The sequence below is a fragment of the Neoarius graeffei genome, chromosome 18 (genome assembly GCF_027579695.1).
Source record: "Neoarius graeffei isolate fNeoGra1 chromosome 18, fNeoGra1.pri, whole genome shotgun sequence".
In the NCBI taxonomy this organism is placed as follows: domain Eukaryota; kingdom Metazoa; phylum Chordata; class Actinopteri; order Siluriformes; family Ariidae; genus Neoarius; species Neoarius graeffei.
In genome coordinates, this window is record NC_083586.1 from 15,842,081 (window position 1) to 15,986,259 (window position 144,179).

Consider the following 144,179-nt stretch of genomic DNA (forward strand, 5'->3'; position numbering starts at 1 on the left):
AATTAAACAAAGTTGCAGGATGCTTGACCTGTTCCAATCCACATTTAAGAATGTTAAAAATGTCTGTTAAATTATGACTCCAGAAGAATCTTGTACACTTTGTGTTGATAAAATGCAACCCTTATTTATTTGTCTGATCCTCCTCCTCTGCAAGATCTATCTTTAGTTCATCTCTGTCTAGAGGTGTCAATTTCGTTCACTCCGAGACTTCCCAAGGGTCCTACACATCTTACACCTGACCCATGTTCCCTAGCAGTGATGGTAAAGATGCCTAACAGAGGCTCAGGTTACTCCTTGCGCTGAGAACTGATTCAGGATCAGCTTCATCAGATGGCTGATGAGGTTTTGCACTCTTAGAGATGATCTCAGATCGTGGTTTAAAAAAAGCTGTAGCGAGAGTGCTGTATTGTACATAGTGGAGGAGGTAGCAACCTTATTTGGATTTGGCAGTGAGCCTTGAAGGAGTTTTTACTCCTAAGCCCCACCTTATGTAATCACTCCTGGGTGTTTGTGTAGTTTTTTTCAGGCATGTGATTGTGCTTTTTTCCCCCCCATTATGAAAATGTTTAATATTTTGGTTTACGTCTTTGAAAATGATTGTAATTTAATTGTAATAAATGTAATTAAATGAAAATAAATAAATTACCATCAAAATAACATTGTTCGTTAATAACTTAAATACTTAAAGAAACCTGGATTTATACGATATGTATCGTTGTTGTATAAATATTAATCTTATGTAATTTCAAAACGATACCAAAGAAAAGCTTCTGTTGCTTTTCATCATACACTATATCTTCTTGAAGCATGAATATGAATAAAAACATCATGACCATCTTTCCTTAGCTTACTCCTGAACAGATGCAAATGAAAAGTAGTGTTGCGTAGGAAAACAAAGGCTGAAGTGACTCAAATCCGATCTTTTCGCCCATATGTGACCTGTATCCGATCTTTTATTGACAATATGAACGACACAGATCCGATTTTTTCAAATCCGACCCAGGCCGTTTGGATATGTGGTCCTAATTCCGATTCCTATCCGCTCTTTTCATATGCGACTTCAGTCTGAACCGCCAGGTCGCATTCATCCGACTTACACGTCATCAACAAGCCACAAACGTCACTATTCTGCGCTGAAGTAGGCGGCGGGTCTCTCAAAAAAAGTTACAACAACATGGCGCACATGACATCAATGCGAGGGACGCTTCGGGCTGTGAAGGTTCTGAATCTTCTCAGTGGAAGGACGCAGAGGTTAGGGAGCTGATTTCCATTTGGGGGGATGCAGCTATTCAAGCTAGATTGGATGGGTCATACCGCAACCGGGCGGTTTTACTTCCGTAAACACTGGCCATGCTCACTGCGTGTGACGTCGCCGTGTCCTGCAATGCGCATGCGGAACACTTTTAGGTCGCTTTTCGTTCATACTGAGGATCACATACAAGTCGCATATATTTGTTAATGTGAACGACCTCACAAAAAAATCGGATTTCACAAAAAATCGGAATTGAGCATTAAGCCTTGCAGTGTGAACGTAGCGAAAATCTCTAAAATGAGCAGTTACTATGAAGACTTCCAGAGTAAACCTGCATAAGCACCAGAAATCATGGCAAATTTACTTTAAAGCACTAATTAAGCAAGCAGTTTCAAGTGTGTGACACTAGAGTATAAGCATTTAACAGCTCATTGTTATATGACAAGAAAATGCTGAGACAACATCCAAATACAAAAACAAACAAACAAAAAAACACAATTCCCATTTCTTGTGTCATTATTGATAACAATTCACCAAAACAACTCTAATACAAAGATTTCCAGATACAGTTCACAAATTAAGCTTACCACTTCCTGTTTTTAGTTTATGACGCTAAACTGGAAGCATGAACATGGACAGTGAATAGGACACAACTGCACACCAGGCATGCACACTTTCCCTAGAGCATTGGGAGCAACGAGAAAACAGTTGTGTGTGTGTGTGTGTGTGTCTCCATCCTGGAGGACGCTAAAACTCCAGGGTGAGGTTTTGCACTTCAAGCGTTGATTAGTGTGCGACGTTGTGTAGCAGTGAACCTGTGATGTGAACAGAGCAGACCAAAGTTCAGTGTCTTCATTTTCCTCATATGCAGTTCAAAACTATTTCAATAAACAGTTTCACTGAATTACAGCGAAACACTTTTTCCAGATTTTTGGACAGACTGCATCAAAAACATCTTATCTTATACTGTAGGAATGTCAATTCAATAGCAATTTGTTTATTTAAGTGTTTTTGTCCATTACCCCCACCCACTTGGCACAATCAAGCGATACCAATTAGCCCTTAAAAGCCTGTTTCCTGCTCTACAAGTCAATTTATACACAAAATAAAAAAATAAACAAGTTTTAAATGGCCTGCATTCATGAAATATTTACCCTCTCACTATTTTGAAACATATTACAAAGGAATCTCGTAAAATGTTGATGATTGTTGGGTTCATATGAGATGTTTTTCACTCACCTTTACACCTCGAACGCTGGGAACTTGGCTGTTGTCGGCTGCAGGAGGTCGGTTAGGAAGTAAATAGTTCCAGCCATTCCTACAAATGAGGGGGGAAAAAAAAGAATTTATTAATAGGTCTGAGGCTACAAATTTGGCAAAATGTTAAAAAAAACGCATACAGTTTTGCATAAAACATAAAACTTAATGATATCTGACTAGGTATCAATAGCAAATTGAAACTTTTTCAATAATACTGAATTACTGTAAAATGTCAGACGTTCTAAAGAAATAAAAATATGAATACCTATCAATCACCTCAGTTCTACATTAGGATAACAAGTAATGACTCCCGTTAAATTACAATTCATCATCATCATCCTCCTTGCTATAATAAGCAGTACCTTCAAACAGCGAGAAAGGTGTGTCTGGAGTGCGGCAGCCATGTTTCCCATAGCTCATGCACCAATCTGCAAACTAATGACAGAAACGTACACATATCATAATCAGATATTCTACACTCACCGGCCACTTTATTAGGTACACCCATACATGCATCTGTTTTATTCAGTTCTCTAATCAGCCGATCCCTTGACAGCAGCACGATGCATAAAATCATGCAGATACAAATCAAGAGCTTCAGTTAATGCTCACTTCAAGCATCAGAATGGGAACATTTGTGATCTCAAAGTGTGACTTTCACTGTGGTATGGGTGTTGGTTTGAGCCAGATGGACTGGTTTGAGTATTTCAGAAACTGCTGATCTCCTGGGGTTTTCACACACAACAGTCTCTAGAGTTTACACAGAATGGTGTGAAAAACAAAAACACTGAGTGAGCGACAGTTCTGTGGGTGGAAACAAACGCCTTGTTGATAAGAGAGGTCAGAGGGAAATGGCCAGATTGTTTCGAGCTGCCAGGAAGGATATAGTAACTCATATAATCACTCTTTACAACTGTGGTGGGCAGAAAAGCATCTCAGCATGCAACAGCAGAAGACTAGTGTATCAGTGGCTGGTGAGTGCATTTCCCATCATGCTTTGACATTTTAAATAATAATCCAGCTTTTGCTAATTGAGAAAGGAACCACCAACAGTTTACATGCTTTATGCAAAATATTGTAAAATCTCATCTCATTATCTGTAGCCGCTTTATCCTGTTCTACAGGGTCGCAGGCAAGCTGGAGCCTATCCCAGCTGACTACGGGCGAAAGGCGGGGTACACCCTGGACAAGTCGCCAGGTCATCAAAGGGCTGACACATAGACACAGACAACCATTCACACTCACATTCACACCTACGGTCAATTTAGAGTCACCAGTTAACCTAACCTGCATGTCTTTGGACTGTGGGGGAAACCGGAGCACCCGGAGGAAACCCACGCGGACACGGGGAGAACATGCAAACTCCACACAGAAAGGCCCTCGCCGGCCACGGGGCTCGAACCCGGACCTTCTTGCTGTGAGGCGACAGCGCTAACCACTACACCACCGTGCCGCCCCATATTGTAAAATATCACTGTAATTTTTGAAAATAGAGTGGCGGCTACAATTATTGAAAGTCCATAATCATCAACACCTTTTCAGATTTACCAACAAAAAACAATTTTACAAAGGTGAGTTTTAGTTACAACAGTTATTATTGGTTAATTAATCAACAGTAAGACCCCAGTTACCCTTTGATCTTGTCGTCTGATGACGCAGCTCGTGACCCGAGATGGAATTTTTTCAGCAGGATCAGCAATTTGAGGAAAACCCGGACGTTATCATCGCAGGTAAGCATGATGGAAAGATCATGGACATGTTTATACTGATCAAATTCACTGATATTTCATGACCTTGTCGAAACCTACTTTGTTTCTTACTCTTTCATTTGACAATTGCCATTTTGTATCTAAACGTGCATTTGAGAAGTCAAGTGATGTTTCAATAATAGTGATCACTTTCACCGGTGTCCACCATTATCAACACGTTGTGGAATTACAGTTGTGCTCATAAGTTTACATACCCTGGCAGAATCTATGATTCTTTGACCATTTTTCAGAGAATATGAACGATAACACAAAAACATCTTTTCCACTCATGCTTAATGGTTGGGTGAAACCATTTATTGTCAAACGACTGTGTTTTCTCTTTTTAAATCATAATGACAACAGAAACTACCCAAATGACCCTGATCAAAAGTTCACATACCCTGGTGATTTTGGCCTGATAACATGCACAGAAGTTGACACTAATGGGTTTGAATGGCTACTAAAGGTAACATCCTCACCTGTGATCTGTTTGCTTGTAATCAGTGTGTGTGCATAAAAGCTGAGTGAGTTTCTGGGATCCAGACAGACTCTTGCATCTTTCATCCAGCCACTGACGTTTCTGGATTCTGAGTCATGGGGAAAGCAAAAGAATTGTAAACGGATCTACGGGAAAAGGTAGTTGAACTGTATAAAACAGGAAAGGGATACAAAAAGATATCCAAGGAATTGATGATGCCAGTCAGCAGTGTTCAAACTGTGATTAACAAATGGAAAATCAGGGGCTCTGTTAAAACCAAGCAAATGCCACAAAGTATCTCGCCTACAATACGCCAAACAGCACAGAGACAAACCTCAAAACTTCTGGAACAAGGTAATTTGGAGCGATGAGACCAAAATTGAACTTTTTGGCCACAACCATAAATGTTACATTTGGAGAGGTGTCAACAAGGCCTATGATGAAAGGAACACCATTCCTACTGTAAAGCACGGAGGTGGATCGCTGATGTTTTGGGGATGTGTGAGCTACAAAGGCACAGGAAACTTGGTCACAGTTGAAGGAAAGATGAATGCAGCACGTTATCAGCAAATACTGGAGGCAAATTTACACTCGCCAGCCCGGAAGCTGTGCATGGGATGTACTTGGACGTTCCAACATGACAACGATCCAAAACACAAGGCCAAGTCGACCTGTCATTGGCTACAGCAGAACAAAGTGAAGGTTCTGGAGTGGCCATCTCAGTCTCCTGACCTCAATATCATTGAGCCACTCTGGGGAGATCTCAAGCGCACAGTTCATGCAAGACAGCCCAGGAATTTACAGGAACTGGAGGCTTTTTGCCAAGAAGAATGGGCAGCTTTACCATCTGAGAAAATAAAGAGCCTCATCCACAACGACCACAAAAGAGTTCAGGCTGTTATTGATGTTAGAGGCGGCAATACACGGTATTAAGAACTGGGGTATGTAAACTTTTGATCAGGGTCATTTGGATGTTTTTTGTTGTCATTATGATTTAAAAATAGAAAACACAGTTGTTCATCAATAAATGGCTTCACCCAACCACTAACCATGAGTGGGGAAAAAAGTTTTTGTGTTATCATTCATATTCTCTGAAAAAAGGCCAAGAAAGCAAAAATTCTGCCAGGGTATGTAAACTTATGAGCACAACTGTAAGTGACATTTACAACTGTTATGGATCAATTTTTGTGTAACATTATTGAAGTAGATGAAGCACTTTAAAAAAAAAATACAAGTGTTGTGATTTATAATAATTTTTTTTTCTGATTCATAACAGAATGGAATGCTTACAGAATATTTGGAATCCGATTGCAATAAATAGAATTAGACCAGAATTAAATTCCTAGCATATTAAAAAAAAAATTAAAATTACATGCTTGAAATATTCAGATTTTTCTACTCCATTCAGAATATATTTTTTGCAGTTTGTTGTAAATATCTACCGTATTTTACAATATCAGTAGACATTTTATATTTTAGTTCGAGGAATAACATGCGACCTTTGACCTGGATTTTCTTTTTTTTTTTAAAGATTTTTTTTGGGCTTTTTTCACCTTTTTATTATTGGATAGGACAGTGTAGAGACAAGAAATGAGCGGGAGAGAGAGCCGGGGAGGGATCGGGAAATGACCTTGGGCCGGAATCGAACCCAGGTCCCCGGATTTATGGTATGGCGCCTTATCCACCTGAGCCACGACGCCCCTTGACCTGGATTTTCATGTTGTTACAATGTCAATTGCCTGTGGATATTTATTGGTAAACTACAAAACTAGAAATTAATACAAACAACGAATGATTAACAAAATGTGATCTACGAAAATACTTTGAAAGTGGGTAGAAAGTGGAAGAAAACATTTTTTTCTGACACAGGTTAAACATTATCAGTGCATTTGTTTACAAACATTAGAATTACTTCCTCATTTACGTACGCACTAACAATGATATTTATATAAGATATTTTGTACTAAATACAGGTCTATGTAAAACAAATTTTAAATAAAAACTATGTTTCGTTAACTTAATACCACATACTATTTATTTATTTAAAATAAATAACCATCCGGGTGTCGATAATTGTGGAACAACAGTGTTCCCAAAATATCGTCGGACACCGGTCATGACAGACGAAAAATTCAGTTGTCCTACGTAATTAACATAAACGTCAGTCAACCTGACCGATAGCTATTGTAATTACTAATATAAACATCCAAATCTAAAACGTGCCTGAATTTAACGTGAGAAAAAAAAACACTCACAAATATCGTATTTATTGCAACTTAATAAACAAAGTTCTAATACTCCATGCATCGATGTCTCTACGCGGTTTCGCATACCTTAAATACACGTCAATGGTGCACAGAGTTTTCTCGCAGCGACCTACTTAGTTCATTGAGAAGATACGTTATTGATCGATATGCTGTCCGAATGCATTCGCGCCATATTTGTTTACCTTGGATGAGTGTTATGAGCAGAATTCTGATCTTGATGCAGGCTATGAGAGCTTTGACGAGCAGGATGAGGAAACTAACAACCGTCTGCTTGAGAAATTCAGAAATGAGCTTTGATGTGTTCAATGATAAACTGATACAAAAAATATCATCAGTAACGGACCGTTTCAATGTGCTGGAAAGGACGCTGTCGAATAGGACATTGTGGAATAAATAATAATCCTTGATTTTCTTGCTTGTTTTCATTCATTTTACACAAAGCTAAAATTGTCTGACAAGGTCTGAAAATGTCTGGCATAGATCTGCCAGACAATATGACTGATGTTAAGGAAAGTTTTTCGGGAACACTGGAACAATGTTGATAACTGTGGATAAAGGCGTCAATACTTGTGGAATGGTGTCACGTGATCTGATACGCTAAGTAATCAGGAATCAACTCATTTTTTTTCCAGTGGAAGTTTCAGCAATTATTCGTGCACAATTTACATATTGAAAGTCTTTTCTATTTTTGCAACGGCCAAAAGATCATTAAGGTGTCGATAATTGTAGCTGCCGCTCTAGTTATACTATACTGATGCAGTTAGTACTGGTACTTCTGATGGAGAGACAGTGATATGCTGATTGCATCCAGAATGTTTGTTTATATCACAAAGTAAAATAAAATTGAAATATATTAATAAATTGATTTTTCATGAAATTTTACATAATAATGACTTACATATTTCAATTAATTAATTAAATTTTTTCAAATAGTCACCTTTTTATTTTTTTTCCACAGAAAAACAAATTAAATATTTTGTTAAAAAACATTTATTAATAATAATAATAATAATAATAATAATATGTTGATATCCAGAGAAGCATGTTACCATGCAGGCCCTGTAGAGGTGTTTGGGCTCCTGGGTGAGTCTGTAAAGAGCCAGGAAGGCGTAGGCGTTTCCCGCTGCGCCATGACACAATCCGTAACCTTTCTTTAAGAGACCCCTGTGCCAGATCACCTCACCACAATGCATGGCATCTTGCAGGTACTGCTGCTCACCAAACACCTTCCGGGTTAAGACAGAAAGTCATAAACATGCTGTACAGTATATAATTATATATCCATTGGTCAGGCACTGCAGTGCAGTTTGATCCAAACGATTAACACAAACCGGTCGTGAACTAGGACAGAACTCCTACAAGGCGAGCTGGTCTTATATCAGTTCTCTATGGTTTGGATTCTTTTGTTCATACCTTGTAGGCCTGCAGAAGCATGTAGATGAGTCCAGGAGAGCCGTGGCACCAGTGCACCAGGAGATCACGGTTGTCGCCGACACATGGAGGGTAATTACCTGATGGGAACTTCAGTTGGCACACGTAATCCACACTGGGTTTCACAAGGGCAGGCACGATGCTGTGGTTAGAGATGAAACCGGGCTACAGGGAGACAAAGAGAACAGCTTTTTTCCCCCATTACATAGTATATCAAAAATAAATACGACTTTTGTAAGATGATATGCCTAGCTGTAGATTTCACCTGCATGAGATAGTAGTAGATGCCTGAAAGACCATGAGCTGCACCCACATATTGCTCCTGGTACCACTCATACATGAGCGGAGTCTGATGCTCCACCCTCATCCTCTGGGCCAGATTCTGACCTGATGCCAACACAGCATCACAGATCTACACACACACACACACACACACACAAGTCAACTATCAAAACTATTTTTATTCCATCATTCAGTAACAACTTTCCACAAGCTGGAATACAACCTAAAGTTGAGGTGGTACCATTCAGCTGGCCCACTTGAAAGCAGCGAGCTTGGGTGTGGTTCAGTTAGATTTGGGCATTGTACGCATCAGTGTGATCACTAACCATACCCAGGCACTCCATGGAGTACCATACAAGGTATGGTGGACCTGGGCAGATTCATCACTAAAGGTCACTCCGTGGTGGACTGCAAGGACTCAATATACCAGGACTGAAGAATCAAGGCCTACGGTGGTGGGAAATCACCTCAAAATTACCAGTACCTACTCTTCTACAATGCAAATTTCAGGGCTTTTCCTGGGCCCCTGACCCTGGGACACCACCCTTGGAGGACCTCAAGCCTGTTGGGACCGCAGAGTGCACTCCATGGTCACTTGGCTGAGGGTAGTGAAGAATGGACAGCTGACACCAGAAGTGAGAAAGCCCAACTCATTAACTCTGCATCCTGCTTGTTTGGGTTCCTTTGTACAAGAGCATGGTCCGCATGCAGAATACCATCTGGCACTGATCATATACCAGTGCACAGAAAGTGCAAGATATACTTAGTGGATTGAAGAGAGTTCACAGAACTCTTTATCCTGGTGGATCGGGAGCCTATTGCAGGAACACTGGGCATGAAGCAGCAGTTCATCTCTGGGGACCAAATGCCATTAATCAATTAAAAAAAAATGGAATGAACTCGTGCTTACACTTGCTATTTTTATATCTTTGCTAGGTCACTTAAATGACCCGACAAAGGGTGGAACTGGGGTCAGATTTTCTGCTAATTCAAGAAAATCAATCAATCAATCCATCCATCCACCCATCCCTGGCTAAGGCACAGTATATGGCAGCATACCAGTAGGCAGTACTGTGCAAAAGTCTTAAGCTAGCCGCACACTACGCCGATTTTCAGCATACCGAGCCAACTGAAGTCGCGAGTCAGGCGTAAAGACTAGTTTTCGATGGTACCGACTCATCTCAAAGCCGATTCGAAAAACTAATCGGGAGCCAGACTGATCGGCGAGAGTCGCTAGCAATAGCCAATCATATCTTTCGCATATAACACGTGATATTTCGTGATCATGTGACTTCTATCTTTTCGAAAAATGAACGGACTGACAATAATGTCAAACTGAACCGTTGATCAAGGGAGATCCGCACCCCAACATGCGGTGGTGCGCGCGCACTCGGTGCATGCTCAGTTGCGTGAATGTGTCATGCACCGAAAATAAGAGATTTACAAGCCAGGAACGCCTCATGATGCAATACGCAAGAAAAGAAAGAAGATTTACTTCCATTTTACTTTGTATTTGAGTAAAGTGAATAAATAAATGGTCTGTGGAAAATACACTTAACCCTGGGAACTGCGTGCACAGGAGTTTATTTTGTGTTTACTCCCCCCCCGGCTGGCTACTTATTTGTCATGGCTGGCTAGTATGAGCCTTAGTGGAAAGCCCTGGGAATGCGGAAATGTCAAGTTCGATTTTAGATTTACAAACCCGAAAAAAATGTCGAAAAAACGGCATTAAAAAAATTTCACCCGCACAAACGGCACTCACCCGGCCGGTGTACCGGAAACAGAACATTTTTTAATAATGGCCCAAGATATTAACCTCTGCTTTCTTTCAGTCGTGAGTTAGTCAGGGATATGTGCGTGCCCTGTCGGGAGTCGGCTCTGAAATGGGTCGTTTCGGTACCGCGTGGATTGGCATAGTGTGCGGCTAGCTTTTAAAGGCAGACTGCCTTTCAGATTTTTCAAGTGTAGGTCATAAAAAGAATTTTCCCTGACATCCAATTATTTTTGATTATTGAACAAATTTCGAATCACAGACTTCCAATTTTATTTGTTTTTTTTTTAAATAGAACAATTAATGCAGGGGCGGCACGGTGGTGTAGTGGTTAGCGCTGTCGCCTCACAGCAAGAAGGTCCTGGGTTCGAGCCCCGGGGCCGGCGAGGGCCTTTCTGTGCGGAGTTTGCATGTTCTCCCCGTGTCCGCGTGGGTTTCCTCCAGGTGCTCCGGTTTCCCCCACAGTCCAAAGACATGCAGGTTAGGTTAACTGGTGACTCTAAATTGACCGTAGGTGTGAATGTGAGTGTGAATGGTTGTTTGTGTCTATGTGTCGGCCCTGTGATGACCTGGCGACTTGTCCATGGTGTACCCCGCCTTTCGCCCGTAGTCAGCTGGGATAGGCTCCAGCTTGCCTGCGACCCTGTAGAAGGATAATACGGCTACAGATAATGAGAGAGAGAGAGAGAACAATTAATGCATTTAGGGCCACATGTCCCTAAATTCTCTGCTATTTTTTCCTGCTTCACCATGACGCAGTTCAAGATACTACATTATGCATCACGTGGTGGGCTTTCCCCATTTGTGCAAGGCATTGTGGGATACAAATTTGAAACGGGAGAGAAAAATGGAGGACGTGAGTGTGCAAACGAAACGTGAAAGACCAACTACAGTAATGGAAAGCGAGAAGAAAAGATGTTATGTTGCGAAGGAAAGGAAACACAGGACCAAATTAATAAATATCGGCGGTCAGCAAGCACCTCGGTGTGATCAGCTGTTCGTTTAGCGACAGAATGATGTAACTGTCAGCGCACGGTCAAGGTAAACCGATGGATGGCAGTAATGCAACACTGTGGATGCCAGCTGCCGTAAAACACAAAAGTAGAAGAAGAAGGTGGTAAACTTGCGCATGCGCACACAGACTTCCTCTGTCTGCTTGACTGCGCAAAGCAAGCCATTTCACGCACATTACTTGCTAAGGAACCCCCTCAAATTAAATAACTCCCCAGCCACAGAATGGAAATAAACAGAAATAAACATGTATCACAATGACCGAATTTCAGAGGAAACTAAATTTCACTGATTTCATGAAATCGAAAAGCCGTCTAGCTTTCATTTTGTGCTGAAAAACGAACGTTTAGAACTCTAAAATGTTTTTGTCCTGACTCGATAATGTAGAAGTCATAAAACAGAAATCTAACAAAATCTGCATGAAAAAAAAAGAGGGCCCAAGACTTCTGCACAGTACTCTACGTTGTAGGTTACTGGCTCATACCCTTCCTCATAAAGCCACCAAAAGGTGGCATCAGTACAAAGCATGCATGGCGAATAATAGAATAACAGGGCAAATTTTGCATCATTATCCAATATTTAGAAATGAGGGTCAGGCGCACTGACCTGTTGAATGTACTGTGTGGGGATCTTTTCCTGCTGGAACTGCTGGTTGATGAAGATGAGGGCGAAGAGGAAACCCACACGGCCATACAGCAGCTCATTAGGGAGGCTGTCTGAACCTTTTACTACTGATTTGTGCAACTGCATCAACCTGGGAATGAGCAACACAAACAGGACAAAAATGAAGCCACATGACTCTAGAACCTTCTGGAACAAACATTATGGGTCATGATCGTATATAACCTGTTGATGCACTCCTCTGATTCCTGGGTTCTCTGTAAGCGGTAATAAATAACAGCAGCCACGGCAAGCGGCCCGGCGTCTCCGCACAGGAAAGTCACCCAACGCTGAGTTAAACTCCTCAGACTGCGGCTTACATACTCCAGTGCCCTCTGGAGGAACGCAGGGTCTCCATAGACCGAGTGAAGGTGCAGGTAGAGCAGGGCGATGCCTAAGAGCAGTTTAAAAAACCTGTTCAGCGGCATCAGGTTGTACGAATTTACAGATGGGTCTAGAGGTATTGGCACCCTTGGTAAAGATGAATTAAAAAATAAATAAATCTGATAAAAAAACATCTTGGTGGGTAATTAACTTAACATGTCATCAACATCCATTTAGTCTAATAATTTAAAAAAATGATGTTTGTTCCAATTGATTCTTTGAATAAAATAATTATAATAAAATAATTTAAATTATTTAATAATCCTTTAATAAATAAAAAAGCATTATTTATTTCTATAGCAAAGTAATTTATTCTTATAATAAAATTATACTGAATATATTTATAGACATTTCTGGTCATTCTTTTCATAATAATGGCGTATAAATTCATTAACACAATTCAATAACACTTGTGTTTTACAGTTTGCATGTTTTTTGGGAATAAAAAAAAGAAAGAAAAGAAAACACTGATGGTGACATCAATATTGTAAACTTTGATGAATTTTTTTTTAACAAATCATCTTGATTTCTTTTGAAATGCAAACTACTAATTGTCCAATCAACCAGTCTTGCTGTGATTAATCATGACACGGAGACATGTGTGTTTCTTGGACCTGCCCAGCCTGTGTATCCGGTGCAGTCGCTCGGGTCGGCCATCTTCAGCCCGTTCTCCATCACAGCCACCAGCTGTTTAACCTTACTGTTAATACAATTTGCGAAAGCGGGCGTGAGCTAGGAATAGAAAGGATTTACAGTTTAGAACTACAGTGAATGTTTGATATTTATCCTGCTATTTATGTAAGAACGTGTAACTCACTCTGCCTTGAGAGTCAAACAGGTCCTGTGTGCTCTCGGGTCCATTATAGTCCAGGTAAGGGTTCTTTAGAGCTCGCTGGTCCGACATCTTACACCTCCCTGAACAGGATTGGAGGTTAGCTTGATCAGCACTGGTATTTTGCAGAAACATGATGCAACCTTATTTGCGAAACTACTTTCGGTAATGTCCAGCTAATATAACAAAAAAGCAAAACATGAATGAATCTAATCACTTTATTAATGTCACGTTATTAAATATTGCACACAACCTTTTGAAGGAGGCTATGAAAGTCAGAAAAGAGAAAAAGTCTTTGTGAAGCTTGTGAATAGGGCTGGGCGATATCGCTGAAAAAAGGATCATAATAAAATGTTTCATTTGAGACAATATTGATAATTACTGATAATCACCAGGAGAAAAAAAGGTTTATTTTGACTTGAAACACTTTACTTTTTCGACAATTGAAATGTTCCTCGTCGTTTGTACTTGAGCGGGCCGCCCAGGGATATTAACGGCCACCCAAAGTATATCTGTCGACCCATTTTAGTAAATAAGTATGAAGAATGAGAATGTCCTGTCAGTAATAGATAAATAATAATGAACATAATGTATCGTGTTGCTAAAAGGAAACGTGTTGTGCTAGAAAGACCCGCCATATAGCTGACCATGTGAACGGAGAGCTTTGACGCTGGAGACGATCTAAGAGGGGGTGGAGAGATTATTGCTTTTCACTCTATGTTTGCGTATGTGTGATGTGTTTGGTGCTTCGGTTGAGTCTGAAGCCTGTGATGGTCACTGACAGATACCCTGCATGATTTACTGAACAGCGTGAGCCGAGTAGACTCCAATATGATCCCAAACATCACGAGGTAGAGCATTTTTGTGCCTGGAGGAAATGTCAGCTAGCTACCAACCACAAGTATGTTTCAGACCTGTGGGAAACACGGTTCATTTTCTTTCTCCACAATGTTGTTACATGTTGATGGTGCAACCAATCAATACACCTGTTAAATTCGTGGCTGTTTGCATGTCACTCAGAGCACGCTCCATATTCAAGGGATATGATCCTGATCCTGGCTGTTGGATGTTTATAAATCAGTGAGGAAGCTTGCCTAGGGTTCATTCACGCAACTGAACTTTGCATATTCAGTATGGACTTTTCATTTAATACATTTCAATGAGGGCGGCACGGTGGTGTAGTGGTTAGCGCTGTCGCCTCACAGCAAGAAGGTCCTGGGTTCGAGCCCCGGGGCCGGCGAGGGCCTTTCTGTGTGGAGTTTGCATGTTCTCCCCGTGTCCGCGTGGGTTTCCCCCACAGTCCAAAGACATGCAGGTTAGGTTAACTGGTGACTCTAAATTGACCGTAGGTGTGAATGAGAGTGTGAATGGTTGTCTGTGTCTATGTGTCAGCCCTGTGATGACCTGGCGACTTGTCCAGGGTGTACCCCGCCTTTCGCCCGTAGTCAGCTGGGATAGGCTCCAGCTTGCCTGCGACCCTGTAGAAGGATAAAGCGGCTAGAGATAATGAGATGAGATGAGACATTTCAATGAAACTATTGCACCATCAACATGTAACATTCTTTTGCTATTAAAGAAGTGTCTATCGAGAGTATACACTGCGATCGTTTTATCGCCCGACAAAGAAGCAAAGCATAGAAAATTAATTCATTTGCATTTTGGAAACTTAACATCATAGGCGTAGAATTGGGTATGAATGGTATGGGCGTGTCTCTATCAATATTTCTGATCGGGAAAAAAAAAAATTACGCTCCGTGCGCGGGACATAAACGGTTACTGTAGGTTTCCACTGGGTGAAACACCATGCAAAATTCGCTCATGAATATTCACTCTAGGGGCGTGGTCGCGAAACAGCAAGCGAGTTCAGCTACCATGTCAATTAGCAAGTGCGGTTACAGTGCTGTGACCGGCTGCTAGCTAGCAAACTGTCCTTGAGGAATGTAATATTAGATTAGCTTGTAAAATTAATCAGTTAACAACCGTTCGTATTCAGTGTGTAAAAACGACAACATACAAATGACTTTTTCTAAGTTTGTGTGGCATGTAAATAACAATCCGACTTGATTACAACAACTGGTGTTCATTAAGGTCACAAAGACATTATTAAATCATATCAAATTGTGCTAATGCTAGCTAATATTGCACCTAGTCTTGCTTGTGAAGTGCCTGCAAACTTTAGCAGCCCGCTAACCCTTAATTTGAAGTGCTTCAGTTAAGATCTGCAGAGAGCCCTGACCAAGTTTGGGTAACATGATGCATGTAAACAACAACCCGATGGTGATGTGGACATTGTTCGTGGCCCAGACACCTTTTAATCAAATAAAACAGTTTCACGTAATCAGCAAAACAGCCTCCGCCTTCTTGATCAGAAATTTTTGGTTACTCCGCCTCTCTTTTGAAAACTTCATATACTGAGTATATACATATGCTGAACTGATTGGTTTTCGAGGGGCTTAATTTGAAAGCGGTAGGCTGAAAACTTTTCTCTGTAGAACCCTGTCACTCCCTCCCCTCTCTGCTCTGGGTTCAAGGAGACAACAAAAGGGCAATAATATAACAACCAATCAGAATTCGGATGCATTCTGTTCCCAAGTAAAATGTAACCTTTCAACGTGTCGAAAAGGTTCTAGAGCCCTCGTCCTGTTTTACCGTTAGATCAATCGCACATCAGCTTAAACTAGCATTCTAAAACTAGCTAAAGATCACACAGAAGATAGCCTACTTCCCCTGCCAGCCTCATGGAACAGTGTTTAATGCTCCGTGTGTGTTTTACTTCCATTTATGAGGGAAAGGAACATACACCCTCCCGACAGTCAATGTGTTATTCGCTTGTAAAACACATTTGCAAATTGGTAGAATGAGTTAATCATCACATGCAAGATTTGCAATTAATCAAATTAATTGCATATTATTATTCATGAATTATTACAGTTCTGAACTTCAAATTTTAAAAGTCTGAACTTTAGAGAGATGATGGATGAGCCATTCCACCAAATCGGTGCCATTTCCGTCCTTAGAAAATTATATGTATAAATGCACATAAAAATGTACTTTAAAATACATTTCCTTATTACGCAGAATGTCCTGCACATTGATCTGATTTCAAATTTAAGATATATAATTGTGAGGATTAATAAAAACTACCTAAAACACTGAAAAATAGCATGTGTTACCTGTCCCCGCACTCTAACTTTATACTTAACTATGAAATAATGATTAAAATCCTTTAGAAACAGTATTTCTTTTGCACTTTTGTGTGACTCCATATCCTATCCATGGTTTAAATATATTTTTTTCATAAGAAATCCACAATATCTTAGTTAAAATACACATTTTAGTCGTGTCCCTGGGTTTTCACTCAGTCCTGTTACCCAAACATATTACCCCATCTGACAAATTTGGAACATTCCACAAATCACATGCTCAACAGGAAGTTACATCAGTTGTGTCTTCTGAAGGCCATAGGAAGACCAAAAGTTAGTTCTCTCATTTACTTTTCTGTATATTTGATGATTTTTTTTTTACTTTGACTGATAAGGTCAGTGTCAACATACTGTCCTGTTACTGAAATTATTTCTTAGATGATATTTGTTCATGGGCGGCACGGTGGTGTAGTGGTTAGCGCTGTCACCTCACAGCAAGAAGGTCCGGGTTCGAGCCCCGTGGCCGGCAAGGGCCTTTCTGTGCAGAGTTTGCATGTTCTCCCTGTGTCCGCGTGGGTTTCCTCCGGGTGCTCCGGTTTCCCCCACAGTCCAAAGACATGCAGGTTAGGTTAACTGGTGACTCTAAATTGACCGTAGGTGTGAATGTGAGTGTGAATGGTTGTCTGTGTCTATGTGTCAGCCCTGTGATGACCTGGCGACTTGTCCAGGGTGTACCCCGCCTTTCGCCCGTAGTCAGCTGGAATAGGCTCCAGCCTGCCTGCGACCCTGTAGAACAGGATAAAGCGGCTAGAGATAATGAGAGGAGATATTTGTTTATTTTAAAAATACAGATTTTTGGTAAATCACTAAAATGTGGTCATGCTATTAGCGATGACGTCATGTGGCTTAATTCCATGCATTAGCTAATCCTAGGCTAAAAACTCAGTCCTGTTACTTTGAGTTTTGGTAACAGGACTGAAAAAATGCAGCATTCTTTGACTTCCAAACCTTGTAAAAAAAATAAATAAATAACATAGCCTTTTAACATTTTGAATAGTTAAATATGTGTGTTATTATAATCAGTGTTGAAAAGATATAACAAATCAAGTTTAATTTGGGAGTGGCACAACAAGCAAATGGCACCCATTCGGTGGAATGTCCCGGATACTCTTTTGGTGAAACACAATGGAGCAAAATATCGTGACCCTCTAATGTTGACCTGAAGTTGGCATTGGGTTTATGTCCCCACCAATGTTAATACCAAACCTACGGCCTTGCTTAACACGAGCCTCCTGGGGATAGTTTCATTTTATTTGTGTGACTAAAATTGAACAATAACCACATTCTACCATAAAACCAAGAATATGTGGTGCTGGTTATAGAAAAACCATCAATGATGAATTTATTCAAGAACATGCCATGCTTTTTTTTTTTTTTTTTGTCATGTTACCCAGAAACCTCCAAGTGCAACCTGAAGACTTTCCTGTCTTGGAAATATTCCAGCTTTACCTCCGACGCTTACACGCCGACACTGGAGACTCCTTCCATAAACGTTACGACAACGTCTCACGACAGAATACATCAACTTTACGTGCAGCATCTGAGCAGATCCCTGTGAACGTGCTGTTGCTATAGAAACGTTTATTGTGGACGCATTAATCAACACCAATCAAAAATCCCACAGCACTGTGACGTAATCAGACACATTTTAGAGTTGACTCTTCTAAAAAAAAAAAATCCCTCTCCAAGACGCCATTTTAGATGCATGACGTTACACAAAATAAAATTTGCTTAATATTAGGTGTTTCCAGTTAATCTACTCCTAATTCACATATAATTAAGAATAAAATGGAACTGAATGGGGTAAAACACAAGACAATATATTAGTGCATAGAAGTGCGTACACGTTAGCATTAAAGCTAAGCTAAACAGTTATTTATTATATTTTCTTATGAAAGCAACTGTCCTATTTATCTGCAAGACACAACACAAACACGGCATAACCTCTGTACAGGCCTTATGTTACTTAATAATGCTACTGCAAAGTCAGAATATTCACCAAATATTTGCTTATGAATGTAAAATAACATTTTAAATGTAAAAGCTGAATGACTTTACTAAGCTGCGCTGCAGCGAAAACGTACCGCACAGCTTGGGCTGGATCCCAAATAACACTACGTTCATTATGGACGTGCACTATCTAGGGTACGACATAACGGATTCTACCGACATCATAGTGCACTATGAAACCCAATAATCATTCGTTTAGAAAGCGGCCCTTTGTGTTGCGTCTTATTCATGTTACTATATTTGAAGCGCTGTAGACTAGTGTTCGTGATTAGTGCCACCTGGTGGACAAGTAACGTAACAACACATTCATTGTGTAATGATGTTGGGACCGCAACGGAAAAAAGGAAGTGGAGGATTTCCTATGGAATCAATTTTGTGCCAAAATGTTCATACAATACTTTTGAAATATCAAACAAAAACGACAAATCAAAATACAAAAAGAAAAAAAAGTCAATTTTTTTAGACTGGCAAACAAATTATTCGTGTAATCGTGCAAAAATATCAGTCTATTACTCTTCAGAAACCTTTTATTTTTGTTCCGCGTCTTTCTCGGTTTTGTTTGACGTAATTTATTTGGGTTGCGATTCCAGCTTTCTCGTTTGCGCTCCCTGACTTTTTGTTTGCAGTTTTGGTACAAACTTCACGTGTGGGCGGGCTGTCCAGGAATGCATTCCCATTGGCTAACTTGTGTTTGACTGACAGCTACGCTCAGCCATTCCCTACTCGGATTCTGGCGGACTGTTTGACGAGTGACCGATCCATTGACGGTAAACAAGGATCGAGTGGACTTCAGTGGCGACTATGATATTGAATTAATTCAACAAAGTGTAAATTCAATATCAGTCACCACTGAAGTCCACTCGATCCTTGTTTACTGTCAATGGATCAGTCACTCGTCAAATGGCCCTTTTCCACTACCCTTTTTCAGCTCACTTCAGCCCGACACGGCTCGCGTTTCGACTACCAAAAAACAGCACAACTCGGCTCGCTTCAGCCCTGCTTAGCCCCTAAAACTCGCACCGTTTTGGAGTGGGGCTGAAGCGAGCCAAAGTGAGCCGAGTGAGTCTGGGGGCGTGAGCAGACACTCCCCTGTGCACTGATTGGTGAGGAGGAGTGTCCTCACATGCCCACACACGCCCCGCGAGCGCGCTGGGATCTGTAAACACCGCAAACCCGGAAGAATAATAATTACGAATTACGAGAATTTCTGAAGCCTTATGCGCCTCGCCTCATCTATACGCTCTTGCCAGTATCTGTTGGCGTTGTCGGTGACAACAAGCCACAGCACCAAGACCAGCAACACTAACGACTCCATGTCCTCCATGTTTATTGTTTACTCTCCGGGTCGTGAGACTACCGCTTAAAAGCTCACTGATGTCACTGTTTGCGCCGCTTAACGACATCACGTGACGTCCACCCACTTTCGCTAACTCCACCCAATGTGTCCACCCACTTCCAGCCAGCACGGTTCAGCGCGGTTGTAGTCGAAATGCAACTCCAACAGCCCCGCTCAGCCCGACTCAGCACGGCACGGCTCAGCCCGACTCAGCCGCGTTTGTAGTGGAAAAGCGGCAAAACAGTCCGCCAGAATCCGAGTAGGGAATGGCTGAGCGTAGCTGTCAGTCAAACACAAGTTAGCCAATGGGAATGCATTCCTGGACAGCCCACCCATACGTGAAGTTTGTACCAAAACTGCAAGCAAAAAGTCAGGGAGCGCAAACGAGAAAGCTGGAATTGCAACCCAAATAAATTACGTCAAACAAAACCGAGAAAGACACGGAACAAAAATAAAAGGTTTCTGAAGAGTAATAGACTGATATTTTTGCACGATTACATGAATAATTTGTTTGCCAGTCTAAAAAAATTGACTTTTTTTTCTTTTTGTATTTTGATTTGTCGTTTTTGTTAGATATTTCAAAAGTATTGTATGAACATTTTGGCACAAAATTGATTCCATAGATTTCAGGATTGAAATTGAAATTATTTGAATATACATTTCACCTTTTCCATTTCACAGATCTATTTTACCTGGATTTGATTTGCTCTTCTCAAACAAGAGGTCTGGGTAACCTCGGGTGTTCTGTGATGTGAAGCCAGCGGAGCCCCTGGAGATCAAAATCTCATCTCATCTCATTATCTCTAGCCGCTTTATCCTGTTCTACAGGGTCGCAGGCAAGCTGGAGCCTATCCCAGCTGACTACAGGCGAAAGGCGGGGTACAACCTGGACAAGTTGCCAGGTCATCACAGGGCTGACACATAGACACAGACAACCATTCACACTCACATTCACACCTATGGTCAATTTAGAGTCACCAGTTAACCTAACCTGCATGTCTTTGGACTGTGGGGGAAACCGGAGCACCCGGAGGAAACCCACGCGGACACGGGGAGAACATGCAAACTCCACACAGAAAAGCCCTCGCCGGCCCCGGGGCTCGAACCCAGGACCTTCTTGCTGTGAGGCGACAGCGCTAACCACTACACCACCGTGCCGCCCGAGATCAAAATCAACCAGACCAAAATCAATAAAACATTGTTTTAGTTCGAATTTATTAATAATCGAAGCCTGACAGACTGATCACTTGAACTGTTTTACATCCTCAATAATTTTAATATAACACTAACTCTACACATATGCACAGTCAGATTAGATTCATGAAATAAATCTGTTCTGTGATCATAAGAGGGTCAGTGGAAATGTTTTACATTGGAAAATGCAATAAATTTTGAGAAGGCCCCAGAACACTGAATGACAACAAGCGAAACTGACTGAAAAGCTTCAAGCTGCATTTCAATCTTTATTTGTCTCAGTCATCTCATCTCATTATCTCTAGCTGCTTTATCCTGTTCTACAGGGTCACAGGCAAGCTGGAGCCTATCCCAGCTGACTACAGGCGAAAGGCGGGGTACACCCTGGACAAGTCGTCAGGTCATCACAGGGCTGACAAGACACAGACAACCATTCACACTCATACCTATGGTCAATTTAGAGTCACCAGTTAACCTAACCTACCGGCTAGTGGCTTAGTGGTAGCGTGTCCACCTCTCGATCGGGAGATCGTGAGTTCTATTCATGGTCGGGTCATACCAAAGACCATCATAAAAATGGTACCTACTACCATCTGGCAAGGCACGCTGCAATACAGGTGCGAGTGGGGAGTTAAACTCTCGTGGTTACCAGAGGACTAGCTCCCCACTGTAACCCTAGCTATGTGATAGGCGAGAGGCCGAGGGCTGCGGAAATGGAAATCGGCGCCGCCCGATGCGCCACATGGCACGGGAAGGACTTTAACTTAAAGTTAACCTAACCTGCATGTCTTTGGACTGTGGGGGAAACCAGAGCACCCAGAGGAAACCCACATGGACAACATGCAAACCCTGCACAGAAAAGCCCTCGTCGGCCACGGGGCTCAAACCCGGACCTTCTTTCTGTGAGGCGACAGCGCTAACCACTACACCACCGTGCCACCCACTGAAAATATCGATCAAGATTTATGATGATTAGACAATTAATTAATGAATTATGGCTAATTTCCTGCTAAGGCCCATCCTTGGTGATGTTCTTTGACTGATGGCAGCCATGTTTTTGGATTGATCTTGCCTATTTATAATAGAATTGTGTGTCTAAGTTCTGTAAGGCTGCATACTAAATTTGGTAGTGATGCAGTAAAAATCCAAAAATTTGATGTCACTTTGCAGTTTTTCACATTGTTGAAAAATTAGCAAAGAAAAATCCATCATAGTGCAATTTTATGGTCCAAGAGGCTTGTTAAAGTAACAGTCCACCGTATTTCCATAATGAAATATGCTCTTATCTGAATTGAGACAAGCTGCTCCGTACCTCTCCGAGCTTTGCGCGACCTCCCAGTCAGTCAGACGCAGTCAGACGCGCTGTCACTCCTGTTAGCAATGCAGCTAGGCTCAGTATGGCCAACGGTATTTTTGGGGGCTGTAGTTAGATGCGACCAAACTCTTCCGCGTTTTTCCTGTTTACATAGGTTTATATGACCAGTGATATGAAACAAGTTCAGTTACACAAATTGAAACGTAGCGATTTTCTATGCTATGGAAAGTCCGCACTATAATGACAGGCGTACTAACACCTTCTGCGCGCTTCGGCAGCGCATTGATACGGAGCTCAGATATCAATGCGCTGCCAAAGCGCGCAGAAGGTGTTAGTACGCCTCTCATTATAGTGCGGACTTTCCATAGCATAGAAAATCGCTACGTTTCAATTTGTGTTACTGAACTTGTTTCATATCACTGGTCATATAAACCTATGTAAACAGGAAAAACGCGGAAGAGTTTGGTCGCATCTAACTACAGCCCCCAAAAATACCGTTGGCCATACTGAGCCTAGCTACATTGCTAACAGGAGTGACAGCGCGTCTGACTGACTGGGAGGTCGCGCAAAGCTCGGAGAGGTACGGAGCAGCTCGTCTCATTTCAGATAAGAGCATATTTCATTATGGAAGTACGGTGGACTGTTCCTTTAAGTCTTCGGGAGTGAGGGGTGTGGCTTTTCCAAAATTGCATTTTTTGGCCTTGATTACAGCGACACCTTCTGGTCAACTGGGGTCATATTACTTGGGAAGCACTACTCAATCCCATCAGGCCGCTAGGTGGCGACAATTTACTGCTTTAATCACTTAATGCAATAAAATCAGCGGAGAAGAAGAAAAAAAATTTTTCCACTGGCGACGGCGACGCTGTCCATTTTTTCCGGCTCGGGAAGCTGAGCGCTCTTTCTCTCACTCAGCTAATCATTAAAAAAAACTCGAACCGAATTAATCTGATCGAGTTAAAAAATAAAAAGCTCGTTATTGTGTTTGCGATACATTGAACCGAACCTCGCTGGCTGAGCTGCTCGGCTAACGGTGAGTGGCTGAATCCCAAATCGACTTCCACTTCCTGTGTACGGACACTACAGAGGCTGTGAAAACAATGGCGTCTACGCCCTTTGCAGTGCACTTTGTATCCAAGAGGAAGCTGTTTGGGATTCAGCCATAGTGAATCGTTGAAACGGTGTTTAGTTCAGCGAGGTTTATTCTTTTGTTTTAAATGATAAGGGACGATGGTGGAGTTTGTTTTTTATATATGAACAAGTATTGAAGTTATGAGTAACTGGTTCAGTGTTCCGCGAGTAGTTGATAAATAAATAGCCAGGTTTGTGTAGCATTGTTCTCTTCGCTTACATCACTATATCAATATAATAACACCCCCCATATATATATATATATATATATATATATATATATATATATATATATGCATTTATTATTCAAGAAATGCAAACTGTAAGTGTGTGACAGGGAGCCTGAGGTGTAATCTGTCCTCTGAAGTGTGCCGTTTATTTTCATCACAAAAGCTCTGGCTATGTTAGCATGTTAGCTAGCATTCTCTTCACAGCTCAGATAGATGCGTCTCTTTCTTTTGTGAAGCTTTCTTGTATGGTATGTGCGTTTTTGTTTTTAATAAAATGAAGTGGGTATTTTTTTTTTTATTATATTTTTCTACAGACGGTCGTTGGTGTCTCACAATGCCTCGGACGGAGGTTCCGGACTCTGCTCCCTCTCAGGTAAACCCAGTCGTGTCAAACACCTCACTCTTTCACAGGAGGTTTAGTTTTAATCTCCAGAGTCTCTGAATATTCATCGTTTACTCGATCCGAGGTTCTTTGCTAGCACTCTATCGTTTGACAGCTGCCACCTACTGGACAGACAGAACACAAATTCGTCTGGTCTGTATTTTGTACGAGTCGGGTAGAAATTAAAGGGATAGTTCGGGATTTTTGACATGAATCTGTATGGCATCCCCATCAATAGTGTCGTGCAAACACACTGACTTACCCCTGACAGCATCCTGTGAGTCCAGTTCTTGTCCAGTTTTGGTCCAGACGAAAGTAGTCCGGCAAGTTTGTTGGGGTCACAAAAGTAAAACGTTTTTCGTCTCAAAACAGTACGTGTTCAAAAGAGTGATATATTTGCATCACAAAACCGTTGGCAAATAAAAAGTCAGACCTCGAAATCGCTTGGCACTATTTTCCTGCGCGCTGCCGGCTTCATCCAGCTGCGGCTCCAGCTTCAAGGATAAGCTGGAGCCGCATAAGTAGGAGTCCCGGCGGGTGGTTTGTATTCGATTCGTTTATATCCCGACCTTGTCAGCTGTCAGATTTATGTTCATGGACCCGGTAAGCTGGTAAATAATATTTATTATTTTTTTTTTCTTTACCAAATTCTAACAGAAAACGAGAGCGCCCGAAAGGGAAAACTGACCCGAGCTGCTTCACGGCTGTAATGCAAATTGCTTTCCTCCTCAGTATACAAGTGCGCTTCCATGTCAGGGAAAAAGAAACTACCACTGCTGCCTATGTAGTGCCCTATTTATACAAATAGGAGTCATTCAGGATTCAGCCATGTTTTTGCTCCGTGTCATGGCTGAATCCTGAATGACTCCTATTTGTATAAATAGGGCACTACATAGGCAGCAGTGGTAGTTTCTTTTTCCCTGCCATGGAAGCGCACTTGTATACTGAGGAGGAAAGCAATTTGCATTACAACCGTGAAGCAGCTCGGCTCGGTTTTCCCTTTCGGGCGCTCTCGTTTTCTGTTAGAATTTGGTAAAGAAAAAAAATAAATAAATATTATTTACCAGCTTACCGGGTCCATGAACATAAATCTGACAGCTGACAAGGTCGGGATAGAAACAAATCGAATACAAACCACCCGCCGGGACTCCTACTTATGCGGCTCCAGCTTATCCTTGAAGCTGGAGCCGCAGCTGGATGAAGCCGGCAGCGCGCAGGAAAATAGTGCCAAGCGATTTCGAGGTCTGACTTTTTATTTGGCAACGGTTTTGTGATGCAAATATATCACTCTTTTGAACACGTACTGTTTTGAGACGAAAAACGTTTTACTTTCGTGACCCCAACAAACTTGCCGGACTACTTTCGTCTGGACCAAAACTGGACAAGAACTGGACTCACAGGATGCTGTCAGTGTGTTTGCACGACACTATTGATGGGGATGCCATACAGATTCATGTCAAAAATCCCGAACTATCCCTTTAATATCAGTGGCGGTTCTAGACCAAAATTACTAGGGGGGCCAAGGTGGGGCCAGTGTTTTTTCAGGGGGGCACATACACTACCGTTCAAAAGTTTGGGGTCACTTTTGAAATGTCCTTATTTTTGAAAGAAAAGCACTGTTCTTTTCAATGAAGATCACTTTAAACTAATCAGAAATCCACTCTGTACATTGCTAATGTGGTAAATGACTATTCTAGCTGCAAATGTCTGGTTTTTGGTGCAATATCTCCATAGGTGTATAGGGGTTTTTCACCTGACGTCACAGGGTCACGTGACGCCCCGGTGTCCGCCATTTTGAAGGTCAAGCTAGCTAATGTCAACAACATAGTAGCTGGTATGTTACTGTAGCAATGTTTACGTTCAGTCATTTGGATGACTGTTAAAACCTTTCAGTCTCAAGTTTTTCCTTTCCTGTATTTACTAGTTTACTGAGCTAGCAGGCTGGGAGCTAGCGCGCTCGCTCGCTCCTGGCCTGCCCGGGCACGCTAGCTCAGTAAACTAGTAAATACAGGAAAGGAAAAACTTGAGACTGAAAGGTTTTAACAGTCATCCAAATGACTGAACGTAAACATTGCTACAGTAACATACTAGCTACTGTTGCCGCTTTTCCACTACAAACGCGGCTGAGTCGGGCTGAGCCGTGCCGGGCTGAGCGGGGCTGTTGGAGTTGGATTTCGACTACAACCGCGCTGAACCGTGCTGGCTGGAAGTGGGTGGACACATTGGGTGGAGTTAGCGAAAGTGGGTGGACGTCACGTGATGTCGTTAAGCAGCGCAAACAGTGACATCAGTGAGCTTTTAAGTGGTAGTCTCACAACCCGGATAGTAAACAATAAACATGGAGGACATGAAGTCGTTAGTGTTGCTGGTCTTGGTGCTGTGGCTTGTTGTCACCGACAACGCGGACAGATACTGGCAAGAGCGTATAGATGAGGCGAGGCGCATAAGGCTTCAGAAATTCTCATAATTCGTAATTCTTCTCCTTCCGGGTTTACGGTGTTTACAGATCCCAGCGCGCTCGCGGGGCGTGTGTGGGCATGTGAGGACACTCCTCCTCACCAATCAGTGCACAGGGGAGTGTCTGCTCACGCCCCTAGCCTCACTCGGCTCGCTTCGGCTTGCTTCAGCCCCACTCCAAAATGGTGCAAGTTTTAGGGGCTAAGCAGGGCTGAAGCGAGCTGAGTCGTGCTGGTTTTTGGTAGTCGAAACACGAGCCGTGTCGGGCTGAAGTGAGCTGAAGTGAGCTGAAGTGAGCTGAAAAAGGGTAGTGGAAAAGGGCCATAAGTTGTTGACATTAGCTAGTGCTAACAGCTAGCTGCTAGTACACTGCTACAACTACACCGACCCTAATAATACAGTTCTTGGTCATTGCCTGGTAACAGCAAACTTATAACGGGCCATGTCTCAACAGACTAAGAAGTTATTTCAATGACATTTAATAACATTTTGTTTATCCTGAGGACCGAAAGTAAATGAAAATGTGAACAAACCTTAGCTGTAATAAGATGGCGACCACCGGCTCCAGGGACGACCCGCTGATGTAGGCATGTTACCCAGCCTGACACAAAATATTTGTAGGCATCCAAACTCTTACACGCTTTCAGATCAATACCTGTGTATGGCGATGGGTTTTTAACGACAGGTATACAGATCATGTGGGCCGAAGTCAGGTAAAGACGAGGGCTTCATGTACTTCTGTACGTCAGTGAACAATCCTGGTGGAAGCAGGTAAACGTCGTTCTCTAAGCCTGCTAACCTCAATTTTTGCAAATACCTCTCCCTCTGCTCGCCCTGTAAATGCCCTACGTCACTGGATAGTGAAGGTGTTTTCTGCATCTCGCTCCTTTTTCTTTTATGTTTTTCGTTTGTCGCCTTCCTCGCATTCAAACTGATTCGAGCCGTGACCTCCAAAATGGTAGCCTCACATGACTTGGTCACGTGGGTGAAAAACCTCTATAGAGATCTTGCAGTCACGTGACCGGAAAGTACACAACCGCCATCTTGTCGGTCAAAAACACCGCTGAATACTGCTGCACTCGTGTACAGAATGGATCAATTTCAACCGACGGACTACACGGCTCATTTTTCTAATGAACAGATAACTAGATATGTCTAAAATAAACGATCTACAGATTTGTGACCCTTATGGCTTACCGGACGGAGTTTTCATGACCGGATTTTGAACTGCCAGCGGAATACCCGGACGTGTATGATTACCTCATCGACTTTCCCTCGCTGTTCAGTGGTGAAGCACTGCCTGCTTATAAATCTCTGGACAGTTATCTTTACAGAAATTCGGGATTTGTCAGCGACTCAGATGTGGCATCTTGTAAACAAGAATCCTCATTGGACGGGTAAGTCACTTAAGTATTGAGTATAGCACTGACCAGCCGATTATAGAATAGAATAAGGTAATTCTAGCTGTAATTCCAAATCGTCCGTCTTGTTTACATGGATCTGGCGTTGGAGAGGTCGAGGCTTGGCAGTGTAGGTTTGAGTAGCTGTTTTCTGAGCTTAGTCAACAGGCCGGCTCTGCCTGTAGCCTCGCTTTTGCTTCCGCTCCCGGCGCCGCCTCCTTCGCTTTGCTTCCGATAACAATCCACGGAGACCCTGCTGGTCTCGCTATCTCGTCCGGAATTTTTTATTTTTTTTTCTCGTCCGGAATGTTGTGCATGCGATGGAAATCGCTACAAACCGTCATTTTCTGCTGGAAACCAATGTCCAGTAAGTCCATACGGTTGTAGTGGATATTGAAGTCCGGTACAGACGAACAACATGCAAAAAAACACACAAAAAACATAAAAACCGTGCACAGGTAGGGAGAGCTTGTAGCCGCAGCCGTTGTAGTAGAATTGTATATAGGTTTTTCCAGAAGAAAAGGTAGAAGTAAAAGCAGAAGTAGAAGGCGGAATATGGCGTTTGACCGACAAGATGGCGTCTGTCACAATCTGGATCGGCTGTGACGTCACATGCAAGTGCTCCATAGAGGCCCATTTCCAGCAACTCTCACTCCAGTGTTCTAATGGTACAATGTGTTTGCTCATTGCCTCAGAAGGCTAATGGATGATTAGAAAACCCTTGTACAATCATGTTAGCACAGCTGAAAACAGTTGAGCTCTTTAGAGAAGCTATAAAACTGACCTTCCTTTGAGCAGATTGAGTTTCTGGAGCATCACATTTGTGGGGTCGATTAAATGCTCAAAATGGCCAGAAAAATGTCTCGACTATATTTTCTATTCATTTTACAACTTATGGTGGTAAATAAAAGTGTGACTTTTCATGGAAAACACAAAATTGTCTGGGTGACCCCAAACTTTTGAACAGTAGTGTATAAGGACAAAACATGGCAATATTTAAGCATTCAAAATGTTTTGTTTAGTTTATTTAAAACCAAAACAAAATACATTGAGCATAAATACAATGAGAGAAACATTGTCTCAATAGCCTAAACATAATACATTGTGCTCAATAAATCTTAAAACCATGTTTCTCTTTTTTGTAAAATAAGATTTCTATTTTTGCATACAATGAACCTTTTATCTGTACATGACACTTTTTAAGTTCACGGCATGAATGAATTTTCTTTTTCACAGCATGAGACTTGAATGTACAATCACTATCTTTATCCAGATCACACCGTCATCATCTCAGTGTGATTTTTCACACTGAAATTCAGATCAATTTTCCTTACCTTCGCCTCTTTGCAGTAGCCTAGTCCTTGCAGGGCTGCAGCTGTTATCTCTCACGTCCAAAGTTTACAATTCGCGCTGCTGCTGGTCTTTCTGCTGCAGGTAACAGTGTGCGTGTAGCGCTTTAAGGAGTCCATGTAGAACACGCCGTCATGTCAGTTCCGATGTTCGAGCCAGCGCACGTCGAAATTAATAAATCTTATCTGTTCAGCACAGGGGCCACAACAGGGGCCAGGAGCAATTTTACAGGGGCACTGGCCCCCCTAGCCTAATTAATTATATTAATTTAATATAACATTATATATAAAACCGAGGTCTTGAAAGTCTATTCAAGGCCGAGGTCACGGTATTTCACCATACAGACCGACCTTAAGCTGGTAAATAATATATATATTTTTTTTCTTTACCAAATTCTAACAGAAAACGAGAGCGCCCAAAAGGGAAAACCGAGCCGAGCCACCATTTTGAATTCTCATTCACGGCTGTAATGCAAATTGCTTCCTCCTCGATATACAAGTGCACTTCTATGGCAGGAAAAAACCCTACGTTTTGCCGCCTATGTAGTCCCCTATTTATACAAAATTGAGTCATTCAGGATTCAGCCATGTTTTTGCTTGGCGTTAGCAAGTTAGAGGTTTTTAGCTTTCTCCTGAAACGTTTTTATTTTATTTCTTCTTCCTCAGGGCAGTAAAACTCGCTTTCGCTGTGAACACTGTCATTATCGCTATCCATGCTGTAAAATTAGTGCTATTCTCCTGAGAAATATTTTTTTTTCTTTACCAAATTCAAGAGCGCCCGGCTGTAATGCAAATTGCTTCCTCCTCGGTATGCAAGTGCACTTCCATGGCAGGAAAAAAGCTACATTTTGCGGCTTATGTAGTCCCCTATTTATTAAAAATTGAGTCATTCAGGATTCAGCCATGTCTTTGCTCGGCGTTAGCAACAGTTACAGGTTTTTAGCTTTCTCCTGAAACGTTTTATTTTATTTCTTCTTCCTCAGGGTAGTAAAACTCGCTTTCGCTGTGAACACTGTCGTTATCGCTATCCATGCTGTAAAATTAATGCTATTTCGAATCCTCATTCACGGCTGTAATGCAAATTGCTTCCTCCTCGGTATACAAGCGCACTTCCATGGCAGGAAAAAACCCTATGTTTTGCCGCCTATGTAGTCCCCTATTTATACAAAATTGAGTCATTCAGGATTCAGCCATGTTTTTGCTTGGCGTTAGCAAGTTACAGGTTTTTAACTTTCTCCTGAAACGTTTTTATTTTATTTCTTCTTCCTCAGGGTAGTAAAACTCACTTTCGCTGTGAACACTGTCATTATCGCTATCCATGCTGTAAAATTAATGCTATTCTCCTGAGAAATGCTGGCAAAAATTTCTAAGATTTTTGATAATCTTATAAATAAATCTTATTTAAAAAGAGAAATGTTGACAAATTCCACTGTTTGTTGTTGTGAACGAGTGAGTCACCAGAGGTCCGTAACTGGGGTCAGTACTGTAGGATACGGACCCGCTCGCCAGCCAATCAGAGCGCAGGATTTGATGGAAACCGCACTGCAAAAAAAGTGGTTTATTTTCTAATTTTTGTGTAAAATGGACTGTAGAAAACATGGCCAGTGTATCGTGTCTCTCTAAAGTGAAGACACTCCAGGTCTAGCGCCCCTTCTGGCTCCCTGCGGCAAAGTTTATTTATTTAGCTCCGCCCATCCCCATGTGTTTCAGTGACCAGCACTGTTACAGGTCACTTTTCTCGTCTAAAGGGCTGAAATAAACCTCCTCAGCTGCATTGGAATGCTGTGGTTGTGTGGTTTTAAATGGGTAAACAAACATCTACATGCCTCATGTGTTTGTATGGATTGTGTATTCATGAACTATACAGCCTGCTCAAAATGGTACATTATTGCACAGCTTATGGCTGCAATAACAATTCAACTGAGTAGTCCGCCCTTCCATTCGTTTCAGAGTGAGAAAAGGTTTCAGGAGGTAAGAAATTAAATTTACAAACAAATTCGCATTGTTTGCAGGCCTAGACATTAAGCATTTACCACTGGTGGCCCATTGGGCCAGTGGAATTGAAAAGTTGGTGGCCCGAATGTGCGCAGTACCCGAACCATGGCTGCTACAGGCAGCCACTGCAAGCACCACAGGTGCTTGTACAAAGAGGGGGGTCCGGGGGCCCTCCCCCGGAAAATTTAGATTTTTCAATTCATATTCGTGCATTCTGGTGCATTTTAAGGTGAAATTAATGAAAAGATTATTCATGTTTTGCTAACATTATTATATCTTTATTGTTTGTTCACATTGATATTTTATTGTTTGCATTTCTTGTTCTGTCAGTTTCTTAGTTACATTTAAAAATTTCCTTTGTTCTTGTTCTCTGTTCGTTGAGCACATGCTGTTGATTACCGTATTTTCTGGACTATAAGCTGCTACTTTTTTCTTAGGTTTTGAACCATGCGGCTTATACAAAGGTGCGGCTATTCTGTGGATTTTTCTTCCACCGCTAGGGGCGCTCTAACCGGAAGTAGAATCAAAAATAAGATAGACGAAAAATCAATGCAAAGAAGAATTAGCAGATCTTTAGCAGATAGAACACGCACGACAAATTACTAACTGGTAATTATTTTCAAATCCAGCGAAGATGATTAAAGTGACTTGTGGTTTCAAACACAGGAGAAATGAAGGTAAATAAATACCGGTTATTTTCTCTTGGTTCTGTTCCGTTTTAATCAGCAAAGTTGCTGCCGTGTTAAAAGGCACTGTTCGGAAAGAATCTGTTCAGGTACATACATGTACATTTACAGTACAAAATCATTCTGTACATGCAGTAAATATCTAATTTTTCAACATGGATATCTGCGGCTTATAGCCCGGTGCGGCTTGTATATCTTTTTTTTATTATTTTTTTTTAAATAGAGCAGATGCGGCTTATATACAGGTGCGCTCTATAGTCCAGAAAATACGGTACTGTTTTACATTAATTGTTTGTATAAGTTTTAGAATAAGCTAAGTTTTGCCTCACCATGCAGCTAACTCGTTTATAGAATAAGCTTTGCCTGTAACCCACCCTGTGTGATGTAGACGTATTTTCCTTTTTTGTCATGGTTTCAACTTCGGCTCATATATTCTCAACATTGTAGATATTGAATTCTCACCACTGTAGATATTCTAATAGAAATAGAGGTACAATGAACTTTTTAAATACACCTTTCTATAATAGCCACAAGACACACATAGGCCAGTCCCAAGTCTGGATGAAAGGTGAGGGTGGCATACTAACCCTCATCATGCTGGATTTAAATGGGCATTTTTATTACCCATGAAGAAGTTTTATTTCGTAATTAATAAAATATCAGGAGAATCACTGACAAACCATACATTTCCTGAAAGGGTGGACTTTGGGGAACAATCTAGTGAGATTTTTGCAAAGCCTTACCTGCTCGGGGGTGATTTATAACCCTAATTACCTGTTAATTAGCTAATTAACAGGTATGCTCAGGTGAGCCAAAAAGGGGTGAAATGTTGTATTTTTTTTAATAAGAGAAGATATAAACACCAAATTTTCAGGATATGTCCTTGGGGGAACTAGTAGTACATTTTTGCAAATTCAGCTCATTTGCATAAACCGTTGCCATGGCAACAGCACATACCCTAGCAACTGGGGGTATACTGGGTTTAGCATGGTCTGGTTGTACCAGAGAGGGTCAGAATATTTTTGTTGTAATGAATTAATGTAGACCTAGTTTGGCTATTTGGATAGATTTCATCATCTTTGGATATTTGAATAATATAATATATGGGATCAGATCTAATTTACCACATTATTTTATCTGTTCTTCTATTTCAGTCATAGCAACCAACATTTATACTTCAGTCACTAAAAGTTGATACACGTGTAGCCATATTTCTTGGCAGTGTATCCTGAAATTTTGATATTAATATACAAAGTCTGAACGATTTTACACCATCTGAAGCTAAAGCGCATGTGTTGAAATGCTGTTTTACGATTTGGCAAGTTGTAAACCGAGCGTGACGTCGCGCGCTCTGATTGGCTGCCGAGTTCAAAACGAAGCCGTTCGTTAACACCCGATAGTTAATTTCTGCACGATCGTATTTAAACCGTTTACCTGGCCTTTGGCCAGGTTGGGGAGCGTGGAGTTTGAACATATTTCTATTTGAATTTCACCGTTCTGATGGTCTCCTTGCTGCAACCGTCTTCGTCTACAAGATGCTATTTTACTGCCAAAATGACACTGCCGAACATCTCCGAAGATGCATGAAGACGACACGCTCTTGCCGCGGAGCGTGACGAAAACAAAGATGGCGGACCTCGTATCGAAAAGGTACATTTTACGAACAATTTCTTCACAATTCTGGGTAAAATATGAGTAATAAATTTTGTTAATTTGTATCGAAAACGTACTGGCCCGCCCGGGCCACTGTTTGGCCAAATTTAGTGGCCTGAACTGGCCTGAAAGACGTAAAAAACACTGCCGGGCCATCGGGCAAGTGCTAATGTCGAGCCCTGGTTTGGTAGTTGTGTGCGCTGTACCATTTTGAAACCTTTGTCTTGAGCCAGTTAACAGTCTGAGGTCCTGGGCCTGTCTTACCCCTTTTCCACCAAATCAGTTCCAGGGCTGGTTCGGGGCCAGTGCGGGTGCTGGTTCACAACTCGTTCAACTTGCGAGCCAGCTGAGAACCAGTTTGCTTTTCCATAGCTCGCGGTGCTAAGGGGAGCCACGTCATTACATCGCTGTATACGTCATTACGTCGTTGTATACGTCAGTTACGTCGCTACGTTTGCATAAACTTTGGCGCGAATATCGAAGCAAAAACAACATGGAAGAAGCGGCAGCAGCAGCAACAACAACAATAATGGCTGAGTTCGCGTTTGTACAGCTGCTGCTTCTCGTCGCTTAAAAATGTCGATCTTTCGCGGTCTTGTTGTTGGTCTTAATATATCGGATCTGCGTGATTCAGCTGTGAAAAAGGCGGCATCCGCCGTTTGCATCCCTGTTTAAACTCGTAGGTTAACCGGCTAATGAGGCTCGGTGGTCGGTCAAGATTTTTTTGTTTTCGCCATCCCTACTATGGATTGGCCTTTCAAAGGCATATATGAGCCAAAAAGATAAAACATTATCATAGACTAGGCCAGGGTAGTAGGGCTAGGCATAGCCATTTTAAACGTTAGAGACTGTCTAGTTTCTAAGTATGCAGTTATCATTCAATCCGAAAATCAACTTAACAGATGTACTAGGAGTATTGAATTAGAAGATTACACCTACCTGATATGAAGTGTTCACTACAAATTCGGCTGGTAGAACTGGGGTTCCAGTTTTCTCTTCGCACAGCAGACACCCATTTTGCGCGTCTCTCCTCGTCTGCAGGGAATCTATAAAATGACAGGCCCTCCTCTTGGCCCTGTCTATTGGTACAACCAAATGCTGAACAAGGTATAACCATTCTCGAAAGATCTACTCCCACACACTTGATAATTAGAACGGGTTCGTCTAAGTTCTATGCGCGGCCTTGCCGTCCAAGATGGCAGATAAACAAATATCACATGACCTCGTGACGTCACGTGCACGCTCTTTTTCACTCACGTGACCCTTCGTAAACGCGACCGCCATTTTGGACATGAAGAAATAACGGTTTATGGCACAGACCCTTTCGGTTCTCGCTCATCTAGCTGCTACAATGACTGCTTAGACTGCAACAATAATACCTAACACACATTTAAGTATCCGTCATAAAGACGTGAAACTCGTTGAGTGACGAGTGTGTTCATTGATAAGCTAACACAATCTAAAAGTAGACACACCATCACACTGCCCTGGCGCTGTGTACAGTTTACCTTCTATGGTTTGTGCACTCACTATTTGCCATTACTTTCTCCAACCCAGTGTACGAACTATGCCGATATTTTTGAGGGGTCCCTTTTTTCCCCTTGGGGGTGTGTGTGCTTGCGCTTGTCTCGGAGCGCGGATCTCCAAACACATGAGAAGCCTATCTTGCGCACCTATCACGCGGACTCCACACACGCATCGCGTCTGAAGTCATAACTCATCAGGGGAAATCGTGTCCGCATTGGCATGTTCAAAAAACAATCTCGCGTCAACAATGATACCACACGCAAGAAAAAAAAAAACAGTCAGGCTACTCAACACATCTGATCCACAGCAGCACCAAAGCATCACTGGAAATCATGTCAACAACCAATCTTCCATTTCAACACGCGTCAACAAACAAATGGCACCACAAACATGAACGAATTGGTCAGGCTACCGATTCCAAACCCACAGCAGACAAATAATTAAATGCATCTTACCTTAAAGCAGAATCGACCACAAAGGAAGTGTGTTGGCACTGTTGGCACACTTCCTTTCTACTAGTTTGTGTCCCCAACCTGGCAGCAGCAGTTGTTGTCATATCGGTTTATTTTATCTTTGATGTAAACACTACACTTCGGATATGCAAATGCTTCCCGTTACACACGATTGCTATGTCAATAAACATCATTTTGCCAGTATTTTAGAGACCATCCATCTTCTCCGTCGGTCAGCATCTGTCGGGATCCGATAAAATGATAAATCTTGCCTTGTGTGTTGATGGTTACTACATCCAGGTGCACAACAATATAATGGCATGATGGAAGTCTTGCTGAAAGTAAAAACTTTCTTTGATGGCTATATTCCTTTCAATGCTCCGCCGTCGTTCCTCGTTGTTGGCTGTGGTAGACTACTGGTAGTTCATGTCCAAAATGGTGGCCGCGTTTGTCGTGACGTCACGTGAAAAGGGTCTATAGAGATCTTGCAGTCACGTGACCGGAAAGTACACAGCCGCCATCTTGTCGGTAAAAAACACTGCTGAATACTGCTGCACTCGTGTACAGAATGGATCAATTTCAACCGACGGACTACACGGCTCATTTTTCTAATGAACAGATAACTAGATATATGTCTAAAATAAACGATCTACAGATTAGTGACCCTTATGGCTTACCGGACGGAGTTTTCACGACCGTGTCAGTGGATGTTGAACTGCCAGAGGTGGAATACCCAGATGTGTATGATTACCTCATCAACTTTCCCTCGCTGTTCAGTGGTGAAGCACTGCGTGCTTATAAATCTCTGGACAGTTATCTCTACAGAAATTCAGGATTTGTCAGCGACTCAGATGTGGCATCTTGTAAACAAGAAAATAATCCTCATTGGACGGGTAAGTCACTTAAGTATTGACTATAGCACTGACAAGCCGATTATAGAATAGAATAAGGTAATTCCAGCTGTAATTCCAAATCGTCCGTCTTGTTTACCATAGATCTGGCGTTGGAGAGAGAGAGGCTTAGCAGTGGAGGTTTGAGTGGCTGTTTTCTGAGCTTAGTCAACAGGCCGGTGTACCCTCCTGGATTTCGCGCATGCGCAGTAGGCTTGGTAGGACAAATCCAAGCGGTAGGATAACTTTACAGAACACCGGCTCTGCAGCCTCGCTTTTGCTTCCGCTCCCGGCGCCGCCTCCTTCGCTTTGCTTCCGATAACAATCCACGGAGACCCCGCTGGTTTCGCTATCTCATCCGGAATGTTGTGCATGCGATGGAAATCGCTACAAACCGTCATTTTCTGCTGGAAACCAATGTCCAGTAAGTCCATACGGTTGTAGTGGATATTGAAGTCCGGTACAGACGAACAACACGCAAAAATACACACTAAACAAAAAAAACGTGCACAGGTAGGGAGAGCTTGTAGCCGCAGCCGTTGTAGTAGAATTGTATATAGTAGGGTTTTCCAGAAGTAAAGGTAGAAGCAGAAGTAGAACTAGAAGTAGAAGGCGGAAATATGGCGTTTGACCGACAAGATGGCGTCTGTCACAATCTGGATCGGCTGTGACGTCACATGCAAGTGCTCCATACCGGTGAAATGGGGCATGTTCTCACCTCCCCTTGCTACAGTCACTAAGGCCCACTTTACACGGGGACGGTATAAAACAAAAACGCAAAAGTCCGTTTTTGTTCTCACTTTTTTCCGCGTCTACACGACCGTTTTCAAGGAGGAAATCTGCGTCTATACGGTGACGCATAAATGTCTCCGCTATGTCTGCACGCATGCGCAACGTCTTCTGTCTTGTCTGATCTGCACCGCTGTTCTGTCAAGTTATCCTACCAAGCCTACTACGCATGCGCAAAATCCAGGAGGGTAGGAAAATTCAACAGTAGTTTTGTCCCACTGATCAGCTGGGCTGATAGAAAATCGGTGAGAATTTCACGCATTTGCCGATTTGTGTTTTGTGCGTATTGGTCGAGTCTTTGGCTGAGTCAAATAATTTGTAATGACTTGTTTTGAATAATAAAACGGTCTGTATGAGAACTTGCTAGGATAACTTTACAGAACACCGGTCCGGCTGAGGTACTGTAGTGCTCGAGGGAGGAGCAGGAGCAAACCGAAACTCTTTTAATCTGCCTTTATTAAGTAACACTCACTCTTGTTTCGGTGAAGAAGAGAAAAGGCAGTGTCCATCTCAGCAAAATAAACCCGTTCGGCTGCTAGTTTTGTTTTCAGTCTCGGGTTTATGGTTTCACGAGCGGCTTGAATAGGCGGCGCGCGCGTGCACGCGTGCGTGTGTGTGTGTAACTTGGCGACACCAAACTGAGGAGCTCCAGCTGGGCGGGTGAGCAGGAAAACACATCTACTGCATTAAAACACAGAGCAGCTTGAAGGTCTGTTGGATCGATGTAATGAGACATGCACTTACTTTTTTTTTTGGATAGGACAGTGTAGAGAGACAGGAAATGAGTGGGAGAAAGAGACGGGGAGGGATCGGGAAATGACCTCGGGTCGGAACCGAACCTGGGTCCCCGGATTTTATGGTATGATGCCTTAGCCATCTGAGCCACGACACCCCCACTTACTTTCTTACTTCCCGGGCTGGCATGTGCAGTATATGACATATGTATGACGTAAACGCGTACCCGACGTGAGCAGATCCGAGCAGAGTTTGGCGTATTGGGTAGTTTAGACGGATACGCAATGGGGGCCGTTTTTAAACTTATCCACTTTGGAAGGCGTTTTCAATTTTATCCGTTTTTCAGCCTCGGAAACGCCGTCCCCGTGTAGACGAAAGGCACTTCTGATAAAATATTTAGTCGTTTTTACCCGACAGCGTCCTCGTGTAAACGGGCCCTAAGTTTACATGCACATCCAAATCGAGCTACTGTCAGTAATCGAGCAAAGGGTCCCAGCAGGGGTGCCAGAGAAATCCAATCCTACATGCACAGTGTTTAAATCGAGCTATTGTTATGAGGTGCATTGTGCACCCGAGCCACAGGTGGCGCTACACGCCCCATCGTGTTGGTACACTTCTGGTTGTCGTCATGAAGAGCTATTCAAGAGTATAAACAAAGTGACTACAGGCGGAAATTAGCATGTCCTGCTATAACCTGGGACAGACATCTGTCCTTACCACAAGGATAATGTTTAATTTGTACACTGTCCCTTTTAAAAATAAAATAAACTCTAAGAAGAGTGTTTGTAGTCTGCATGTACGAGCAGAAGTGTTCCTAATAAAGTGGGCGGCTAAGATGAAGTGTCATGCCGACCGAGGCTGTTTTTTTTTTTTTTTTTTCTTCCCGACCGAGGCTGTTGTGTTTCCCGCTTGTGGTCTCGTCACTTCCGGAAGGGGCAGTGCTGAAGTAAGTAGCTGGACTGCATGGCTCGATAGGGTTTACATGCACTAAGTAGCTCGATTGCGAGAAATCAAGTTCAATTCAATTTCTGCCTAGCTAAGGTGTTTACATGCCATTTAGAGCTTCGATTTCAGACGAGCTACGGCAGAAATTCGATTTTCTCTATGTGCATGTAAACGCACTGAGTGAGTGAATGACGACACTAATGTTCCATGTGCTTAACATGTGAATAGCTGATGGGTGTGTCGTTAAGAGGCTGTTGCTGGCTGAAGTACTGAAATTCATAAGATTTTTTATTCTCTTTACAAAGTGCTAAAGAAAGTTTGTTTATAAGATTTAAGGTTTCTAGTGGTGTTACTTGAATGTGTCTAGCACAAAAACTCGCGGAGCTTTAGATGTGCGTTTACTAACAGTCCTAAAGGTCCCCTGGGGTCGGCGACCTGAGAGTGTTAAGTTTGTATTTCTTTTCGGTTTGGATTACAAGAATGAAAAGAGAGAATTTCAAGCTATCTAATTCAACAAAAGTGTTTTTGGCACATTTCAGCAAAGAGGATTTTATTAATACCGAAAGCAATGTAAGGAGATTAAAACCTGACACTCTGCCGAGTCGGGAACAAAAGATTACAAGAAAAAGGTCACGTCCTGCAAAGTGAGAGGAAATCCATAGACGTCAGGCCTTACTGAAAGATGAAGAGACAAACCATCTCAGAAGGGGATTTTGAACTAACAGAATGAAAATTATCACTGGTCGCTAGTGACCTCATTTTGGATTTGTTTACCCATTTCAGATCACGTGATCTTGAGTCCGAGGAGGTCTATTTGAACAATTTGTTTCCCCTCTAGGGGTGTCCTGGGGTGCCCGTGACACACACCCCAACCCCTGTCAGACCATACTTTTTTTTTTTTTTTTTCTTCAGTAGTCGCATAAGAATATTAGAAAAGTACCCACTGCAATTTTTCTACTTTTTTTTTTTTTAAATATAAACTAGATTGTCACCTCAGCCTCATTAGGGTTTCTATAACCTTGTATGGGCTTCCTGGGTGTTAAAAACCCAGTTCTGCACAAGCGCAACACGATAGCACTCGAAAGCATGGTCAAGCTGCCAGTGTAGCTGCGGTCTTTTTAGTTGCGAGTTATGAGTATTTCCTCTTGTGTTAATAATTTGCCATGTCCGAGCAAGCGAAACTTTCCTCCTCCTTTCGACATGAAGAGAGGTCAGCGATTTATTATATATTTTTTCCATCAAAGTTACGTTTTGTGGCTTCGAAGCTAAGTTTTAGTGCTGTTTCTAGAATGCAACATCAAGAAAACGTAGAAGAAACAGCAATAATGGAAGCTGGTTTCTAAGCTGCTTAAAACTAGCAATGGTAATTATTTTTTGTTACAGAATGTACTCAGGCTGCCAGTCAGTGTGTGACGACCCCGACCCCCTGAAAAATCCTAGCTACGCCCCTGCCCTCTACTGATTTGTGCACGTTATATTCCACCACAGGAATTAGTTTTTTAATATTATTCTACTACTACAAAATTAAGTTTAACTTTCTCACACTCAAGATTACTTTATAATTACAAAACAAACAGGGGAAGTCCACCAAAAGAGGGTCAGGATGTAACTCCAGTGGCATAGCTGACCAAAAGGCGCATGAAGGTATGTCTTCCACTGCCTGCACAGCCACCACGACGCCACCGGGCAACATTGCCCGGAACGTTGTGCCATGGATCCATAAAGTGAGCACAAAAACACTGCCACACAGAGCTCTGGACAATCCCGATATTAGGAAACCGACACCCAGAACTGGGCCTGGAGCTACGCCTCAACCGGCAGACTAAGGCTACGTTCACACTGCAGGCTGAAGTGACTCAAATCCGATCTTTTCGCCCATATGTGACCTGTATCCGATCTTTTATTGACAATATGAACGACACAGATCCGATTTTTTCAAATCCGACCCAGGCCGTTTGGATATGTGGTCCTAATTCCGATTCCTATCCGCTCTTTTCATATGCGACTTCAGTCTGAACCGCCAGGTCGCATTCATCCGACTTACACGTCATCAACAAGCCACAAACGTCACTATTCTGCGCTGAAGTAGGCGGCGGGTCTCTCAAAAAAGTTACAACAACATGGCGCATAATCACGGGCGCAGATAGAGGGGGGGACTCGTCCCACCCAGATTTAAATTCACCTCGTTCGGTCCCTCCCACTTATAGGGAGGAAAAAACGTCTATGCTGTCTTTCTTTGCATAAGGCAAACCTCACGGAAAAATCAAAAGACTAATTACCATTCGGTTTATTGAGGTGCACAGCAGTGTATACATAGTTGCAACAACTCACATAAAACAAAACAAAGACTGATATTCAGTTGGTTGAGCTGCGCAGACTGCACAGGTTGCGAGCTCGAACTTGGTTGCTATGGTTACTAACAAGTTTGACAGGCATATCGGGGTTGGGGTTGGTTTGCTGGCAGCTTTGTCCCCCCCAGTTTTTTGTCCCCCCCAGTTCAAAAAACGTATCTGCGCCCCTGCGCATGACATCAATGCGAGGGACGCTTCGGGCTGTGAAGGTTCTGAATCTTCTCAATGGAAGGACGCAGAGGTTAGGGAGCTGATTTCCATTTGGGGGGATGCAGCTATTCAAGCTAGATTGGATGGGTCATACCGCAACCGGGCGGTTTTACTTCCGTAAACACTGGCCATGCTCACTGCGTGTGACGTCGTCATATCCTGCAATGCGCATGCGGAACACTTTTAGGTCGCTTTTCGTTCATACTGAGGATCACATACAAGTCGCATATATTTGTTAATGTGAACGACCTCACAAAAAAATCGGATTTCACAAAAAAATCGGAATTGAGCATTAAGCCTTGCAGTGTGAACGTAGCGTAAATGTCAAACCATACAAGCACAAGGGGGGATAAAAAGCTCCAGAGAGAAGTGGCAGCCAAAACGTACACAGCATGCTCTCAACAGGAAACCTTCATAAGAAGGCATGTTTACACTTGGGAAGAGACCGGCTGCAAAACCCACATCGTACCCTGTTTGTTCATTTCGTATACCTGCTTATTTAAAATTTTCTGAACACATGCACTAAAACTGTTAACTACGGAAGCCGAGAGAGGCCCTTCATATAATCTTTTTTTTTTTTTTTTTTTTTTTTTTTTTTATTCACCTTGTTATCCCGAGATAACGACATAATTAATTCAGGATCTCGAGAAAACAGCACAACTAATTCGAGATCTCGAGAAAACAAAACAATTATTCCGTGATCTCGAGAAAACAAAATTATTTCATGATCTTGAGTAAACAGCTGAGAAATGGTTCATTCAGGTGCGCCAAGAGACTTGTGATATGCTGACTTTGGGGCTATTTCTCATTCTGTACAGACGCAACTTTGGTCATTAGAATGTCTGGAATAATCGATCACCTAATAAGGCAATATTTTGATCAGGGGTTGACACAGGGAGAGATTGCATTAAGCCTTTTAATAAGGGATAATTTCAAAATTAGTCCGCGGCACCTCCGCAGAAGACTGGCCCGGCTTCGTCTCTACCGACGGAGATACAGTGATCCAGCTGAGATCATGAAATTTTGTTTTCTCGAGATCTCGAATTAGTTCTGTTGCTTTCTCGAGATCTTGAATTAATTATGTTGTTATCTCGGGATAACAAGGTGAATAAAAAATTATATGAAGGGCCTCTCGCGGCTTCTGTAGTTAACTATATTGGGGCTCGACGTTAAATTTTTTTTTTAATTCAGTCGGACAAGCAGCAGGATTTTTTTTTTTTTTCCCCCCTCTTGTCCTGACCATAACCACCTTATTCCTATGTATTTACTAGTTCAATGAAAGTGGTTAACCAAGTTTATCAAAAAGCAGGTTCATTATCATTATGCTGCTTTAATTTATAATTTTTCAATGAAACTCAAACTTTTAATCGGAACAATTAACAAAAACTATCCAAAGCCTCATTATGGTGCGTGTGTTAGAACCCATTACCTGATCTGCAGTTTTAAGTCCGACTCACCCAAATTCAAAGCTTCTGGAGAAAATAAAGTTAAATCTTGATTAAGCCAGTAAAACGTGAAGTATAAATTAATTTAAAGCAATGAAACCGAAAGAAAACGAGTTGGACATAAGGGTGACAATCACGTTGTGAATGAAAACCAACGATGAGTGAGTTCAGCACTGTTGTAAAATTCCCGCCAAATATTTTACGATAATGTGTTAACGTGTACCATACAGAGGAAAAATACAGTGAATGTCCGAATGAAATGAAGATTCGCCACATTTACTGAGGTATTTGATCACCGTTTCTCTGATTTTTATGAAGTCTAATAATCTATAATTAGATATTACGCTGTGGTTATTTTTACACACGCTTGCTGTACTTGGCTTCTCCAGAATTTTGTAAGCAATAACCATGGGTGGGTCACTGAGGGGATTGAACTGGTTTTGTTGGAACTTTATTGATGTAACTCTTCAAGAATAATTACGATAATTATTTTAAACAAATATTTCGTATCTCGTTGGACAGGCAGATGCGGATTCGACTTGTCCCAGACAGTTGGACTACTGTTAATGACGAGCCCTGTATATTATATTGAAAATGTTTGAAACATTGAGCGGTGTCACAGGAAAAGGCTAGTTTAATCACGCTACCTACCCAACACCATGGCAACCTTGATAGCTACATTATTTCAGAACGAACAACATCCACCTACTTGCTGAAAAGTTCGGAATAGCCGCATGTCCAAAATAATGAATTAGCAGCTCAACTCACCAGTGATGGGTGGGCAATATTAGTCATATGTGTGAGTGTATCTCCAGTTAATATAATGTTCTTTCTGGACACATCTCATCTCATTATCTCTAGCCGCTTTATCCTGTTCTACAGGGTCGCAGGCAAGCTGGAGCCTATCCCAGCTGACTACGGGCGAAAGGCGGGGTACACCCTGGACAAGTCGCCAGGTCATCACAGGGCTGACACATATACCCTGTCCACACTAGGGATTTTGTACAGATACGATACTACTTTCGTACTGCAACACCTGTCCACACTAGCAACTACAACCCCAATTCCAAAAAAGTTGGGACAAAGTACAAATTGTAAATAAAAACGGAATGCAATGATGTGGAAGTTTCAAAATTCCATATTTTATTCAAAATAGAACATAGATGACATATCAAATGTTTAAACTGAGAAAATGTATCATTTAAAGAGAAAAATTAGGTAATTTTAAATTTCATGACAACACCACATCTCAAAAAAGTTGGGACAAGGCCATGTTTACCACTGTGAGACATCCCCTTTTCTCTTTACAACAGTCTGTAAACGTCTGGGGACTGAGGAGACAAGTTGCTCAAGTTCAGGGATAGGAATGTTAACCCATTCTTGTCTAATGTAGGATTCTAGTTGCTCAACTGTCTTGGGTCTTTTTTGTTGTATATTCCATTTTATAATGCGCCAAATGTTTTCTATGGGTGAAAGATCTGGACTGCAGGCTGGCCAGTTCAGTACCCGGACCCTTCTTCTACGCAGCCATGATGCTGTAATTGATGCAGTATGTGGTTTGGCATTGTCATGCTGGAAAATGCAAGGTCTTCCCTGAAAGAGACGTCATCTGGATGGGAGCATATGTTGCTCTAGAACCTGGATATACCTTTCAGCATTGATGGTGTCTTTCCAGATGTGTAAGCTGCCCATGCCACGCGCACTAATGCAACCCCATACCATCAGAGATGCAGGCTTCTGAACTGCGCGCTGATAACAACTCGGGTCGTCCTTCTCCTCTTTAGTCCGAATGACACGGCGTCCCTGATTTCCATAAAGAACTTCAAATTTTGATTCGTCTGACCACAGAACAGTTTTCCACTTTGCCACAGTCCATTTTAAATGAGCCTTGGCCCAGAGAAGACGTCTGCGCTTCTGGATCATGTTTAGATACGGCTTCTTCTTTGAACTATAGAGTTTTAGCTGGCAACGGCGGATGGCACGGTGAATTGTGTTCACAGATAATGTTCTCTGGAAATATTCCTGAGCCCATTTTGTGATTTCCAATACAGAAGCATGCCTGTATGTGATGCAGTGCTGTCTAAGGGCCCGAAGATCACGGGCACCCAGTATGGTTTTCCGGCCTTGACCCTTACGCACAGAGATTCTTCCAGATTCTCTGAATCTTTTGATGATATTATGCACTGTAGATGATATGTTCAAACTCTCTTTGCAATTTTACACTGTTGAACTCCTTTCTGATATTGCTCCACTATTTGTCGGTGCAGAATTAGGGGGATTGGTGATCCTCTTCCCATCTTTACTTCTGAGAGCCGCTGCCACTCCAAGATGCTCTTTTTATACCCAGTCATGTTAATGACCTATTGCCAGTTGACCTAATGAGTTGCAATTTCAGGCTTTCGTCTAAACCGGGGAACAGGGGCGCTGCGCCCTCTTACCGAAATGCCGATTGAACCCCAAGCCACACTTGGGCCATGCACTTGTATGCTACTGCACAACATGCAATCTCTCAAAACGATCGTTTCTCTGTGAAAACATCCCAGCAACACCACGTGACAATGTGTCTGATCATCAAATACGTTATAATTACTCCAAAAATATTCCAATCATAGTAGATACACTGCCAGACGGTGCAAAAACAATCCGAATTGGCGTTTTCCAGACTGAGGCGCCATGTTTGTTTACTTGTCGCGGCTGCTCTCGCAAGATTTGTCATGGGTTACATATAAGGTCAGCTGACTTGTAGAGCGAGACTGAATGACCTTTCACCCACCGGCGCGGGAGCTTTTGACAGAAGTAGTTCGCGAGTTGTTTTTGTTGACACTTGGGCATTTAAAGATGTCATCCTGCGGCACGAAACGGAAGAAAGCCAAAGACTGTCCGGGGCAGAAGATTACTTCTTTCTTTTTCAATGTTGACAGACAATTTGTTACAATTTCCCTCTCAGATAGCCTCAGAATGTCCCATTGTAGCCTCAATTTTTCAAAGGCTTTGCACAGCGGAGAGGGGGGGGGACAACCGGCACCATCCCCCCCCCCCCCCGTGCTTCGCTCCCTCGCCATGGTGAGCGCCCTCATACTAAATTTTTTTAGAAAAAAACCCTGAATTTGGTCCTCCAGCTGTTCCTTTTTTGTGCCTTTAACTTTTCCAGCCTCTTATTGCCCCTGTCCCAACTTTTTTGAGATGTGTTGCTGTCATGAAATTTCAAATGAGCCAATATTTGGCACGGAATTTCAAAATGTCTCACTTTCGACATTTGATATGTTGTCTATGTTCTATTGTGAATACAATATCAGTTTTTGAGATTTGTAAATTATTGCATTCCGGTTTTATTTACAATTTGCACTTTGTCCCAACTTTTTTGGAATTGGGGTTGTATACCAGTACTGTAGTGGTGTAACTCTATCGGTATGAAACCCACAAATGTATGGGTTTCGTACCGATACTGTAGCGCTTCGCTGTAGTGTGGACAGATGAAGCGGTTCTGTAGCAATACAAATATAATGCGCATGCGCAATGAACCATTCCTACTTCTTCCGGGTTATTCATACAATACAATACGCACGTGCTTTCCACGATTCGTTTTCTTTGTTTCTTTCTCAACTGCCTCGTGTGTTTTATACGATTCGACTGAATAAATGACCACAAGAAATAGACTGTACATTGACAACAAAAAGCGCACACGTCGTTTCATCCGCCATGTTCTCGGAAGGAAGTTACTTGGTAACCACGGAAACATTTCGCGCACGTGCGTTTCAACTACCGTGAAAGAAAACTGCAAACATTTCTCGCTAGTGTGGACAGATGCACTAAACTGTACCGGTATACTTTGTATCGATACAGTTATACCACTATCGTACCGGCGTATGTGTGTGTATATATATATGTATGTGTGAACACGGCTATAGACACAGACAACCATTCACACCTATGGCCAATTTAGAGTCACCAGTTAACCTAACCTGCATGTCTTTGGACTGTGGGGGAAACCGGAGCACCCGGAGGAAACCCACGCGGACACGGGGAGAACATGCAAACTCCGCACAGAAAGGCCCTCGCCGGACACGGGGCTCGAACCCAGACCTTCTTGCTGTGAGGCGACAGCGCTAACCACTACACCACCGTGCCGCCCCTCTTTCTGGACACATCCGTATTAATAAATATCCAGCTGAAACTGAAAGCTCTCTGGATAGAATTTAGTAATGGAGAATTTGAGAATGTATCTGTATTTATCTGATCATTTCTTACCCCTGTACTTTGGGATTAGGGGACGGGTCTACCAAAGGACTGACTGACTGACTCTCATCTCTACTGTGTAGACTCGAGCAGCAGAAAGTCCCTACTTTCGTTTCTGTAGAATGGGAGGCACTGGAGCCATGCCGTCGATGAAATGGACTGGCTGGGGAGGGTGTAGGGCTGAAAATGCATGCATGAAACATCTTCAGGAATACGATGATAGAAGTACTTTTTAACAAACCTTTACCAATTGTGTATAGAAATCATAAATGCTGAAGCATGAAGAAGAGAGCTGTGATCAATATGTTACTCAATAGGGGTTTTTTTTTTTTTTTGGTCCAGCAGTCCAAATCTCCAGAGCACTTCACGCTTCTGCAGCACTTGATTCACAACCCAAAACACGCACCATGTTTGAGTTGGCTTCAATTCAGGACTGAATTGCTTTCTTGCTACAACTGAACCACACTGAAGGAGGATGTTTTGGTCCTTGCCTGATTCTGATCGCGGCGTTCTCACCTGCAGACGAAACGCACCAGTGTTCAAGTCAAATGAACTAAACACTGCATGCTCATGATATAACAAGGCAGATGGTCACTCAAGAATCCTGGTTTCCTGACGTGCACTTAAAGAAGGCTTTAATTTGACCTTTTTTTAATTTTATTTAAATTTGCTAAATCTTCTTCCGGCCCTCAGGTTGACGATGTGCAGACATTTACATGTACGAGCGGAGAGACCTCAAACTCTGAAGGACGTGTCTACCCTGTGGATGAACAGAACGAGTTTCTTGACGACGAGTTTGGATCCGATGAGTCCGGTTGGTGCACAAACACACGGCCTTTGTAAACATCTGGATGAAATTCTGTCGGGGTATGTGTGACGTGTGTGTCTCTCTCTCTCTCAGGGCACTGTTTGAAGGAAGAGTCTCTGGAGTTGAACAGCGACGATCAAGGAAATGACCTCAACAGACTGAATATCATCTGCATTAAGGAGGAAGATCCTGAAGATGACGACTACCTCTGTAAGACAGCAGGGCACATCGGCGTCCACTCAGACATGCCTTAGTGTGCTATATGAACCTTGTATACTACAAGATAAACTATTTAAGACAAGACACTACAGGAAGTATTTTAAAGCAGTGAGAAAATATTCTTGGTGTGTATTTTTGCAAACAAGGTTTTGGTTTAAATGTATGGTTCATGTGAGGAGAAAAATCTAATCTTTGGATGATGGGATTTGCAGATGTTTCTGTAACGTTGTTTGTTCATTGCTTAATAAAATGCCATGCTGTTTTTATAGAATTTTTTTTTTTAAATCATTTTTCAACTTCATGAAGGATTTCTGTCTGAAATGACCTAATACAAATCCAATGGTCATCATCTGGATAACTTCCTCTGTAATATCCTGTATTACTTTTTTTTTTTTTTTTTTTTCCTCTGGGAACCGGGGTTTTTGGTTCTGTATAGAAAAAAAGCTTGTATTGTGAGAATGTGATTATGTATTAGCACTCCAGTAGGTGTGGGTTGTCAGTTTTGTAAAGGAAAGAGACACGTATTACAATGTCATGCATTGAACTGTATAACAGGACACAAGTATTTTTAATCAATTTTTTTTAAACTACTACAGTGTGCTATGAAAGATACGGATGCCCTTTATCAAAAAATCTGAAAAGATTGAGGTGGCAAAAAGTTATTTTTCATCTCTGTAGTGTCTTGCCTTAAAGGAACAGTCCACCGTACTTCCATAATGAAATATGCTCTTATCTGAATTGAGACGAGCTGCTCCGTACCTCTCCGAGCTTTGCGCGACCTCCCAGTCAGTCAGACGCGCTGTCACTCCTATTAGCAATGTAGCTAGGCTCAGCATGGCCAATGGTATTTTTTGGGGCTGTAGTTAGATGCGACCAAACTCGTCCACGTTTTTCCTGTTTACATAGGTTTATATGACCAGTGATATGAAACAAGTTCAGTTACACAAATTGAAACGTAGCGATTTTCTATGCTATGGAAAGTCCGCACTATAATGACAGGCGTACTAACACCTTCTGCGCGCTTCGGCAGCACATTGATACGGAGCTCAGATATCAATGCGCTGCCGAAGCGCGCAGAAGGTGTTAGTACGCCTGTCGTTATAGTGCGGACTTTCCATAGCATAGAAAATCGCTACGTTTCAATTTGTGTAACTGAACTTGTTTCATATCACTGGTCATATAAACCTATGTAAACAGGAAAAACGTGGACGAGTTTGGTCGCATCTAACTACAGCCCCAAAAAATACCATTGGCCATGCTGAGCCTAGCTACATTGCTAATAGGAGTGACAGCGCGTCTGACTGACTGGGAGGTCGCGCAAAGCTCGGAGAGGTACGGAGCAGCTCGTCTCAATTCAGATAAGAGCATATTTCGTTATGGAAGTACGGTGGACTGTTCCTTTAAACATTATTACATGACATGATCAATGTCTTGAGGATGGGTAATTTGATATCTATCTAAATGTGTTATGTTACTTGAACATAGCTAAGTGACTGATGAGCTACAGCCTTGCTGATAAACCACTGGAGCATGGATCAGTGATGAACGCACGCACACAGTCTAATTAAACATGGATAATGAACTGAAGTAATACTGAAACAAAACACACAAGCTGATGCCTACATGAACACAAAAACTATTTGATCACATGCTCATGAACTGCACTAGCAAAGATAAACTACTGAAACATGGATAAATCTGAAATAACAAACGTCCTGAATAGATAAGTAAGGTAATTTAACACAAATATCATAATTGAGCTGAACACAGGCATGCAAATACAGTTGAAGTCCACAAATATGTTTATTTCTTTTTCATTTGTTGTATTTTTTCCTTCCAGACTGCGAGGTTTGTAAATGCTATTTCGTCAACAAGTGCGAGGTTCATGGTCCGGCTGTGTTCATCCCTGACACTCCTGTTCCCATGGGGGTCGCTGACCGTGCCAGACGAACACTTCCACCAGGACTAGAAATTCGGGCGTCTGATGTTCCCGATGCAGGCCTCGGAGTGTTTAATAAAGGAGAGACAGTTCCAGTTGGAGCACACTTTGGGCCCTACCAGGGAGATCCGGTAGACCGAGAGGAAGCAATGAACAGTGGTTATTCCTGGGTGGTGAGTTATATAATCACAGAATTACAAATATCATGAATTGATTTTAAATATTGAAAATACCTTAATTCAAACTAAGCAAAGGTGAATCATGAGGACATCTTCATAATGACTGGTAAAAAGATAATTGCACATACGCTAAACAGCCATAACATTAAAAGCTCTGACATTGATTATCTCGTTATGATGGCACCTGTCAAGGGGTGGGATATATTATGCCTCTTTTCCACCAAAGCAGTTCCAGGGCTGGTTCGGGGCCAGTGCTTAGTTTGGAACTGGGTTTTCTGTTTCCACTGACAAAGAACTGGCTCTGGGGCCAGAAAAACTGGTTCCAGGCTAGCACCAACTCTCTGCTGGGCCAGAGGAAAGAACCGCTTATGTCAGCGGAGGGGCGGCGGAGTTAATAAGACCAACAACAATAAGACCGCGAAAGATCGCCATTTTTAAGCGACGAGAAGGAGCAGCTGTACAAACGCGAAGTCAGCCATTATTATTGTTGTTGCTGCTGCTGCTGCTTCCGTGTTGTTTTTGCTTCGATATTTGCGCCAAGGTTTATGCAAACGTAGCGACGTAACGGACGTATACAGCGACGTAATGACGTGGCTTCCCTTAGCACCGTGAGCTATGGAAAAGCAAACTGGTTCTCAGCTGGCTCGCAAGTTGAACGAGTTGTGAACCAGCACCAGCACTGGCCCTGGAACTGATTTGGTGGAAAAGGGGTATTAGACAGCAAGAGAATGATCAGTTCTTGAAATTGATGTGTTGGAAGCAGGAAAAATGGGCAACTGTAAAGATCTGAGCAACTTTGACTGGTGAACTGGCAACAGGGTCATGGGTGCCGAAGGTTAGCCCATATGGTCCAGTCCTACAGAAGAGCTACTGTAGTACAAACTGCTGAAAAAGTCAATGCTGGTTAAAACAGAAAGGTGTCAGCATGAACTTTTTCAGCAGTTTGTACTATAGTAGCTCTTCTGTGGGATTGGACCATATGGGTTAGCCTTCGGCACCCATGACCCTATCGCCAGTTCACCAGTTGTCCTACTTTGGATCACTTTTGGCAGGTATTATCCACTGCATACCAGGAACACCCCACAAGATGTGCTATTTTGCAGATTCTCAGACCCAGTCATCTAAACATCACAATTTGGCCCTTGTCAAAGTCGCTCAGGTCCTTACAGTTGCCCATTTTTCCCGCTTCCAACACATCAACTTCAAGAACTGACTGTTCTCTTGCTGCCTAATATATCCCACCGCTTGACAGGTGCCACTGTAATGAGAATCAATGTTATTCGCGTCACCTGTTTGTAGTTTTAATGTTGTGGCTGATTGATGTAGTACTTTTCCTTTAATGTCAGCTTTCATTTTAAAACACGTGTGCATTTCTGTATAGAATGTAACACTGCAATATTTTTGCAGATTTACAAGGACAGGCAGCGTGAGGAATACATAGATGCTACGAATGAGATGCATGCTAACTGGATGAGGTGAGGAATACACATCTGATGGCTGTTGAATCATTTAGAGTTACTGATTTAAGGGTTGTTTTACAATCAGGGTACGCAAGCTAAAAATCACATTTAACGCTTATTATCTTCAATATCAAAAGGCTTGACTAGATAAACTTGGTTGTTTATTGTAGCCCTGTGATAGCTCTATTTACCATGCAAAAAAAATTTGGTGATAACGTTATTTTTGGTGAATGTATGGCAATATATGTCATATTTAGCAAAATTACTCGTGCCATTTAGAAAAAGTGCTTTTTTGACCACAGGTAGCTCCAAAAGGGATGCGCTTAAATCATTCTTTATACCATAAAACACATATTTGGTTCCATATCATTGGAAACATAGTTAAGTTTTAATGTTGAATGCCAGTAAGTTCTTGTTTTTGTTTAGCACAAATCATCATTTTTATTTTTCCTTTCTTAAGTTATGAACAAGCACAGCTTTTGTAATTCTGCATCAAGTTTACACACATGGGTCAGAACCGACCCGCATGCATTTACTACAGCGTTTGGTGGGAACTGTGAATTGTGCTTGTGTCAGACATTTCACAGCTCAGCACAGCGCCCTTTGCCCATCTAATACATGGAAGGAATGTTTTTCAATTGTTCTAACATTACCTTAGAAAAAAATTGATTATGTTTAGGTTCCCTTGAGAGTGAGTAGATTATTTGTCAGAAAGTTACAAGTAATTACTATTAGCTACCGAGCTGTTGACATATTCTACTTTAGTTAGCTAATTTTACTGTAGTTGGCTTAGCTAACCACATAGTTAATAAATAAATAACTGGCCCCATTCACTGCTAAAGTAATTACTTGAAACAAATTATTATTATAGTATTAAGACATTTAATTTTAAATCACACTTGGATGACCCATGTGTAGTAATATAAAAAGTCTTTTTGTTCATAAAGTAGGAAAGAAAAAAATAAATTAATGATTTGTGGTAATTAAAAACAAGATATTTAAAGAATACTTGGAATATTCGATCATAAAATAAATTGATTTCAAAAGATAGAGCAAAGAAAAACTCAGTCAGCATGAAATAACCTGGAAAATGAATGCGGGTCATTTTTGACCCATGTTGTGCATTAGAAGGGGTGTGCATATGTTTTGCATCAAAGGGTTAATGTTCTGTTTTGTTAACTGCAGATCAATTTGTTTCCTCACTGTTTGTTTACAGCAGTACCCTACTATTAAAATATCGAGAAGGCAGCTAATGTTCTGTTTTGTAAACTGAAGATGCACTTATTTATTTAAAAAAATGCTTTGAACTTAACCTAGAGTGTGCTTCTTTTTTTACTGTACGTATTTGTTCCGCGGTAGTGGTCTTATTTTTTATACTCAGTGGTCTTAAAATGGTCTTAAAAAGTATTATTTTTGCTGGTCAGAAACGTGTAGAGACCCTGGTAGTGGATTCTGAATTGTCAAAAAAAAAACGTCCTCTCCGAGAATCACTTCATTTGTTTCTCCCATCTTATAGCAGATTACACAAAACTACCATACACACGTGTCAAAAAATGACCTGAAATCTGTTCTTTAACTTGTCCTTCGCTTAAAAACTGGTACAAGAACCAGTTTGAATCAGTTTGAATTTTGGACCTCTGTGACACAAACTTTGTACCCTGATTGTAAAACAACCCTTAATTAATTTGGTTGAAAAAGCTTGTGCCACTAACGTTACCCGTCACGTGCTTTCTGTAACTCTGTGTCTTGCATTTCTCTCTCTTTTTCTTCTTGCGTTGTCTCCATTTCTCATTTTTCAGGTATGTGAATTGTGCTTGTACTGATGTAGATCAGAATCTCATGGCGTTTCAGTACCAAGGAGGGATTTTCTACCGTTGCTGCCGACCCATCAAACCAGGACAGGAGCTTCTAGTAGGCTATGAAGAGGAATATGCCAAAGACTTCAGTCCTGCGTTTGAATACCTCTGGAACAAAAAGTGTTCCACAAATGGTTGTGTACCAATATTTTAATTTCATTATGCTTGTTTAAACCATGATTTAAAAAAAACAAAAAGCATACTTGATACATATTACATATGCTTTATGCTCCTGCAGACAGATTAAGGTAATAAGACTTGACCAGGTACTAAGACTTGTGATGTAGGGAATAATTCAAATGCATTTTGTACGTGCAAAGCATTGATTCTCTTTTTACAGGCATGCATATTATATTAGCAATTTTCATTGATCGTGTCCATTCTGGGGCAACTCACTTGCTTAAAATTCTCCACTTACTAATATTCTGAGTTGCTCTACTGCCAACTATCCAAGTAGAACTTTGTCATTAGTTAATCCAGGGTCGTCCCTTGTTGATAGGACCACAAGCTAATTATTATTTGGTTAGAACTAGTAGTACTAGCAAACTGTATTGACAAATTAGACCCATTCAAAGCTGCTATTCTTGAGCTAGTGGCAGCTCTTCAGGACTTAAACCAACACTGCTTGCTATCCCTGGGGTGAAGGTAACTTCTCCTTCATGTTGTTAAGCTAGAGTTGATTTCCCCCTTGGCCTTTGTTACCGCTTGATCAGGGACCTTGAGAGTATTGGGGACATGGCTTTATATGTACCCCATTCACACTCTCACTGAAAACTTTATTTATCACTATGTTGTAATGGTGTTGTGTAGGAATGGGAGCAAAGTGGTAAAGTCGAAATGGTGATCTATTTCCTGACGACCTAGTAACATTAACGGTAATTTTTTGCCACAGCTCCAGTGGGAATTGGTAGCATTGGATTAATGTGTTGTGACTAGTCGTGACATCACTGGCGGTGACTATGTGTTTCCCACATCCCTGAAATATACTTGTGTTGGCAGCTGGTGGAAAGGACTGGCATTACCCGCTGGCATAGAAACGGTCTACTGCATGTGATTTCGGATCCTGTTGCACTCTTCTCCGCTTGCGCTGATCAGAATCTGCTCCACTTGTGTGGATTGGAATCTGCTCTGCTTGATTTCAGCTTTGGACTTACAAAGAAGGAAGAGAAACACAATTCACTTTTAAACGCATCTGTGATTTCTGATAAAGCAAAAAAATTCCTATACAAAAATCGAATGACCAAATGTACACGGACCGTTAATGCCCTTTTTAATAATTGGTTAAATAGGCTAGAAAAAAGCGCTATAAGGCTGCTGGGCCATAGAAGGTTCACGCTGCACGCTACATGCGTGTAAAGAAAAGTGGACAAACGTAGCATGACTTGCTCTGGGCCATAGAACGGCGTTCACGTTGCACGCTGCACACTTCACGCGTGAAGCGTGAAATGAACATGCACACTTTTTTCTAGGCGTGAAGACGGAAATTCCAGTCAATGCATGCGGTCACCGCCGCGCCAGCCAATCAGAACGGGTCTAGGGAGATAACGCTATGCTTTCAGGGGAAAACTTCAGAAAAAATATAATTGAATGGTATAATTGAAAAATAGTTCTTCATCGGGATTGTCAAGCAGATTATAGAATGTTCGGTGAAATTCACCACGGGTTTCTCTCAGAAGGAAGTGTTCTCGGCTCCAAATTCTGTTCCTTTTTCTCTTCCTCTGTCTCAGTAAAAGCAGAATGAGGCAATCGTCGTCATCCGAAGAGTCCATATTGTTGGTTACTCGGTCAAAGTAGAACAGACGCAACACGTGAAAATCCAAGCATGAAGTTTAATGGCCCAGGGTCCGGTTCTTCACGTGAACGTGCAGCGTGAACCTTCTATGGCCCAGCAGCCTTACAAAGCAGAATGTGCTCACTGGACTCCAGCCCTCCATGTTGTCCTAGTAATGTTGACAAGAACACGAAGCCTGCATAGCTTTGCGTTCATGTGGTTGACTATTTGACCAATCATTTCAGCACAAGACATTTCCTTTTAGCGATGCAGTTCACTATGCTCATTATTATCTATCTGTTGCTTGCAAACCATTCTCGTTCTGTGAAAATTCCTCTCAAAGACTCTTAAACATCTGAATAGGCTGTAGAGTTAAGTGTATTAGATACTGTAGCTCTATTCCAATTTTTCCTAAGTACAAGGGGTGGTGTTTTAATACCTGTATACCTTATTGTGAACGTGCCCATGCACACATGTCGAGACCTTTAACGCAAAGTTATGTGGTGACCATATGAGAAGTTAAAATGCGATCAATAATGGCTGGTATTCTTTTTAATTATTTTTGCCTTCGTACAGGTCATACAGCTTAAAAGTAAGTCAAACGGCTTAAAAGTACAGTCAGAGCTTTAGGTGAACCTGTCCTCTAAAGCTGGCGATAGTTCTCAGGTCCGCAGGTTAATGGATTAATCTACACTGCAGTTATTTTGCAGTTATGGTTGGGGGTGGCGTTCACTGGTGTACTGGTCCCTTGGGGTACCATGACGTGTGAGAAGGCCATGAGCTTGGTGGAGTGGGTTTTTCTTCAAAATTACAAGAGTATAACACTGAGTCAGGAGTGTTGTGGGATGAATTTGTTCACTAACTTGCATAAATGGGCTTAATGGGTAGCCTTTCATCTTCCTGCAGCAACACTGAGCGAGGTTAGCCTTGTGTCTCTCAGCAAAGCCTTCTGGGCAACATCTGGGGCTTCAAACATGAGTAGTAGTTGCTGTGTGGGTGTTTTTTTCCCCCCTTTAATCAATAGTAATCAGTAATAACCTATGTCTTCAAGAGATCACCACTGGTAAACAAAGTTTGGGATTAAGCCAACTGATGCCCCTTTTCCACCAAAGCAGTTCCAGGGCTGGTTCGGGGCCAGTGCTTAGTTTGGAACCGGGTTTTCTGTTTCCACTGACAAAGAACTGGCTCTGGGGCCAGAAAAACCGGTTCCAGGCTAGCACCAGCTCTCTGCTTGGCCAGAGGAAAGAACCACTTACGTCAGCGGGGGGGCGGAGTTGTTAAGACCAACAACAATAACAAGACCGCGAAAGATCGCCATTTTTAAGCGACGAGAAGCAGCAGCTGTACAAACACGAAGTCATCCATTATTATTATTATTGTTGTTGCTGCTGCTGCTGCTGCTGCTGCTACTTCTTCCGTGGTGTTTTTGCTTCAATATTCGCGCCAAGGTTTATACAAACGTAGTGACGTATACAGCGACGTAATGACGTGGCTTCCCTTAGCACCGCAAGCTATGGAAAAGCAAACTGGTTCTCAGCTGGCTCGCAAGTTGAACGAGTTGTGAACCAGCACCAGCACTGGCCCCGAACCAGCCCTGGAACTGATCTGGTGGAAAAGGGTACAGAGAGGTTTCCAGATTCAGGCTCTGGTTCACTCAGCGATTTGTCCTTTCATAGCAGTCTACTCTATACTAAAGTAACAAGCTTTTTTCTGAAATTTGTTGAGTGGTAATTCTTGGATAAGTGGTCTTGTTTTGCTGAATGAGTTCCAGAATTGCAGAACCCACTGTTGACTGTGTTGTACACTTTGATAATCTCAGAGAGGCACATCTGCCTCTTCAGAAGTGTCAGAAGTTTCATGCCTAGTCGTCTTTGCACGATTGGCGATAGTATCAGGAATCGCAGATAGATTCCAGCTATTATGATTGCTATCAAGTTGGGTGATTTAAATGCGTGAGGTGGAATATGTAGTGCCTGCAGTTTTAAGATCAACAAAAAAATCAAGTAAGTTGTATTCCAGAATGTTTTTTCCTTTTTGCCTATTTTGTAATCTTGTACAGATCTTCTTATTCTATCCACATTCACTGGATATGAGCAATCACGTGCTCTGATTGGCTACTCTACTACTAGGCTGGCAGCTCATATACTGTGAGTAGAGAAAAACAAAATGGTGGAGTGTTACTGAACCAACCAAGGACAAAATAAAAACTCTACTCAAAAACAAAACACCCCAAAAAAAAAAAAAAACAAGCAAAATATGGAATGATAGTATTTGATGGTAAGAAAGTTTTGGGTTTTTTTTGTTTTTCCCAATAATAATTATTATTATTATAGCATTTTTCACAAATTGCTACTGTCATTTCGTCAGTTTGTTTACATTCTAAGCAGAAATTATTTTGTCAGACGTTTTGTGTAAAGTTTTTATTTCTCGAATTTGCAAAAAATAAAAACGCTCTGTTTCCAGTGAATGTGGATATAATAAGAGTTTCACTTAATCTCATCGTACATGGCTTTTAGCCAACTTGGTGCTACACGCCTCGTTGGCTATCAGCTCATGTATGACTCGATTTCATGGGAATAACTGTTAAATAGTCCGCTGTCTGACTTTGGAGCAGAACAATGAAAACATCTTTCTTTGATGCATCGTAGCTTCCCTTGTATATTGAGGTATTTCACCTGACGTCACAGGGTCACGTGACGCCCCGGTGTCCGCCATTTTGGACGGCAAGCTAGCTAATATCAACATTATAGTACCTAGTATGTTGCTGTAGCAACGTTTACGTTCAGTCATTTGGATGACTGTTAAAACCTTTCAGTCTCAAGTTTTTCCTTTACTGTATTTACTAGTTTACTGAGCCAGCCAGCCCCGGAGCGCTAGCTAGCGCCGGCCAGCCCCGGAGCGCTAGCTAGCGCCGGCCAGCCCCGGAGCGCTAGCTAGCACCGGCCAGCCCCGGAGCGCTAGCTAGCGCCGACCAGCCCCGGAGCGCTAGCTAGCGCCGGCCAGCCCCGGAGCGCGCTCAGTAAACTAGTAAATACAGTAAAGGAAAAACTTATAACGGGCCATGTCTCAACAGACTAAGAAGTTATTTCAATGACATTTAATAACATTTTGTTTATCCTGAGGACCGGAAGTAAATGAAAATGTGAACAAATCTTAGCTGTCAGTGAACAATCCTGGTGGAAGCAGGTAAACGTCGTTCTCTAAGCCTGCTAACCTCAATTTTTGCAACTACCTCTCCCTCTGCTCGCCCTGTAAATGCCCTACGTCGCTGGATAGTGAAGGTGTTTTCTGCATCTCGCTCCTTTTTCTTTTATGTTTTTCGTTTGTCGCCTTCCTCGCATTCAAACTGATTCGAGCCGTGCCGTCCAAAATGGCAGCATCACATGACTTGGTCACGTGAGTGAAATACCTCAATACTGTCAAACAGATAAAGCTGCAAACGTGCTGCCTCTCAAAACATGAATGGAGATTTAAATTAAGAAAATATGAACATGTTGTTAATAAGGGTGACTTTGCTATACAAAAATTCAATAATTATTTCCGCTACTGTTCACCACAAAGTACATGCACGCATACTTGATATAATTTCATTCAAATTTTATAATATTAGTTCCAGCTAATTAATTGTTACCTTTATTTATTGTCCTTGCTTCAGTTTTGAAAGCATTCCTAAACTTTTTAATAGGTAATTAAGCCCCAAAAATTTGACTAAATGGTCAGGCTCATGATTACATGTACAGCCATCAGTCTGCTTATTAAGGGTCACAATAGGACGATGGCATATTCTACATGGTCTCAAAGGCCTAGTGCTTAGAATGTGCAGTGATACCAAAAGAGAGCTCAGCATCTCTTTTAAGGCAGATGGATGGCTTAGCAGCAGATATGGCGCAGCTGAAATCTGTCATGTTGGAGTCAAATCCTCACACATGGAGCGCTCACAACCGATGACAGAATTTTTTCCAACAGGGGCCTGACACTCCTCCTGTTCCAGATCTGAAAAAGATCTGTGTCTGCAGCTGAAAGGGTCTCGAGTCCAATGAGAAATCTTCTGCTGAGTAGCAGTAGTCTTCAGCGTCTCCAGCAACATCCAGGAGATAATACGAATTAGCCTTTACCAGCTTGTAGGCTAAGCATAAAGGCTCTAGACAGGCCATAATGGCCAACCTCAAAGTGGGCGATGACATGTATTGTTTGGTGGAGAACTGTGGTTCTCCAGCCATCAAAAAGGAGACGGATGCCCTGGTGTTAGAAGTGGCGCCGCTAAAATCCGTGATTTTAGAACAGAAGCCAAGTTCAGCAAGAGCCTGTGCCTCTTGGTGGAGTGCTTAATATAGCAGGAGCCAGTTCTCTCTCCCACTCCTCATCCTTTCATAATGTACACAGATTCAGTTCTTAGTGCTTACAAACCATGCTACAGGAGTCATGCTTGGGCAATCAAGGTATAGCATTTCTGGAGACTGTGGGTGGACACCCAAAATGTGTCCGTCATCTTGGCATTGACTAGGCCAAAAAAAATTAATACTTTGTTTAGGGTTTCATGCTGTTTTGAGTTTGGCTCGGTAGGTAGGGATTTTTTTTTTTGAGAGATGATAAAATAGGGTCGGGTTTTAGAATTTTTTTTTTTTTTACACCCATCGAGATTTCCTGGCAGCCAATTCATAGTATTCCCAACTCATAGTGTAGTATTCATAGTAATAGACCACCTTACCTGGCAACTTTTTTGCTGGGCAGAGAATAATTGGCACGATGGGATGTAGCTTTCATCATGATATCAAATGCATTGGTTCGTGCTATCTTGTTTTGGGGTTCAGCAGCTGCTTCAGAATCATTTTGTATACATTTCAACTTCAAAACTTTTAGATTCTTGAAAACACCGAACACATTTTTGAGTGGCTGTCTGTACATTTGGTCAGTGTTATCCAAAGTTGTCCATGGCCTTTTAGCTGATTCTGGCATCAATATCTCCAGATTTGTTGTTGACAAACATGCAAAGTCAGATTCAATATCTTCAAATGTTTTACGGGTATCCAAAACATGAAATATGTTCAGTCCTCCTCCGTGTTTGCAAGAATCTTGTAAAATATTGACAACAACATTCTCGGCATCCATCATGGCGTCCATCTTCTCGCGCTAGCAACAGCAACTTCCCGTCCTGTATGTAACGTGGACGCTGATTGGTTGGTGCACTGGAACAGCCTCAATATGGCGCTGGCGATATTCCGGTCTAACTTTGGTGAAATGTTTGATAAGCATTTCATTTTTGTCAATGTGTATATGTTTTAGAAAATCTGATAAAATAGTTAGATTTGCCAGCTAATTTCAATGGGTCGGTCGGGAAACCCGAAACAAAGGGTTTTTTTTTTTTTTGGCCCTATGGCAGAACTTTATTATTAAGATCTCATCTCATTATCTCTAGCCGCTTTATCCTGTTCTACAGGGTCACAGGCAAGCTGGAGCCTATCCCAGCTGACTACGGGTGAAAGGCGGGGTACACCCTGGACAAGTCGCCAGGTCATCACAGGGCTGACACATAGGCTACGTTTACACTAGACCGTATCTGTCTCGTTTTCTTCGCGGATGCACTGTCCGTTTACATTAACCCCCCTGAAAAAGCGGGGAAACGGGAATCCGCCAGCGTCCACGTATTCAATCCAGATCGTGTCAGCTCCGGTGCTGTGTAAACATTGAGAATACGCGAATACGCTGTGCTGAGCTCTAGCTGGCGTCTCATTGGACAACGTCACTGTGACATCCACCTTCCTGATTCGCTGGCGTTGGTCATGTGACGCGACTGCTGAAAAACGGCGCAGACTTCCGCCTTGTATCACCTTTCATTAAAGAGTATAAAAGTATGAAAATACTGCAAATACTGATGCAAATACTGCCCATTGTGTAGTTATGATTGTCTTTAGGCTTGCCATCCTTCCACTTGCAAGTAATAAGTGATATGCGCTGGGATCTCACACACAGCGGCTCAGTCCCGAATCGTGGCTTGTTCACTTCACTCGCGCGCTCTGTGAGCTGCGCAGGGCCGGAGTGCGCACCCTCCAGAGGGCACTCGCTGTTCAGGGCGGAGTGATTTGGAGCGCAGGATGCCTGCGGAGCCGAGCGTATCCGCGTATTGGTGTTGCTGTGTGCACGGCTAACGGTTTTAGTGTAAACGCGAATCGTTTTAAGAACGTTAATCTGATGATCCGCTGATTCGACGTAATGTAAACGTAGCCATAGACACAGACAACCATTCACACTCACATTCACACCTACGCTCAATTTAGTCACCAGTTAACCTAACCTGCATGTCTTTGGACTGTGGGGGAAACCGGAGCACCCGGAGGAAATCCACGCGGACACGGGGAGTAATAATAAAGATAATATAAAGAATAAAATGGTAGTAACGGCTCTCATGCTATTTTGATAACTGTGTCTGGGGAATATTTCCCAGCTGACTGTGAACCGCCAGCTAAGCTGTGATATGCAGCTTCAGCAGTATTTGGCAGCCTTTACCAACCACAGAGGTTTCTGGGAGGCTCTAAACAGTCTGCATCTCAAATGAGCCCTTAAAGTACAAATATCACGCTATCTGACGACTTGTCTGCACTATTGACTTACTATTACCCATGGATACCCCCACCCGACAGAGCCATTCATGAAAGACTACTTGGGAAAACCATTTCTGCATTTTATTTACCATAGTTCCTGTGCTTCCCATTCCTTAACTACATTTGTTGTTGAGGTATTTTAGTCAGTCTCTGCAAGAGCTCCTGAAGATGAAGGTCAGTGATGCTAATTGAACACTTAAAGGAATAGAAAATATACAGTGGGGCAAAAAAGTATTTAGTCAGTCACCAATTGTGCAAGTTCTCCCACTTAAAAAGATGAGAGAGGCCTGTAATTTTCATCATAGGTATACCTCGACTATGAGAGACAAAATGAGAAAAATCCAGAAAATCACAATTGTCTGATTTTTAAAGAATTTATTTGCAAATTATGGTGGAAAATAAGTATTTGGTCAATAACAAAAGTTAATCTCAATGCTTCGTTATATACCCTTTGTTGGCAATGACAGAGGTCAAACGTTTTCTGTAAGTCTTCACAAGGTTTTCACACACTGTTGCTGGTATTTTGGCCCATTCCTCCATGCAGATCTCCTCTAGAGCAGTGATGTTTTGGGGCTGTCGCTGGGCAACACGGACTTTCAACTCCCTCCAAAGATTTTCTATGGGGTTGAGATCTGGAGACTGGCTAGGCCACTCCAGGACCTTGAAATGCTTCTTACGAAGCCACTCCTTCGTTGCCCAGGCGGTGTGTTTGGGATCATTGTCATGCTGAAAGACCCAGCCACGTTTCATCTTCAATGCCCTTGCTGATGGAAGGAGGTTTTCACTCAAAATCTCACAATACATGGCCCCATTCATTCTTTCCTTTACACGGATCAGTCGTCCTGGTCCCTTTGCAGAAAAACAGCCCCAAAGCCTGATGTTTCCACCCCCATGCTTCACAGTAGGTATGGTGTTCTTTGGATGCAACTCAGCATTCTTTCTCCTCCAAACACGACAAGTTGAGTTTTTACCAAAAAGTTCTATTTTGGTTTCATCTGACCATATGACATTCTCCCAATCCTCTTCTGGATCATCCAAATGCTCTCTAGCAAACTTCAGACGGGCCTGGACATGTACTGGCTTAAGCAGGGGGACACGTCTGGCGCTGCAGGATTTGAGTCCCTGGCGGCGTAGTGTGTTACTGATGGTAGCCTTTGTTACTTTGGTCCCAGCTCTCTGCAGGTCATTCACTAGGTCCCCCTGTGTGGTTCTGGGATTTTTGCTCACCGTTCTTGTGATCATTTTGACCCCACGGGGTGAGATCTTGCATGGAGCCCCAGATCGAGGGAGATTATCAGTGGTCTTGTATGTCTTCCATTTTCTAATAATTGCTCCCACAGTTGATTTCTTCACACCAAGCTGCTTACCTATTGCAGATTCAGTCTTCCCAGCCTGGTGCAGGTCTACAATTTTGTTTCTGGTGTCCTTTGACAGCTCTTTGGTCTTGGCCATAGTGGAGTTTGGAGTGTGACTGTTTGAGGTTGTGGACAGGTGTCTTTTATACTGATAACGAGTTCAAACAGGTGCCATTAATACAGGTAACGAGTGGGGGACAGAGGAGCCTCTTAAAGAAGTTGTTACAGGTCTGTGAGAGCCAGAAATCTTGCTTGTTCGTAGGTGACCAAATACTTATTTTACCGAGGAATTTACCAATTAATTCATTAAAAATCCTACAATGTGATTTCCTGGATTCTTTCCCCCCATTCTGTCTCTCATAGTTGAAGTGTACCTATGATGAAAATTACAGACCTCTCATCTTTTTAAGTGGGAGAACTTGCACAATTGGTGGCTGACTAAATACTTTTTTGCCCCACTGTAAAGTAAATACATGCATGGGTTGGTAGCTTGTAATATTGAGAGCCTGTAAGAAAGGTTTCAGGCATGTTTTACCATTTATAAGAAAGTTGTGAGCGTTTTTGTATCGCTACTCTAATGCCACCAGGAGGCTGCCATGTTGCCTGTTGGAAGGGCGACGTGTGACGTCATTTGGGTGCAAGGCTGAGTGTATACTTCAGTACTGAAGGGGCAAAGCGAAAGGTCTACTAAGGTGACGATGCTTATTTATTTATTTATTTATTTATTTATTTATTTACACGAAACATCTGAATTAGTGTATTAATGAGCTGCAACCCTGACTTATGGACAAACCTGAACTCTTTACCTGTAAAACGAGGCTGAAACTGTGCGTTATACTACTCGTTAGCATGCTCTCGACTCATTCATGAAAAACTTCCTTATCAAGACGTCCCCAGGCTAGCCTGCCGTAATTACTGTAGTAGGCAGTCCAACCCCCGCGGCAATGCAGAAAGAGGGTAAACAAACACTGCTTTACTATACAGGATTTATATGAACATTACAGCAGGATGCACTTGTACGAAAAAAGTTGGAAATATTGCCAGAAACACCCAAGCTGCTGGATTTATTTGGTAAAATTCATACATGTAAAAAGATACAGTATAAATAGCACCGAGGATAACACAAAGTATAAAATACACTAATTTCCAGTGTGGTCCTCTTGATGACAGCAGGAAACAAAATGAAAGACAATAATGAGCTCATATTTTAAGTCGTTCAAATTCTGTAAAGCTGCTTTGCGACAATGTTTATTGTTAAAAGTGCTATACAAATGGACTTGACTTGACAATAATCGAGGTCGGCTATTCCACAAACAAATTCCTGTATACCTAAAAGAACTCCGAATGGTTTACGTAAAGTGTGATGTTATTTAGAATACACGGCCATATTCAACAAAATAGACCATATCGCCAGCGACATTTCTTCACTGATTTCCTTGAGTATTTCGGACAATGACATGAATAGCGATGATGATCATGATAAACAAGCATTACCATATCAACTGGTTACACACAAGTGAATGATATTTATAGAGTTGTTTTAGTTAGTCATTACCGAGGCTTTTCTGACAACACTAATTAAATCAAAGCAAGACACCCAACAAACATCAAGCTGTTTAGCTGCATCAGCAATTATTACGTTTATGCCCAAAGGAGGGCGGCACGGTGGTGTAGTGGTTAGCACTGTCGCCTCACAGCAAGAAGGTCCTGGGTTCGAGCCCCGGGGCCGGCGAGGGCCTTTCTGTGTGGAGTTTGCATGTTCTCCCCGTGTCCGCGTGGGTTTCCTCCGGGTGCTCCGGTTTCCCCCACAGTCCAAAGACATGCAGGTTAGGTTAACTGGTGACTCTAAATTGACCGTAGATGTGAGTGTGAATGGTTGTCTGTGTCTATGTGTCAGCCCTGTGATGACCTGGCGACTTGTCCAGGGTGTACCCCGCCTTTCGCCCGTAGTCAGCTGGGATAGGCTCCAGCTTGCCTGCAACCCTGTAGAAGGATAAAGCGGCTAGTGATAATGAGATGAGAATGAGATGCCCAAAGGAACTCAAAATAACATCATGCTTGATTAAAAAAAAAAAAAGTCAGGGAAGCCATAATAAGTGTTTTCTTACCCTTTGAATTTCTCTTGTGCGGACTACTGACCATGTTGTCTTGTTTGTCTTGTCTGCTTTTTGGCCGAAGATTGTGGGAACCGCATCTGGATTCAGCGCTGGCTTGTATGGTATTCCTAATGCATCAGAGTTGCTTGAGTGAAACAGTTTTCTTCAAAATGTTCTGGGCACACGAGCTGCGTAAAGCAGTGTTTGTTTACCCTCTTTCTGCATTGCTGCAGGGGTTGGACTGTCTACTATGGTAATTACGGTAGGCTAGCCTGGTGACGTCTTGACGAGGAAGTTTTCATGAATGAGTCGAGAGCATGCTAAGCGTGCTTACGAGTGCTTATGCTGCCAGGAACGTGTAAAAACTTGCGCACTTGCCTCTTCAACAGATTTAGGTAAGTTAGATTGTATGCAGATCTGTTTGTAGGTATTCTAGCAAGGTCACAGTCCGCAGAACGAGGCTGTCATGGCAGCACTACTTGTACCAGGGATATAACTATGAAAAGTTACCACTCAGTCACATACAGTGCCTTGAAAAAGTATTCATACCCCTTGAAGTTTTTCACATTTTTCCATCTTGCAACCACGAACTTCAAAGTTTTTTATTGAGGTTTTATGTGATAGACCAACACAGAGTAGCACATAATTGTGAAGTGAAACGAAAATGATAAATGGTCTTCAAAATTTTAAACAAATAAAAATCTGAAAAATGTGGTGTGCATTAGCATTCAACCCCCTGTACTCTGATACCTCTAAATACAATCCAGTGCAATCAGTTGCCTTCAGAAGTCATCTAATTAGTTAGTCATACTGTGTATAATTTACTCTCAGCATAAATACACTTGTTCTGTGAAGGCCTCAGTGGTTTGTTAGAGAACACTGAAGAACAAACAGCATCATGAAGACCAAAGAACTCACCAGACAGGTCAGGGATAAAGTTCTGGAGAAGTTTAAAGCAGGGTTAGGTTATAAAAAAAAATATCCCAAGCTCTGAACATCTCAAGAAGCACTGTTCAAGCCATCATTCAAAAATGGAAAAAGTATGGCACAACTGCAAACCTACCGAGACATGGCCGTCCACCTAAACTGACAGAGCGAGCAAGGAGAGCACTGGTCAAAGAAGGAAGCTGGTCAGAGTTGATGGGAAGATGGATGGAGCTAAATACAGGGCAATCCCGGAAGAAAACCTGTTGGAGGCTGCAAAAGACTTGAGACTGGGAAGGAGATTCACCTTCCAGCAAGACAATGACCCTAAACATACAGCCAGAGCTACAATGGAATGGTTTAGATCAAAGAATATTCATGTGTTAGAATGGCCCAGTCAAAGTCCAGACCTAAATCCCATTGAGCATCTGTGGCAAGACTTGAAAATTGCTGTTCACAGATGCTCTCCATCCAATCTGGCTGAGCTTGAGCTATTTTGCAAAGAAGAATGGGCAAAAACTTCAGTGTCTACAGGGCTCGAAATTCGCGGTGGTCTGGTCGCCCGAGGCGACTTTAATTTTTCATTTGGCGGGTAATTCCTGTCACTAGCCAGCCCGGCTGGCTAGTTGAAAATAAAAAAAATGTATATGAAGCGAAGATTCAGATACACCGTCAACTAAAGCCGCCACATATTAAGCGTGTGCCGTGTCTGTGTTAATCGTGTTTATCGGCAGGACGGAAACTACCGAAGAATTCTGAATCATATCGTGTACGAGTCAGGCTGTCGGTTTTTTCACTACTGCGCATGCATATAATGCATCTCGTTGAATATTGCAGTAATCACGTGTAGTATTGGACCAGGTGGGTGGAGCACAGAAGCACGGCAGGCCAGAACTGAGTTCTCAATAAACTATTTATTGCTAGCTTTTCAGCCTTTTATCACTTCCCAGCCACGTCCGCGCGGTTAATTCTCATCAGGTGCAATGATTCCACCACTTACCTTCCCTGACTCCGCCCTTCATTCACAGACCGCTGCTTGGCCACGCCCCCGCTGCCACATCACGTTATCAAATTCAGTAGATGTGGCCACATTTATCGCCCATTTAAACACGTGTTTTTGTTGTTGTTTACATCTACATCTGCCAAAGCTACGTTGCGATGTGGCATTTTCTGAAAAGTGTACAGAAACCGCCAGAGACGGGGACAAAGCGACCTCGGTCTGAAGAGGAGAAACGACAAAGGACTTGTAAGCAAACGTGGGAGCAGGATAGGCCTTGGCTGCAATATGATATTTATGGAATAATTATTTTTTTTCAAGTTGATTCCTAGTCAATATGAAGCTCCTAATGCTTTCTCTCTCATAAATGGTTAAATACAGAAAGCATGTTGGACATATTTTGGGTGCTATAGTCATGACAGTAAGTATATTTGCTTTCAATACTCGTACACCAAGTTGCCAAGTTTTCCAATATATTATTATTTGTTGATATTATATTATGGTGCTCTGTGTTGTTCTCATTTGTGTATTTAACAACAGTATCAAAATACTCGGGTCTTGAAATAAATGCACATTAGTCATGAACAATGGTAACTACTCTCTTTTGCGTTATTTTTGACAGAAGTAAAATTCATACATGAACAAATTTTGGCTAGTTGATTTTCTGTTTGGCTAGTTACTTTGGAAGGTAACTAGTCCGGCTGGCTGGTGGAAAAAAAAAAAGAATTTCGAGCCCTGGTCTAGATGTGCAAACCTGGTAGAGACATACCTCAAAAGATTTGCAGCTGTAATTGCAGCAAAAGGCGGCTCTGTAAAGTATTGACGCAGGGGGGCTGAATACTAATCCGCATCACATTTTTCAGATTTGTATTTGTTTAAAATATTGAAGACCATTTATCATTTTCGTTTCACTTCACGATTATGTGCTACTCTGTGTTGGTCTATCACATAAAATCTCAATAAAAAACTTTGAAGTTTGTGGTTGTAAGGTGGAAAAATGTGGAAAAAGTTCAAGGGGTATGAATAGTTTTTCAAGGCACTGTAGGAGTAGATCAGCTGTTCACCATTTCCTCGCTGTTTATCAGCGACATCAATATTGTCTTTTCCCCTCCACTTTTTTTGTTAGAGAAATGGAATGTAAATTTTTTTTTTTTCATATAAACTTTTAATGAAATGATCTCCAGCCAGGGGCACCTTCAAGTCTTACTCGCTATGCGGAACTTCCGTGTCTTGTGCCCAAATGACGTCAGAGCATTTCTGGAAACAATCAGGGGGATATTTCTGATTGTTTAAAATATTTTCAATGGCGGCCTCCATGAAATTGTCCATTCTGCATAGAAATTGACTTTTGTAGATGGATATCTTCGTTGTGTGAGCTCCTTATTTTCAGTTATTCACATGAATCGTTAGTTTATATCATAATCTATCTTCATAACTGTATTTTAAAAATGGGTTTTCTTTTAAGAATACTTGCAAAGTCCCTCCTAGTAAGCTGGAGAAAAGCTCAATCATAAACAGCTATGACGGTAAGAAAATGCCTGTTAACAGAAACAAATGCCCAAGCCAATGTTAGTCCACACAGATTACAAATAGCTTGTGCTGTTGCTAATGGGGTAACTCCGCCCTGAGTTCAAGTAGTGCAAGAATTTGAAAGACAAGGGATTCTATTCCAAATGCTTCCAGAATGGCAGTGCTCCTTGGATGAGTCTTTTAAACTCATCGATTAGACTGTCATATCAGTGGGTCTGTGCGGTATGCCCTCTGTGCTGTCATCGCTTTGGGACATGGTTCCTTTTGACAATATGAAAGATATTTTGTGGGAATGTTAGCCACTCTGTCACCCTAATGTGTGGCAGACATTATTGTGCCTTATCAACATGGGTAGGCTGCTATGGGCGGTACCAGGTCTTGCTGCCAATGCTTGCCCTGTGAACTGTACCTGCAGCAGTAGGCCCTGGAAGGGTGGTTAGAATTACAGTGATCTTGAAAGTAGGTAGAGCATGCAGCTAACCCCAAATACCACAGGCAGAAATATATCCTCATTCTCTCATCCTTTCCATGAAAGGAACACAGCCAATTTTGTTCTCTAGACTCCAGGCCATGGATGGTTGTGGTATTTGTAGGGTTCTGGCTTGTTCCACCAGTGATTTGCCTCTGGAGAATGACTTGCCCACAAGGTCAGCACAATGGGGCACCTTGCAAGGCTGGGAGCTTTTATGCCTATAGGAGTTTTTCATCAAGAAGCTAGGTGACCTTCAATTGCCATGTTCCCCAGGAGTCAGATATGGGATCTCCCCCTTGTGTTAGAATCTCTTATGCCCCAATCAGATTTGCATAGGCTCCTCATATAGATGGAGTATTGTTATAGACAGCATTTTGTGGCTGACTGTCACCTCTGCAGAAGACTGGGAAGACCGCAAGCCTTGGCAATAAGCCTGTCCGGCATGTTCTGACAACCAGAATGCTTTAGTGTGACCTTGTGACCAAACTCAGGGTTCCTATTTGAAGTTATGTGCCTCAGGTGCCTTGGATTGACTTTGCAGTGTGCAAAAAAAGTCAATCTGTAGAATATTCCCTACCCTATAGCCTATAAGCGCAGTACGATTTGTAATGGGCAACTCCACAAGGTGTGTTTCATCCTCATGGACACTGAGAAGCATACCATTCCAGGATGTTGGCACTGTAGCAACTTGGGCATCAGCATGTACGTCTCCAGATATCATAAGAGCAACACTGTACCTGAGTGGGGTGAGTGCAGCAAATGCCCTTCCGTTCAGAGGCTGAGGTGAGTCAGTTCCTCATGATATACAACTATAGGTATGAACTTCACATAACTTCAAGGGTTCCCAGACACTTGGAACCAAAGCCAAATCCAGGGAGAGGGTTCTATTGGGAATGCTGGCCATTATTGATGGCATTTCATAGTGTTGTATGATGGCTACATGGCTTTGTATTAAAGATCTCGACATGTGTGCACACATTCACTAGAAGGTATCGAAATGTTGAAACACCACTGGAGGTTATTCGGGGATCATGACTACATATGTAATCTAATTGTTTCACTAGTCTATAAAAGGTAGCAGGTGTGGTGTTGAGACTAAATACCATCACTTGAGTCTGGAGTGAAACTTGGTGTCTAGAGATAGGCAGACTCTGTTACTACATTTTTAAAAGATCTAGCTTAATCATGCAGTGAGCAGATCCAATTAATGTCAATGTAGTAATCAATCTGCTGTAACGGAGATGGGTTTTTAATACCTTCATTCGTTCTGCTCACTGAATGTCCAAAAAATCAGTTCTGCCAGACAAAGCCCTAAAGACACTCCTAAAGTTTTACACCACTTTGGCACAAGCAAAAAATGGTCTAGGCTGTTGGAATACATCAAGCTCTCAGATAAGGAGACAAGGTGTCCGATAATGTGTTCTTCCCAGGGAAGCAAAGTTGGCAAACTCCTTTCATCTTTGCCATGTACAGACATATAGATCAGTGATGTATGTAAGGAGACAAACACCTTTTCCACAAGTTGACAGTTCCTTGAGGTCTTAATGAAATCCCTGTGAAATGCTTTGGTCAAAATACCACAAGGATAATGCACCACAGCATCCTTCTTACCCTGTCTAAACAGCTCTGCTCAGTATCAACAGTATTGTGGATCCTGCGGCAAGTAACGCCAATAACTTTCTAGAAAATTACCGTATATCTACTACCTCAGCTGCTAGCTTTAGCCTAGTGCTAAATAGCCAAAGAAACAGAATAATTTTGTCATCTGCAGTTTTGCCAGACAGTTGGTATTGATTCTTCTTTTAGGAACAGTTTTGCTGCCAGTCCTGTGTCGTACTGGCCTGGGTTGGTAAAGCGGTAAGACACACAAAGTATTTAGTGCACACACAAACAGGTTTTTGCTGACTGTAACTGGGATGTTGCCATCAAAAATAAACTCAGTCCACTCAGCTCTTATGTCTTTTGAGGCTGGGGGTCAATGTAATGATGTGTGCTGCTCTGTGCAACTGACAACAAAGCTGTTCCTGTGCTTAGCTGGCTCAGACATAATGCTAGTGGGTTCTTCACTTGCAAGAAAAAAGGTACATCTTTGTAAAGGTAGTTCTCTCGAGCCATGGGTGGATATACTCAGATGGGGTGGTTACATATATGTCATAAAATATAAAGGTTGCATCGATCAATTCTACATTGTATGGTAATTATATAAATAGCATATACATCCCCATTTCCAAAACAGTTTGGACGCTGTGTAACCTGTAAATTAAAAACAGAATGTAATGATTTGCAAATCATGGAAACCTTATTTTTCAATGAGAAAAGTACAAAGACAACATATCAAATGTTGAAACTGTGAGAAATGATGTAATTTTTTGAAGCAAAAAATGCTCATTTTGAATTTGATGTCAGCAACTCATTTCAAAAAAGTTGGGACACGGCCGTGTTTACCGCTGTGTTGCATCACCTCTTCTTTTAGCAACACACTGTAAATGCCTGGGAACTGAGGAGATCAATTGCTTGAGTTTTAAAAGTGTAATGTTGTCCCATTCTTGCCTGATTTCAGCTGCTTTACAGTTCATGATCTCCCTTGCCATGTTTTGCGTTTTATAATGCACTTAATGTTTTCAGTGGGAGACAATTCTTGACTGCAGGTAGGCCAGTTTAGCACCTGGACTCTTTTACCATGGTGCTATGCAATTTTAATACATGCAGAATTTGGTTTGGCCTTGTCTTGCTGAAATAAGCAAGGTCTTCCCTGAAAAAGATGTCTGAAGGACAGCATGTTGCTTCAAACCTATATACATCATTCCCAGATGTACAAGCTACCCATGTCATGTGCACTAATGCACCCCATACCATCACAGATGCTGGCTTTTGAACCGTGTGCTAATAACAAGCTGGATGGTCCCTCTCCTCTTTAGCCTGGAGGATGCGGCATCCATGATTTCTACAAAGAATTTATAATCATTAGACCAAAGGACAGTTTTCCACTTCACCTCAGTCCATCATAAATGAGCTTGGACCCAGAGAATTGGCATTCTTTGTGGATATTGTTTATATCTGGTTTTAACTTGCAATTATGGGTTTAGTGACATTGTGTTTACAGATGATGGATTTTGAAAGTGTTCCTGAGCCCATACAGTGATTTCCACTACAGAATCATGTCTGATTTTATTGCAGTTCTGCCTGGGGGCCTGAAGATCATGAGCATCCACTATTGGTTTTTGGCCTTGTCCATTGCATACAGAGATTTCTCTGGATTCTCTGAATCTTTTAATGATATTATGCATCATGGATGATGTGATCCCCAAATTCTTAGCAATTTTATATTGAGGAATGTTATTCTTATTTTGTTACACTATTTGCCCACATAGTCTTGCACAGAGTGGTGAACTCCTCCTCTTTACTTCTGAGAGACTCAGCCTCCCTAGGATGCTCTTTTTATACCAATTATTTATTTATTTTTAGCACCACACAAGTTTTCCAGTCTTTTGTTGCCCTTGTCCCAATGTTCTTGAAGCATGTTGCTGGCATTAAATTCAAAATGAGCATATGTTTAAAAAAAAAAACAATTTCTTAGTTCCAAAATTTGACATGTTTTTGTATTACTTTCAAAGAAATATAGGATTTCCATGATTTGCAAATCATCACGTACTACAGTATTTTTATCTACAGTTTACACAGCATTCCAACTTTTTTGGAATTGGGGTTGTAGTAAAATAGGAATAGTGAGGTAGATAGGAAAAGTTATTGTCCAATGACGACATATATAAAATGAAATATATGCTACAAAATAGAACAAGAGTAAAATTATTGCTATTTATTTTATGATGTACAATAGAAAACATGCATTGTGCGTAACACTAATATCTAAAAGGGTACTTGGTAGAGTGCATACCTCTGCCAAGCCACATATTTGGATTTGTATCAAAATCCGTTACATTTGAGTTACGTTGAGAACAAACAAGCAGATGGAGATGAAAACATAACCTCCTCCAACAAAGTTGGCGGAAGACCACCTAAACTGAGACCAAGTTATGTCCAAGACCAGTGTGAGAAAGGGGGCGGGAGGGGTGATGGCCATTAACAGTAATTAAAATTTCAAATTCGCAGTTTGTTACTTGATTGGTTACATTCGAAGCAGAATGTTTTATATCCAAGTCATAGTAATGATGTTAACAAATAAATCAGACAATACCCAGGCAATTACTGATAACACTTATAATGCTATTATGTTGTAATAATAATAATAATTACTGATTACAGTTGTAGTTTTGACCAGTCTTGAATTGAAATCCTGAGTCTCGGACATGGAGACAAGACCGAGTAAAAATGGTTTATTACAACACTGAGACCTTCAAAAAATGGCCTTGAGATCAAGACGGGTCTCAAGTACTACAGCACCTAGTAATAACTGTATAGTGTAATTCTTAACCAGATATCTGTGAGAAGCAGATAGACAGATAGATAGAACACTGTTATTGTCCATTGTGCAATGATTATGTATGAAGGGGAACAGCACTGGGCATCATGCATCAGTCTAATCCCATGTTGCGGTAGAGAAGGCAGGAGTTGTAAAGTTTGTTGGCCACCAGAAGAAACAAACTTCTATCTCTTGGTGGAGCATTTGGGGGAGATCAGCCTGCCACTGGTGGTTGAAACTTGAGTTTACAGTCCCGTCATAAAGGGGGATGAGAGGTGTTGTTTAGAATGCTCACCAACTTGTTAAGCATCCTTCTCTCTGCCATTGCCCCAGTAGGTCCAGTGCTGGCTTTCCTATTAAAGGGATAGTTCGGGATTTTTGACATGAATCTGTATGGCATCCCCATTAGTAGTGTCGTGCAAACACACTGACTTACCCCTGACAGCATCCTGTGAGTCCAGTTCTTGTCCAGTTTTGGTCCAGACGAAAGTAGTCCGGCAAGTTTGTTGGGGTCACGAAAGTAAAACGTTTTTCGTCTCAAAACAGTACGTGTTCAAAAGAGTGATATATTTGCATCACAAAACCATTGCCAAATAAAAAGTCAGACCTCGAAATCGCTTGGCACTATTTTCTCTCCCTTCTTATCACTGCGCGCTGCCGGCTTCATCCAGCTGCAGCTCCAGCTTCAAGGATAAGCTGGAGCCGCATAAGTAGGAGTCCCGGCGGGTGGTTTGTATTCGATTTGTTTATATCCCGACCTTGTCAGCTGTCAGATTTATGTTCATGGACCCGGTAAGCTGGTAAATAATATTTATTAGGGCCCAAGCCCTATGGGCGAAGGCCCTATTGTTCTTGTAAGAGTTCACTATTCTTCTTCTTCTTCTTCTTCTTCCGTCTTCTTCTTCTTTATTTTTCTCCGCTGTTGGGCCATTTTCGGGGCGCTTGCCATGGGCGAAAACGCACGAAATTTGGCACCAGTTCCGAGAATTGCCACCGCTACTCAGAACCAGAAGCCCAAACTTGGCCGGGGCTCAGGGCCTCTATAGCGCCCCCTAAGTCGTTGTGATTTTGGCCTCCCGCATTACGGTGCCTGGGTGCCATGTAGTTTGTAGTAGTGGCATGCCATTTGGTACGCATATGTATCTCACTAAGCCGGACAAAAATGTAATGCCAATGCATTAGCCACGCCCAACAGGAAGTGAGGTAATTTCACTTTTGTGCGAAATGCATGGCCACGAAGACGGCGCAACTCCTCCTAGACCGTTCATAGGAATGTCACCAAAATTGATACACATCATCTACAGACATGGCTGACAAAAGTTACTAAATACGTTTCACGTAGGATAAACCGTTCAGAAGTTATACGTCAATCAATTTTCGATGCAAAATTTTACATGCTTAAAAATTCATAACAAATCTTCTGATTGCTCAAAACTGCTCATACTTCACACGCAAATCACTCATTGGGCTTCTGACATGTTACCCAATTTCTGTGATATTTCGCCACTGGGGGCGCTATTTTTGGGCAAAAAATCCAATCTTTCCTCAAATTTGGTCAAACTTCACGGCCACCCTCTTACTACCTCCCATGTCGTGTATACCACATTTTGGGAATTTTCGTCCATGGGGGGCGCTGTTTTTGGCCGACGCAATTGCTCCAAAACGGGTTTTTGGTAAATAATTCCTTAATGCTTTTCCTTCACACCACTACCTTGTGATAATACGTTGCTGTTGTAGACACTTATTTTTCCAACTCATAATCGCTCATGTACAGCATAGCGCCACCTACTGACATGGGAAAAACCAAAAAATTTATTCTTCAAAAATCTATATCTCATCTTCTATTTACTCAATTGTCATCAAACTTCATACGCAAACTCTTCATAGCTCACCTGACATATACGCCACATTTTGTGCACTTTCGCCACTGGGGGCGCTATTTTTGGGCAAAAAATCCAATCTTTCCTCAAATTTGGTCAAACATCACGGCCACCCTCTTACTACCTCCCATGTCATGTATACCACATTTGGGGAATTTTCGTCCATGGGGGGCGCTGTTTTTGGCCGACGCAATTGCTCCAAAACGGGTTTTTGGTAAATAATTCCTTAATGCTTTTCCTTCACACCACTACCTTGTGATAGTACGTTGCTGTTGTGGACACTTATTTTCCCAACTCATAATCGCTCATGTACAGCATTGCACCACCTACTGACATGGGAAAAACCAAAAAATGTATTCTTCAAAAATCTATATCTCATCCTCTATTTACTCAATTGTCATCAAACTTCATACGCAAACTCTTCATAGCTCACCTGACATATACGCTAAATTTTGTGCACTTTCGCCCCTGGGGGTGCTGGTTATGGCACAAATGATATAGCAGCTTCTGATTTGTCAAACTTGGCAAGCAAACTCTTTTCAAGACCCTTATTGGGGCGCTTGCCATGGTCGACAACGCACGAAATTTGGCTCCTTTTTCTTAGACTGCCACCGCTACTGAGAACCAGAAGCCCAGATCCAGGCGGGCCTCAGGGCCTCTATAGCGCCCCCCGAGCACCGTACAGTGCGAGACCCTATTGTTGCCATGTGTCCAATTCTGTGCTTTGTCGCCATTGTGGGAGTAATGTCTCTTGCCGAAGAAGCTGTGGAAGGTATTTCGCGGGGACGCATGCCCCCGCCCCCCTTGGCCGCTGGCGCGAGGGCCCGTCGAGGCCGCTTGCGGCTTTAATTAATTTTTTTCTTTACCAAATTCTAACAGAAAACGAGAGCGCCCGAAAGTGAAAACTGAGCCGAGCTGCCTCACGGCTGTAATGCAAATTGCTTTCCTCCTCAGTATACAAGTGCGCTTCCATGGCAGGGAAAAAGAAACTACCACTGCTGCCTATGTAGTGCCCTATTTATACAAATAGGAGTCATTCAGGATTCAGCCATGTTTTTGCTCCGTGTCATGGCTGAATCCTGAATGACTCCTATTTGTATAAATAGGGCACTACATAGGCAGCAGTGGTAGTTTCTTTTTCCCTGCCATGGAAGCGCACTTGTATACTGAGGAGGAAAGCAATTTGCATTACAGCCGTGAGGCAGCTCGGCTCAGTTTTCACTTTCGGGCGCTCTCGTTTTCTGTTAGAATTTGGTAAAGAAAAAAATAAATAAATATTATTTACCAGCTTACCGGGTCCATGAACATAAATCTGACAGCTGACAAGGTCGGGATATAAACAAATCGAATACAAACCACCCGCCGGGACTCCTACTTATGCGGCTCCAGCTTATCCTTGAAGCTGGAGCCGCAGCTGGATGAAGCCGGCAGCGCGCAGTGATAAGAAGGGAGAGAAAATGGTGCCAAGCGATTTCGAGGTCTGACTTTTTATTTGGCAACGGTTTTGTGATGCAAATATATCACTCTTTTGAACACATACTGTTTTGAGACAAAAAACGTTTTACTTTCGTGACCCCAACAAACTTGCCGGACTACTTTCGTCTGGACCAAAACTGGACAAGAACTGGACTCACAGGATGCTGTCAGGGGTAAGTCAGTGTGTTTGCACGACACTATTGATGGGGATGTCATACAGATTCATGTCAAAAATCCCGAACTATCCCTTTAAGCTTGTTCAGCCTTTTAGCATCCCCAGCTTTCAGATCACACTTACGGCCCACCACAGTTTAGATACCACTGACTGCAGATATTGAATGATTGTAGTTGCTGCAAGAAGTAGAGTCGACTCTGGGTCTTTTTGGAAAGGGCCTCTTTTTTTCTCTTAATCCACTCCAGTCTGTTGTCTAGGTGCACTTCAAGGTATTTGTAGGAGTGGACCATCTTGACATCTCATGGATGGAGACAGGAATCAGAATAGGCTTATTCCTGTGGAAATTAATGACCAGCTCCTTCGTCTTGCTAATGTTTAGCTGCAGATGCTTCAGGCTGCACCACTCAATGAAGCTGTCTACCAGTCTTCTGTATTCTGCCTTCTGTTGCCTGTTGATACACCCCATGATGGAAAAGTCATCAGAAAAACTCTGAAGCTGGCATGTCTTTGAGTTATACCTTAAAGGTCATAGACAACGTTTTTCAATTTATGCACATTTGAAACTTTATATGTTAAAAAAACCCTTTAATTTTCTTCTGGTCCCAAGAAGTTAGTGTGGATCGCAGCGAATTTCTGTTCAGCGATTTTCATGACCACTCAGCACGTGACGTCATTTAAGACAAACAAACCGCTTGAGTTGAGTCCACTTCCGTTTACTTCCATTGCCGTTCGGCTTGAGTGCAGATGTGCGTTCGGGAATTTCCAAAGAAAAACCATGCCTTATTGTTGTGCAGTGAACCGTCACAACGGGACCGGTTTAGGAAGAAGTTTTTACCTTTTTCTGAGAGAGGAGAAGAGGCAGAGAGAGTGGATTGGCTTTTTTCCAGAAGAGGAGAGGAGGCGGAGCGAGAGGATTGGCTTTTTCCAAAAAAGAAGAGGCGGAGCGAGTGGGTTGGCTTTTTCCAAAAAAGGAGAAGAGGCGGAGCGAGAGGGTTGAATTTTTCCTAAAAAAGGAGAAGAGGCGGAGAGAGTGGATTGTGCGCGTGAAGCCAGAGGGTTTTTTTTTCTGGAAGAGGAGAAGAGGTGGAGAGCGTGGATCGTGCGCGTGAAACAAAATCAAGCAGTCAAAGAAGAAACGGATCAGCAACACTCAAGCAAAAAGGAGAAGATTGGAGGTAAACATTTTTACTTTTGCTTACAATTGACAAGTCAAGAATCCTGAGGGATCCTGTACAATCATTGTGGAAATGAGACAAAGGGATATTTCCTCGCTTAGAGTCGGCTATAAATACAGTAGTATAATGCTGCGGATGGCAGGCTAATGTGGTCTACCGGCACACTGTCAAGTAATCGTTACCTATATCCACTAGGGAGGGCGGTTTAATTATTCTTCAGAAGGGCTCTTATTTAGTATTACGACGAAAGTAGGAATTTATCATAACTACCAGGATAAATCGTTTGGGTGCGAGTCTTGTTGAGGTCTGGGGTCACCGCGATCAGAGTCGGCCGAGTCGCTGTCCAATTCCGAGGCTGCACGGTCAAACCAGTGAGCCACATTCACCGATTATTTCACAACGGCCACAGGTTCATACATGTATGGTTTCACCTCTTGATATTCAATTTGGAGACTTCCTACTTCAAAATCGCTCTCGCTTTCAGACATTTTACACAACCTCTCACGACCAAAGTCCGTACACGTGTGCTCAGTTTGCAAGTAAACACAGAACTGCTCCCAGTCTGTTTGGCTTAAATTACGTCACGACAACTGTCCCCTGGCGGTGAGAGTGCGCATAAGTGAGATGTAAACAAACCTTCGGAAATTGGGCAAAACAATGTTTTAACTGTTTTATTCAATTTTAGGGTCTAAATTAGACACTAGGAAGATTGAATTCGCTTTTTGGGTCGTTCTTCTTGACAAAGGTGATATTCTACATTTCACCTCTGACCATTGCCTATGACCTTTAAGTCAGGGGTGTACAGGGTGAACAGGAAGGGAGATAGGACAGTTGTGCTGAAGAGAGGCCCTTGTGCTGCTCTACACTGTCTCTGACAAACTGCTTCCTAGTCTCATGTGCTATGGTCTGTTCATCATGTCTGTTATCCAGGTCATAAGCAGCATGTCCAACTGCGTGCATTTAAGCTCGTCTCCCAGCAGTAAAAGCTATATTGTGATTTAGACACTGGAGAAATTTAAGAAAAAAAAAAAAAGACTCTTATAATGCCCCTAGCCTCATCAAGATGAGGGTAGGGTTGGTGAAGTAGGTATATGATGGCATCCTTCTCTCTGATGCATTTCTGGAAGGCAAACTGCAGGGCGTCCAATGCTGGTCTGATCAAAGGTCTAAGGTGGGAGAGGACCAGCCTCTCCAGGGTCTTCATCACATGTGATGCTAGCAATTCTGGCTTGTAGCAAAGACTTTGGGGTGCCCTTTCTTGGGCACAGAGACCAGGCATGATGTTTTCCAAAGTGTGGGAACCCTTCCACAACTCAGGCTCAGATTGAAGATATTTTGAAAGACACCACAGAGCTGTTTGACACATCCCTTAAGCGCCTCCATGCTCATCATTGGGGCATCCAGTTTTGCCTGATTGGCATCTTTACCTCACCCGCGACGGAGTAAGCGGGGCGAGGTATTGTAATCAGTGCGGTTTGTTTGTGTGTCTGTTAACAATCTAGTGTCCTAGATGGTTGCACCAATTGACTTCAAATTTTCAGGGTAGATAGGCAATGGTGCATAGATTATCTGATTAAATTTTGGGGGTAATCGGGTGAAGGTCAAGGTCACTGGAAAGGCCGGGCGATGTGAGGTTTGTTTTGTCTGGCAACACTTGTTCCAGTTGTGGTTTCACTTGGTCAGTTGTGATTTTTGCAGGTAATGGCAGTTCCAGACACAGGGACCTGAGAGACGCTGGAGGAGAGCTGTATGGTGATTTGAGAGGTATTAATGGTCAAGGGGTTGGAGGGTCAGTGAACAAGGGTTCCAGTGTCAAACCTATTGAAAAACATGTTTAACTCACTGGCGCTGGCCATGCTGTCCTCTAATATGGCTGTTGGTCTGATTGTAGGGTTTGTTATTTGGGGACCATGGTACTGTACGGGTGGGGGTGACATTGTCCCCACAAAAGTTAACATAACCTGTAATATATTGTGTTAGCTTGTACTGTGTCTTCATGTGTGGCTTTGTCAGAACCTCCCAGTCTGTAGCCTTGAACTAGCCTCTCAGAGTCTCAGTTGTATCCTGCAACCATCTCTGGACTCTCTTGGTGTTTGCAGGTTGCTGCTGGACTACAGGCTTATACTGGGGTGAGAGGTGGACCAGGTTGTGATCCCATCTGCCAAGTGGTGTGTGTGTGGGGGGGGGGTAGGCCTGTAGAGCTATATGTGTCCTTAATGTTGGCATACAGTAAATCCAGGGATTTCTTGTCTCTGTTTGGCCAGTCATCAAACTGGGTGAAGTTTGTCATGGTGGAGAAGAGTGACACGTTTGAAGTCCCCAGATGAAAGTGTAAGGTTGCTGTGACCAAATGTATGATGTCACATGCTGTGGGTATGTCATCTGATGGTAGAACATAAATAGCAATCAAATGTAGACCCATTGCTAAAAGTTCAATGTCCAGGCTGCAGACTCTCTTCTTGACAGTAATATGTCCCGGACTACATCATCTGTTTTTAATGATGATGGCAAGCCTACCTCCTTTTTTCTTACCGCTTTTTGTTTGGGCTCTGTCTGCCTGTATCTTCTTAAAGCTGGTGACTGTAGAGTGGTCGTCCAGATATCTGGAGGCAGCCATGGCCTGAAGGTTAGAGAAGCAGTCCCTTGGGCCCAAAGGGTTGCCGGTTTGATTCCTGGGACCAGCAGGAAAAACGTGAGGGGAATTGAGTGAAGGAACAGCACTTTTCCTTCCATTTGTATCATGGCTGAAGTGCCCTTGAGTAAGGCACCCAACCTCTCAACTGCTCCCCAGGCACTGTAGCTGCCCATGGGTGTGTGTGTGCTCATTGCTCATTTGTGTGTGCATGCGTGCGTTCACTGCTTCAGACAGGTTAAATGTAGAGGAGGAATTTTGCTGTGCTTTAGTGTACATTCTACCTTCTGTGAAACACACTGGACTTCTAAAATTCCCTCTGACTTCTCACCAGTGCTATTAGTTCATTTGTCTTATTTGCCAGCAACCTCACATTCCCATAATGATGGAAGGGCATTTGAAATTGAAATTTCACCAAGTCTTATTTTCTCAATATGCAAATTATTTTTCTTTCATAGTCTAAATGACGCTTAATGCTGCCTGTTATTCAGTGCATGGGATTTGAAGTTTGGAGGTTCACCGATTGATTTGGCTTAGTGAATGTACTAAAGCCTGGACTGTTAAAATGGGATTTTTCTGTGTGCAGTTGGAGTAACTACAGGAGCTAATCCATTGATAACAGGTGTCAATGTATTGTCGCTCTAGCTGTATTATTTCTGTCTATTGGGCATTCCATAGGGTAATTAAATCTGGTCTTAATCTGTGGAGCTGCCACCAGAGGCTGCTGCCTCTGTTTGTATTCATTTACCAAGTGTCATACTGCTTCTGGTTGTGTGTGAAGATTAGTATGTTACTAAGTTGTGCCTTGGATGTGAAGGTTTTTTGTTATTGGCTTGGTTGGCTACTACTACTGATACTAGTAATAAACATTTATTGTTGTTTTTGAAGCAGTTTATAAAACATATTGTTTTCCTAAAAATTTAAAAACCGTAAAAATTGCATTGCATTTGAAGTTGTCTGTTTGTTTTTTTTTTTTTTTTTTTGTCCTGCTCCAGAAATGAATGGCATCCTGTTGCAAGCCTTCTCCTGCTCCTTGTGTGCACTTTCCTATACATCTTTATTTCACTTCCACAAACATATCAAGAGATGCCACTATGAGGAATATTTGAGACTGATGAATTCAGGAGAGATTACCTATGAAAAAATAAATCTGATGCCTACCAACAGCTCCAATAGTCATCAAATTGGAGCTGACTCCTCCAGTACTTTGTGCAATACAACCTCTAACAGTCAAATGCAAATCAAAACTCACCACTGTTCAGATTGTGGTGACAGTTTTATTCAAAAGAGTGATCTTGAACTACACCAGCAAATTCACACGGGAAAGAAGATAAAGTCATATCAGTGCTCACATTGTGGGAGGAGTTTTACTCAAGTGAGTCATCTCCGAGCACACAAGCGCATTCACACAGGAGAGAGGCCGTATCGCTGCTCAGAGTGTGGAAAGAGTTTTATTCAAAGGAGTAATCTCCGAACACACCTGCGCATTCACACGGGAGAGAAGCCATACCGCTGCTCAGAGTGTGGGAGGGGTTTTACTCACCAGAGTAATCTCAACACACACCAGCGCATTCACACAGGAGAGAGACCATTTCACTGTTTGCTGTGTGGAAAGACTTTTGCGCAACAGAGCGCTCTCCGGTTACACCAGCGTGTTCACACAGGAGAGAAGCCATATCGCTGCTCGGAGTGTGGAAAGAGGTTTGTTCAACTGGCAGGTCTGCAGAAACATCAATCTATTCACAAACGAGAGAGGCCATATCACTGCTTACAGTGTGGGATAAGTTTCACTCATCGGACTCATCTCCAAGAACACGAGCGCATTCACGTAGGAGAGAGGCCGTACCACTGCACCCAATGTGGGAAGAGTTTTTCTCACCAACGTAATTTGCATCAACACCAGCTCATTCACACAAAAGAGAAGCTATATCATTGCTCACAGTGTGGGAAGAGTTTTTCATTCCAGCATAGATTGCAACGACACCTTCGCATTCACACAGGAGAGAGGCCGTATCAGTGCTTACAGTGTGGGAAGAGTTTTTCTTCCCAGCATAAATTGCAAGTCCATCAGCGTGTTCACACAGGAGAGAAGCCATATTCCTGTTCACAATGTGGGAAGAATTTTACTAGTGCTAGTAGTCTCAAAATACACCAGCGCATTCACACAGGAGAGAAGCCCTATAATTGTTCACAGTGCGGGAAGAGTTTTACTTGCCGGACTAATCTCCGACAACACCAGCGCATTCACACAGGAGAGAAGCCGTATGACTGCTCAAAGTGTGCCAAGAGTTTTACTTGCAAGTCTAATCTCCGACAACACCAGCGCGTTCACACAAAAGAGAGGAGCCGTACATTGAAGACACAAGAGCAAGAAACCTGATTATCATGATTATTGATTTCAGGTTAACTTGTTTCATATTTGGGCAGCATGGCGACACAGCAGGTAGTGTTGGTACCTCACAGCTCCAGGGTCCATTAGTGTAGAGTTTGACGTGTTCTCCCTGTTTCTGCAAGGACTTCCTCCCAGCTTCCAGACATGCCAGTAGATGGATACTCTAAAATGCCCTCTGTGTGAATAAATGCATGAGCCTGTGATTTCCTCTGTTGTCTCGTGTCCCGTTTTGGGTATATTCTCAGTGATCCTGGGATAGGCTCGGGATACACCCTAATGAGGAAATAGCTGTTACATAAGACTGAGATCAAAACAAAAATGTTCTGCATTTTATGTAGCTAACGGTCTTGTATACTTGTTGAGAGCATGTGTTGAATGTTATATTGCATTCATGTTTTCTTTGTCTTAGACAGTAGTTTAAATAGTGTGCTAAAATATATAAAGAACATTTTCATTGTAAATCATGTTCCATGAAATGGATTTTGAACTTTTTTCTCCAGCATTCTGTATCGTATCCACTTATTTTAATACTAACATGAATAGCATTATATATAATGTTTATTTTATAATTTAATTAAAAATGATCAAGCTGTAGAGTAAAAGCATCGTTACTGAGGACAGATGTAGTACCCAGCATCAATATTTCATTTAATAGCATTTAGCAGGTCACTTCTATTCATGTGTTCTTTGATATATCTTCCATAGCTGTGTTTGCAAATTATATGCCCAAGGGGCTGTGAAGACAGAAATGTAGCAGGCCTAACCACCTGGGACACTATTGAACTATTTTAGGCACTGAATAATCCCAGTGGATTAAAACAATAGTAACAATCTGTCTAACCAAGCATGTTTTCAAGCCTGTCTATTAAAATATCATGATTAAAATGGTGTCAAATGCTGTCCTCAAGTCCAGTAGTACCAACACATATACTCACGTGTCAAGACATGCGGTTGGTAATTTGCTACATTAGCCAGCACTGATTCAGTATTAGGACACTTCCAGAAACCAGAAGCAAATTTTCAGTGTAGAAAAGGTGTGTTGAAGATTTTATTGGAGAGATCCTAAGGGATCAAGAATCTACTTCTTTAAGGAGAGGCCTAGCATCAGCTAGCTTGGAGACATGCCATTAGCTGAGTTAGTCACTGATGATTATTCCCAAAGTAGTTTTGACAGCTTTAAGTCACATATACAGATGGTTGGTCTACAGGAGGAGAGCATCAAACTATAGAGCTAATTATACTCAATGGGACAAAATTTATCAAAACTTTATGCAGATAATTGTTGGGCATTGTTCATTTTCAGGTAATTTATTGCAATGTGTCAGACTAAATAATGTATACATATGTTAAAATGAGCATCAAAAACTTTGACGGGTCATAAAACCCATAGCAATGTCATGTACACAAAAAAAGTAAGATCATATATATAAGATAAATGTCGATGAAAAGCTCAAAAGAATATTAAGCCAACAAAAGTTGAAACAATGGGAAAAACACAAATCTTAAGCTGTCTTATTAATAACAGACTATGAAGTTTTTATTTTTCTGTATAATGCCCACTGATAAGGGGCAATAATCAAAAAGAAGAAAAAATGTTTTATTTCTCATATTCTGTAATCATGGAACCTGAATGGTTTTGCTGACAATTGATAATTGGATTTAAAAAAATGTGATTGGCAGAGCCACAAGCCATATTTTTTAACCAATCGAGAGTCCAGCTGATCAGCACCCAGATAGTATTTTACCCAGAAACCTTCTTGTTCACCAAGTGACATGACCCAATGTGTGCAATAAATATGGCTGTCATACAGCCATCACTCTCCCCTCTTCTTGCCTTGTATACATTAGACTACCTGTACTCCATATGGAGGTATCCACTTAGAAGTTTGGGACCATGGATGGAGCTATAGGTATCCAGTCCTCCAAAGCTGGTGGCTCTTATCATCTCCTATCTTCTCTTCTGCCGCAGTGAGTGTCTATTTCATATATTTCTCTTTTTTTTTTCTAGCTTTGAATTGGTTTTCTTCGTTGTCATTGCTAGGCTTATTAGCATCACTCACTGCGCAGTTCAGAAGTCAGTTTTACAAACTGCTTTGTGCCATTGCTTAATAGTGGCACGCAATTCTCTTTTTCCTGCCGGGTTGGGTTCTCCCCTTGGCTTCATCTTCTCTGAGTATTTCACATCCTCTTTCATTAAGCAGTCGAGTGGCGCACCCTTGTCATCCCGCATGCATTCATCCTGAGCCTACTAGTTGGAGCATACTAGGGTGAAGGTCAGGTTCACTTCATTTTGCTTTCATCTCTCCAGTTTCTCCTTAAGTGGTATCTGCTCAGAGATTTTTCCACACTCCCCACTGTCTAATTGATTGATGAACTTGGATAATCACTGCAAACATGTCTGATGGGGTTCTGCTACCTGTACTGCATATTGTTCATGGCTGAGTCTGCCATGTTATCCCTTAAGACATAACTCAAGGGTTCTGGTTACCTCTGTTTACCCTCCATTCTCTCCATGGCCTAGTCTTTTGCAGGGCACAGTTGTATCAACCCTGTGGAATCTGCCCAGTGTGCTTTTTGGACATGCCAAAGAAGCCCTGGAAAGGAGAGCACAGCTTTCAGAATCATGAATCCACCAAATAGACTGGCCACGTGGTGGGCAGGGCCATGCCAGCACCCTCAGGCCATTTAATGCCAGGGTGACTATGTGGTGTGCCCATGAAGGGCAATTGCTTATTGTGCAGTGACTACATCAGCTCAGTGGATCCAGATGACCGTGTTGAATGGCTACAAACTCCAGTTCCGGAGCTTGTACAGTTCAGAAAAAAGGGTTCTACACAATGGTTTTTTCTTGTTTGTAAGAAGGAGGACAGTGTTTTCCACCCAACTGTAAACCAACCAAGCACAGTGGGGTTATTAGGAGGTGTAGCACAGCAATGTGCCACTGATCTTCTGTCCAGTTCTTTGATATGAATGGTGGACCCGTTTAGTGGTTGCACTAAAATCCCTAAATAACGTATTGCATTAGCATCTATTAAGTTTCTGGCTGCCCAAGTGTGAATGAGTACTGCAAGAGTTATGACTGTGTCTGACTGCTGGACTATGACAGGTTATATGAATTATGAAAAATGGTTTGGTGAAATGGGATTACATTGTACTAGCATTTGTTGGGTAACTGTTCAGATGATGATTGCATACCCTTGCTACTGGGTAAGACTGGACCTTGAGCAACCTGTTGGCTGGCCTCTCCACAGTAGAATCTTTGTCCAGCTATGACTTACGTTTTTTGACAGTTAGCTTGGACAGTCTTCTTATAGTTCTGGAGCTTGATGAATATTACTTTAGATGCTGGCAAGAATAGAATGGAGGCCCTGAGTTGTTCTTTTGTCAAGAAGCTTGACTAGCTGAATTGCCAAAGTATGTCTACTGGCAATAAACTGTTATAGGAAGCCAACTTTGCAATCATGTCCCTTCTAAAAGTCTGACAGAATGCAGTGATGAGTACAGGCTCGTACTAATTGCTTCCAGTAGTCGTGGGAAACATACTGGGGACAATGGTCATATGACTTCACAGTGTCACCCTTGTTAATCCAAACAGTAGTGGCTAATTTAAGTTCTTTCCTGGTTGAACGAGTGAGCATTGGAGTAGAAAACCTTGTCATTTGGAAGGATCTATGCCATGCTTAACAGGCTGATCAGACAACCTTGGATGTGATGTGGGTGTCTTCTTGACAATACTGGAATTTGTATAATAGTGAGGCTTCCTAGGATGGCAAAGACTAGGTAGGGAAATCTTGGTGGAATATGTTGAAGCCTGCTGTGCTCAGGGTTTTGGTGAAGTCAAAAGATGGATATAATTGCAGTTATCATAATTTAAATAGAATAGACAAAGAAATAGGCTAGGGACTTCAGGGGATCAGAGAATAGGCATAGACAAGACAATATTACGTTAGCAAATGGCAAACATGCTATTGTGAGAATACTGAAAAAAGTATTGGAAAGGTTTGAAAGTAATAGCCTGGCTGTGACAGTCCAGTTCATGGCAGTGAGAGTGAATAGTGTTGTTATTATTGTTGATGTTGAAGCAGTCCATAACAAATATTGTTTCCTAAAAAAAATTTTTGCATTGCATTTCAAGTTGTGGTTTTTTTTTTTTTTTTTGTCTTGCTCCAGAAATGAATGGCATCCTGTCGCAACCCTTCTCCTGCTCCTTGTGTGCACTTTCCTATACATCTCTATTTCAATTCCACAAACACATCAAGAGATGCCACTTTGAGGAGTATATGAGACCAGTGAATTCAGGGGCATTTGCATATGACATATTAAATCTGATGCCTACCAACAGCTCCAATAGTCATCAAATTGGCGCTGACCCATCTGGTACTTTATGCATTACAGCCTCTAACAGTCAAATGCAGATAGAAATGTACCACTGCTCCGATTGTGGAGAGAGTTTTATTCATCAGAGTGATCTGAAACTACATCAGCTCATTCACATGGGAAAGAAGATAAAGTTGTTTCATTGCTCATACTGCGGGAAGAGTTTTACTCAAGCCAGTTATCTCAGACGACATCAGCGTATGCACACAGGAGAGAGGCCGTATCATTGCACACATTGCGGGAAGAGCTTTGCTCAACAGGGTAATTTCCGAACACACCTGCGTATTCACACAGGAGAGAAGCCATATCACTGCTCACAGTGTGGTAGGGGTTTTACTCGCCAAAATGCTCTCCAGCTCCACCAGCGCATTCACACAGGAGAGAGGCCATATCAGTGCTCTGAGTGTGGGAAAACTTTTATTCAAAAGATTAATCTCCAAATACACCAGCGCATTCACACAGGAGAAAAGCCCTATCACTGCTCGGAGTGTGGAAGGGGTTTTACTCACCCAACGTCTCTCCAGGACCACCAGCGCATTCACACAGGAGAGAAGCCATACCAGTGTTCACAGTGTGGGAAAAGGTTTTCTCAACAGAGTACTCTCCAGATTCACCAGCACGTTCACACGCAAGACAAGCCGTATAAATGCTCACAATGCAAGAAGAGCTTTACTCACCAGAGTCTTCTTCAACAACATCAGAGCTTTCATACAGGGGAGAAGCTGTATCACTGCTCACAGTGTGGCAAGAGCTTTGCTTACCAGCGTACTTTCCGACGACACCAGCGAATTCACACAGGACAGAAGCCGTATTGCTGCACACAGTGTGGGAAGAGTTTTACTGAAATGGGAAATTTCCAAAAACACCAGCGGATTCACACAGGCGAGAAGCCGTATCACTGCTCAGTGTGCGGAAAGAAGTTCGCTCAACTGGGAGGTTTCCAAAGACACCAGCGCATTCATACAGGAGAGAAGCCATATCATTGCTCCGAATGTGGGATGAGTTTTGCTTATCAGAGTACCTTGCAGCGACACCAGAGCGTTCATACAGGAGAGAAGCTGTATTCCTGCTCGCAGTGTGGGAAGAGTTTTAATTATCTCGAAGGTTTCCAAATTCATCAGCGCATTCACACAGGGGAGAAGCCGTATCACTGCTCACAGTGCGGGAAGAGTTTTACTTGCAAGTCAAATCTCCGACAGCACCAGCGTATTCATACGGGAGAGAAGCCCTATCACTGCTTGCAGTGTGGGAAGAGTTTTACTTGCAGGTCTAACCTCCGACAACACCAGCGCGTTCACACAAAAGAGGGAAGCCACACATTGAATGCAACAACTTAGTGTATTACAGATAAATTGGTAAAAAAGAAAAAGAACCCTGATGATTGATTACTGCTAAGAATCAGAATAATTTTTACTTGCCATATACATTTTTATGTATGAAGAATTTTTCTCGGTGCTTGGTCACAACATGATCCATTCAATGCACACATCAGACAACACAGCACAATTACTATCCTAATATACAAATATTGCTCCCAATATACAAATATTATACCTTAAGCGGAAATGGTAGGCTCAGTTGTAATTAACCTTATTTCAGGTTACCTTGCTTCATAGTTGGGTAGCATTGTGATATAGCAGGTAGTGTTGGTGCCTCGGCTCCAGGGTCAGAGTAATGTAGAGTTTGATGTGTTCTCTCTGTCCTCCTACCGACTGAAGACATGCCAGTTGATACTCTAAATCGCCATAGGTAGGAATATGCATGAGTGTAATGATGCTCTGTGTTGGGCTGGTGTAACATTTATAGTGTATTCCCATCTCAGCTCATGTGTTCTTGGAATAGGCCCCAGTTCCAGATAAAGCTGTTAATGGGGTGGGGGTTAGTGGGATGAGTTTTGCTTATCAGAGTACCTTGCAGTAACACCAGAGTGTTCACACAGGAGAAAAGCTGTATTCTTGTATGAGATGAAATGAAAATGTTTTGCATGTTATGTAGCAAATGTTATTGTATTCTTGTTGAACGCATGAATTGAATGGTATATTGCATTCATATATTTTATTTGTTTTTAAACTAAAATAGTGGCTTAAATTATGTGCTGTGATAAAATCTATATAGAACATTTTAATAGCAAGTCATGTTTCATGAAATGGTAGTTACATTGGTAGCTTTACATTATCCTGTCTCTTGTCCCTTTATTTTAATACTAACATGAACTGCATTATATATAATGTATATTATTGAAATAAAAAAGGCACCAGACTCTAGTGAACCTTACCCTGGGACTTAACACACACCAGTATTTCTTTCTTTTCTATTTATATAGTGCTCTTGGCAACAAGTCACTGGTCATGGGGAATATTGTGAATAGAAGTTCTGGGATATGGCAGTTCTTGCTCAGTAGATTTCTATGGTCTCCAGGTAACCACTCGTACAGTGGTGCTTGAAAGTTTGTGACCCCTTTAGAATTTTCTATATTTCTGCATAAATATGACCTAAAACAACATCAGATTTTCACACAAGTCCTAAAGGTAGATAAAGAGAGCCCAGCTAAACAAATGAGACAAAAATATTATACTTGGTCATTTATTTATTGAGGAAAATGATCCAATATTACATATCTGTGAGTGGCAAAAGTATGTGAACCTCTAGGACTAGCAGTTAATTTGAAGGTGAAATTAGAGTCAGGTGTTTTCAATCAATGGGATGACAGTCAGGTGTGAGTGGGCACCCTGTTTTATTTAAAGAACAGGGATCTATCAAAGTCTGATCTTCACAACACACGTTTGTGAAGTGTATCATGGCACGAACAAAGGAGATTTCTGAGGACCTCAGAAGAAGTGTTGTTGATGCTCATCAGGCTGGAAAAGGTTACAAAACCATCTCTAAAGAGTTTGGACTCCACCAATCCACAGTCAGACAGATTGTGTACAAATGGAGGAAATTCAAGACCATTGTTACCCTCCCCAGGAGTGGTCGACCAACAAAGATCACTCCAAAAGCAATGCATGTCATAGTCGGTGAGGTCATAAAGGACACCAGGGTAACTTCTAAGCAACTGAAGGCCTCTCTTACATTGGCTAATGTTCATGAGTCCACCATCAGGAGAACACTGAACAACAATGGTGTGCATGGCAGGGTTGCAGGGAGAAAGCCACTGCTCTCCAAAAAGAACATTGCTGCTTGTCTGCAGTTTGCTAAAGATCACGTGGACAAGCCAGAAGGCTATTGGAAAAATGTTTTGTGGACGGATGAAACCAAAATAGAACTTTTTGGTTTAAATGAGAAGCGTTATGTTTGGAGAAAGGAAAACACTGCATTCCAGCATAAGAACCTTATCCCATCTGTGAAACATGATGGTGGTAGTATTATGGTTTGGGCCTGTTTTGCTGCATCTGGCCCAGGACTGCTTGCCATCATTGATGGAACAATGAATTCTGAATTATACCATCAAATTCTAAAGTAAAATGTCAGGACATCTGTCCACAAACTGAATCTCAAGAGAAGGTAGGTCATGCAGCAAGACAACGATCCTAAGCACACAAGTAGTTCTACCAAAAAGTGGTTAAAGAAGAATAAAGTTAATGTTTTGGAATGGCCAAGTCAAAGTCCTGACCTTAATCTAATCGAAATGTTGTGGAAGGACCTGAAGCGAGCAGTTCATGTGAGGAAACCCACCAACATCCCGGAGTTGAAGCTGTTCTGTACGGAGGAATGGGCTAAAATTCCTCCAAGCCGGTGTGCAAGACTGATCAACAGTTACCGGAACCGTTTAGTTGCAGTAATTGCTGTACAAGGGGGTCACACCAGATACTGAAAACAAAGGTTCACATACTTTTGCCACTCACAGATATGTAATATTGGATCATTTTCCTCACTAAATAAATGACCAAGTCTAATATTTTTGTCTCATTTGTTTGAGTTCTCTTTATCTACTTTTAGGACTGTGCGAAAATCTGATGATGTTTTAGGTATGCAGAAATATAGAAAATTCTAAAGGGTTCACAAACTTTCAAGCACCATTGTATTGATAGCTTCACAACCAAGAAACAGAATGAACAGAACTAGAGCTTCTGGATCAGTTGGAGTGTCTAGAGGGTGAGAGGAGCCACAGCAGGAAATATGTCTCAGGATGTGGCAGTGGCATTACACTGGGCAGCCAGAGTGCAAGCACAACTAAGTGTGAAGGGCGGATATGGCATGAGGTCATCTTTGTACACTGTCATCCTGCCAACCCACCATCACGCTGTACACTGTCATCCTGCCAACCCACCATCAAGCAACTCAAGTGATGATGTAATGGAAGGAAACCAACAGCATCAGCAAGATCCATCTGTATTCCGGGGCAATGGTAACATAAAAATAAGTATTGCAAAAGTCCATGGACATGAACCAGTTATATGGCTTCAAAGCTTGACCCTTATCTTTCACTCATAGCATAAAAAAGTTAAATTGCTTCTCAAGAAGGTAGTAGGTAGGTCCCCTGTAACCACTGAAAGATGAAACCGGTGTTGTTTCTTAAAGGTTCCACACCTTGTTTTTGCCATGCTTTCTTCATGATTAGAATCCTGCACCTAGGGTTTATTTGCACTTATCAGGCAGAGCAGATCAGAGGCACTGTTCAGATGCTCAGTGCAAGAATCAGTGTTTTTGCACTCAGAATCTGGTAGCACACATCTGGCTACAGCACTTTATCTGGTGAGACAAATGCTTGTCTTGCATCACTAATGGTAACAGGCATGTGTCACAGAGCCCAAACATGGGTAAACTGCAACCTGCCTGAATCTCAAATGAAAGCTGTCTTTCACTATGGGAAAACACATCCTGCTGTCACAGGGAAGCCTTGCTGCTATCACAGATAGCTTAGAGCCTGGCATTGGTGCATGTGAGCTGGCAGGGGCAGAACCAGACCCCTCAGACACTGCTGAGATTGTAGTTTAAAGGTTATCAGCCTGCAAGAACTTTCTCAACCAGCAGTAAACGTCTGTACACATCAAGTGCAGCTCATGTGCTTTACAATTATCTAGATTGACTGGAAAGAGTTGGCTGACCTGAGTTTGGTTTTCTGGTACTAGAAAAAAGATACCTGTGGAAGGTCTCTGTTGAAGCTTGAGGGAGGGCACTTATTACAAGAGCACTCGGGCTTAAATTTTATTTTACTCTAGTTGGTCCTGGAGTTTCAAATTCATTCAGCACCAGACCCAGGATTTGTGTGGTCAGTGAGCATGCACTTCAGACAGACATGGTCATGCTGAGTGCCAAGTGCCACTCCTGACTGTCTAGAGAGACAAACTTCCCAATTCCAAACAAAGTTGGGACACTGGGTAAAATGTAGATTAAAAAAAAAATTCAATGATTTGAAAATATTTTTCAACTTACAGTACCAGTCATAAGTTTGGACACACCTTCTAATTCAGTGTTTTTGCTTTATTTTTGTTAGAAACTTCATGTCTTAAAGTAATGATGGATGTCATTTCTCTTTACCTAGCTGAGTGGTTCTTGACATAATATGGATTAGTACAGTTGTGGAATAGGGCTATTTACTGGATTTTTATTATTTACTGTTTGATCTCAAAAGCATTAAGAAGGCAAGAAATTCCACTAATAAACAATTTTCATGGCATATCTGTTAACTGAAAAGTATTCCAGGTGACTACTTCATGAAGCTGGTTAAGATAATGCTAGTGCAAAGTATCATCAAAGTAAATGGTGGCTACTTTGAAGAATCTAAAATATCAAACATATTGGGGGGTTTTAAACTTTTTTTTTTTTTGGTTACCACATAATTCCATACATGTCCCATATGTTATAGTGGGTCAATCCATGTGAAATCACCAGAGGCCATGCCACTAACCATCTCGGATTTGCTTCATACTTTCTGGAAATATTGTCCGTGTGCCCAATAAATAGTGTACAACATTTTAGGCTTGTACCTTCATTAGTTTCTGAGATATAGGGGCTTAAAAAAAGGGGTGTGGCCCCGAGTTCACTGTTAAAACGCGTGCTACAGAAAACGGACCTAACTTCCATAAGTCATTACTTTTAAACTATTCATGCAAGATGCATGAAATTTTCAAGGATTGTTCTTCAATGCCAGACACCTTTAAATAATGTAATAGAAAGTTCACAGTTCAATATTTGCCAAGTTATGGCTTGCTGAAAATCATAAAAAATGTCTTCTATCGTACTTTGGAGCAACTTTGACCCCCCATATCTCCACATTAAAGCACACCCGACCTTTCAAATGTTCTTATTTATTACTCATGTTATAGATGCATAAATGTTACTTGTACATCTTGTTCCTCCTCTGATAATGCATAAATGTTGCCTATCCACCACTGTCTGTCATACAAACATACAACATATTTACCAGGAATTGTATCTGCCAGAGAGACTGCTGATTTAACAGGGGTTTTATGCATTACTTGTGGCCGATTCCCACTCATATCCACAATGAAGCTAGGACCACCTGACACCCTGCTGACCTGCAGCTGGTTGGACATGATTGGGACGAATGAGTGGTTGTCTCCTGTTCCAGGAATAGTAGCTGACCTTGAAAATCTTCTCTCCAATGCTTTTCCACTCTCCATAACTTCCCCTGTACCAACCCAGATGAAATGGATGTTCTTGATATGTTTTTCTACCCACAAAAACAGATCAGATGGGGTTAGTATGTGATCACTCGTGACTGCCTGTAAGCTAGCTCGAGCTGCTGACCGCTTTACAGTGCCTCCAATAGCATCACAGGGTGATTTACCATGAGAAGTGGCAAAGAAATGCCATTCTGCCAAAAGTCCAAAATCATCTGCATGCTTTTAGATTTGTGAAATTTTTATAGTTTTTGTATTGGGCTGCTGATCCGTCACTTAAGTAAATGACCTTTTTCAGCTGGGGATGTAAAGGGCATACATATGATAAAACCTTTTTTAAGAATGCACGCACGGCCACTGTATCATGCTTAAGGCAGTCACTTATTATGCAGATAGAGATGCATTTTGTTACTTTTGTACCATCTTCATTCTTTGCTCTAATGTACACTGCAAATGGATGAAGAGTGCATTGGCTGTTGTCCCAGTGGTATCCCTGGGCAGAATCCTGTGGTTTTTCAATTTTTATGCATCTCTGGATGCATCCAAGTAGATTATATACCTTAAAACAGCATTTCTGTCTATCGTAAAACATGCCGTACTTGATGCCTTAATATTTATAGTTTGGTTTAGGGTACCAACTTCATATTTTGTGCATTTGCTAAACAAAAGAAGCTCTTTCCAGTGGTATAATCGTTTTTATGGTAAACCTTGTCATACATTTGTAATATGCATTTGAATTATAGGTGCAATTTTTTTTTACTTTTAAAGCCTAATAAATCAGAAAGTTTGATTTCTTTTGAACACATACCTAGTTGCCTAAAGAGTACTATAACATGAGTAATAAATAAGAAAATTTGAAAGATTGGTTGTGCTTTAATGTGGAGATATGGGGGGTCAAAGTTGCTCCAAAGCATGATAGAATACATTTTTTATGATTTTCAGCAAGCCATAACTTGGCAAATATTGAACTGTGAACTTTCTGTTTTAGTATTTAAAGGCATCTGGCATTGAAGAACAATCCTTGAAAATTTCATGTATCTTGCATGAATAGTCTAAAAGTAATGATTATGGAATTTAGGTCCGTTTTCCGTAGCACGCATTTCAACAGTGAAATTGGGGCCACGCCCCTTGTTTTAAGCCCATATATCTCAGAAAGTAATGAAGGTACAAGCTTAAAATGTTGTACACTATTTATTGGGCACACTGACAATATTTCCAGAAAGTGTGAAGCAAATCTGAGATGGTCAGTGGTTAAAAGCTATATAATGTTCAAATGAATAAACTTTATTGTATTTTTAAAAAATACACTCATTCTGAGTTTCATGCTTCATAGTAAGAGTGCAGGTGCGAAACTGGCTTGCCTGCCTCCCATTGAAAATGTGTGGTGCAGTATGAAGTGCAAAGTACAACAACAGAGACCCCAGACTGTTGAGCAACTGAAGTCATATCTTGCAAGAATGCAAAAGAATTTTATGTTCAAAACCTCAACAATTAGTGTCCTCATTTCCCAGACACTTACCGAGTGTTGTTAAGAAATGATGTAACACAGTGGTAAACATGCCCCGAATGTGTTCCAGGTATCAAATTCAGAATGAATGTGGATTTACAAAAACAATAAAGTTTATTAGTTTTAACATTAAATATATTGTCTTCATATTGAATTAAGTTGAATATAGGTTTGAAAACAATTTGCAAATCCTTGCATTCTGTTTTTATTTACCTTTGACATAATTTGGTATTACTTTTTTTGGAATCAGGGTTGCATACACAGGTGTGAGATCCAAGGCCCCTCAGTCTCTGAAAAATCCTCCTTGCTCAGCCATTTTCAGTTATCACCATGGTTTGTAAAGGGATGCCTCCTAAGAGCTAGGGTTTCAGGAATTGCAATTTTCTGTCAGACTGTCACAGCCTGGCGATGATTACATGGTTTTGCAAAGTCCTTGTAGCATCCTGCTGGGGTTGCTTCAGGGCCTTGGCAGAGCACTTAGAATTTAAATTAGACCCTCTTAAGGAAGTAAAAGTAATAAAAGTTTTTATCATGACGTCTATCATGCAAAGAAACCTGCAGATCAGGTTATTAAAATTTGATCCTTTCACATTCTCAACAATAAGCTTTGCAGTCCACAACAGTATGAAAGGATGAAATGCAGGATGAATACTAATGTACTATCAGATATTCTTCATTTGAGGTCACAATCTCTCAAAAGCCCTCAGAAAGTTCATGTGTGTGTGGCCCATGACCCAATAAACATTTTATGCATTGTGTTAGCAAAATACATGAATAAAGGATAAAGGTGGTTTGTCTCCCAGAAGCTAAAATGTACAGTCTTTTAAACTGTTAAAACTACATGATAATATAGCTGTTTTAGGCAGAGGCATTGTTTTCACAATGGCTGTGAATCAAATAAATCATCTTTGTATTTTATCTTAATACAGAACAGTATGTATAAATCTATTCACTGTGCATTAATGCTAAATGATTGACTTTGTTGTAAAATGGTGTTCAATGATTGCTGCATGGTCATGAATGAGAACTGAGAAAACGTCTTGATGTCAGAGTTAATGATCACCCTTTAATTGGCACAACTGTTTTAAAAATAATGTTGGTCTTTAAAGATGTGGGTTTTTTTTGTTAAAAATAAATGAAGCATTAATGAGTAATAAGAATGACTAACATGGTGATTTATAGCTGAATTATGCGTTTATCTTAAATAATATTGTTTGTTGTGGACAAAAAATACAGTGCACATGTGGGACCAAACAAATCTGGCCAGTCAATAAGATAATGATAAGATAATAAGATACACCCACACAGAAGAACTCCACAAGAACAATGACTGATATTTTTTTCAAGCTTTTTTATTTTTTATTTTTAAGAGTTGTAGAACAGGCAGAGATCATGAAATATGATTATGTACATGTTTTGTTAGTAAAAGCTTTATTACTTGACAACAAGATATGCTGGGAAACATTGAGCTAATGTTTTACTCATAGTCATGTTCTAAAATACCAATTTTAGCATTAACATCTCTCTCTCTCTCTCTCTCTCTCTCTCTCTCTCTCTCAATGCTTTCTTTTTAAACTAAATGCTTAAAACTTGGACAACTGGAATATATCTTTCAGACCTCCATCACATCCAGCCCAACCCAAGCACACGATTTTCCTTAGAAAATGCATTTCTAGTTGTATAGATATAATCTAGCTGGTACAGTTAAGTGTGTTCAATAGGCTAAGAATGACTGCTTGTATGAAGCATATGAGTAAAGTAAGCTAGGCTACTCAACAGCTAATAAGTTCAATTACATTCAAGGGCCCCAGTGAGATGTGTAGCATTGTCTCTCCATCACTTCTTCAAGCAGCTGTGGTATTAATCTGGAGGACGCACAAGAATACACATGATGATCTGAAAATTACTGCTGTTTGTATTTTGTATTGAGTGAAGGAATGGTGTTTTGTTCTGCCAAATGAAACACCTAACAAGCCCTTAAGCAGAAAACTAATGTGAGAGAACTAGAGTGATATACAGTGGTGTTTGAAAGTTTGTGAACTCTTTTGAATTTTCTATATTTCTGCATAAATATGACCTAAAACAACATCAGATTTTCACACAAGTCCTAAAAGTAGATAAAGAGAACCCAGTTAAACAAATGAGACAAAAATAGTATACTTGGTCATTTATTTATTGAGGAAAATGATCCAATATTACATATCTGTGAGTAGCAAAAGTATGTGGACCTTTGAATTCATTATCTGGTGTGACCCCCTTGTGCAGCAATAACTGCAACTAAACGTTTCCAATAACTGTTGATCAGTCCTGCACACTGGCTTGGAGGAATTTTAGCCCATACAGAACAGCTTCAACTCTGTGATGTTGGTGGGTTTCCTCATAAACATATAGACGCCTCATTCTGCGTAGAATCATACGTCATCCTCGCCACCATATTGGATGTGGCAAACTGTACCAACAGGTTTACCGTCCAAACGAGATCACATGGGATTACCTTTCACAGGTGAGACTGGAAAAATACTTTTCATTGTATTTGGTCATTATAACGTAATTTTACGAACAGATTTTTCTGACTTTGTGGCTAATATGAAGTCTCACGCATAATAGCCGCTCGGTGAAACCTGTCTCCAAACAACGAAGTATTTCCTTCGTAACTACGCTGATTGTTGTTAGTTGCTTAGCTAACTTTTCACATACTATGTAGGTTTCCCAAAAATAAAGACATGAAAAAGCAGTGAGAGACATTAGATAATACAGTGTTAGATAATACAGAATTAGATAATACAGTGCCACACTGTGATGAACGTTTTTGAACGTATGATGAATGTTTTTAACCTTTCTGAATGTGAAGGAATCAGTGATGTATTTTGTTTTGGTATGACGTTAGAACCTGGCCGAACTCAGTTTGGCAGTCATTCAGCTCACTTTATTCAACGAGAGTAGGTCTGTGTGGTGACTCAATAAATAAAACAGTAAATTTTTATTTTCATTCACTATTTCTAGTTTTTCCACTATTTCCATCATTTATCATATTCAGTCTTGTAGGCTGGTTATTTTGGCCTCAGGTTTTGGTAGCTTGCTATGGTATGCTGACTGATTAGCTTACCTGAGCTATCTATCGCGTATATGTCGCTAGTTTGCAGTGTACAGGGTATTTCACACACTATTTATAACCATCACATTAAAAGTTATATATGTTGTTTTGATGCCTGTTTGTTTCCCAAATATATACGTGTGTGTCTTAATGGGTGAATAAAAGGCATCGAGTTAAATATTATTGTAGAAAGGGGCTTTATGAAGTTCAGTCCATTTACTTGCATTGGTTTACGGGGAAGACTTGCCACATCCAATATGGCAGACACTCTGACGTATCCCAGCAACGGGCCACCCAGCTCAATGCGGCATCTATGTTTATATGTCTATGGGTTTCCTCACATGAACTGCTTGCTTCAGGTCGTTCCACAACATTTCGATTGGATTAAGGTCAGGACTTTGACTTGGCCATTCCAAAACATTAACTTTATTCTTCTTTAACCATTCTTCGGTAGAATGAATTGTGTGCTTAGGGTCATTGTCTTGCTGCATGACCCACCTTCTCTTGAGATTCAGTTCATGGACAGACGTCCTGACATTTTTCCTTTAGAATTCACTGGTATAATTCAGAATTCATTGTTCCATCAATGATGGCAAGCCGTCCTGGCCCAGATGCAGCAAAACAGGCCCAAACCATGATACTACCACCACCATGTTTCATAGATGAGATAAGAACCTTATGCTGGAATGTAGTGTTTTCCTTTCTCCAAACATAGTGCTTCTCATTTAAACCAAAAAAGTTCTATTTTGGTCTCATCCGTCCACAAAACATTTTTCCAATAGCCTTCTGGCTTGTCCACGTGATCTTTAGCATACTGCAGACAAGCAGCAATGTTCATTTTGGAGAGCAGTGGCTTTCTCCTTGCAACCCTGCCATGCACACCATTGTTGTTCAGTGTTCTCCTGATGGTGGACTCATGAACATTAACATTAGCTAGTGTGAAAGAGGCCTTCAGTTGCTTAGAAGTTACTTTGTGGTCCTTTTGTGACTTCACCAACTATTATACGCCTTGCTCTTGGAGTGATCTTTGTTGGTCAACCACTCCTGGGGAGGGTAACAGTGGTCTTGAATTTCCTCCATTTGTACACAATCTGTCTGACTGTGGATTGGTGGAGTCCAAACTCTTTAGAGATGGTTTTGTAACCTTTTCCAGCCTGATGAACATCATCAACACTTTTTATGAGGTCCTCAGAAATCTCCTTTTTTCGTGCCATGATACACTTCACAAACATGTGTTGTGAAGCTCAGACTTTGATAGATCCCTGTTCTTTAAATAAAACCGGGTGCCCACTCACACTTGATTGTCATCCCATTGATTGAAAACACTTGACTCTAATTTCACCTTCAAATTAACTGCTAGTCCTAGAGGTTCACATACTTTTGCCACTCACAGATATGTAATATTGGATCATTTTCCTCAATAAATAAATGACCAAGTATAATATTTTTGTCTCATTTGTTTAGCTGGGTTCTCTTTATCTACCTTTAGGACTTGTGTGAAAATCTGAAGTTGTTTAGGTCATATTTATGCAGAAATATAGAAAATTCAAAAGGGTTCACAAACTTTCAAGCACCACTGTAGGGATTCCTCCTCACTAAACCAAGGTAAAGTCATTGTACTTTTTGTGTTTTGAAATATATCTCTACTAATAATAGGTTGAATTTATATATAGTGCCTCTTTCGCTTTCAAGGTCACTTCACGAAGCACAGAACTGCAGAAACTTGTGCACTATAAGTGCTATTTCATGCTCAGTCCTTTCGGTGACAGTGTTATCTCAAACAAGAGCCTGAAAGGCCAAATTCATCCCTGATTCAACACTTCTATTCTCTTTGTGTTCTCACAAAGTGTTTTCAGTCTGGGAGCAGAACTGTGGTGGACACAACACTGCAAACCTGAAAAATTAAAAAATGTCTATACGCTAATTACTCTGTAATTTTCGAAGACAGGTTTTATAAAAGGTTTATAAAAGGTTTTATAAATAATACTTTTGTACTTAATAAAACTATAGTAATTCAAAATCACTTCTTACATACAACTGCCCTCAAACTTAGGATGACATACCCCATTTTGATGCATTCTCATATAACCTTGATTACAAAAATGTTGGGATGCTGTATAAAATGCAAATAAAAACTGAATGCCATGATTTTCAAACCCTTTTCAACTTATATTCAATTGAATACAATACAAAGACAAGCTATTTAATGTTCAAACTGATAAACTTTATTGTTGTTTGTAAATATATGCTCATTCTGAATGTATTCTTCCATTGCAGACAGGCCAGTTTAGCACATACACACTTTTCCTACAAAGCCCCACTGTTGTAACATGTACAAAATGTGGCTTGGAATAAGCAGGGATGTCCCTGAAAAAGACATTGACTGGATAGCAGCATATGTTGCTCCAAAATCTATATGTACCTTCCAACATTAATAGTGCCTTCACAGATGTGCAAGTTGCCATGCCTTGGGCACTAACATACCCCCATACCATCACAGATGCTGGTTTTTGAACTTTGTGCTGCTAACAATCTGGATGGTCGTACTCCTCTTCAGCCCGGATGACACAACGTCCATGATTTCCAAAAATTATTTGAAATGTGGACTCATCAGACCATGGCACACTTTTCCCCTTTGTACCAGACCATCTCAGATGAGCTTGAGCCAGAGAATTAGGTGGTGTTTCTGGGTGTTGTTCATAGATTGCTTTTGTAGATGCATTGATGATGGTTTTCAAAAGTGTTCCCAAATACTGCTATGTAGTAATGTCCTTGATACAGTAATGTAATTTTTTTTAATGCAATGCCACCTGAGGGATTGAAGGTCACAGGGTTCAATGTTAGTTTTCAGCCTTGCCCCATATGTGCAGAGATATCTCCAGATTCTTTGAATCCTTTGATGATATTATGTCTTGTTAATGGTAAAATCCCTAAATTCCTTGCAACTGTACATTGTGGAACATTGTTCTTAAACTGTTGGACTATTTGCCCATGTGGTTTATCACAAAGTGGTGAACCTTGCTTGTGAACAACTGAGCCTTTCATACCCAATCATGACACTATCACCTGTTTACCTGTACAATGTTCCAAACAGGTGTTTTTTGAGCATTCCACAATGTTTTCAGTCTTTTGTTGCCCTGCTCCAACTTTTTTTGGAATGTATTGCAGGCATCAAATTCAGAATGAGCGTATATTTACCAAAAAACCCAATACAGTTTATCAATTTGAACATTAAATATCGTGTTGTTGTATTGTATTCAATTGAATACAGGTTGATAGGTATTTGCAAGGGCGGCACGGTGGTGTAGTGGTTAGCGCTGTCGCCTCACGGCAAGAAGGTCCGGGTTCGAACCTCACGGCTGAAGAGGGTCTTTCTGTGCGGAGTTTGCATGTTCTCCCTGTGTCCGTGTGGGTTTCCTCCGGGTGCTCCGGTTTCCCCCACAGTCCAAAGACATGCAGGTTAGGTTAACTGGTGACTCTAAATTGACCGTAGGTGTGAATGTGAGTGTGAATGGTTGTCTGTGTCTATGTGTCAGCCCTGTGATGACCTGGCGACTTGTCCAGGGTGTACCCCGCCTTTCACCCATAGTCAGCTGGGATAGGCTCCAGCTTGCCTGCGACCCTGTTGAACAGGATAAAGCGGCTAGAGATAATGAGATGAGATGAGATGAGGTATTTGCAAATCATTGCATCACCCTGATTACAAAATCATCACCCTGATTGAAAAAAAAAGTTTGGATGCTGTGTAAAACACAAATACCCAATTATGATACTATCACCTGTTTATCTGTACGATGTTCCAAACAGGTGTTTTTTTAGCATTCCACAATGTTTCCAGTCTTTTTTTGCCCCGTCCCAACTTTTTTTGGAATGTGTTGCAGGCATCAAATTCAGAATGAGCGTATATTCACAAAAAAACCCAATACAGTTTATCAGTTTGAACATTAAATATCGTGTTGTATTGTATTCAGTTGAATACAGGTTGATAGGTATTTGCAAGTCATTGCATCACCCTGATTACAAAATCATCACCCTGATTGCAAAAAAAGTTCAGACGCTGTGTAAAACACAAATAAAAACAGAATAACATGATTTGCAAACCAGAATAACATGATTTGCAATACAAAGACAAGATAGTTAATGTTCAAACTGATCAACTTTATATTTTTTTGTAAATATATGCTCATTCTGAATGTATTCATCCATTGTAGGCAGGCCAGTTTAGCACCTACACTCTTTCCCTACAAAGCCCTACTGTTGTAAAATGTGCAGAATATGGCTTGGTATTGTATTGCTGGAATAAGCAGGGATGTCGCTGAAAAAGACATTGTCATCTGGATGGCACCATATGTTGCTCCAAAACCTATGGTGCCTTCACAGATGTGCGATAACCCTAACCCATGACTACGTCATCGCTTGTTTACCACAATGCATTATGGGCGATACCCGGGGTCAGCACCGCTATATTGTTTACTTTCACCTTTGTTAAACACTGAATTGTTCTGTCTAACCAGTTTTAACCATGCCTAAAGGGGATTGCTGTGTGCATGTGTCTCCACAACAAAGAGAACACCTAATTTGAGCTTTTATCAGCTGCCAGTTGAAAAGAAGAAAGAAATGGATAAGTTTATTCCGCAGCAAAAACCTTCAAACTGAATCGAAGTGGACAAGTGTTTGTAGCTTACATTTCTCTGGTGGGAAAAAGACGTACTTAAAAACTGTGACCTAGCTATATTTCCATGGTCTGAGGAATGGCCTTCGGTTATAGATGATTGTTATAATCAACACTGTTCATCATCTGAAACTAGTGATATTCCAAAGCCTGTAAAACAAAGAAGCATTCTTCGGCCTTTGCCTCTCAACGTACTGAAGCACTCAGCAACCGAACGAGCCTGTTGGACCGATAAAACTCCCAAATCACGAAGAGTTCTCTTTCGGGTATGTATAATGTTCAGTGTACCTCACTAGTGGCATTTATTGAAGTAAATGCATTTATACTGAACATCACACTGCAGATCAGTGAGTTTCCAAAGATTGATTTTTTTTGTAATGTTTTCTGACATCAAGTTTTATTTAACTAATCACTCATTTATAAATGTTTTGATAAGACATTGAAATTTGATGTTGTTGTACAGTGTGGTAGACTCGGTCAATCTCTAGGTTGTACCTTTAATGTGACCTATAACCTGTACAATTAAATCAAAAAAACAAACAAATTTGTTAAGGGGAAAAAACATAAATAAAAAGCGTACAATAAGCTGGTTGCACAAGTGTGTACACCCTTAAACTAATACTTTGTTGAAGCACCTTTTGAAGAAACCTTTATTTGTCACATGCACACTTCAAGCACAGTGAAATTCATCCTCTGCATTTAACCCATCTGAAGCAGTGAGCACACACACACACAGAGGAAACCCACACAGACACAGGGAGAACATGCAAACTCTACACAGAAAGGCCCTCGCTGACCGCTGGGTTCAAACCCAGAACCTTCTTGCTGTGAGGCGACCGTGCTAACAACTACACCACCATGCTGCCACAATTTGATTTAATTACAGCATTCAGTCTTTTTGGGTAGGTGTCTATCAGCCTGCCATATCTCGACTTGTCACTATTTGCCCACTCTTCCTTGCAAAAGTGCTCCAAATCTGTCAGATTGCGAGGGCATCTCTTGTGCACAGCTCTTTTCAGGTCACCCCACAGATTTTCAATTGGATTTAGGTCTGGGCTCTGGCTGGGCCATTCCAAAACTTTTTTGGGGTCATTGTCATGCTAAAGGATGAAATTCTTCTTCATCTTCAGCTTTCTAGCAGACACCTGAAGGTGTGGGACCAAAATTGACTGGTATTTAGAACTGCTCATAATTCCCTCCACCTTGACTAAAGCCCCTGTTCCAGCTGAAGAAAAGCAACTCCAAAACATGATGCTGTTACCACCATGCTTCACCGTGGGTATGGTGTTTTGTTTTGTTTTTTGGTGATGTGCATTGTTGTTTTTACACCAAACATATCTTTTGTAATTGTGGCCAAAACGTTCAACCTTGGTTACATCAGACCATAACACATTTTCCTCACATGCTTTTGGGAGAGTTGATGTATTTTTTATTTTATTTTTGCAAAATTTAGCCGGGCCTGGATGTTTTTCTTTGACCCTCCCTCATAGTCCAGACATATGGAGAATACAGGAGATTGTTGTCACATGTAGTACACAACCAGTACTTGCCAGAAATTCCTGCAGCTCCTTCAGTGTTGCTGTAGGCCTCTCGGCAGCCTCCCTGACCAGTTTTCGTCTTGTCTTTTCATCAATTTTGGAGGGACATCCAGTTCTCGGTAATGTCACTGTTGTCCCATATCTTCTCAACTTCTTCATGACTGTCTTCACTGTGCTCCATGGTATATGTAATGCCATGGAAATTTTTTTGTACCCTTCTCCTGACTGATGCCTTTCAACAATGAGTTCCCTTTGATGTTTTGTAAGCTCTCTGTGAACCATAGCTTTTGCTGGAGGATGCAACTGAGTAAATGTCTGAACTTTATTTGGGGTTAATCAGAGTCATTTTAATTGATGGCAGGTGTGTACCCAAAAAGACTGAATGCTGTAATTAAATCAAAAGTTGTTTCAACAAAGTATTAGTTTAAAGGTGTGAACACTTATGCAACCAACTTATTGTACCTTTTTTTATTTTTTATATTTTTCCCCCTAACAGATTTGTTTGTTTCTCAATTGAATTGTACAGATTATAAGTCACATTAAAGGTGGGAAAAGTTTTTTAATTATTTATCGTGGTCTCATTTTTTTTACAACAGAAAAACCTATCATTTTAACGGGGTGTGTACACTTTTTATATCCACTGTAAAATTAATCTAACATTCGCTATATTGCCCAACTACTATCTCCCATAATGCACTGAGATAAACAAGTGATGACGTACAGTAGTTATGCTTGGGGGCTATTTACCCATGCCTTGGGCACAAACACACCCTATACCATCATAGAGTCTGGCTTTTGAACTTTGTGCTGGTAACAACCTGGATGGTTCTTTTCCTCTTTAGCCTGGATGACACAATGTCCATGATTTCCAAAAATAATTTGAAATGTGGACTCATCAGACCACATGACACTTTTCCACTTTGTGTCAGTTCATCTCAGATGAGCCCGGGCCCAAAGAATTCGGTGGTGTTTCTGGATGTTGTTCATATATACCTTTTGTAGACGCTTTGACAACTGTTTTCCAAAGTGTTCCTAATTACTCCCATGTAGTAATGTCCTTTATACAAGGATGCCATTTTTTAATGCAGTGCCACCTGAAGGTTATGGGGATCAATGCTAGTTTTCAGCTTTGCCCCTTATATGCAGAGATTTCTCCAGATTCTATGAATCCTTTAATGATATTGTGGATGGTAAAATCCCTAAATTCCTTGCAATTGTATATTGAGAAACATTGTTCTTAACCTGTTCGACTATTTGACCATGCAGTTTTTCACAAAGTGGTGAACCTCACCCTATATTTGCTTGTGAACGACTGAACCTTTCATACCCAATCATGATACTATCACCAGTTTACCTGTGGAATGTTCCAAACAGGTGTTTTTTGAGCATTCCACAACATTCCCAGTCTTTTGTTGCCCCATTCCAACTTTTTCTGGAATGTGTTACAGTCAGTGTGATGTTTAGGCATGCAGTTTGTGATTTTCCAACATGGTAAGACTCATTCTTTACTAAATAAAAGACTGTAAAAAATTGGTATATGGCTGCAGTATAAGAGGAATAAAACACTTCAGGATGTGCTGGTGTACAAAAACTATCAATTTCAGTGTGTATTTTGACTTCACTGGTTGATATTTTTAAATAAGAGCAACATAAGTAATTTTGATTGTTTCCTCTCCTAGCAAAACTCAGGATAGTTGCTAACAGAAATTCCCTGAGTTGACTTAATAGACAAGCTCCTTATTAAAAACAAAGGCTCAGTGTAATGAATTGGGGGCTGTGAACCTCTCACGGGAGGGTTCCTAATCACACCAGAGTCATTGTTCCATACAATAACACCTGAATTTGAACCTGCTGAGAAAAGGCAGTAGGAAATAGGTGATAGCATAAAGCAAAGGAAGGACCTGCTTGCTTGCATTGTCTTATTTATGAAAATTCATATGAATTGGGCCTTGTGCACCTTTCCTTCCCATCATTGCCTGATATCAGTGCTGGGGTTAAGATCTTCTTGTTATTTCCCATGATGATGATGGATTCTCGCGTCGAAGGCAACGCATGAGTATCTGGTGACACTAGCGATGACTCTTTTCGTGAGCAAAGAAACCAAACCTAGAGCCACAAGCCCTGTCACATATGCTGCACTGGTACAAAGGGCTGGTAGTGGTGTTAGTGGCCTTCCTCTTAGCACACTTCTCATTAAGTAGACCAGTTCACCTCTCCTCAAAGACCTGGATGCACTCACTGCAAGTGCTGTGCCATGTCGCACGGACTTTGGCAGTGCTTTCCTAGGCATCAGGGTTGATTCCACATCTCTTGAGGTTGTGTTTGAGTGTGTCCTTGTATCTCAACCTTGGCCTGCCCACTCAGGGACGCAGGAACTCATCTGAAGTGCAGGGTGCTGTAGGCTATGTCATCGGATGATGCACCAAATATAGCCCAAAGGCTATATTCTCAGTATTATTTCTTACAGTAGGCTACTAAAAGCCAGACCAGAGCTATAATCTTACATTTACTGAGACACTCACATGTATTCAATAATAAGTGCATTTATTTTTTTAGACAAAAGATGAAAAATACAAAGTGTGTTCTCAGCCAGAGCGCGCCGCGTAGCTGTCCATGGTATCAAACATCCAAACTATGATAGGTCGTACTCGTAGGCGTACATTTTTAGGTGACAAAAACAAGATAACCATAACCTTAATAAGATTAACCATACTAAAAGAAGAGCGGGCCTATTAAATTATTTACGGCCGCATTTTGACATCGTTCATAGTCCACACTCACGTTCGTGTTCTCCCGCTCTCACACACGCAGTGGAGGCAGCCCCCTCCATCTTTAAAGAAATCAGAAATCCTTTTCTGGCTCATTGCTGCTACATTGACACACACCACTAGCTAAACGAACTCTCCCGCCACCAGTGCACTGTTCTACGCCACTGTTCTTTCCGGTCTGGTTGAGGTCTAAACGTTTATCACTCACCTCAAACCAAATTTTTAAATTACATTTAAAACTACTTATAAGCATGTAAAAATTAGAAAAAAAATTTTTTTTCATTTTGTTTTTATTTTAGAATAAAAGAAAAACGTATGCCTGAATTTACAACGCCAATGTTGTAGTTGCGTCTGTTGTCCAGGAGGGGGGTGCTGCAGCACCCTCAGCACCACTAGTTCCTGCGTCCCTGTGCCCACTGATCTCTTTCCGCAGCTCAGTTGACTAAAGAGAAATACTTTAGGTATTCTCGTGTCTGCCATTCTGGAGACGTGTCCTACCCAGCGAAGCTGTGCCTTGATGATCTGGCTTTCCACACTGGGGACACCACAATGCTCTAGGACCTCGACATTAGAAACCTTGTCCTGTCACTTAATGCTACAGATGGACCTCAGGCAGCATTGTTGAAAGTGTTCCAGCAGTTTGATGTGGTGATGGTAGGTTGTCCACGTCTTGCAGCCATACAAGAGCGAAATGAGAACCACTGCTTTATACATGTTGATTTTTGTATGCAGCCTTACACTATGCTCATCCCACAGTCTACATCTTAGCATTCCAAACGAGCTGCTAGTTTTAGTGATGCGCTGTGTGATCTCATCATCTATGGTTATGGAGTTTGACAGAATACTGCCCAGATAACAAAACTTGTCTACAGATTTGAGAGGTGCATTGTTGATGGTGATGACCGGACTGGTGTAACTTTTGTCTGGAGCTGTTTGGTACATGACCTCAGTTTTCTTAATACTGATTGTCAAGCCAAATTTCTCTGACGCACGGGCAAACATGGATGTTATCAGCTGGATATCCTCCAAGGTATGGGTGACTAAGGCACAATCGTCTGCATAGAGCACGTCAATCAGCATTAACTTTGTCTTCGTATGGGACTGGAGGCATCTTAGGTTGAACAGGCCGCTGTCTGACCGAAACTGTATGTAAACACCCTTGTCTAAGCCCTGAAAAGCATCCAGCAGCATAAGAGAGAACACTATGGAGAAGAGGGTTGGAGCAAGAACACAACATTGCTTTGTGCCATTGGTAACAGGGAATGGGTCAAATGACTCTCCAGACTCCTGTATTCTTGCCAGCATACCCTCGTGAAAGGACCGGATGATTGCTACGAACCTGTCTGGACAACCAAGTTTTTGTAGGATTGTCCAAAGGCCATCACGGTTGACAGTGTCGAATGCTTTAGTCAGGTCAGTGAACATCATGTAGAGGTCCATGTTTTCCTCTCTGCACTTCTCTTGAATCTGTCTTATGGTAAATATCATGTCTGCTGTTCCTCGTCCTGGCCTGAAACTGCATTGTGATTCTGGATATACTGACTCAATGAGCTCCTCTAACATCCTGTTTAGGAGAACTCGTGCCAATATCTTTCCTGCAATTGAAAGAAAAGATATGCCTCTGTGGTTGTCACAAATGGTCCGGTTACCTTTACGCTTGTAAAGGTGTACAATGGAGGTGTCTTTGAAATCTTGGGATACAGCTCCCTTGTCCCAGATCAGAACAAACAGTTGGGTAAGTTTCTTTGTCATGTAGGTGCCCCATACTTGTATATCTCAGCGGGGATGCCATCTGCATCAGGAGACTTCCCTGTAGAGGTCTGTTGGATGGCTCTGGTAGCCTCGTCTAGTGATGGTGGCAGATTTAGCTTCTCCAATAATTGCCTTTGGAGAATTGCTTTGAGAGCTTCCTCCAACATTGCTGAAGGGCAGTTGAGTAAGGTGTTGAAGTGCTCTGCCCAATGACTCAGGCTACATCCACACGACAATGGCAACGAGATGTTATTTAAAAATATATCGCGTCCAAATGGGCAATGATCAGTAAAATATCAGGTCCATATGGCAACGCAATGCTTGCTGAAAACAATGCAATACACATGCCACACCTCTAGGGGCGCTGTAAGACGGTCCCTTCGGAGACACCAGAACAATAGAAGAAGTAAGGATGCATGCGCATAAACTATTATGCGCAAGACTTCATATTAGCCACAAAGTCAGGTTCGTAAAATTACATTATAATGACCAAATACAATGAAAAGTATTTTTCCAGTCTCACCTGTGAAAGGTAATCCCATGTGATCTCGTTTGGACGGTAAACCTGTTGGTAGAGTTAAACGCAGCACATGAATGAGGCATCTTTGTTCTCCGCTTTGACCTATCCAATATGGTGGCGAGGATGACGTATGATTCTACGCGGAAGGCGGCGCCTTTAATGGTCCGGAATAAATTGAATGCTACACATTGATGGATTAATTTGTTGTTCTATGCCCTTTTTGAGGAATGTATTGTAGGACTTAAACCAACATCTGAAGAGGTGAGATCACTCCTTTTTTTCCCTATTTTTGCTGGCGGGATTGACTCTGCCCTAAGGGCTATTTTCACTCTCTCTCTCTCTCTCTCTCACTTTGCACCATTACACAATAAATATTCACAGTGAAAATATTTTGTAAGCACGTTTCATGAACCAAGTTATAGGATTTGTTGACAACTCACATCGAGTTCGTTACACTTCTACCCGGCGTGAAGCACTCACAGTCATGTGGTTGTGACGTCATCGTAAACAAATCCGTTCTACTCATCCAGACGACTTCACAACGGCAACGTTGCCAGATCTTTCCACTCTGGAACCCGTTCTCAAAAAGATTGCGTTTTGGGCACCCAAAATGCCGGTGCCATGTGGACGCCAGGCCTAAACGATAAGCAATTGTATCGGAGTCACCTGAATCCGTTGCCGTGTGGACAGGGCCTCAGTATCGCTGCCTTGTCAGTGAGAAGTGTCTCACTGTTTGATGAACGAATGGGTGCACTGCCACTTGCCTTTGGACCATACACAGCCCTAAGACCTTCATAAAACAGTTTGGCCTCCCTGTCCCACCATAAGTCCTTCATCTGGTGAAGCTTTTTCTGGACAGTGCGTTTTGCATGGAGGTATGACACCTTTTTTGCAGAAGATGTTTTATTTGCATTATAGCTTTTATGCATCTTTTTTTAAAGTTTTTTTTTATTGGATAGGACAGTGTAGAGACAGGAAATGAGCAGGAGAGAGACAGGGAGGGATCAGGAAATGACCTCAGGTCTGAATCGAACCTAAGTCCCCAGATTTATGGCATGGCACCTTAGCCAGCTGAGCTATGACACCCCCACTATGCATCTTTTCTAATAGCTCTGAGATCACATTGTCATTTTCGTCAACCCAATCTTGATGTTTATGTTTGACAAAGCCCAGGATATTTGCACTAGCACAGTAGGTGGCATCTCTGTGCTGCTTCCATGCTGCTTTAACACCAATGCTCTCAAATTCCTGATCTGCTTCCTCGATCTTTTTCTGTAGTTCCACTTGAGTGGACATTTCCTTGATACCTGAAGTGTTGAGCTTATGTGGTGGTTTCACTCTAGTGTTCTGCCTCTTAGGAGTCACACGGAGAGACATTTTGCTCCTGACTATCCTGTGATCAGTCCAGCACTTGGCCTCCCGCCTTGCCCTTGTCAGCTTGACATCACGGACATCCCTCTGTCTAACAATGACATAGTCAAGTAAATGCCATTGCTTGGACCGGGGGTGCATCCAGGTAGTTTTAAACTTGTTGGCCTGTTGGAAGATGGTATTCGTAATTACCCGGTTATGCGCACTGCATTTCTGTAAGAGGAGAAGACCATTAGCATTAGTTTTACCTATGCCATGTTTGCCGACTATGTTTTTCCAAACATTCGGCTCACAGCCAACACGGACGTTAAAATTGGCAAAAATGATGTTTGTCATTCCAAGGTGTTTCTTTGATAGCCTCGTAGAAGGCTTCTTTCACGTCATCAGTGTGAGTCATAGTAGGAGCATAGGCGCTTAGTTGCATGTCGGCCCCCTGAGAGATTGATATAGATACTAATCAGTCTCTCACTGACGACCTTTGGAAGCTTATCTAGACTCCAAGCGATTGATGTACAGATAGCAAACCCAACACCTCCAGTCCTGGACTGACCCACAGGCTTACTGATCCAATAAAAGGTGTACCCTGCACTGACTTCCTCCAGAGTGGACTCTCCAGAGAGTCTGGTTTCTCTGAGAGCTGCTATATCGATGTTATATTTGTCGAGCATTTTTGCCACTAGGGCTGTTTGTCGTTCTGGCCTAAAATTGCTATCCAAAAGGGTCCGGACATTCCATGATGCAAAGTTCATGATGTGCTTCTGTGTACTTTTTCGACTGCAGATGTAGATGCCCAGGCAGGTGCAGTGAACTGGCAGGGTTCATATGGAGTAGGCATTGTTTAGGGTCCCTTTTCAGTACCTTTCCCTATGTGGGGAGAGCATCGCTGTCCTTAAAAAGGGGTGCTCTCTTGCCCATGCAGGATACGAGTGCCGCATCTACCCTGGTTTACGGCAAATGACCATCACATGTGGGCCGCCTGAGTGCAGGATTGTGGCTAGGGACTCCCAGCAGCATCCTCCGCCTGTCCCCATCACCACTCCCCCATCGCCACAGGACTTTGTTTGATTAGCTAAATAAAATGTCAGATGGATGGAAAGTCATATAGTGTTGCAGGATGACCTGCACCTGAGTCGATTACAGTGAGAAAGGTGTGTGCACTCCCAGTCGCACTCTTTCGTCTAATACGTGCCATCTGCTATCTGGTGCAAAGGCTGCCACCAGACAAGCAACGCACTAGGATGCAGGTTACACATATTTCAGAGTGTCCTTCCCCTAGGTAGGCTGCCTTCCAAGGCTTGAGAGCCCCACCTGCCCAAGTATTGCATGTTGGCTGTTGGCTCACAAGGAGCTCATCCGCCCTTTGACAAGTCTTGTTTTTAATCCTGCTGGGTGACATGCCACCCTCCTCACAAGTGTACACTGGTGGGGGAGCCAGTTTAGACGCCGACTACTTATCCATGTGGCAGGTTGTACTGGGTTAGTTATCAGTAGCAGAGTCAATGACCCTGACCTGACAGTTATTTCCCATGACGGCATAGAAATTTAATGTCACGTATTCAGGGCAGGTTTGAAAGAATGACGGAGGCAAACACTGGGTAGTATACTCTTGTCAAACTTACATTATTTGGGCCATTACCATTATGAGCAATACAAAGTTCAGATTAGCAATTTAAATCTTTGGCACATTATATCCCTGTTTACACCATACTTGCTATTTTCATTGCTTAAATGCTTAATATCTCAGTCATAATGCAATAAAAGTTATTATACACTCACTGGCCACTTTATTAGGAACACTCATCCACCTGCTGTTTTATGCAATTCCCTATTCAGCCATTTGCTTGACAGCAGCACAATGCATCAAATCATGCAGATACAAATCAAGAGCTTCAGTTAATGTTCGTGTCAAACATTAGAATGGGAAATATTGTGATCGCTGTGACTTTCACTGTGGCATGGGTGTTGGTGCCAGAGGGACTGGTTTGAGTATTTCAGAAACTGCTGATCTCCTGGGGTTTTCACACACAACAGTCTCTAGAGTTTACACACAATGGTGTGAAAAACAAAAATTACTGAATGAGTGACAGTTCTGTCGGGGGAAAGGCTTTGTTGATAAGAGAGGTCAGAGGAAAATGGCCAGATTGGTTTGAGCTGCCAGGAAGGATATAGCAACTCATAGCAATTCATTACAACTGTGGTGAGCAGAAAAGTATCTCAGCATGCAACAGCAGAAGACTATATACATATAGCTAGTTTATTTGTATAGTGCATTAGACATTGTTGCAAAGCAGTTTAACTGAAAAATATAGATTTTAAACATACAAATTAATAAATTTATCCCTAAGGAGCAAACATGAAGTAACAGTGACTAGGAAAAACTCCCTGAGATGACATGAGGAAGAAACCTCGAGAGTTACCATGGACTACAGCCCCTTTGGCCTGAGAGAGCTCCCCAACCAGAACCCTACAGAAGAGTCCCCGAGATCCTGCCGCAGCCCTTGTGGCCTGTCTGCAACCTGCCACCCAATGGAAAGACAGCCCAGTCCCCACCTTCACCATGTCCACGACTCAAAGCACCTCTCCCCCATGGGAGATTGCACTGCATCTCTCTCTCTCTCTCTCTCTCTCTCTCTCACTCCTGATGCTCATGTGCCCATTGCAGGTGTTTTTGGCAGTGGACATGGGTCAGCATGGGCACTCTAACTAGTCTGTGGCTACATGGCCCCATATTCAGCAAGCTGCGATGCAGTGCTTTCTGACACCTTTCTATCATAACCAGCATTAACTTATTCAGCAATTTGTGCTCCAGTAGCTCTTCTGTGGGATCACACTGGATGGACTAGCCTTCACTCCCCACATGCATCAATGAGCCTTGGATGCCTGGGACCCTGTCACCAGTTCACTGGTTGTCATTCTGTTGAACAGTTTTGGTAGGTACTAACAACACATCAGCTGACTGTTCACTTGCTGCCTAATATACCCCAACTCTTGACAGGTGCCACTGTAACAAAATAATCAATGTTATTTACTTCATCTGTCAGTGGTTTTAAGGTTATGACTGATTGGTGTATACAGACTAGCCCCAACTCTGACTCTAAATATCAACATAATATCATATTTAGAAATTTATAAAAAAAAATTGCAAAAGCCAATTCCTAATATAAGTTCAGAATGGTCTAGACTACTTTGAGTGAACAACTTAGTGCTCATAGCCTTTTCTTTTCTTTTGATGACTTCAGGTTGTAAATATTATAATTCATTACCTTGTTTCCCTCTCAGGTTTCCTAAGGGTGTGGGTTTCTTCTGGGTGCTCCAGTTTCCTCCCACAGTTCAAAGACATGCAGATTAGATAAAAATACCCAGCCACTGTGGTTGCACAAGCCAGTGCATTCTTAGTGCCAGTCCCAAGCCTGGATAGATCAGAGAGAGTTGCATCAGGAAGGGTATCCAGTGTAAAACCTATGTCAAATCAAATATGCAGATCGTGATGATCTGCTGTGGTGACCCCTAACGTGAGCAGCCAAAAGAAGAAGAAAGTAGATTACCTTGTTTCCCTCTTAGGATTCTTTTAACATGAGAATCTTTTGTCTTCTTGACAAATATACCTCAGATTCAATTTACTGCTATTTTGCAACTCCATATTTCTGGTACATTTACCATAAATCCAGCTCTGCTCAAATTCCTCAAATCTATATCAGTGAGAGATGCTTATCTTCTTTATTTTGGCTGCAGGTATTTTGCACTGTGTTAAGTTCCCATTTGTGAGCACTGTATGATTTCAAGCACAGCTAAAGACTAATGACTCCAGATTAGACTTAGACAACCACTGCTTTATTATACAATCTGATGGCATGGTTCAAATTAGCTCTCGCTGTTCTCAGTGCCTTCTCATCACCAGACTTGAAGGCTAAGTTCCATGCCTTTAGCATTTTGCGTACTTCATAAGTCATCCAGGGCTTTTGGTTGGCCCGGGTGGTGATGCTCTTTATGTTGCTAACGTCCTCCATGCATTTATTTATGTAGGCTGACACAGACATGGCATACTCATCTATGTCGATTTGATCATGATAAGTGGCAGCTTCCTTGAACATGTCCCAGTCCGTGCACTCAAAACAGTCCTGTAGTGCCTCCATAGCCCCCTCAGACCACACCCTCACCTGCCTCACTGAAGGTTTCCCTCTGATCAGCAGGGGCTTATATGCAAGGATTAGCATAATGGATAAATGATCAGAAGAGCCAAGGTGGGGGCGGGGGGCTGCTCTGAATGCATCCTTCATGTTGGTGTAGGCCATGTCTCATGTGTTCACTCCCCTGGTTGCACAATCCACATGCTGGTGAAAATGAGGGAGAACTGTCTTCATGTTGGCCTGGTTAAAATCCCGAGCCACAATGAAAAAGCCCTCCGTGTGTGCGGATTGCAGCTCGGTGATGGTCCGGTAGAGAACACTCATAGCCTCCTTTGTGTTAGCACTGGGGGGCATGTACACAACAGTGATGGAAACTAAAGTAAACTCCCTGGGCAGATAGAATGGTCTACAATTTACAGTCAGAAGCTCAATGGCCGGTGAGCAATGGCTCAAGACAAACTTAGCATTTTTACACCAACTGTTATTGATATAAATACACAAACCACCCCCTCGGGATTTACCACTTAGTGTGCAGCTCCTGTCGGCACGAAACGTAGCTAGCCCCTCGATGCTAACAACATTGTCCGGGACTGAAGAGTTAAGCCATGTCTGTCAGAATTATAGCGCAGCAGTTCCTCAACTTTCGTTTTGATGTTAATTCCAGCTGCAGATGATCCATTTTGTTCTCCAGGGAGTGAACGTTAGTGAGGAAGATGGACAGAAGTGGTGTTTTATAAGGGTTAGCTTTTAGCTTAGCTGTTAGCCCCCCCGACAACCATGCTTCCGCCTTCGGTCACACCGCCTCTGCTTACTCCTCCATCGGCTTCTGCTGCTAGGGGAGTCTGCTGCACCGTAGGCCCCTGGGTCTTGTTGGCACAGCACTCTGAGGCTACGCAAACACTCCCGAGTAGTTGTGTCTACGAAGCCAAAATCACTGGATAATCGTAATTCCAGCAAGTGCTGGCGACTATATATAAACTTACTGAGAGGAATTACTGACTGTGGCAGTGGGGGCGTGGCCAAGCAGCAGTCTGTGAATGGAGGGCGGGGTCGGGGAAGGTAAGTGGCTAAGTCAGTCCACCTGCTGTCAATGTGTGTGTGTGTGTTTGTTACAGGCACAGAGCATAAAAGGAGGGGGAGAGCAGAGAAAAGAGTCTCCCTCCTGACCACAATGCATGTGTGCGTGTAGAGTGAGTGAGTGAAAGAATGCTGAAAAGCTAAAATAAGGGAAATAAAGAGTTTGTGTGTGACCAACTCTCGCCTGCCGTGCTTCTGTGTTCCACCCACATCAGGAACTGTTACACTGACTTACTAGGCAGCATATTTTGATTGAGAAAACCATAAATGTCGCGAGCCCATGCAGCAGCAGCTGAACAGAGCGTCGCCATCTTGGTTCACTGCCATTATAGTTTATTAGCCTGATTACTCAGATTAACCAGTGACAAATTAAATAAAATCCCATCCCATGTGAAGCCTAATGGTTAGAGAAGCAGTGTTGGGATCAAAAGGTTGCTGGTTTGATTCCCAGAACCAGCAGGAATGGCTGAAGTGCCCTTGAGCAAGGTACTGCTCCCCAGGCTGCTCTGGGTATGTTGTACATCACTCTGGATAAGAGCGTCCACTAAATGTCATAAATGTAATACCTCACTCAGAGGACACTATTGGTCTGTAAATCTCTAGCTGTATCCTCATTATCTTGTAATGTTGGGTTACATCTTCATGATGATGATGTTTGTAACTGTGTATTGTGTAAATGTGATGTCAAATATCATACCATGCTGATTAGTCTGTTCTTCCTGACTGAAAGCAGGGATGTTAGTCAAAACAGTAATTTAAATACATTTTTAGATAAAGGTTGTCAATGTGTATGGAAATACAGTACATAAAACAATGAACATATAAATATCCAATATTCAAATTGTACTGAAATGCTCTGAAGGTTCCCACCAGGGGGCAGTGTGAGATCACAAATTAATGACTTTTCCACACTCTAGGCTGCCTTAAAATTAAAACCGATCTCTCTTTAAGTGCTTAATGTCTTCCATTTATGCAAGCACTGCTAAGCTGCTTAATCTTAATCAAAGTCAGTTGCATGTTTTATTAGGTGTTGTACTATTTGAATCTATGAGCTATGCGATTAAAGAATGGAGTGTGCATTGTAACTGGGATCCCAAAGGATCCACCAAACAAAACAACAACAAAGTTGCCGGAGCAGGAGGTCTGATATGAAACCTGTGGGCCATGTTTGTTAATGTTGGAGCATATTAGATGTAGCAGGTTGCTTGCAAGTATTTGTCAAGTTCATTCATTCATCTTTAATGAGTGATTTCTTGATCAGGGTCTCTTTAGTTTAAATTACTAACTCAAATTTATACTGTATTTGGGAAGCAGAACCAACACACAAAACATTGTTGGTGGGCCCATGCAAAAATATCTCAAGGAGCAGGCAGGATTCATCGGAATTCCTTCAAGAGCAAATCAGAGTGAGATTTAAAAAAAAAAAAGTCCCTGTAGGATTCAAATTTCCTTCCTTGTTAGGCGTTTCACCAGTTTTCTCCACGGTAGGCATTAGTTTCTAATTAAACAGATTACCTACACTGACATAAGGACCTGCTGTAAAAAATGACAGTGTGGCCTTTTCTTGACTAAATATGGCCAATCCAGATGATGACAGTCCTACGGAAAAACAGTTAAGCTATGGATCAGGAAACTCTACTCTAGCTTATTTTTTAACACAATAAACAATTTTGATATTTCTAAGGACCCATATTCATCATTTTCACCCTGAAAGTTAGTTTCTTTACACATGCACACACAGAATAGTGACTATAGCCTTTTACAGACAACACTTGAAACAGCTATTTGAAACATTTATGAAAATGCTGACTCAAAATAGTGCTTTGATGAGCACATCAAAGTTGCTAAATTATATTGTGTGTTTATAATATATATAAAATATAAAATTGTGTATATATAACTTCAGCACACAAAGGTCTTGAAATGTTGGGTTTGAGTACTTGGTTGCTAAAAGGCAAAGTGAATCCCAAAGTAAACTTGTCAAAGGTACTGGAACTACCAATCTACCGTCAGCTCTAATAACGCAGATTTCGTCTAACGGACTGATTTAGATGCATCAGCAGGTTTTCCACATATCACCTGATGTCTAATTGAGTAAAAAAGCTCACACAATGTTGGTTTTCACATAAGAAATTATTACATATGACATAGTATGTAATATGTATTTGTACTTGCATACTATTGTATTTGTTTACACAAATTAAGTTCATTTTATACAGTAGTTACTGTATGTAATGTTTTCAACTGTCAAACATTTATACACAAAATACAATAACAAAAAACGATTCAAATATAACTGAAAAAGGGTTACATACATGAAATGGCTTACATACTCTATACATAGTCCGGTGTTTATTTTATTCATGCAGTAATTCTGTCTCTTTTGCCTCTGAAATGTGGTGGTGTTAGTCATATTCTTGGTCTCTGTGCCTGGGAAACCCCCTAAGCAAGGCATGCATATGCATTTGTCCTTCCTACACTCCATGTGATTCAGGGAACTATTGAGGCAAATCAAACATGTTAGTTCAGTAAGTGTATAAAAATGCACCATGCATTGAAACTAATTTGGATTCTGTTCTTGTATCGCCACCATAAACATACACTTACCCTGTCCTCCACAGTACGGATCAAAGACAGAATGCACACCATTAGTAGGAGGAGAGAAGACCAAACATGCTGCAGTGTTGATCCTCCTAAAGCCACAGGAGCTTTCCAGCTCTACAGCTACACAAGGGCAAACGTACACAGACACACACACACACTCGCGTTGCTCATTCACTACAAATCCAGCCTGCAGCCTGTGGCCAGCTTTCCTTTCTCCTTGAAGGTCAGAAAGTCTTTTGTAGAAGCAACACCCACTTTCTGTAACCTCAAGCAGGATAATAAGTGAACATGGAGATCACACATACAGTGAAGTATTATATGTTTTCTACCCTCTCCTACACTGAAATGGATATTTCTTGTGGAATTACTCTGTTGAAACTAATTCTCCTCCCACACATACCTGTATTTTTCTCCATTATCGACTTTTTAGCATCGTTTAAGCAGAGGTGGACAGTAATGAAGTACATTTACTTGAGTACTGTACTTAAATACAATTTTTGAGTATCTGTACTTAAGTATTTTTTTTTTTGGAAACTTATGACTTTAACTTCACTACATTTGAAAGGCAAATATACATTTTACTCCACTACATTTCTATCAAGGTCCTCATTACTCATTACTATGAAGCAGCTTTGAAAGTGGATGTTTTTTCTTTTCTTTTCTAAAACGCAATTGATTTTTTTCACAGGTGACACTGAGACAGCCCATCAGTAATCACTTGGGTTATTTCACGTCCATGACTGTATAAAATTAAGTTCAGTGATTTCTCAGCAGCATTATTTGAACTCGATCAGTTGGTGGCAGAATGGAAGGAGGTGGTTCTTCTGGGGAATGCACACACCTGTGGTCATGCCTAGAACCCATGTTTCAGTTTTCTGAAAGGATTTAAGATTTGTTTTGTTTTAAATGTTTGCTTTGTTTACCTAAAATGAATCACATCACGGCCTACAAAAACTCGCCACCCAACCTGTGGAAGCATACTGAGGTATGTAAACGTTTTATTCCAAGAGAAAGCTTGCAGTGAAGTTGTCTGTGCTTTTAAAGCTAGCCATAATGTTGCAATAGCTATGCAGTCTGGTTAGTCAAATTACTTTCTATGGATTTTCCTGCCAAGTTGACGTAGCCTTGTCCACAACTAATGTTAACACATAGCTAGTTAACTTGGACACTGTTAATTAGCATGTAAAAATGGAGTTATGCTAACATGAATAATGTTAACTTATTTGAAGTCTTTTCAGAAATATGTTTTAGCATAATCTTGCCAAATAAACAATGTATAAATCTTTCTTTTCTAGTAACGTTAGCTACCCAATATGATTTTGAGTTTGAAAAGAGTTTGCTAGTGTCAGATGTAGTTTCACTGACTAACTTAACTAGCTTAACGTTAAACCACCATGATGTACAGCATGCATTAATTTTGTGAATTCACAAAATAATCCAGTAGGTTGCTTCAGAGGCATGAGGTTTTATAAGCATTGTGTCAATAATACAACGTGTTGACAGAAAATGTATTTTTAATACTTAAGTATTTTTAAAAGCAAGTATTTCAGTACTTTAACTAAAATAAAAATTCTCTTACAGTTTAACCGAGGAGTAGCACCATGCCCGAGCCACCTAAAAATCCAGCCACTGGGGGTGCATAAGCGTATTCTTGGTGCCAGTCCCAAGCCCGGATAAATGGAGGGGGTTGTGTCAGGAAGGTCATCCGGTGTAAAATTGTGCCAAATCTAACATGCAGATTGAAAAGAGAAATACCATACTGGATTAGTCGGGGCCTGGGTTAACAATGGCCACCTCTGGTACTGTTGGTCAACAGGGTGCTGGTGGAAAGTATGCTACTGTTGCGCCAAAACAGAGAAGGAAAAAGAGAGGGGGGAGGCATGTTAGGAGAGAACATGAAAGATGGAAGGGAAGGAGCTTAGAATTGAGGGTAGGAACACTGAATGTGGGAACATTGACTGGCAGAGGGAGAGAGTTAGCAGGTATGATGGAAAGAAGGAAGTTGGACATTTTGTGTGTGCAGGAGATGAGGTGGAAAGGAAGCAAGGCCAAGAACATTGGAGGTGGATGCAAGTTGTTTTATTATGGAGTCAATGGAAAGAGAAATGGTGTTGGTATTGTTTTGAGGGGAAAGTTGGTCAACAGTGTGATTGATGTGAAGAGGGTGTCAGATAGAGTGATAGGCATGAAGCTGGAGATTCAAGGAGTGGTAATCAATGTGTGTGCATATGCCCCACAGGTTGGATGTGAGAATGAAGAGAAAAAGTCTTTCTGGGAAAAGATGGATGAACTGGTAGAAAGTATGCCGAGGGAGGAGTGCATGCTGATAGGAGCAGATTTCAATGCACATATTGGTAAGGGAAACAGAGGAGATGAGGACGTGATGGGCAGATATGGTGTAAGAGAGAAATGTGGAAGGGCAACTGGTGGTTGATTTTTCAAAGAGGATGAATTTGGCAATAGTCAGTACATACTTCGAGAAGAAAGAGCAACACAGAGTGACATTTAAGAGTGGAGGAAGATCTACACAGGTGGACTACTGTGGCAGTAGGGGCATGGCCAAGCAGCAGTCTGTGAATGGAGGGCGGGGTTGGGGAAGGTAAGTGGCTAAGTCAGTCCACCTGCTGTCAATTAATGTGTGTGTGTGTTACAGGGAGGGGGAGAGCAGAGAAAAGGGGCTCCTGACCAGAATGCATGTGTGTGTGTGTGTGTGTGTGTGCGTGCGCGTGTGTGGGAGTGAATCAGCTGAAAAGCTCTACCTATACTTCAAAAATAAAAGCTTGTAAGAACCTCAGTTCCCATCTGCCGTGCTTCTGTACTCCATCCACATCAGAGATTTGCTACAGTGGTGCTGAAACCCGGGATCGAGTACGGAAGGGAACCACCCTATGGAGTCCTCGCCAATTATGGAGCTCGTTCATGCCCTCGCTGCTGCCCAGCAGAATCAGCATCAAGCGCTGACTGCCCTCCGGAAGGACCAGGAACAACGCTTTGAAGCCTTGATGCTGGCCCAGTGGGAAGATCGCCAGGTGTTCTGGCATCTGCTGGCATCAGCAGGGGCATCCAACATTACCACCCTGGACTCCCCTCACGTCACCCTCATGAAGATGGGCCCGCATGACGAGCCTGAAGCCTTCATCGCTCTCTTCGAGCAAGCGGCCCAAGCGTAGGGGTGGCCAATCGAGCAGCATGCAGCTCACCTCCTCCCACTTCTGACAGGTGAGGCACAGCTCGCGGTGCAGTAGCTCCTTGCCGACCTCAAGAGGGCCATTTTGCAGCAGGTTGGCCGCTCCCCAGAGCAACATCACCAGCGGTTCCGGAAGCTGACACTGGAGGAGGTCGGCCAACCATTCGCATTTGGCCAACAACTCCAGGATGCCTGCCAGTGGTGGCTGAGGGCGGAAGACTGTGACACCGATAGGATCATTGACATGGTGGCACTGGAACGGTTCATCTCTCGGCTTCCGGAAGGAATGGCAAAATGGATCCAGTGTCACTGCCTGGTGTCGCTCCAGTGAGCCATTGAGTTGGCGGAGGACCATCTGGCGTCAGTTCCAACAAGAGGAGGACGAGGCGAAGGCGCCTCTCCTTGTTTCTCTTCGCTCTCCCCTCTCTCTTTCTCTCTCCCTCTCACCCCATTCCCCCATTGCAGAGGCAGGGGATGACTCCCCCCCCCCAGCCAGCCCGTTGCACCTGTGCTGTCTTCCCATCTCCCTATTCTGTGTCTGTGTCTTTCCCCCCTCAGGTGAGTGATGCCCTTAACACCAGTGCAGAGGGAAAGCCTGAGCCGGTAGGCTGGCGCGGCAGGGAGCATCTCCAGAATCAGGGCTCCACAAGGGAGGTGGAAGCCGTGATCCAGATCCCCGATGTGCCAGAGACTGCCCCCAATTGGGCCGGAACGTATCGCATACCAGTAAGTGTTCAAGGGGATACATATCATGCTTTGGTGGATTCCGGTTGTAATCAGACCTCAATTCACCAATGCCTGGTGCAAGGTGAGGCATTGGGGAGAGCACAAGCAGTGAAAGTGTTGTGTGTGTGCACGGGGATGTTCACAATTATCCCTTAGTGTCTGTCCGTATTCTATTCCGGGGCTAAATGCATAGAGTAAAGGTGGCGGTTAGTCCTTGTTTCACCTACTCTGATTTTGGGTACTGATTGGCCAGGGTTTAAAAAGCTGATGGAATATTTAACACGTAGTGGGTCCTGCACTAGTACGTCATGGAAAGATCCAGTGTGGCATTGACTGGAGCTGCTGTCACAGAGCTGTCTACATCAGCACCGTGTCAGAGTGAGGAGCAGCCCGCTCCTCCTCCCTCTCTTGGGGATTCCCTTGGGGATTTCCCATTAGAGCAGTCACGAGATGAGACTCTGCGGCATGCATTTGAGCAAGTGAGAGTAATTGATGGTCAAACTCTTCAGCTAAGCGTGGCACTGACCTTTCCTTATTTTGCCATTATTAAAGATACAGTGCCATGAGAAAGTTTGGGCACCCCGTCTGAGGTTGTACAATAATTGACTCTGTCTCCACAGAAAAACACCCTAGTGGCATGTCCTTCCTTTGCCCATCAGAGCCAAGTGCTGGGTTGTTTTGCAGACACTGATTTTAATTATTGGTGTATTCCTTTGTATGAAATTAAATCAAATGTGAAAAATAGGCTGTGCAAAAGTATGGGAACCCTTGACATTTTGTTGCTTTGAAAACCTGTAACTAATCATCACAGAGTAATTGAAAACATCAAGTTGGTTAAGTGAGCTCATTAAGCCTTGAACTTAATAGGCAGGTGCATCCAATCATGACAAAGGCTATTTAAGGTGGCCAAATGCCAGTTCTCTTTCTCTTTGACTGTCCTCTGAAGAGCTGCAAGATGGGGGCCTCAAAACAACTTTCTCATGACCTCAAAACGAAGATTATAGAGCAGTATGGACTAGGGGAAGGCTACAAAAAACTTTCCAAAAGATTTCAGCTGTCAGTGTCTACCGTGAGGAACATTGTAAGAAAATGGAAAGCCACAGGCACAGTCCTTGTCAAGGCCAGAAGTGGTAGGCCAAGAAAAATTTCAGGGAGGCAAAGACGAAGGATGCTGAGAATTGTTAAAAACAACCCACAGACCACCACCAGAGACTTGCAAAGGGATCTAGCTGCAGATGGGGTCACTGTGCATAGGGCAACAATACAGCGCAATTTGCATGAGGAAAGACTGTACGGGAGAGTGATGAGGAAGAAGCCCTTTCTTCGCAGTCGCCACAAATTGAGTCGCTTGAACTATGCAAAAGCACATTTGGACAAGCCAGTATCCTTTTGGAATAAGATCTTGTGGACTGACGAAACAAAAATCGAGTTATTTGGTCACAACAAGAGGCAATACACATGGCGTAAAAAGAACACAGAATTCCAAGAGAAACATCTGCTACCCACAGTGAAATTTGGTGGAGGTTCCATCATGCTGTGGGGCTGTGTGGCGAGTACTGGTACTGGGAACCTTGTTAAAGTTGACGGTCGCATGGATTCCACTCAATACCAGCAGATTCTTGAGGATAATGTGCTAGAGTCTGTAACAAAGTTGAAGTTGCGCCGGGGATGGATGTTTCAACAAGACAATGACCCGAAACATTGCTCAAAATCCACTCGGGCATACATGCAGAGGAACAAGTACAATGTCTTGGAATGGCCATCCCAGTCCCCAGATTTGAATATCATTGAAAATCTGTGGGATGAATTGAAGCAAGCTGTCCATGCTCGTAGACCTTCAAACCTCAAGGAATTAGAGATGTTTTGCAAGGAGGAGTGGGCCAAGATGCCTTCGTCCAAGATCCATACACTCATTGGTGGCTATAGAAAGCGTCTAGAGGCTGTAATTTTTGCAAAAGGAGGCTCCACTAAATATTGATGGAATGTTTCTGTTAGGGTGCCCAAATTTATGCACGGGCCTATTTTTGTTTTGCTGCATATTGCACTTTTTCTGTTAGCCCAATAAACTTCTCTTCAATGCTGAAATATGTCTGTGTCTTTTATTTATTTCATATGTCAAGACTAAGTTGTAGAATCAAACACCCAATTATATATGAATGAAAAATACTGGGATTTGTCAAGGGTGCCCAAACTTTCTCATGGCACTGTAGATTGTACCAATGATGCAGGACACTCAAACTAGTGAACGAATAACCCAATTGTTAATCCCAAACAGCCATAGGGAACTCGTATTCCATGCGGCTTACTTTAATCCCATGGCTGGACACTTAGGGCAAGATAAAACACTAGCCCGAATAATGGCCCAGTTCTATTGGCCAGGGATTCGCAGGGTTGCCCGTCGGTGGTGTGCGGCATGCAGTGAATACCAATTAGTAAATCCCACGGCCACTCCAAAAGTGCCTTTGCGCCCTCTCCCTCCAATTGAGGCCCCGCTTGAGTGAATTGGGATGGATCTTGCCGGGCCATAAGATTGGTCGGCAAGAGGATATCACTTTTAGTTCTGGTGGACTATGCAACGCGATTTCCGGAAGCAGTGCCTCTCCGCAATATCTCAGCATGCAGTATTGCGGAAGCGCTCTTTCGCTTTATCTCCCAGGTCGGGATTCCAAAAGAAATCCTGACAGACCAAGGCACTTTGTTTATGTCATGCACACTGCGCGAGCTGTATGGGTTATTGGGGATTAAGTCTATCCGCATCAGTGTCTATCACCCACAAACGGACGGCTTAGTAGAACGATTTAACCAAACACTCAAGAACATAATCCGGAAATTCATAAGTGAAGATGCACATAACTGGGATAAGTGGCTCGAGCCCCTGTTATTCGCAGTTAGCCGCGTGGCATTCTGGACATGCTACAAGAAAATTGGGAGGAGGGACCTTCGCCTAGCAAAAATGAAATCCAGTACATTCTTGATCTGCACACAAAACTCCACACCCTCATGCACCTAACCCAGGAGGATTTGTGGCAGGTACAAGAATGTCAAATCTGGCTGTATGACAGGGGCACGCGCCTTAGAGAGTTCACGCCAGGAGACAAAGTGCTCGTATTATTGCGCACGTTGAACTCCAAATTAATCGCCCATGGCGTTGGCATCGGTAGTCCCAGAGAAGGCGGAGCTGGAGCCGGAGGTGAAAAAGATAACATCTCGGACCACTCCGGTCCCTTGTGGAGACCATCTCTCACCAGCCCAACTCACAGAGGTGGCCAAGTTGCAAAAGGAATTTTCCGATGTGTTCTCGCCCCTTCTTGGTCATCCCCACCTCATAGAACACCACATCGAAACGCCCCCGAGGGTGGTAGTGCATAGCCGCCCTTACTGCTTGCCCGAACACAAGAAAAAGGTGGTTTGGGATGAACTTAAGGCCATACTCGAAATGGGCATAATCGAGGAGTCCCACAGTGACTGGAGCAGCCCAGTGGTCCTGGTTCCCAAGACCTACGGGTCAGTCCAGTTCTGTGTGGACTATAGAAAGGTCAACGTGGTGTCTAAATTTGATGCATATCCAATGCCTCACATTAATGAGTTGCTTGATTGTTTAGGCACTGCTCGCTTTTATTCAACACTGGATCTAACAAAGGGATATTGGCAGATCCCCTTGACTCCTCTATCCAGAGGGAAAACACTTTGGATTACAACAATTTGTCACGCTCCCTTTTGGGTTATTTGGGGTGCCCGCTACATTCCAGCGGCTTATGGACAGGGTCCTCTGCCCTCACGCTGCCTATGCGGCCACCTATCTGAATGATATAATAATCTACAGCCGTGATTGGCCGTGGCACTTGGAACACCTGAGGGCCATTCTAAAGTTGCTGAGATGAGCAGGCCTCACAGCTAACCTGAAAAAATGTGCAACTAGGCAGGTGGAAGTATGGTATCTGGGGTTCCACTTGGGTCATGGGCAGGTGCATCCCCAAATTAACAAGACTGCAGTGATTGCAGCCTGCCTGAGGACCAAGACCAAAAAGGAGGTGAGTCAGTTCCTGGGGCTGGCTGGCTATTATCATAGGTTTATACCTATTTATTCGAACATCACCAGCCTGCTAACCGATCTCACTAAAAAGAGGGCTCCAGATCCGGTCCAGTGGATGGAGCAGTGCCAACAGGCCTTCTCTGAGGTAAAAGCTGCACTGTCTGGGGGGCCACTTTTACACCCCCCTGACTTCTCTCTCCCCTTTATTTTGCAGACTGATGCATCAGACAGAGGGCTGGGGGCCGTTTTGTCCCAGGAGGTGGAGGGCGAGGAGTGCCCCATACTGTACATCAGTCGGAAACTCTCGATGCATGAAAGCAAGTACAGCACCATTGAAAAAGAGTGTCTTGCCTCAAGTGGGTGGTCCTTGCCCTCTGATACTACCTGCTGGGGCACCTTTTCACTCTCTGTTTGGACCACGCACCCCTCCAGTGGCTCCACCACATGAAGGATGCCAATGTGCGGATCACCTGTTGGTATCTCGCTCTCTAGCCATTTAAGTTCGAGGTGATCCACAGACTGGGGGCACAGATGGTGGTGGCAGACTTCCTGTCCCATCGGGGGGGGGGGAGTCAGCTTCAGGCTGGACGGCTCTCCGGCCTGAGTTGGCCGGTGAGGGTATATGGCAGCGGGGGTGTGGCCAAGCAGCAGTCTGTGAATGGAGGGCGGGTTGGGGAATGTAAGTGGCTAAGTCAGTCCACCTGCTGTCAATTAGTGTGTGTGTGTGTGTGTGTGTGTGTGTGTGTGTGTGTGTTTGTTACAGGGATGGAGCATAAAAGGAGGGGGAGAGCAGAGAAAAGGGGCTCCCAACCAGAATGCATGTGTGTGCGTGCGTGCGTGTGTGGGAGTGAATCAGCTGAAAAGCTCTACCTACACTTCAAAAATAAAAGCTTGTAAGAACCTCAATTCCCACCTGCCGTGCTTCTGTACTCCACCCACATCAGGGATTTGCTACCGTACAACTACATAATCTGCAGAAGGGGTAACCTGAAGGAGATTGGAGACTGTAAAGTGATGGCAGGGGAGAGTGTAGCTAGATAACATCGAGTGGTTGTGTGCAGGATAAGCTTGAAAATGAAGAGTAAGCATTAAATAGTGGAGCCGAAGATTAAGTGGTGGAAACTAAAAGAGGTTGAACATCAGAAGGAGTTTAAGGAAGAAATGAGATGAGCATTGAGTGGTAATGGAAGTCTGCCAGAAGATTAGGATACTATTGCTATACTAGTAAGGGAGGCAGCAAGGAAGGTGCAAGGGTGGTCATCAGGAAGGAGGAAGGAAGACAAGGAGACATGGTGGTGGAACAAAAGTGCAGGAAATTATAAAAGAGAAGAGGCTAGCAAAGAAGAACTGGGACGATCAGAGAGATGAGGAAAGCAGGAGGTTATACAGAGAGATGAGACAGAAGGCAAAAAGAGCAGTAGCAAAGGTGAAAGCAGATGCATACCAGTAGTTGTACGAAAGACTGGAGACCAAAGAAGGAAAGACCTGTACAGACTAGCTAGGCACAGAAACAGGGAAGTGAGGGATGTACAGCAGGTAAGAGTGATGAAAGATGTAAATGGAAATGTGCTGACAAAGAGAGTGTATTAAGAAAGTGAAAAGAGTACTTTGAGGATTTATTAAATGAGGAGAATCCAAGAGAGAAAAGGTCAGATTCATTAGAGACAGCAAATCAGGAAGTAGAGTTGGTTAGTAAGGATGAGGTGAGGGCAGCCATGAAAAGAATGAAGACTGGGAAAGCAATCGGACCAGATGGTATCCCGATTGAGGCTTGGAGATGTTTGGGTGAGACGGCTGTGGAGTACCTAATGAGATTGTTTAATTAGATCTTAGAGAATGAGAAAATGCCAAATGAATGGAGAGTGTGCTCGTCCCAATATACAAGAATAAGGGAGATGTACAGAGCTGCAGTAATTACAGAGGGATAAAATTGATAAGCCACACCATGAAGTTATGGGAAAGGGTATTGGAGGCGAGATTGAGAAGAGAGGTAGCAATCTGTGAGCAGCAGTACGGGTTTATGCCAAGGAAGAGAATGCCAGATGCAATTTTTGCTTTAAGAACGTTAATAGAGAAGTACAGGGAAGGCCAGAGAAAGCTACATTGTGTGTTTGTAGACCTGGAGAAGGCATACGATAGAGTGCCAAGAGATGAGTTATGGTATTGAATGAGAAAGTGTGGAGTGAATAAGAAGTATATTAGAGTGGTGCAAGACATGTATGAGAACAGTGAAACAACAGTGAGGTGTGCAGTTGGAACGGCTGAATGGTTCAAGGTGAAGGTAGGGCTTCATCAAGGATCTGCTTTGAGTCCTTTCTTGTTTGCCATAGTGATGGATAGCTGGACGGACAAAGTGAGGCAAGAGTCACCATGGAACATGATGTTTGCGGATGATATTGTGATATGTGGTGAAAGTAGAAAGGAGGTTGAGTTGGGTTTGGAGAGATGGAGGTATGCATTGGAATGAAGAGGAATGAAGGTGAACAGTAGCAAAACAGAATACATGTGCATCAATGAGAATGGGGTGAGTGTAGTGAAGATGCAAGGAGTAGATGTAAAGAAAGTTGGTGAATTCAAGTGCCTGGGGTCAACTGTGCAGGCAAATGGGGGCTGCGATAGTGAGGTGAGAAAGAGAGTGCAGGCAGGGTGGAGCAATTGGAGAAGGATTTCAGGAGTCATTTGTGATAAGAAAGTCCCAGCAAAAGTGAAAGGTAAGATGTATAAGACAGTAGTGAGACCAGCTGTAATGTATGGATTAGAGACCGTACCCTTAACGAAGAGACAGGAGGCCAAGTTGGAGGTGGCGGAGTTGAAGATGTTAAGGTTTGCGATGGGAATGACAAGGTTGGACAGGATAAGGAACAAACACATCAGAGGGACAGCACATGTGGAGAGCTTGGGAATTAAGCTAAGAGAGATGAGACTGAGATGGTATGGGCACATCCTGAGAAGAGATGCAGAGCATGTTGGAAGGAGAATGTTGAGGATGGGGCTGCCAGGCACACAGAAATGAGGAAGGCCAAAGAGGAGATACATGGATGTGATGAGAGAGGACATGAAAATGGCAGGTATGGTAGAGAAGGATGCAGAAGACAGAAAGCAATGGAGACAAAAGATCTGCTGTGGCGACCCCTAATCGGGAGAAGCCAAAAGAAGAAGAAGAACAACTTAAGTAAAAATTTGACTGGACAACTTTCACTTGTATTGGAATAAAATTTGACCAGTGGAGCTATACTTTGACTTAAGTAATGAAGTTGGGTACTTTGTTCACCTCTGTGTTTAAGCATCTATGTGTCGTCATCCCTCCCACAACCCTTATCCTGTCATTCTGCAAGTATCAGTTCCAGCCACATCAGTAGCTGTACACAGATGTTCAATCACCTTTTTCAGGACCCTGTGTCCACAACAACATAACTATCCAAAGGAAGTAAGAAAATCAGACCCACAGTAGAAAAAATTCATTTGGATATATATATATATATATATATATATATATATATATATATATATATATATTCCACACATTGTGACTTGCTGGCAATGTAGCGCCCCTGGCTATAATGTACTGAGGTATGCACCCCAAGTTCTTTTAAGTGGCAAGAAATCTCTTTCGGTTAAATTAATGCTTTATAGTAAATAACTAATTATCAATAGGCCTATTTAAGCGGCTAGAGCTATTGAAAAATAAACCATTCACTTAACCTGTAACTCATTGCCCTGTCACTCATCAAGTAAATTAGGCTGAGTGTGTTCTAATATACAATGAAATAAACACCCTCAATATTACCAGTATAGGCAAAAACCTAAGAAATAAGAAAAATGCAACAGGCAAGTTTAACTATTTACTTAAAAATATATTGACATATATACACATTCAAATATAAAATTGCACCAACTCAAATGAACAGCTTTTGGAATTTTCCAAGTTTCTTTCAGGGTAAATAAAAAAAACTCGAAACAGTCTTTCAGTTGTATGACGATGCATTCAGCAGTACACTTTCAAAATCAACAAAATGTAATAAAGCCAGCAGTTGCTCTAACTGAGATGAAATAAAATGTAAATGAATCTAGACGAGTAAGTTATCAGTTAAAAGGTGCAGGCCTGTATCGATGCTTGTGTACAAAGAAGCCTGAAGTAATAGGACTGCTTCGTGCCAATGGGGCATCAAAACCTACTCGTGGCACTGATGGTTATCGTCCTCACCGTGGCCGTGCTGGGGAATGGAAATGTCTCCACTTGCTGAGACTGTGTGGAGCTCGTTAAGGCTGTGCAGAGATCGGTGGCCAAGTAGGCTACTCATGCAAAGTCCTTAACACTCCACTAAGCTAGGTCGGGCAGACTAGCTTGTTGCCGTATCCTTGGTGGAAACACTATGCCAGTGTTTTCAACAGTAGTTGCATATTACACAGCTATATCACTGTAGAATGTAATCATAAGACTATCCATTTGTCTCAGCACATTCACAGTAATAATTCTTAACTTGGTGTGCTACCAACTTATAAACTCAAGCGGTGTGACCACACAATATTTTACACGTGAGGGAAATTTAATGGACGAACATTATTATTCTCTGTGTTTCTGTATGTTGAGCTCAAGTGGCTTAGTGTACTGAGAAGAGATGTTTTCCACATGCTGTAATCGCCTTTCTGTAGCCTTGGCTGGTGATAAGCAGGGTGTCCGAGTTCCTGCACATAGCAGAGCATGCCAGATGCACGCTTTAACAAAGCTTCATAGAAAATCTTGAGCCAAATCACATGAAGACACAAGCAGTAAGCGAATGCCTTTAGAGTATATAGATAACAGCCACTAAAACACAACTCAGAGCGCGCGCGTACTCTCGGCATCACTGAAGTAGTGTCTTCTCTAATTCTCTTTCCTTTCCTATTTTATATATCTTTTATATGATCTACTATAATAAATAACTGGAAAGACAACTACTAAGCGTTCTGAAGTGTTTATTAGAAGTTTCCATTACAATTTGGCGTCCCTGGGTGGGCCCTATGCGTCTGATCCTCGGATGACGGGACACTCCCAAGGCTATGATGCGGAGCTGAGAACTCGGATGAGAGACCAGACCGTCAGGGCTCACCGAACCAGTAAGTGATAATTTTGCATTCTTGTGTAAAGAAATTAATGGAAACAGTATTTAAAGACTGATATAAGAGATGGACAGAGATTTGTCCTAGTCAATGAAGACTGATATAAGAGATGGACAGAAATTTGTCCTAGTCAAGGAAGACTGATATAAGAGATGGACAGAGATTGTCCCAGTCAAGGAAGACTGATATAAGAGACGGACAGAAGTTTGTCCGAGCCAGGAGGACTGCTAAGCTGTGGTATCATCAATATGTTTGCAGAAATGGATAAAACAATTTTGAGACAATAAACTGCGAGTAGTTTATTGGGTTGTGTAAGAGAATTATCCGCTTAAGTGACGACTGGGTAATGGCTCACCTACTTGAGAGAGGGAAGTACGGGTGCGCGTCTCGACAGATTCACGTTCAGTGATTCGTAACTGGGAAAGAATTGAATCTTGCTTCCTTTGTTCTGTGTGAACAACTGGCCCGTCGTAGGAACGGGATAGAGAGGTTCGATCATAAAGTCACAAAGAGACACCGGTGTGCACGCAAAATATTGATGAATTAACAGTACTGTCCTCCTCCAAATTCTGAAACAGATTTTGTACACATGCGTGAGTTGTCTTTGAGGTTGTTGTGATACCTACTTTAGTTTAAGGCAAATGTCAGATAAATTGTTTACTAATAAGAACACACCTCAAGGATTATTGTGTCGCATTTTTGGACATAGTCCAACTTGTTCTTCTTGTGATCCTAATAAAAAAAAACTCAGCCATTGTTGTCATAACCTATTGATATAACAGTGTATAATGAGGAATAGAAATGGTGTGTCAGTTTCAATTCAGTTCAAATTCAAAGGGTAGATGTTGTATAGTTGTTGTCACACGCTTATCTTTAAACTCTCGTTACAGTGAAGGCCGACAGTCAACATTGAACAAAGACTCTTGACATGCGCACGTGCTTCCCTTTGCACTACATTCATACACTGATACTTGCACACATTTATAGTATAATTGGAATTAAAACTTAGAACTAGAATTTAGAAATTGAATTTATTGTTTATTGAAAATTGGCTCCATTGTAAATATGTTTTGTTATAGCCATGCGTGGTAACTATAAGGGGCCGGATATGTTGGAGCCCAATTTAGTTTCCTTAGTTTAGACTCTTACTTGGCCTCTTCTGGATATGAAGCGTCTAAACACATTCACGTAGGAGTCTGTATCCATCGAGTGTGCTACTTCCAAATGGACTGCTCAAGTAGTGAGGCAAGTAAATAGCACACCATATTGCTTTGCCATGCCATGCCCTCTTTTCACCTCTATTGGTCCAAAGTAATCCACTCCAACATGTGAGAATGGAGGGAGGTCAGGAGTCAAACGATCAATTGGCAGATCGGCCATCTTTTGTTCACCTGCACATGCATAGTTCCGCCTGCAGGGGACACAATTGTTCACAATTTTCCTCGCAAGAGAATTTGCACAAGGAATCCAATATTTTTGCCTTAAGCTTGCCAAGATGTGATTTCTGCCACAATGCCCAAAAACTGGCCCAACTCACCTGTCGACCTTGCGATTCCTCCAGATGACTTAGTGTTGAGGAAAGAAGTTCTTGAAGTCCATGCCACTGTTGCCAGTTGCCATGATCCCACTAGTGTGTTATTGAATTACTTTTCAACCTAGAATAAGCTCAGAAGAGCCGGTGTCTGGGTCCTAAAGCTGAAGAGTTTGCTTACCCAATGTGTTCTCAAAAGAAAGGGGGCCTTAAAGGCAGTCAAGGCTGGCCCCATGGCACTCTCTGTTTAAGACCTAGAAGATGCAGAAGAAGCCATTGTAAAGTTCTGCCAAAATCAAGGATTTCCACATGAGATGGCAAGCCTGCGCAATGGAAGGCATGTCAACCGGAAAAGCTCCATCTTCAGACTGCACCCAGTCCTTGACCATTGCATATTGAGGGTTGGTGGCCGCCTGAGTAGGATGGCTATGCCAGAGGAGCAGAAACATCCAGCTATTTTGCCTAAGAGGCATCATGTTTCAGAGCTTCTGCTTTGACACATCCATCAGCAGGTTGGGCATTGTGGCAGAAATCACATCTTGGCAAGCTTAAGGCAAAAATATTGGATTCCTTGTGCAAATTCTCTTGCAAGGAAAATTGTGAACAATTGTGTCCCCTGCAGGCGGAACTATGCATGTGCAGGTGAACAAAAGATGGCCGATCTGCCAATTGATCGTTTGACTCCTGACCTCCCTCCATTCTCACATGTTGGAGTGGATTACTTCGGACCAATAGAGGTGAAAAGAGGGCATGGCAAAGCAATATGGTGTGCTATTTACTTGCCTCACTACTAGATCAGTCCATTTGGAAGTAGCACACTCGATGGATACAGACTCCTGCGTGAATGCATTTAGACGCTTCATATCCAGAAGAGGCCAAGTAAGAGTCTAAACTAAGGAAACTAAATTTGGCTCCAACATATCCGGCCCCTTATAGCTACCATGCGTGGCTATAACAAAACATTTACAATGGAGCCAATTTTCAATAAACAATAAATTCAATTTCTAAATTCTAGTTCTAAGTTTTAATTCCAATTATACTATAAATGTGTGCAAGTATCAGTGTATGAATGTAGTGCAAAGGGAAGCACGTGCGCATGTCAAGAGTCTTTGTTCAATGTTGACTGTCGGCCTTCACCAACAGGTAGATCTTGCTGATGGGCCTTAGGATCTGGGTGTTGCTTTTCAGGAACTCTGCAGCATTTAATCCGTGTGACACATAGTCTGCAGGATTCAGTTTTCCAGGAATGTGTTTCCACTGTGATACATCAGATGGCATGGCAAAGCAATATGGTGTGCTATTTACTTGCCCCTGATTGCATTTACATGATTTGCAACAAAGGTGTGAAATCGTCTGCTGTCACTCCTTACATACTTCAAGACAGTTGTACTGCCTATCCAAAACACGGATGGTTCCAGGTCCAGTTTCAACTCTTCTATGAGCATCCGGTCTATAAGAACTGTCAGTACTGCAGTGGTCAGCTCAAGACGTGGGATTGTCATCAACTTCAGTGGTGTCACTCTTGATTTCCCCATCACAAACTTCACATGCACTTGCTCCTGACTAACCTCAAGTAGGTCACCATGCCATATCCGACTTCACTTGCATCACAGAAGTGGTGTAATTGTGCACGTTCAACCCTTCCAAACTTCTTTGGTTTGAAACTGCAGGTGATGTTAAAGTCTGTGAGAGTCTCAAGGCCCTTCAGCCAACGTTTCCAGGATTGTGCATAAGTATTGGGTATGTCTTCGTCCCAGGTAAGGTTAAGCCTGCAAAGTTCCTGTAGCAGATGTTTTGCTGGAAAGGTCACTGGGGCAAGAAATCCTAGCGGGTCATACATTGAACTGACCATAGATAGAATGCCTCGCCTGGTGCAAGGTTGTTCTTTGAGAGCCACGTGGAACTTGAAGACATCATCTTCTGCACACCAGTGCACACCAAGGGCCCTTTCCAGTGGTAGGTCTTCCAAGTCTAGGTCCAAGTTCTTCACTCCCTTAGCCATTTCACATTCAGGAATGTGGGCCAGGACAGATCGGCTGTTACTGGACCAATAAATATATTACGCTCATTATGTCTCATCTCATTCTCATCTCATTATCTCAAGCCGCTTTATCCTTCTACAGGGTCACAAGCAAGCTGGAGCCTATCCCAGCTGACTACGGGCGAAAGGCAGGGTACACCCTGGACAAGTCGCCAGGTCATCACAGGGCTGACACAGACACAGACAACCATTCACATTCACATTCACACCTACGGTCAATTTAGAGTCACCAGTTAACCTAACCTGCATGTCTTTGGACTGTGGGGGAAACCGGAGCACCCGGAGGAAACCCACGCGGACACGGGGAGAACATGCAAACTCCACACAGAAAGGCCCTCGCCGGCCCCGGGGCTCGAACCCAGGACCTTCTTGCTGTGAGGCGACAGCGCTAACCACTACACCACCGTGCCACCCTCGCTCATTATGTCTTCTTCTTAAATCAAATCATTAGTTTTCTTTTGTTTCAGACATATAAAAGTTTTTACCTTTACCTGACATGTTTCGACGGTGTAACTTCCGTCTTCATCAGAGGGTCACCCGGATGTTGGTGTGTGACGTGCCTTTATAATCAGCTGATGTTACGGAGGTGTGACCTCCCTGTCAATATTGACAGGTCGGTCACACCTCCCACTATCAGTGTTGCCCCCTCAGGACAGCGCTCCAGGTGTGGGAGAGCATGTATGCCCCCTCATCCCTGTTTATTGTTCTTGGGCTACGCTTTCTGATTTCTATTGACTCCTTAATCCAACGGTGGTATCTGTTGTTCTCTTGCTGTATGATCTGAGCATTGTCTCAGTCCATTATATGATTTTCCCTTCTGCAGTGGTCTGTTATTGCTGATTTGAGGTTCAATTGCATGGCTTTATCTTTTATTGCTCTTGTTTGTCTCTGTTCTGTTTCTTTTTCACATTCCTTTTTATGTTCCTTTTTTCATGTACTAAAACTCCTTCCTGTCTCCCCAATGTAGGTTTTATTGCATGACAGGCATGGTATTTCATATATGACATTACATTTATTGTGTTGGTCGACTTTGTCCTTAGGGTGAACTAGTAGCTGTCATAGTTTGGTGTGTGGTTTCACGGGTGTTTGTATGTTGTGTTTTTTCATGGCTCTTTGGATTTGTTCTGTAACTCCTCTGATATACAACCCCGATTCCAAAAAAGTTGGGACAAAGTACAAATTGTAAATAAAAACGGAATGCAATAATTTACAAATCTCAAAAACTGATATTGTATTCACAATAGAACATAGAGAACAAATCAAATGTCGAAAGTGAGACATTTTGAAATTTCATGCCAAATATTGGCTCATTTGAAATTTCATGACAGCAACACATCTCAAAAAAGTTGGGACAGGGGCAATAAGAGGCTAGAAAAGTTAAAGGTACAAAAAAGGAACAGCTGGAGGACGAAATTGCAACTCATTAGGTCAATTGGCAATAGGTCATTAACATGACCGGGTATAAAAAGAGCATCTTGGAGTGGCAGCGGCTCGCAGAAGTAAAGCTGGGAAGAGGATCACCAATCCCCCTAATTCTGCGCCGACAAATAGTGGAGCAATATCAGAAAGGAGTTCGACAGTGTAAAATTGCCAAGAGTTTGAACATGTCATCATCTACAGTGCATAATATCATCAAAAGATTCAGAGAATCTGGAAGAATCTCTGTGCGTAAGGGTCAAGGCCGGAAAACCATACTGGGTGCCCGTGATCTTCGGGTCCTTAGACGGCACTGCATCACATACAGGCATGCTTCTGTATTGGAAATCACAAAATGGGCTCAGGAATATTTCCAGGGAACATTATCTGTGAACACAATTCACTGTGCCATCCGCCGTTGCCAGCTAAAACTCTGTAGTTCAAAGAAGAAGCCGTATCTAAACATGATCCAGAAGCGCAGACATCTTCTCTGGGCCAAGGCTCATTTAAAATGGACTGTGGCAAAGTGGAAAACTGTTCTGTGGTCAGACGAACCAAAATTTGAAGTTCTTTATGGAAATCAGGGACGCCGTGTCATTCGGACTAAAGAGGAGAAGGACGACCCAAGTTATTATCAGCGCTCAGTTCAGAAGCCTGCATCTTTGATGGTATGGGGTTGCATTAGTGCGTGTGGCATGGGCAGCTTACACATCTGGAAAGTCACCATCAGTGCTGAAAGGTATATCCAGGTTCTAGAGCAACATATGCTCCCATCCAGATGATGTCTCTTTCAGGGAAGACCTTGCATTTTCCAACATGACAATGCCAAACCACATACTGTATCAATTACAACATCATGGCTGCATAGTAGAAGGGTCCGGGTACTGAACTGGCCAGCCTGCAGTCCAGATCTTTCACCAATAGAAAACATTTAGCGCATCATAAAACGGAAGATATGACAAAGAAGACCTAAGACAGTTGAGCAACTAGAATCCTACATTAGACAAGAATGGGTTAACATTCCTATCCCTAAACTTGAGCAACTTGTCTCCCTCAGTCCCCAGACGTTTACAGACTGTTGTAAAGAGAAAAGGGGATGTCTCACAGTGGTAAACATGGCCTTGTCCCAACTTTTTTGAGATGTGTTGTTGTCATGAAATTTAAAATCACCTAATTTTTCTCTTTAAATGATACATTTCCTCAGTTTAAACATCTGATATGTCATCTATGTTCTATTCTGAATAAAATATGGAATTTTGAAACTTCCACATCATTGCATTCCGTTTTTATTTACAATTTGTACTTTGTCCCAACTTTTTTGGAATCGGGGTTGTACGGTAGAGTCACTACTTCTTTGCTTTCCTGTTTTTGGGTTGTCTGTTTTCTTCCTTTTTTCGTCTGTCTTTTCTTTTGTTTTCACTTGTTGTGCACCTTTGTGTATGGCCCATGGTGGATATTGACATGTAATCAGAGCTTGCCGTATGTGTTGTTCTTCTGTTGCGCGTTCTGTGGGATCGGTTATGATTGTTGCACGTTCATAGAGTGTTCTGACAACTGACAGTTTGTGTGTGATGGGGTGTTCGGACGTCCAGAGCAGATATTGATCAGTGTGTGTCGGTTTTCTGTAGATTGTTATTTTGATATCTCTGTCATCTGTATGGTGAATTTTTATGTCCAAAAACGCTATTGATTTTTCTGTTTCCTCTTCGTGCGTGAATTTTATGTTGCCGGTGTGGTCTATAGAGTTGAGGTGATCAGTCAATTGTTGGGTGCGTCCGACTTTCACTTTCTCCAGGACGTCATCTACATACTTCCTCCATAATGTGGGCCTGCATTCTTCTGGGGCAGATGTAATAGCCTCTCTTTCGAGGTGTTCCATGAAGAAGCCACACATTATGGCGGAGTGTGGGTCCCCCATCGCAAACCCCTCCTTCTGCCTGTATTGTTCCGCGGAACTGGAAGTATGTGGATGTGGCAATGAAATTGAGCAGTTGACTGATGTCTTCTACTGATAACTGTGTGCATTTCTTGAGAGTCTTATCTGTTTTGAGGCGCTGTCGTACGATTTTCAGTGTAGCTTCCCCCGGGGTTTTTGTGAATAGGGAGACAACGTCGTGTGATATTAATATGTTGTCCTTCTCCACTTTTAATTTACTGAGTTGTTCTGCTAGTTGTTTTGAATTTTTGCAATGTTGTTCTGTTTGGCCATGGTTTGATTATCTCTGCAAGCACTTTAGACAGGTTGTAGGTGACTGATCCGATGCTGTCCACAATCGGACGTAATGGTGCTCCTGGTTTATGTATTTTTGGTATGCCATAGATCCGGGGGGGGGGGGGGGGGGGGGGGGGGGGGGGTTATGCTGGCTGTGGGTATTAAGTTGTTATATGCCTGTTTTTCAATTTTGTTGGCGTCCAATAAAGGCTACAGTAAAGCTTTTAGTTTTTTCTTCTTGTCCTCTGTGGGGTCTTTCTTGAGGATCTCATATGTGGTGGTGTCTGCCAACATACTGTTCATTTGGTTTTCATATTGTGCCGTATCCATTATGACTGTTGTTCTGCCTTTGTCTGCAGGTAATATCATGATGTTTTTATTCTTGGCCAAACTTCTTATTGCTTTTTCTTCTTGTTTTGATATGTTGCTTGGTGGTAGTTTTGCTGATTTCAGTATTCCTGCTATTTTATTGTGTAATTCTGCTTTTTGTCCCTGGTCCTGTATTTTTTCGCATGCCATCTCCGTTGCTAGGATGAAATCCTCGTGTGGGATCTTGTGCGGTGTGATGGCATAATTAACCCCGCCGACAGTAGTCGGAGGGGTTATTATTTTCACCTGCATCAGTCTGTGTGTGTGTGTGTGTGTGTGTGTGTGTGTGTATCTGTCTGTCTGTGTGTCTGCAAGATATCTCAAGAACCAATGGATCGATTTGGACCAAATTTTGTACGTGTTGCCAATCACCCAGGAAGGAAACCATTACATTTTGGAGGTCAAAGGTCAAGGTCATGGCAGAACTTCGAAATTTTCACCCAATGTATTTTAATAGGGAAAAGGCGGGGTTTGCACTCGTTAGAGTGTCCCTGTCTAGTTAAGTCCTCGCGTCAGGATGCTGCGCTCTGCTTCAGTCAGTTTATGTGTCGATATATTGTGTATCCATTTCTTATTTGTCGTGGTGTTGTTCTGCTCCTGTTGTCTTTTCTTGGCGACTAATCTTTCCAGTTTTCCGATGTGCCGAGTCTTTGTTTTTGTAAATTCCTTTTTGTGTATTCCATGCAGGTGTTCTTGTACCAGTGTGTCCATTTCTTTGGTGAGGGGGAAAAGTTGTTTCCACTGTTCCAATTGTTGTTCTAACTCCGCACTGATGTTTTTTATTTGTTCGTTGTGCATCGTATCCTTTCTTTGATTAGTATCTTTTTCGCTCTGTCCACGGCCTTCTTTGCATTTTTGGTTGGAATAGGAGTCTTGATGTTTAAACTTGCCAGCGTGATTCCTTCATCTCGGCATCGCAGGTTGAACTTTAAATGATTTCTTTGGCGTGCCCGTTTCTTCGTCAGTTGTTCTTGGTGGCGAAACTCTTATGCACTCTTTTCCATAACTTTCGTTTAATAAATATATTACGTTCATTATGTCTTCTTAAATCAAATCATTAGTTTTCTTTTGTTTCAGACATGTAAAAGTTTTTACCTTTACCTGACATTTTTCGACGGTGTAACTTCCATCGTAACATCAGCTGATTATAAAGGCACGTCACACACCAACATCTGGGTGACCCTCTGATGAAGACGCAAGTTACACCATCGAAACATGTCAGATAAAGGTAAAAACTTTTACATGTCTGAAACAAAAGAAAACTAATGATTTGTTACTGGACCACTTGGTGAGATTGAAACCTCCTGCCGCACAAAAGAGCCTTCAATTCCTTGTACAGGTGAATGGCATCAGTATCTGTATCCACGGACTTCAACAAATCATCAACAAAAAAGTTGAGGACCGTGTTCACTGCATCAGCTGAAAAGCTGTTTTTGTGGTCCTCAGCAGTCCTCCTCAAGGCATAACTGGCACAACTAGCTGATGATGTTGCTCCAAAGATGTGAACTGTCATCCTGTATTCCATAAGAGGCTGAGATGTATTGCCATCTTCCCACCACAAGAAGCGCAAAAAGTCAACATGCTCTGGCGGTATCTTCACCTGATAATACATCATCTCCACATCCACCAGTATGGCCACATTCCTGTGACAGAAACGTAGCAGGATGCCAATCAAGGAGTTTGTGAGATTTGGGCCCTTCAGGAGTTCACTGTTGAGAGATGTTCCTTGGCAAGATGCGGAGCAGTCAAAAACCACTTGCAAGCTTCCTTTTTTGGGGTGACGTACTCCATGGTGGGTATGTACCAGCCTTTGCCATTCTGTAATGCCACTTCCTCTTTAGGCATGAGTTCAGCATGTCCACATTTCAACATGGCATTCATGAACAGTGTGTATTCTTCTTTGAAGATAGTGTTCCTCCCAAACTTCCGCTTCAAAGACTCTGCCCTTTGCTCTGCCGTCAGCCGGTTGTTGGGCATTTTGGGATCCCCTTTAAATGGCAGCGGCAACTGATAGTGTCCATCTTGTAGTTTTATGGAGGGGTTCATTATTCCCAGAAATCTCAGATCCTCGAGACATTTCTTCCTTCTCATATGCACTCTCAGGAAAGTCATGGTTGAATTGCTGAACCAGAAGGTCACGTACAGTTTCCACAGAAATCCGATGGCTGTAAACATATGGTTTACCTTGCTTATTGAGACATGTGTGCTCATCATGGAGATCACTGACAACCCAGCCCAGCAGGGTTTTGGTTGCAAAAGGCCCATTGCCATTGCTATTTATCACCCTCCATGACTCCATGAGTTTGGGCACATTAGTACCAATCAAAAGATCAATGTCAGCATCAATGCTTGGCAGAAATACATCTTTCAAGTGTGGCCATTTCTCCAAATTCTTCTGCCTTGGGATATGGTCTTTGCTGACTGGAATTTCTTTGTGTGTAAACATCAGGCAATCCATAGAAGTTTCCCCCTTCCAAACTGCTTACTTCTAAGCCACTGATGACGATGCTGTCAGTGGGTTTCTCTTGACCCATGGTTCGCAAAAGGATCCTATGATGTCTTCCTCTTGCATTCAGTCATCTTCGGAGACTCTTAATGCAAAATGTGGCGGAACTTCCTGGATCAAGGAATGCATATGTCTGGACAACATGATTGGAGTTACTCAGCTTCACTTGAACAGGTACGATAGCCAGTGTGCAATGATCGTCACTAGATCCAATGCCTTCCTTTTCCAGTGAGACCAATCCACTATTTATTGACCTTCCAGATCCACTGGAGTTCCCTTTGTGGTCTGTGACTCCATCATCTGTCTTCTGAATATGCAGGATGTCTGGATGTTTAGAACACATAGTACAAGTAAGGCGCCGTTTACAATCTTTGCTCATGTGGCCCTTTACCAAGCAGCCAAAACAGACACCTTTCTTCTTCAACATGTTCTTCATGCATCTTAGAAAGCAACTCTTCACATGAAGTCAAGGCGTGTGTTCCATTACAAATTGCACAAGAGCTTGCAACATGAGATTTGCCATTAGCAGATTGTTGCTTGGGGACATCACTCTTGGGAGGAGCAGATGCATTTGTCACAGCAGTTACAAAACTACTTTTGCCTTTAAATGAAAGCTTGGAATCTGATGTAGGTTTGGGCTGCAAGAGCTTCTTTGTGGGAAGTGGCTGTTGAATGTCACCAAAGAGGGGATCTTGCATGATCCTAGCTTGCTTCTCAATGAAGGTAACAAGGTCAGAGAAATTAGCCTTTGTCTTTGTTCCAGGATGTCAAATGCGATTGACCACCATCTTTCCTTCAGCTTAAGAGGAAGCTTTGAAACAAGAAGCCTCAGGTTGGAGGGTAGACTAAGCTCCTCCATGTCTTGCAGACTTCGAGACAGGTTGCAGCATGCTTGAAGGAAGAGTGCATAACTGGACAATGCTTTTCCATCTTCTGCCTTAATGTTACTCCAGCTCAAGGCTTTCTCCATGTATGCATTAGTGAGCTTTATCTTGTCACCAAAATGGCACTCCAGCAATCGTTTAGCCTCTGCATATCCATCATCTGCACTCATGTGCAAACAGCTTCTCACTAGTTCCTTCGATTGGCTGGAAGTGTATTGCTCCAAGTAATATAAGTGGTCTTGATTACTTATGGCCTTATTTTCAATTCCATGCATGAATGCCTGCATAAAAGGCCTAAAGTTCAAAGGTTCCCCATCAAAAACAGGTATATCCCTAGTGGGAAGCAAAGATAGCCCCTGTTGCTGAATAAAGAGGTTTGCAATGTCACTTAAACCGCTATTCATATTTGGCTGTGCAGAGTGTGTGGTTGGATTAGCTGCTGCAGTCATGAGGGCAGGGGTGGCTACTGCCGCAGTGGGAGCAGAGGTAGCTGCTACCATGGTGGGAGTGGAGGTAGCAGCTGTAGGC

The 144,179-nt window shown here is 42.2% G+C and overlaps 2 protein-coding genes across 2 annotated transcripts; one reads left to right on the forward strand and one right to left on the reverse strand.

Annotated features, from left to right (window-relative positions):
• Positions 1-1,745: 1,745 nt before the first annotated feature.
• On the reverse strand, positions 1,746-18,747 carry lancl1 (LanC antibiotic synthetase component C-like 1 (bacterial)). The gene is made up of 11 exons (XM_060898465.1): positions 18,664-18,747; positions 13,362-13,459; positions 13,159-13,276; positions 12,347-12,554; positions 12,107-12,254; positions 8,702-8,848; positions 8,419-8,601; positions 8,055-8,231; positions 2,875-2,947; positions 2,492-2,570; positions 1,746-2,067 (listed from the first exon to the last, which is right to left on the reverse strand). The coding sequence occupies exons 1-10, from the start codon at positions 18,701-18,703 to the stop codon at positions 2,494-2,496; spliced, it is 1,269 nt and encodes a 422-aa protein (XP_060754448.1). The 5' UTR covers positions 18,704-18,747; the 3' UTR covers positions 1,746-2,067; positions 2,492-2,493.
• Positions 18,748-23,259: 4,512 nt separating this feature from the next.
• On the forward strand, positions 23,260-90,293 carry LOC132865721 (zinc finger protein 585B-like). The gene is made up of 10 exons (XM_060898251.1): positions 23,260-23,467; positions 24,110-24,168; positions 47,991-48,111; positions 48,199-48,315; positions 50,165-50,436; positions 51,850-51,917; positions 53,702-53,892; positions 80,327-80,392; positions 82,256-83,635; positions 87,823-90,293. Exons 2-10 carry the CDS (start codon positions 24,130-24,132, stop codon positions 89,364-89,366), a joined length of 3,798 nt encoding a protein of 1,265 aa, XP_060754234.1. The 5' UTR covers positions 23,260-23,467; positions 24,110-24,129; the 3' UTR covers positions 89,367-90,293.
• Positions 90,294-144,179: the final 53,886 nt, after the last annotated feature.

Bases quoted from the DNA above. Each gene is read 5' to 3' on its own strand.
- lancl1 (XM_060898465.1), bottom strand. From the start codon at position 18,703: ATGAACGTAGTGTTATTTGGGATCCAGCCCAAGCTGTGCG. The intron at 13,277-13,361 runs GTGAGTTACACG...TTCTATTCCTAG, and splicing joins TGTTTGACTCTCAAGGCAGA to CTCACGCCCGCTTTCGCAAA. The intron at 8,602-8,701 runs GTGAAATCTACA...GTCTCCCTGTAG, and splicing joins TCTACTACTATCTCATGCAG to CCCGGTTTCATCTCTAACCA.
- LOC132865721 (XM_060898251.1), top strand. From the start codon at position 24,130: ATGCCTCGGACGGAGGTTCCGGACTCTGCTCCCTCTCAG. The intron at 51,918-53,701 runs GTGAGGAATACA...CTCATTTTTCAG, and splicing joins ATGCATGCTAACTGGATGAG to GTATGTGAATTGTGCTTGTA. The intron at 53,893-80,326 runs GTTGTGTACCAA...TGATTTTTGCAG, and splicing joins CAAAAAGTGTTCCACAAATG to GTAATGGCAGTTCCAGACAC.